A 144,179-nucleotide genomic window follows, 5' to 3' on the forward strand; every position below is an offset into this window, starting at 1 on the left:
ATCTTGTACCACTCCGTAAGTTGCCATCTTCCTCTGAGTTGGTGCCCCTGTTTTTGCAACAGGTGGTTCGCTTGCACGGGATTCCTGAGAACATTGTATCTGACAGAGGAGTTCAGTTTGTGTCTAGATTTTGGAGGACTTTCTGTTCCAAGCTGGGAATTCAGTTGTCCTTCTCCTCTGCTTTTCACCCTCAGACCAATGGGCAGACGGAGAGAACAAACCAGACCTTGGAGTCGTATTTGAGATGTTTTATTTCCACTGATCAGGATGATTGGGTTTCATTTTTGCCCTTTGCCGAATTTGCTTTAAATAATAGAGCTAGTTCTGCCACTTTGATGTCACCATTTTTTTCTAACTTTGGGTTTCATCCTCGATTTTCTTCAGGGCAGGTGGAGCCTTCTGCCTGCCCAGGTGTTGACACTGTGGTGGAGAGAATGCACCAGATCTGGGACCAAGTGGTGGATAAGTTATCTATCTCCCAGGAAAAGGCCCAGCGGTTTTCCAACTGACATAGGACCATTGGTCCCCAGTTTAAGGTTGGTGATATGGTTTGGTTATCATCAAAAAATATCGCTATGAAGGTGGCTTCTCCTAAGTTTAAGCCTAGATTTATTGGACCTTACAAGATTTTGGAGATTATTAATCCGGTCTCTTTTCGTTTGGCTCTTCCTGTCACATTTAAAATTCATCATGTGTTTCATAAGTCCTTGTTGAAGAGGTTTGTTGAACCAGTTGTTCCTGGGGTGGCACCTCCGGACCCTGTATTGGTTGAAGGTAACATGGAATATGAGGTAGAGAAGATACTGGATTCCCATCTGGCTAGACCGAGACTCCAGTATTTGGTTAAGTGGAAGGGTTATGGTCAGGAGGATAATTCCTGGGTCTCTGCCTCTGATATTCATACCAAAAGATTGGTGCGTGCCTTTCATCGGGCTCACCCTGATCGCCCTGGTGGCGTGGATGAGGGTTCGGTGACCCCTCCTCAAGGGGGAGGTACTGTTATGAGTTCATTTTCCCCTTCACCATTGAGGTCTGATGAACTTCCTCTTCTGGTGAAGGAAGGTAGTGAGGCTGATTACCAAGCACCTGAGCAGAATGATGATGACTGGGTGACTGGAATTGCTGACTGGATATAATGCAGCCGACACCCTTCTGCCTTGCGGGTGATTTCTCTGAGGGATTCTAGGAGACCAGTCTGATTCCTGCTCCTCAAAAGCTAAGTTTTCTGCTCTGCTTTTTGCATTCGTGTTTTGGTTTTGTTTTGCCTTGTTTTTCTGGATTTCTGCCATTCCCTGCTGGGGTGAGCTGAATTCCTTTTTGCTCTGTCTTCAGAAAATACCTGAGTACTGATATAGTCTTTTTGAAGCCGAGCGTCTTCAGGGCTTTTTTCCCTATCAGTCTGTTGGCTCTTGTTTTGATAGGGTTTTGGCGGATTGCAGACAGCAGCTTTTCTATCCTGTCCAATTTAGTTAGCTTGGGCCCCATCATTTGCTCAGCCTATCTTTCTATCTGTGTGAGTGTGTTTTCATCTTGCTTCACCGTCATTATATGTTGGGGGCTGCCTACTGCTTTGGGGTCTGCTCTGGGGCAATTTAGATTTCCCTTTCTGTCTTTAGGCTATTTAGTTCTCCGGCTGTGATTGAGGGGTCTAGGGCACCGTAGGAACCCCCCACGGCTACTGCTAGTTGTTGTTGATAGGTTCAGGGGTCTGCAATCCGATAGCTGCCAACTTCTCTGGTTTTCTGGACTTAGCTAGTATTTCTGTTTTTGCCTCCTACGGTGACTCATTCATAACAGACCATATACCGTGTGTGCATTTTGACTGAACTCTGTGACACTAACAGGTTGAGTTTTTGTGTTTTGTGTTGCGGCGTCTCTGTGTGTGAACAGAGCCCGCTCTGCGCACTACGGGTGAAGTTGAACCCGTGCGCATTATACCGCCATATTGCTCCTGCCATCACTCAGCAGCGGTTGTAACACCTACTGCACGGTGGACCCCGAGTGGCGAACGCACGTTTTTATCATTTTTATTTAGTGCGTTCCGCCGTTCCTAACAGAAAGTGCCAAGCCCCACGGCTTTAGGCAGAGGAGGGAGGTATGTGGCATGGCTAAGGGTTGTATAGTTGATGGGAGGTATGTGGCTCAGAGATGGGTGCGCTCTGTAATGTAAGCCCTAATAAATATCATTCTATTTCTGATGTTTTGCAAGGACCTGTGGTGAGGTCACAATCACGTGACCAGTAAGCTGCTGGGTTTGTGGGTATGGCTAGAAATTTATAAGCTAGACTACTCCTGAAACCCAGAGCTGTATGTGGGGAGGACTAAGCCTCCTGTGTGTGCTGAGACTCCAGGACTGAGTCTGAAGTAACGGACATTTGTGTTCTCTTTTTGCCTAAGCTAAAGGCTATCTCTTTTGTTATGTGCTGCTTTATGGGTTTATGATGCAATAAACCCCATGAACTTTAAAGGAACCTGCCTCCTGATTGTCGCCCGCTGCACCTGAGCGAGTAGAATCCCTACAATATATATATACCTATTCTATGTGTACAGTGCCTTGCGAAAGTATTCGGCCCCCTGGAACTTTTCAACCTTTTCCCACATATCATGCTTCAAACATAAAGATACCAAATGTAAATTTTCGGTGAAGAATCAACAACAAGGCAACACAATTGTGAAGTTGAACGAAATTTATTGGTTATTTTAAATTTTTGTGGAAATTCAAAAACTGAAACGTGGGGCGTGCAATATTATTCAGCCCCTTTACTTTCAGTGCAGCAAACTCACTCCAGAAGTTCATTGTGGATCTCTCAATGATCCAATGTTGTCCTAAATGACTAATGATGATAAATATAATCCACCTGTGTGTAGTCAAGTCTCCGTGTAAATGCACCTGCTCCATGATAGTCTCAGGGTTCTGTTTGAAGCACAGAGAGCATCATGAAGACAAAGGAACACAACAGGCAGGTCCGTGATACTGTTGTGGAGAAGTTTAAAGCCGGATTTGGATACAAAATGATTTCCAAAACTTTAAACATCCCAAGGAGCACTGTGCAAGCGATCATATTGAAATGGAAGGAGTATCATACCACTGCAAATCTACCAAGACCCGGCCGTCCCTATAAACTTTCATCTCAAACATGGAAAAGACTGATCAGAGATGCAGCTGTCACGCTGCCGCCATCTGCCTCGGTCACGCTGCCGCCTCTCCCTATCACGCCGCCTCCCCCTGAGCCCCGGTATACTTACCGGTCCTCGGCGCCCTGGCGTGTCCACTCAGGCTCCTGTCTCCCGTCGGGTGCACGCGTGCACTGAGTTCAGCAGCGCACGCGCAGACCGTCCTTAGTAAACCTTGCCGCTCCCTCCAGCCTGCTCTATGGTCTGGAGGACTCAGACCCGGAAGTCCTCTGCGCACTCTGCTTATCAGGCCGCCTCTTCCTCTTGGCTGTGCCTGTCATTTGTGCTACACAAGTGATTCTGGCTCCACATCTCCCTGCGCTCCTTGCCTTCTCTGCTGCTAGCCCTTCCCGCCTTGCATCTGACCTGACGTCCTCCGTGTGCTTTCTCCTAGTGCCTGCCCGTGTTCCGGTGTCTCTGCCGTGTCTTCCAGCCAGTGTCTCCAAACCTGCTCGTATTCCCGTGTCTAAGTCGTGTCTTCCTGCCATTGTCGCCAGCCTGCCCGTGTTCCCGTGTCTCAGCCGTGTCTTCCAGACAGTGTCGCTAATCCGCCTGTGTTCCAGTGTCTCTGCCGTGCTTGGCTGCCAGTCCACCTTGTCTTTCGCTGGGGCTCCTATTGTTCTCCCCTGGGTACCAGCTGCTGTGGTGATAGTCTCCCTCGGGCCTGCCCCTAACACTCCCCGTATAGGGGGTGGTCCACCAGGTCAGCTCGTCCGAGGGAGGTTCACGTCACGGTCCAGCAGGACCACCCATGGAAATGGAAGTCCACTAGTCGTCACAGCAGTCAAGAGTCCTATGATCACTCTGGATGAACTGCAGAGATCTACAGCTGAGGTGGGACAGTCTGTCCATAGGACAACAATCAGTTGTACACTGCACAAATCTGGCCTTTATGGAAGTGGCAAGAAGAAAACCATTTCTCAAAGATATCCATGAAAAGTGTTGTTTAATGTTTGCAACAAGCCAGCTGGGAGACACACCAAACATGTGGAAGAAGGTGCTCTGGTGAGATGAAACCAAAATCGAACATTTTGGCAACAATGCCAAACGATATGTTTGGCATAGAGGCAACATAGCTCATCACCCTGAACACACCATCCCCACTGTCAAACATGATGGTGGCAGCATCATGGTTTGGGCCTGCTTTTCTTCAGCAGGGACAGGGAAGATGGTTAAAATTGATGAGAAGATGGATGGAGCAAAATACAGGACCATTCTTGAAGAAAACCTGTTGGGAGTCTGCAAAACACCTGAGACTGGGATGGAGATTTGTCTTCCAACAAAACAATGTTCCCAAACATAAAGCTAAATCTACAATGGAATGGTTCACAAATAAACGTATCCAGGTGTTAGAATGGCCAAATCAAAGTCCAGACCTGAATCCAATCGAGAATCTGTGGAAAGAGCTGAAAACTGCTGTTCACAAACGATCTCCATCAAACCTCACTGAGCTCAAGCTGTTTGCCAAGGAAAAATGGGCAAGAATTTCGGTCTCCCAATGTACAAAGCTGATAGAGACATACCCCAAGCGACTTGCAGCAAAAGGTGGTGCAACAAAGTATTAAGTTAAAGGGGCCGAATAATATTGCACGCCCCACTTTTCTGTTTTTTGAATTTCAACAAAAATTTAAAATAACCAATAAATTTCGATCAACTTCACAATTGTGTTCCACTTGTTGTTGATTCTTCACCAAAAATTTACATTTGATATCTTTATGTTTGAAGCATGATATGTGGGAAAAGGTTGTAAAGTTCCAGGGGGCCGAATACTTTCGCAAGGCACTGTATATATCTATATTCTAACTTATTATATTCTATACTGTACCCAGCATCTGCCGGCTTTTAATCTATCTATCTATACTGTATATGTTTTGTGGATTATTTGGTATTAAAGGGAAACTGTCACTAATTTTTTCGTGTATAAGATGTGGCCACCCTCATCAGGGGCTTATCTACAGCATTACAGAATGATGTAGATAAGCCCCCAATGTAACCTTACAGAGAAGAAAAACGAGTTAGATTATACTCAGTCAGGTCCGGTCTGGGTCCAGAGGGTGTCGCGGTCCGGTCCGGCGCCTCCCATCTTCTAGCGATGCCGTCCTCTTCTTTGCTGCCTGTCGCGGCTCTGGCGCAGGCGCACTGCTCTGCCCTGTTGAGGGTAGAGCAGAGTACTGCAGTGCGCAGGCGCTGCCCCTGGGTGAGTATAATCTGACTTTTCTTTTCTTTCAGGTTACATCGGGGGCTTATCTACAGCATTACAGAATACTGTATATAAGCCCCTGATGGCTGTGGCTGCAGCTTATATACAAAAAAATAAATGACAGATTCCCTTTAAAACTATGTGCAGTTGTGTTTTACAATGCGATTTTAACGCGTTTTTACATAGAGAGAACTACTGTACCTAAAAGTTCATGTTAAAATCGCATTGAATACGGATTGCATACGCATGTATACGCATGTTATACGGCTGTTCCATGGAAAAATTGCATGGAAATCACATTACACTCGCATGACACTCACATAGCACTCGACTGCTTTTTTGGGTCCGGACCGTTATTTTTCTCGCAAATGGGTATGAGCCCTTACCTAGGACTGCATCTGACAGCCGAATGAGAATTTAATTTTGCGCTCAGTGAGGAAGGGGCGAATAACGGGAATCGCTGTAGAGCAACAGTGTGGTTTGCGCCACTTTGCCAGAGCCCTTACTGAGACGCCTTAAAGGCCAATGTATTTGTAAAGGCTTGTGCCTTTCTCCTGCAGCCAAACAGATTCCAGCTTTTATTTTTCTGCCACATGTAAAGCAATAAAAGCAGCAACCTGATTGGTCGCTATGTGTAACATCCCCCGTACTAATCTCAATGACTCTCTAGTGGATGGTATTTCGCTCCCGTCCCTGAAGCACAGACAGCTGAGCACGATACACTACTAGGCTATGGCTATCGGTGACAACAGCACACTACATCCCACGACAGAAAGCATAAGAGAGCAGGCAGCCGTAACCGTGGTTACAGGAGGCGGCGCGTCTATATGACGTCATCGCGCCGATGTTTACGTGATGTCCGGGATTGCTACTGAAATCAATGATGGGGACAAGTAACGATTCGGAAGTGAAGGGCCAGAACTGTGGAGAGGAGGATGGAGAGCTCGGGGACCGAGCATCACCGGTTAGTGTTACTGCAGCGGATGGGGCTGGAAGGACTGGATATACAACCTGGCGGTATGGGCGAGAGTGGCACTACTGTATGTACCTGGCTGATGGTGGCCGCTGTATGTAAGAGATCAGTGTATGTGAGAGTCATAATCCCCTCCGTGGAAGAGATCAGTGTATAGGAGAGACGTGATCATCTCCATGTAAGAGATCATTGCATGTGAGAGACGTGATCACCTCCATGTAAGAGATCGTTGTATGTGAGAGACGTGATCACCTCCATGTAAGAGATCATTGCATGTGAGAGACGTGATCACCTCCATGTAAGAGATCATTGCATGTGAGAGATGTGATCTCCTCCATGTAAGAGATCGTTGTATGTGAGAGATGTGATCTCCTCCATGTAAGAGATCATTGCATGTGAGAGATGTGATCTCCATGTAAGAGATCGTTGTATGTGAGAGACGTGATCACCTCCATGTAAGAGATCATTGCATGTGAGAGACGTGATCACCTCCATGTAAGAGATCATTGCATGTGAGAGATGTGATCTCCTCCATGTAAGAGATCGTTGTATGTGAGAGACGTGATCACCTGCATGTAAGAGATCAGTGTATGTGAGAGACGTGATCACCTCCATGTGAGAGATCATTCTGTGTTAGAGACATGATCTTCTCCAGGTAAGAGATCATTGCATGTGAGAGATGTGATCTCCTCCATGTAAGAGATCGTTGTATGTGAGAGATGTGATCTCCTCCATGTAAGAGATCATTGCATGTGAGAGATGTGATCTCCATGTAAGAGATCGTTGTATGTGAGAGACGTGATCACCTCCATGTAAGAGATCATTGCATGTGAGAGACGTGATCACCTCCATGTAAGAGATCATTGCATGTGAGAGATGTGATCTCCTCCATGTAAGAGATCGTTGTATGTGAGAGACGTGATCACCTGCATGTAAGAGATCAGTGTATGTGAGAGACGTGATCACCTCCATGTGAGAGATCATTCTGTGTTAGAGACATGATCTTCTCCAGGTAAGAGATCATTCTATGTGAGTGATGTGATCTCCTCCATATGAGAGATTATTCTATGTGAGAGACGTGATCTCCAGCTAAGAGATCATTGCATGTGAGAGACGTGATCACCTCCATGTAAGAGATCGTTGTATGTGAGAGACGTGATCACCTCCATGTAAGAGATCATTGCATGTGAGAGACGTGATCACCTCCATGTAAGAGATCATTGCATGTGAGAGATGTGATCTCCTCCATGTAAGAGATCATTGCATGTGAGAGATGTGATCTCCATGTAAGAGATCGCTGTATGTGAGAGATGTGATCTCCATGTAAGAGATCGCTGTATGTGAGAGACGTGATCACCTCCATGTAAGAGATCATTGCATGTGAGAGACGTGATCACCTCCATGTAAGAGATCATTGCATGTGAGAGATGTGATCTCCTCCATGTAAGAGATCGTTGTATGTGAGAGATGTGATCTCCTCCATGTAAGAGATCATTGCATGTGAGAGACGTGATCACCTCCATGTAAGAGATCATTGCATGTGAGAGACGTGATCACCTCCATGTAAGAGATCATTGCATGTGAGAGACGTGATCACCTCCATGTAAGAGATCATTGCATGTGAGAGATGTGATCTCCTCCATGTAAGAGATCGTTGTATGTGAGAGATGTGATCTCCTCCATGTAAGAGATCATTGCATGTGAGAGACGTGATCACCTCCATGTAAGAGATCGTTGCATGTGAGAGACGTGATCACCTCCATGTAAGAGATCATTGCATGTGAGAGACGTGATCACCTCCATGTAAGAGATCATTGCATGTGAGAGATGTGATCACCTCCATGTAAGAGATCATTGCATGTGAGAGATGTGATCTCCTCCATGTAAGAGATCGTTGTATGTGAGAGATGTGATCACCTCCATGTAAGAGATCATTGCATGTGAGAGACGTGATCACCTCCATGTAAGAGATCATTGCATGTGAGAGACGTGATCACCTCCATGTAAGAGATCGTTGTATGTGAGAGACGTGATCACCTCCATGTAAGAGATCATTGCATGTGAGAGATGTGATCTCCATGTAAGAGATCGTTGTATGTGAGAGACGTGATCACCTCCATGTAAGAGATCATTGCATGTGAGAGATGTGATCTCCTCCATGTAAGAGATCGTTGTATGTGAGAGATGTGATCACCTCCATGTAAGAGATCATTGCATGTGAGAGATGTGATCTCCTCCATGTAAGAGATCGTTGTATGTGAGAGATGTGATCTCCTCCATGTAAGAGATCATTGCATGTGAGAGACGTGATCACCTCCATGTAAGAGATCATTGCATGTGAGAGACGTGATCACCTCCATGTAAGAGATCGTTGTATGTGAGAGACGTGATCACCTCCATGTAAGAGATCATTGCATGTGAGAGATGTGATCTCCATGTAAGAGATCGTTGTATGTGAGAGACGTGATCACCTCCATGTAAGAGATCATTGTATGTGAGAGATGTGATCTCCATGTAAGAGATCGTTGTATGTGAGAGACGTGATCACCTCCATGTAAGAGATGTGATCTCCTACATGTAAGAGATCATTGTATGTGAGAGATGTGATCTCCTCCATGTAAGAGATCATTGTATGTGAGAGACGTGATCACCTCCATGTAAGAGATCGTTGTATGTGAGAGACATGATCACCTGCATGTAAGAGATCAGTGTATGTGAGAGACGTGATCACCTCCATGTAAGAGATCAGTGTATGTGAGAGACATGATCACCTCCATGTGAGAGATCATTCTGTGTTAGAGACATGATCTTCTCCAGGTAAGAGATCATTCTATGTGAGAGATGTGATCTCCTCCATATGAGAGATTATTCTATGTGAGAGACGTGATCTCTTCCATGTAAGAGATCAGTGTATATGAGAAACGTGATGTCATCCATGTGAGAGATCAGTGTATATGAGAGACTTGATCACCTCCATTTGAGAGATCATTCTATGTGAGAGACGTGATCTCCTCCAGGTAAGAGATCATTCTGTGTGAGAGACGTGATCTCCTCCATGTGAGAGATGAGTGTATGTGAGAGACGTTATCTCCTCCATGTAAGAGATCATTGTACAGTGCCTTGCGAAAGTATTTGGCCCCCTGGAACTTTTCAACCTTTTCCCACATATCATGCTTCAAACATAAAGATACCAAATGTAAATTTTTGGTGAAGAATCAACAAGAGGGACACAATTGTGAAGTTGAACGAAATTTATTGGTTATTTTGACATTTTGTGGAAATTCAAAAACTGAAAAGTGGGGCGTGCAATATTATCCGGCCCCTTTACTTTCAGTGCAGCAAACTCACTCCAGAAGTTGATTGTGGATCTCTGAATGATCCAATGTTGTCCTAAATGACTAATGATGATAAATATAATCCACCTGTGTGTAATCAAGCCTCCGTATAAATGCACCTGCTCTGTGATAGTCTCAGGGTTCTGCTTGATGCACAGAGCTTCATGAAGACCAAGGAACACAACAGACAGGTCTGTGATACTGTTGTGGAGAAGTTTAAAGCCAGATTTGGATACAAAATGATTTGCAAAACTTTAAACATCCCAAGGAGCACTGTGCAAGCGATCATATTGAAATGGAAGGAGTATCATACCACTGCAAATCTACCAAGACCCGGCCGTCCCTCTAAACTTTCATCTCAAACAAGGAGAAGACTGATCAGAGATGCAGCCAAGAGGTCCATGATCACTCTGAATGATCTGCAGAGATCTACAGCTGAGGTGGGACAGTCTGTCCATAGGACAACAATCAGTCGAACACTGCACAAATCTGGCCTTTATGGAAGAGTGGCAAGAATAAAGCCATTTCTCAAAGATATCCATAAAAAGTTTTGTTTAAAGTTTGCAACAAGCCACCTGGGAGACACACCAAACATGTGGAAGAAGGTGCTCTGGTCATATGAAACCAAAATCGAACTTTTTGGCAACAATGCCAAATGATATGTTTGGCATAAAGGCAACACAGCTCATCACCCTGAACACACCATCCTCACTGTCAAATATGGTGGTGGCAGCATCATGATTTGGGGCTGCTTTTCTTCAGCAGGGACAGGACAAGGAAGATGGTTAAAGGTGATGGGAAGATGGATGGAGCCAAATACAGGACCATTCTTGAAGACAAGCTGTTGGAGTCTGCAAAAGACCTGAGACTGGGACGGAGATTTGTCTTCCAACAAGACAATGAACCCAAACCTAAAGCTAAATCTACAATGGAATGGTGCACAAATAAACGTATCCAGGTGTTAGAATGGCCAAGTCAAAGTCCAGACCTGAATCCAATCGAGAATCTGTGAAAAGAGCTGAAAACTGCTGTTCACAAACCATCTCCATCAAACCTCATTGCGCTCGAGCTGTTTGCCAAGGAAGAATGGGCAAGAATTTCAGTCTCTCGATGTACAAAACTGATAGACATACCCCAAGCGACTTGCAGCTGTAATCGCAGCAAAAGGTGGCACAACAAAGTAGTAAGTTAAAGGGGCCGAATAATATTGCACGCCCCACTTTTCAGTTTTTGAATTTCCACAAAAATTTAAAATAACCAATAAATTTCGTTCAACTTCACAATTGTGTCCCACTTGTTGTTGATTCTTCACCAAAAATTTACATTTGGTATCTTTATGTTTGAAGCATGATAGGTGGGAAAAGGTTGAAAAGTTCCAGGGGGCCGAATACTTTTGCAAGGCACTGTGTGAGAGACGTGATCTTCTCCATGTAAGAGATCAGTGTATGAGAGATCAGATTGTGTATATATATGCCTACTAGTTGGCACTTCCAAAAACAATGCAAAAGCCGAGAAAAACAGGGAAGTTTTTTACCAAAAATATTCAAATATTTTATTTCAAATAGTATAAGGCATTAATGCAACAAGAGTATAGACAGGTACAGCAATACAAGTTAAAGCCACAAAAAAAGTTCATGGTATAGTGTAAACATAATATATATCTATTGCACAAAAGAGGTTTACAAATGGGCATAAAGGAATGTTCCAAGTATTGTAAAAAAACAGATGCCAGTAAAAGATATAAGGAGCAAAAAAGTGCTTCCCAGCATGAAAATATCACTTATATAAGGTGCATGTGAAAAAAGTGACTAATGCAATGAAGAGAGGCAAATACATGAAGCGCTTGGTAAATGCAATAATTGCCCAATGGTGGAAGTACGCACATGTGCTAATGAAGGGTTAAATGACTATACCTGAGAGCGGCAGGCACCCCGACGCACGTTTCGCACTGAGCTTTATCCAGGGGATGTGTGTATACTAATGCCGTTTATGTGTGCTTTTATATTGTATCAAAGTCATTAGTGGCAGCGGCTGTATCATATGTGAGAGACGTAATCTTCTCCATGTAAGAGATCAGTGTATGTGAGAGATGTGATCTCCATGTGCGAGATCATTCTATGTGAGAGATCATTCTATGTGAGAGACATGATCTCCTCCTGGTAAGAGATCATGCTATGTGAGTGACGAGATCTCCTCCATGTAAGAAGTCAGTGTATGTGAGAGTCATAATCACCTCCATGTTAAGAGATCAGTGTATGCGAGAGACGTGATCACCTCCAATCAGCTAATGTGGTCAAAAACTGATAATAGGCAAAGCTGGACTGCAGTTTACACAAGGGCATTTACTTCATGACTCTAGAGGGTTTAAAGGGTATTCAGTCTGGTCATGTGATTCCAACTCATTAGCATTTGTTGTATTTCTCTGGCAATGTGTGCTCCCTGCATTCTGCATTGTCACAGTGCTATGAGAACTTTTTAACCCCTTCCAAATGGGGCCAATTTTAATTTTTGTGCTTTCATATTTTCAAGAGTCATAACTTTTTTTTTTTTACACTTTTGTGTTGACATTTCCAAATGAGAGTTTATTTTTTCCAGGTTGAGTTGTAGTTTTGAATGACACCATTCATTGTACTAGAGAATGTGGGGAGGGAGGGGGTATAAAAATCCAAGTTGGTTGAGGTGTAAAGAATGCAGTTCTGCCATTATTTGTTTTAGTTTAATTTTGTTTTGTGGTAAATGTTACCTGGTAACTTGATTTTCCAGGTCAGTAAAATTACCATAATATCAAACTTTTCTTTTTGTTTAAGCGGTGAAAACAAAAATTTCTGAAGTTTGTACAATTTGAAAAAAATTGGTTTTGTGTCACCATTTTCTGGGACCTTCTGAGGCAGTGACCGGTGTCATATGCGAGGGTCGCTATGTGTCCCTCCCAGGATGCGCACAGAAGCGTATTGAAGTGCATTGCAGTCACAGGTATAGCTGTGATTGCAGTGCAAAATAAAAGTAAGAATTGGTCTTGGGCAAGCTGTTTGTTCATGGCAGATTTAAGGAAAACCTGCCATGGGCTTTTTTTTTTTTTAAACGGACTGCAGGATGGTAGTGGGGTGGTCCGTTTCCTCCCTGCCAAGTCTTTCATGTGGCCTACGGCCACAGGTTCCTTGTAGAAACCACTGAAGCAGACGGTTAAATATGTCAATTTTGGTTTTGCAAGTGTGCAGAGCAGGAGGCTCTGTAGAGCTCAACCTGTGTGATGCAACACATAGCCAAGCGGAGCCAAAAGGCCTGGCACCCCTCACGTACACAGCGGTGCAGTCGTCCAGGGCAACAGGACCCGTTACGGACTGTCTTGTTTTCCCAGCTACGATCCAGTGGATACCTTTTGAGTTCCAGTGTAAGTTTTCTTTGGACATTAAAAGACTTTGTTCTTAACTTTTCTGGGTCACTGCCTATCTGTCATACTGCACCAACCCCTCTGCAATACAGCCCTTTATTGTTTTTCTTTCTTTCTGGTGCTGTGAAAGGACATTTTTTTGCAGGGTGATCTGTAGTTTTTAACATACCATTTTAGGGTACATGCATTACTTTGATTTATTTGTATTGCCAAAAAACATTGCCATTTACCTTGTGGGTTAAATTATTTTGATAGATCAGACTTTTACATAGTTGGCAATAATGCATATATTTAAAAAAAAATTTTAGTGGGGGTGAAATAAGTTGATTCCATTTTTTTTTTCTATTTCTAATTTTCTAAAACAATTTTTTCCTCTCTGTTTTATTATTTCCACAGAACTTGAACCAGAGATTATTTTTTACTAAATACTTCAATATTGTAGTATATAATGAAAATCACGATCTCTGAAGCCCAGTGCATGGTTGAGCTTCATAGTAGTGCGGCCTTCAGCCTGCTTCCAGCTGCCACGTCAATCCATTGGTCCCCCGTAATTGGTGACGTAACGGATGGCCCACCAATATTACACAACTTAAATGTCTCTGTCGGAGATTGACAGCAGCATTCAGGTGTAGCAATGATCGGCGTAGCTTCCAACGCTGCTATTAAAGGGACTCTATCAGCACAGAATGACTGTATAAACCAAGTACAGGCGCTTGGTGGGGCCAAACATTTAAGTGCAACTTCCCACTTGCTTGTTTTCTATCTACCTCCACCCCCTCTTCTATGATTGACAGCTTTGGCTTGATAGAGCCAGAGAAGGATGGAGATAGATGGAAATAAAGCAGGAAGAGAGTAGAGTTCAATGAATTTGTTCAGATCCTCGCTTATTCGGCAAGCTATAACGCTTACCGAATAAGCTACAGCGTGAACCCAGGTGCATGGAGCGCACCAGCTGATCAGCTGATTGGCGCCACAGCTGCATATGTCGCGGCTGTGTTACAGTCACATCACATGCATGGAGAGCCCAATACATAGGCTGTGACACAGCCGCGACACATGCAGCTGCAGCGCCAATCAGCTGATCAGCCGGCGCGCTCCATGTATGCGGGTTACCACTGTAGCTTATTTGGTAAGCGCTATAGCTTGCTGAAAAAGCGGGGATCCAAACAAATTCGCTTAACTCTAATAGAGAGGTGTATATAAATGTTTGGCCCCGCCACGATGCACCGAGTGCCTCTACTTGGTTTGAACAGTCATTCTGCGCCGATAGAGTCCCTATAAAGACGTGTGGGCTGTATAGCACCTCTGGCACCTGCCCTGTGTCAGCTCAAACTGTTCCATGCACCCACGTCAGCTTCATAATATAATACTAGGTGTGGGAAGTGTTAAAACTAATCATTATAGCCCCTACTACTGTCAGCATTGTCACCCAAGCTGAAGCGAGCTCCTCACAGACAGGACCCATGTTCTACCCCACCTAATAATTGGGATCGGTATGCCAGAGGGTTGCTTACCTGGTTCTACTAGTAGCTACTGGTTTAAAATGGTTTACTGACCTTAGACAGAGCGTTCCCTTCATTCTGGACCCTCCACTTTTATCCATGCCACGTATTGGCTTCAAAGTTTCTGGAGGATAATCCTTTGGACTTTTAATGGCCTGACGTAAATGCCCCCACTTAAAGTGCACCCTCTTTTACACATCATCTTACATTGATCCAGCAGCCGCGAAATCCTAAAGCATTAGGCTCCAATGACAAATACTAGCATTGGATCCTGGGGGTCCTCAATCCTGTTCTTAGGTCTCTTTGCTCTTTGTTTTACTTGCAGAACCCGTGGAATATCATGATCAAGCACAGGCAAGTGCAGCGTAGAGGGCGCCGTGCTAATGTTGCAGTCAGGTAAGGCTAGGAGCTCTGATATTTAGTCTGCACCTTTCTAGTTTCATTTTTTCTTGCGATTAATGTGTACAGTTTATTTTCTTATTGACTTACAGTTTTACTGACCCAGTAGTCTCCATGGATCTGCTGCGTGCAGTTCTGCAGCCGAGCATCAATGAGGAAATTCAAGGCGTTTTCGATAAATATATGAAGGTAAAGATTTTGTCATCCTACACTACCTATTATTTATGACACATAAGGATCTGTCATGTTCTCTGTTGAATGCCAGCTTTGAAGCCATCATCAAATTTTGTACCAGAGAATGTGCATATGACTTGAGACTCAACTAAAGGCAGACCGCCTACTACCTAAGGTTATGTTCAGAAGAACGTATTTTCGGTCAGTGTTTGGGCCTCGTGGTTTGCACATGGACAGCGCTCTGCTCAGTGGAAGTGACATAAGTGATTTTCCTTGTGGAAAAGATAGCAAAATAGTTTGTGCACCCACCTGTGATGCAGCCAAGCACTGCCCCGACATGGAGTACAACATTGCAATGTAAAAGTTTAAACTGAATCATCCACCCAGTCTGACAGCTCCTCAGTGTCCCTCCTCCCTGTTTCTGCTGAGATCTCACTCTGATCAGTACAAGCTGCAGCTGTCACTCGGTGGAGGTGGGCAGAGAATGAATAAACTAGTGCTAATGAGCTCTCACTATGGCTGGATTATACAGCAGTCTGTATATGTGAGTGGTTGGAGTATGTTGTGTAGCACATTGGCTGTAATATACTAGCATAATAAGCCACGTCTGTTCTAATTGTGTTTTAATCCTAGTTCTTTCAGAAAGCTGCGACAAATGTGAGGGAGAATGTCGGAGATCAGGTGGACCCAGAACAACTAATTCGGGAGACTTGCCGTAGTTGTCTGGAGCAGGTAATACATAAAGTTAGTCTGGCAGACCTGGGTTGACTGGTGTATTTACTACTAAGCATTGTCCTGTTCCGTTATACAGGCCAAGGTGCTGTTTACAGATCGAGACAAGGCTGTAGTAAAACCTGTGATAGAGGGGAGCTTTGTGAAGGTAAGTGAAAGCATTAGTTATTGCTGCTGGTTTCATGCAGAGGTGTCATGCCAGCCTTTATGTATATATTCGAGAAAATCATTATTAAAGGGATTGTCCAGGATTAAACATGGTATAATAGTGTCCAGCTGAATGCGGCTGAGCTGAAAACACAAGACACATTAAATGGCATGGAGAAAAATGGTGCTGATCCTGGGAAAAGCTAACCATTATTTCTATGGTGTCTAAGAAACATTACATGTTAATGAGCAGAGGTAAAAGAGGAACTGTGACAGGGAAGTGTGGCTCCTAATAAAGGCTGAGGGACATCACAGCTGCCTCTGTCCGTTGACTGATGTAGGGGGCTGTATACTGCTCTGTTCTGAGAGCAGCTGCAGGTTACTTGCTTTCACCACACCAGCTGTCCCCTATTACTAGAATTGCTCACATCTGTGAATTGAGAACCTCAACCAATACAGCTATATGTTATGTATTAAGAAAAAACACAAAAATTGAGCTTGGTTTGAGTTGGTACACATGCAGCATATAAATGCATGTTCACATGGCCAAAAAGCATACAAAGCCTACAAAAGACAAGATGAAAAAAACCCTGCTGTAATTAAATAAGTAAAAAGCAAAAGTGCATTTAAATCATACAGAGTTCTTAGTAATACTGTATTTGATCAAACATAGCATAAAAGCCATCCCACCATCGACAAGGTGACTCTGTGGTCGGGGCGGTCCTACACTGTCTAATATTAAAAACCTTAATCTGTGTCAAAGTTGACCTCTGTGTGAATAAGCTCAATTTTTGTGTTTTTTTTTTTTTGTATTTTTGCATTCTGTGCAACCTGGGGTGTGGCCTCCCTCTCCTGAGCTGGAAATTGTATTTAAAGGCTTCCCCTGACTGGTGTCCACTGGTTGGGACCCGGTCCTTGTCTGCCCTTATTCACACAGACGTCAACTTTGACACAGATTAAGGTTTTTAATATTAGACAGTGTAGGACCGCCCCGACCACAGAGTCACCTTGTCGATGGTGGGACGGCTTTTATGCTATGTTTGATCAAATACAGTATTACTAAGAACTCTGTATGATTTAAATGCACTTTTGCTTTTTACTTATTTAATTACAGCAGGGTTTTTTTCATCTTGTCTTTTGTAGGTTTTATATGTTATGTATTGTCTATAAAGGGTATACGCCCTTTTTTTTAGCGGAAAAACCTAAAAAAACACAAGCGTCCATTTGCAATTCATTACTGGTTTTACACTACATTGTTCCTCTGTTATTGCTCTTGACAGTGCATAAGGCCTCCTTCACACGTGCTTCTGGTACGTGTGTCATCCGTTTTTTTCACCGATACCACACATACCCATTATAACCTATGGGGCTGCTCACATGTCAATGTTTTTATGCAGACTGGGTATCCTTGTAATCTACACAGGGACCTGTCCATTTTTTACCAGCAGCACGTATGACAAAGGCCAAGTCTATGGATCCCCTTGTAAAACACGTACAGCACACGTATGGCATCCACTGAGGTTTTTAAAGCAGAATCCCGCCAAAACCTCCTTATAATCTCAACATTTTGGGGATTTTTAAGTCTTGACATGGTCATGAAGCCCGTTTTGGATATCTACATGTGTACAGGATCAGAACCATCATCAGCACATGAATGCAGCGCCAGAACCACCGTCAGCATATGAATGCAGCGCCAGAACTATCATCAGTACATGAATAAATCACCAAACTTAGTACAGGGATCCAATGCAATGTCAGGTCACCACATGTACAATTGTATCACATGAACCTACAACTCCCAGTATGTCTTTAATAATATTAAGGAGATACTGAGCGTTGTTAACAGTCTTCAGACTGTGTACCATACACTGATGAGACAGGTTCACAATTAAACATTTACCTCCCGGTACCTTATATTTGACATTGTCTCTGATTGAAGTCATTGCCATCCCGTTTGTCTCCATGTAGCACAGACGCCATGCCCAGAGCTTGTCTGTGCTCTGGTTTTCTGCAGCACTTTCTGACATGGTGCCCTTAAGAATGTAAATATCATTATACTGCCCCCCATAAATAAAAAAATATCTCCCATGCTGTGTCCCTGAATAAATAATTGCCCCCACTGTGCTGCCTGTGCCAAATATCCCCCCAACACTGCTCTCCTCCAAAAATATCCCCTGCATGCTGTCCTTCTGCAAAATACGACCCTCACACACTGCCCCTGTTCAAAATATCCCCTGCACACTGCCCCTCTCCAAATTATCACCACCCACACACACACTGGTCTTCTGCAAAGCATCCCCCACCATCACTGCTTCTCACAAAACTGTGTCCTCTTTCCCCATTGTCCCCCTATTATGTGCCCTCACAATATCATTACCCCTCCCCCCCATCCACAATGATATGGAGCGCTTACTATTGCCTGCACCGTCTCCGCTCCTGTTAGGTGCCCAGCAGCAGTGATAATAGTAGCAGTGTGTTAACCTCATCACACCACTGCACGCCGGGGGGCTGAGAGAATTCCTGTGCCCTGTGTGACAGACGCGACTGAATACAGGAAGGAGCCGGCACATCCCATACAGCTACGCGGGCTACACAACATCCTTTGGCGGGCGGCAGGTCTGATGGAAATCACCTCTTGCAGGCTATGGGCAGGACATTGCCTGGAAGATACCTCTGTCTCTGTACTTTACGTCCATATATCTCGCCTCCCACCCACATCACTCTGTCCCTGTGACGTCGCATGACTGAGAGGAAATCTCTCGCCTGCGCATTGCCACACCCTGCACCTGCATTAGACAACACTGGTAATGGCTCCTGCGCAAAAGGCACTTTATGCCTATGTCCTTAGAAGGGTGCAACACTGTGGATAAAAGAACAGGAATGTAAGAGACATGTATGAGATTCTCTCTTTTGGCCGACATCACAGGGACAGAGTGATGCTGGTGGGAGGCCAGATATATAGAGATAAAGTACAGAGGTAGAGGAATCTTCTGGGCAACGTCCTGCCCATAGCCTGGAAGTTATAATTTACATAAATGGATAAAAGCTGATATTTTTCCACAACAAGGCGTAATCCAAGAGACATACAGGTATGACTTTTCTCAGCAGTCTATAACCTGTATGCCCGTATTAACAGTTTTAGAGAGATCGACTGTGGTGACAGACTCTCTTTGCGGGTGTGTGCATACGCTGCGGAGTCTGCTGCGGATTTTTCCGCGCGGATTTGCCTAAATCGCAGGTAAATCTGCAGGTCAAAAGACCTGCGGATTAGCCTGCGGTTTTCCCCTGTGGTTTGACACCTGATCATGGAGCAGGTGCCAAACCGCTGCGGATTCCGCACAAAGAAGTGACATGCTGTGGATTTAAAACCGCAGCAAATCCGCTCTGAAAAATCCGCAGCATATGCACGTTTTTTGTTTTGCATTGAATATAATGGTACACCCAGCAGAAACTGCTGCGGATCCGCAGGGCCAAAACCGCTGCGGATCCGCAGCAGAATTTGTAATGTGTGCACACACACTAAAGCGGTTGTCTCCCGATGCTTCCTGCATTGTGGCGGGTGGTGCGCTCCTGCAGATCGGCAGTTCAGACCAGTGGCATGGTCGCCTTGTGCTCTCCCAAAGGCAGCAAGCAGCCATCCATCTACTGGCAGCGGTCCGGCCAGCGTCACAGCCCCGCGCGAGCAGGCTTGTAAAGCATAGAGCCTGCTCACGCCGTATGCGTCCTGATTAGGTAAGTGGCCAAGCTGGGGACTCTCGTGGACAGTAAACTAGGCAACAAGCTGTGCACTGCAGAATTAACATTCCTTCCGTTCTTGAAAAAGGAACAGATTTTTAATAAGAGGTAATTTGTAAAGTGTTTTTGTTTTTGGAAGCGCTTAGCATGTTACCCATTTATGAACCTGAGACAACCCTCTTCAAAACTTACTGTTCTTCTCTTTCTCCAGAGAACAAGAATAGCGGAAGATGAGTCATTTCTGCGGAGGAGTCCAGTGCCCAAAAAGGTAGTAAACACCCTAATGGGTTGCTAATTAATCTTCATTAAAAGGGGATATGAAAATTGTGTTTGTTTTACAGAGAAAGGGGCGCCCCCCAGGACAAAGCTCACTAAATGAGCGGAATTCCTCAGGACTTACATCGTGAGTATAAATAGTCATGTCATCGGCATGGTCTGATTACATCTGTGGGACCCACATGGTTCATTGTGCGACCAGCTCTGCAGCGAAATTTGAGCCCGTTAACTCCTTCACTGACATGATTTTTTTTGTTACGTTTTTTCGTGTTCAGGCTTCCATTTTTTCGTCCCTTTCTTTCAAGAGCCATAACTTTTTTTTTTTATTTCTTGTGGGCGAGTAATGGTTTTGAATGACTTCATTCATTTTACCATACAGGGAACTGGAAAATGGGACAATTCAAAATGCACAGAAATGGGGGTAAAAAATCTGCAATACCGTCATGTGTTGAGTTTTGTTTTTACAGTGTTCAGTGTGCTGTAAAAATGACCTGGCAACATTATTCTCCAGGTCAGTACAATTACCAGGATTCAAAACATGTTACTTGGGCCAGCTGCGCCGCAGATTGAACCAATCAAAGTTGCTGCAATCAAAGTTATCTTTAAAGGGGTTGTCCATTTCTCAGATGACACCTTCTGAATCCCTATATTTGCCCTCAGTAAAATAACATTTGCAATAGGTTTTTTAAAAAAAAAAAAAAAACCTGAGGAAATGAGAGATGGGGATAGTCTAATAACATGTTGGTTTCCTGGCAGAAGTGGTTAACTAATAGTGATGAGCGAACGTGCTCGGATAAGGTGTTAACCGAGTGTCTTCGGCTTGCTCAAATATGTTCAAGTCCCTGCGGTTGCATGTCTCGCGGCTGTTGGCAGTCACAACTCATGCAGGGATTGCCTAACAAACAGGCCACCCCTGCATGTGTTACGCCTGGTGAACAGCTGCATAACATACAACTGCAGGGACTCGAACATATTATTCGAGCATGCTGAAGACACTTGGTTAGCACCCGAGCATGCTCAGATTACACCTTATCCGAGCACGTTTACTCATCACTATTAACTAGGTTTCATGCCAGACATAAATTTAGGAGAATCTTGAAATTATACTCAGCAGTGATGGATCTGATGGTGGGGAAAAAGCTGTCACTCTCAAAAACATGCAATAAAAAGAGATCAGAATGTTTTATAGACCCCAAAATGGTACTTATGAAAACTACAGGTCATGTCACAAACAAGCTTATGGGTTTCCGAGTTTGACTACTAAAACCACTTTTTTTTAAGAAGGGGAGGAAAAATAGCAAAGCAAAATAATAAAAAAAAAGTTTGCGTCTTCCATTAGTTGGTTATGGAGGACATAATGGCTATATGTGTATTGATTTTATTTGCTTTGTTCATTTTGCAGTTTAAAACCCAAAGCTGGTGATCCTATCAGACGTGAAGGGCCAAAGGTACAGTTTTAAGTATCCTCTACATGAAGGACCTGAGATACATGTGTTTGGCAGCTGGTGTACAATAAAACAATTATTGCCGTATATACTCGTGTATAAGCCGACCCTCCCTTAATTTTGCCACAAAAAACTGGGAAAACTTATTGACTCGCGCCCTCTGCTGCCTGAACGTCACTGACAGAGGATGCGCAGGACAGAGCGGGCGCAGCGATGGACCGGCGACAGGTGAACATCGCATATACTCACCCACCCCTGGTGCGGTCTCTGCAGCCCCTCCTGGCGCGGTCTCCGGCAGCTCTTCCTTCAGCGGTCACGTGGTACCACTCATTAAAGTCATGAATATGCGCATATTCATGACTTTAATGAGCGGGTGGGCTGCAGAGACCGCGCCAGGGGGGGTAAGTATGATCTGACACCCCCGCTCACCCTCACCCACCAGCCCCCTGGCGTATATGACTTGCGTATAAGCCGAGAGGGGGACTTTCAGCCCAGAAAATGGGCTGAAAATCTCGGCTTATACGCGAGTGTATACGATATATTGTGGTACCATGTTATCTAGAAAAAACTATTCAAATACCCTGAGGGTATGTGCACACGCTGCGGATCCGCAGTGGATTGGGCCCTGCAGATCCGCAGCAGTTCCGCAGACATTGTACAGTACAATGTTAGCCAATGGGATTTCAAATCTGCAGTGCACGTGCTGCGGATTTTTCCGCAGTTTTAAATCAGCATGTCAATTCTTTCTGCGGATTCCGCAGCAGTTTGACACCTGTTCCATTGTCCAGGTGTCACTCCGCAGGGGAAAACCGCTGGCAAATCCGCAGGAAAACCGCAGGTCACTTTACCTGCGGTTTTACCTGCAAATCCACACGGAAAAATCCGCAGGTGAATCCGCAGCGTGTGCACTCACCCTAAATGGCAAAAGTATTCCGGTTAGCCAACAAGATGTATGTTTGCAAGCTTTCCAAGCATGGAAGCTCCTTCATCAGGCTGGTTTACAAATGCATTACTGAAAAGAGAACACAATTAAGAGATAATAACACAGGACATTTGTAGAAGGGGTGATTCCTCCTAAAGATGAATCAAGGTTATATAATAATAATAATATTTTTTTCATATAGTGCCAAAATATTCCGCAGCACTTTACACTTTTTGTTACAGATGGAGACGTGGTGGCGAACCAATGGCATGCAGAGCCCTCTCAGCTGGCACGCGGTCTCGCCTCACTGATCTGGAGCTGCAATTTCCTGCCTCTCAGGCTCTCACACATTGAGCGGCGCAGCTGTGGAGCTGAATGATGATGTAATTTAGCCGCGGTCGCGCCTCTCGTTGTGTGAAAGGGAGTGAGAGGAAGGAAGCTGGCGGCCGCTGTGGTGTATTTGTCAATGATGGGGAGAGGGCCATTGATGGGGAGATGGGGAGGAGGAAATGATGGAGATGGTGGAATAATTTCTACATGATGGGGCATTTCTGCATGAAGGGGATCATGATGGAGCATATTTCTACGTGAAGGGGATCATAATAATAATCTTTATATAGCGCTAACATATTCTGCAGCACTTTACAGTTTGCACACATTATCATCACTGTCCCCGATGGGGCTCACAATCTAAATTCCCTATCAGTATGTCTTTGGAATGTGGGAGGAAACCGGAGTACCCGGAGGAGACCCACGCAAACACGGGGAGAACATACAAACTCCTTGCAGATGTTGTCCTTGGTGGGATTTGAACCCAGGACTCCAGCGCTGCAAGGCTGCAGTGCTATCCACTAAGCCACAATGCTGCCCACGGTGGAGGGGATCATGATGGGGCATATTTCTGCATGAAAGGGATCATGATGGGGAATTTCTGCATGAAGGGGATCATGATGGGGCATATTTCTACATGAAGGGGATCATGATGGGGCATTTGGCATGTGTTGGCACTTCGTCATAAATAATTGGGTTTTAGGTTGCAGTTTGGGCACTCGGTCTCAGAAAGGTTCGCTATCACTGGCTTAGGAGTTTGGTGATCTGCAGTCATTATAGTGGAGGTGTGAATTGAATCCAAGTATTGAGACCTAAGTCTAGATGTATTGACTCTCATTTTCAAAGAACCAAAAATCCTTATCAATTTGAATTCCTAGATTTTTCTCTCTCTCCTTAAAATGACCTTTCAGTATTTAATACTTTTTAGGGTATGTTCACACTTTGCATTTTGCTGTGTTTTTTTTCTGCTAATTTTCAGCTGCTTTTTCCATTACCAGCAAAGCCTATGAGATTTCAGAAATCTCATGCACACACATTGTTTTTTGTGTCATCAGGATTTTGTGCTTTGCTGCGTTTTTTGAACAGAGCATGTCACTTCTTTCTGTGTTTTTGCTGCGTTTTTCACCCATTGGCTTGAATGGGCGTTGAAAAAAACGCTGCAAAAAACGCAGGTATCATTACTTGCTGCTTTTGTTCTGCAGAAAAGTCATGGCCAGCAGTAAGTGACCTCGCAGCCAAGAGCTTGGGATGGTTAGTGAAGTGTCCATAGTGACAGTGAGCTATTGTGAGGTAGTGTCAGGTAGTAGTGAGGTTTCCTGATAGTGAGCTATTGTGAGGTAGTGTCTGGTAGTAGTGAGGTGTCCTGATAGTGAGCTATTGTGAGGTAGTGTCTGGTAGTAGTGAGGTGTCCTGATAGTGAGCTATTGTGAGGTAGTGTCTGGTAATAGTAAGATGTCCTGATAGTGAGCTATTGTGAGGTAGTGTCTGGTAGTAGTGAGGTGTCCTGATAGTGAGCTATTGTGAGGTAGTGTCTGGTAGTAGTGAGGTGTCCTGATAGTGAGCTATTGTGAGGTAGTGTCTGGTAGTAGTAAGATGTCCTGATAGTGAGCTATTGTGAGGTAGTGTCTGGCAGTAGTGAGGTGTCCTGATAGTGAACTATTGTGAGGTAGTGTCTGGTAGTAGTGAGGTGTCCTGATAGTGAGCTATTGTGAGGTAGTGTCTGGTAGTAGTGAGGTGTCCTGATAGTGAGCTATTGTGAGGTAGTGAGGTTTCCTGATAGTGAGCTATTGTGAGGTAGTGTCAGGTAGTGAGGTGTCCTGATAGTGAGCTATTGTGAGGTAGTGTCTGGCAGTAGTGAGGTGTCATGATAGTGAACTATTGTGAGGTAGTGTCTGGTAGTAGTGAGGTGTCCTGATAGTGAGCTATTGTGAGGTAGTGTCTGGTAGTAGTGAGGTGTCCTGATAGTGAGCTATTGTGACGTAGTGTCTGGTAGTAGTGAGGTGTCCTGATAGTGAGCTATTGTGAGGTAGTGTCTGGTAGTAGTGAGGTGTCCTGATAGTGAGCTATTGTGAGGTAGTGTCAGGTAGTGAGGTGTCCTGATAGTGAGCTATTGTGAGGTAGTGTCAGGTGGTGGTGAGGTTTCCTCATAGTGAGCTATTGGGAGGTAGTGTCTGGTAGTAATGAGGTGTCCTGATAGTGAGATATTGTGAGGTAGTGTCTGGTAGTGAGGTGTCCTGATAGTGAGCTATTGTGAGGTAGTGTCAGGTAGTGAGGTGTCCTGATAGTGAGTTATTGTGAGGTAGTATCTGGTAGTAGTAAGATGTCCTGATAGTGAGCTATTGTGAGGTAGTGTCTGGTAGTAGTAAGATGTCCTGATAGTGAGCTATTGTGAGGTAGTGTCTGGTAGTAGTGAGGTGTCCTGATAGTGAGCTATTGTGACGTAGTGTCTGGTAGTAGTGAGGTGTCCTGATAGTGAGCTATTGTGAGGTAGTGTCTGGTAGTAGTAAGATGTCCTGATAGTGAGCTATTGTGAGGGAGTGTCTGGCAGTAGTGAGGTGTCATGATAGTGAACTATTGTGAGGTAGTGTCTGGTAGTAGTGAGGTGTCCTGATAGTGAGCTATTGTGAGGGAGTGTCCTGTAGTAGTGAGGTGTCCTGATAGTGAGCTATTGTGATGTAGTGTCTGGTAGTAGTGAGGTGTCCTGATAGTGAGCTATTGTGAGGTTTCCTGATAGTGAGCTATTGTGAGGTAGTGTCAGGTAGTGAGGTGTCCTGATAGAGAGCTATTGTGAGGGAGTGTCTGGCAGTAGTGAGGTGTCATGATAGTGAGCTATTGTGAGGTAGTGTCTGGCAGTAGTGAGGTGTCCTGATAGTGAACTATTGTGAGGTAGTGTCTGGTAGTAGTGAGGTGTCTTGATAGTGAGCTATTGTGAGGTAGTGTCTGGTAGTAGTGAGGTGTCCTGATAGTGAGCTATTGTGACGTAGTGTCTGGTAGTAGTGAGGTGTCCTGATAGTGAGCTATTGTGAGGTAGTGTCTTGTAGTGAGGTGTCCTGATAGTAAGCTATTGTGAGGTAGTGGCAGGTAGTGAGGTGTCCTGATAGTGAGCTATTGTGAGGTAGTGTGTGGTAGTAGTGAGGTGTCCTGATAGTGAGCTATTGTGAGGGAGTGTCTGGTAGTAGTGAGGTGTCCTGATAGTGAGCTATTGTGAGGGAGTGTCTGGTAGTAGTAGGTGTCCTGATAGTGAGCTATTGTGAGGTAGTGTCTGGTAGTAGTGAGGTGTCCTGATAGTGAGCTATTGTGAGGTAGTGTCTGGTAGTAGTAAGGTGTCCTGATAGTGAGCTATTGTGAGGTAGTGTCTGGCAGTAGTGAGGTGTCCTGATAGTGAGCTATTGTGAAGTAGTGTTTGGTAGTAGTGAGGTGTCCTGATAGTGAGCTATTGTGAGGTAGTGTCTGGTAGCAGTGATGTGTCCTGATAGTGAGCTATTATGAGGTAGTGGTGAGGTTTCCTGATAGTGAGCTATTGTGAGGTAGTGTCAGGTGGTTGTGAGGTTTCCTGATAGTGAGCTATTGTGAGGTAGTGTCAGGTAGTGAGGTGTCCTGATAGTGAGCTATTGTGAGGTAGTGTCTGGTAGTAGTGAGGTGTCCTGATAGTGAGCTATTGTGAGGGAGTGTCTGGTAGTAGTGAGGTGTCCTGATAGTGAGCTATTGTGAGGTAGTGTCTGGTAGTAGTGAGGTGTCCTGATAGTGAGCTATTGTGAGGTAGTGTCTGGTAGTAGTGAGGTGTCCTGATAGTGAGCTATTGTGAGGTAGTGTCTGGTAGTAGTGAGGTGTCCTGATAGTGAGCTATTGTGACGTAGTGTCTGGTAGTAGTGAGGTGTCCTGATAGTGAGCTATTGTGAGGTAGTGAGGTTTCCTGATAGTGAGCTATTGTGAGGTGTCCTGATAGTGAGCTATTGTGAGGTAGTGTCTGGTAGTAGTGAGGTGTCCTGATAGTGAGCTATTGTGAGGTAGTGTCTGGTAGTAGTGAGGTGTCTTGATAGTGAGCTATTGTGAGGTAGTGTCTGGTAGTAGTGAGGTGTCCTGATAGTGAGCTATTGTGAGGTAGTGTCTGGTAGTAGTGAGGTGTCCTGATAGTGAGCTATTGTGAGGTAGTGTCTGGTAGTAGTAAGATGTCCTGATAGTGAGCTATTGTGAGGTAGTGTCTGGCAGTAGTGAGGTGTCCTGATAGTGAACTATTGTGAGGTAGTGTCTGGTAGTAGTGAGGTGTCCTGATAGTGAGCTATTGTGAGGTAGTGTCTGGTAGTAGTGAGGTGTCCTGATAGTGAGCTATTGTGAGGTAGTGAGGTTTCCTGATAGTGAGCTATTGTGAGGTAGTGTCAGGTAGTGAGGTGTCCTGATAGAGAGCTATTGTGAGGTAGTGTCTGGCAGTAGTGAGGTGTCATGATAGTGAACTATTGTGAGGTAGTGTCTGGTAGTAGTGAGGTGTCCTGATAGTGAGCTATTGTGAGGTAGTGTCTGGTAGTAGTGAGGTGTCCTGATAGTGAGCTATTGTGACGTAGTGTCTGGTAGTAGTGAGGTGTCCTGATAGTGAGCTATTGTGAGGTAGTGTCTGGTAGTAGTGAGGTGTCCTGATAGTGAGCTATTGTGAGGTAGTGTCAGGTAGTGAGGTGTCCTGATAGTGAGCTATTGTGAGGTAGTGTCAGGTGGTGGTGAGGTTTCCTCATAGTGAGCTATTGGGAGGTAGTGTCTGGTAGTAATGAGGTGTCCTGATAGTGAGATATTGTGAGGTAGTGTCTGGTAGTGAGGTGTCCTGATAGTGAGCTATTGTGAGGTAGTGTCAGGTAGTGAGGTGTCCTGATAGTGAGTTATTGTGAGGTAGTATCTGGTAGTAGTAAGATGTCCTGATAGTGAGCTATTGTGAGGTAGTGTCTGGTAGTAGTAAGATGTCCTGATAGTGAGCTATTGTGAGGTAGTGTCTGGTAGTAGTGAGGTGTCCTGATAGTGAGCTATTGTGACGTAGTGTCTGGTAGTAGTGAGGTGTCCTGATAGTGAGCTATTGTGAGGTAGTGTCTGGTAGTAGTAAGATGTCCTGATAGTGAGCTATTGTGAGGGAGTGTCTGGCAGTAGTGAGGTGTCATGATAGTGAACTATTGTGAGGTAGTGTCTGGTAGTAGTGAGGTGTCCTGATAGTGAGCTATTGTGAGGGAGTGTCCTGTAGTAGTGAGGTGTCCTGATAGTGAGCTATTGTGACGTAGTGTCTGGTAGTAGTGAGGTGTCCTGATAGTGAGCTATTGTGAGGTTTCCTGATAGTGAGCTATTGTGAGGTAGTGTCAGGTAGTGAGGTGTCCTGATAGAGAGCTATTGTGAGGGAGTGTCTGGCAGTAGTGAGGTGTCATGATAGTGAGCTATTGTGAGGTAGTGTCTGGCAGTAGTGAGGTGTCCTGATAGTGAACTATTGTGAGGTAGTGTCTGGTAGTAGTGAGGTGTCTTGATAGTGAGCTATTGTGAGGTAGTGTCTGGTAGTAGTGAGGTGTCCTGATAGTGAGCTATTGTGACGTAGTGTCTGGTAGTAGTGAGGTGTCCTGATAGTGAGCTATTGTGAGGTAGTGTCTTGTAGTGAGGTGTCCTGATAGTAAGCTATTGTGAGGTAGTGGCAGGTAGTGAGGTGTCCTGATAGTGAGCTATTGTGAGGTAGTGTGTGGTAGTAGTGAGGTGTCCTGATAGTGAGCTATTGTGAGGGAGTGTCTGGTAGTAGTGAGGTGTCCTGATAGTGAGCTATTGTGAGGGAGTGTCTGGTAGTAGTAGGTGTCCTGATAGTGAGCTATTGTGAGGTAGTGTCTGGTAGTAGTGAGGTGTCCTGATAGTGAGCTATTGTGAGGTAGTGTCTGGTAGTAGTAAGGTGTCCTGATAGTGAGCTATTGTGAGGTAGTGTCTGGCAGTAGTGAGGTGTCCTGATAGTGAGCTATTGTGAAGTAGTGTTTGGTAGTAGTGAGGTGTCCTGATAGTGAGCTATTGTGAGGTAGTGTCTGGTAGCAGTGATGTGTCCTGATAGTGAGCTATTATGAGGTAGTGGTGAGGTTTCCTGATAGTGAGCTATTGTGAGGTAGTGTCAGGTGGTTGTGAGGTTTCCTGATAGTGAGCTATTGTGAGGTAGTGTCAGGTAGTGAGGTGTCCTGATAGTGAGCTATTGTGAGGTAGTGTCTGGTAGTAGTGAGGTGTCCTGATAGTGAGCTATTGTGAGGGAGTGTCTGGTAGTAGTGAGGTGTCCTGATAGTGAGCTATTGTGAGGTAGTGTCTGGTAGTAGTGAGGTGTCCTGATAGTGAGCTATTGTGAGGTAGTGTCTGGTAGTAGTGAGGTGTCCTGATAGTGAGCTATTGTGAGGTAGTGTCTGGTAGTAGTGAGGTGTCCTGATAGTGAGCTATTGTGACGTAGTGTCTGGTAGTAGTGAGGTGTCCTGATAGTGAGCTATTGTGAGGTAGTGAGGTTTCCTGATAGTGAGCTATTGTGAGGTGTCCTGATAGTGAGCTATTGTGAGGTAGTGTCTGGTAGTAGTGAGGTGTCCTGATAGTGAGCTATTGTGAGGTAGTGTCTGGTAGTAGTGAGGTGTCCTGATAGTGAGCTATTGTGAGGTAGTGTCTGGTAGTAGTGAGGTGTCCTGATAGTGAGCTATTGTGAGGGAGTGTCTGGTAGTAGTGAGGTGTCCTGATAGTGAGCTATTGTGAGGTAGTGTCTGGTAGTAGTGAGGTGTCCTGATAGTGAGCTATTGTGAGGTAGTGTCTGGTAGTAGTGAGGTGTCCTGATAGTGAGCTATTGTGAGGTAGTGTCTGGTAGTAGTGAGGTGTCCTGATAGTGAGCTATTGTGACGTAGTGTCTGGTAGTAGTGAGGTGTCCTGATAGTGAGCTATTGTGAGGTAGTGAGGTTTCCTGATAGTGAGCTATTGTGAGGTGTCCTGATAGTGAGCTATTGTGAGGTAGTGTCTGGTAGTAGTGAGGTGTCCTGATAGTGAGCTATTGTGAGGTAGTGTCTGGTAGTAGTGAGGTGTCCTGATAGTGAGCTATTGTGAGGTAGTGTCTGGTAGTAGTGAGGTGTCCTGATAGTGAGCTATTGTGAGGTAGTGTCAGGTGGTGGTGAGGTTTCCTCATAGTGAGCTATTGGGAGGTAGTGTCTGGTAGTAATGAGGTGTCCTGATAGTGAGATATTGTGAGGTAGTGTCTGGTAGTGAGGTGTCCTGATAGTGAGCTATTGTGAGGTAGTGTCAGGTAGTGAGGTGTCCTGATAGTGAGCTATTGTGAGGGAGTGTCTGGTAGTAGTGAGGTGTCCTGATAGTGAGCTATTGTGAGGTAGTGTCTGGTAGTAGTAAGATGTCCTGATAGTGAGCTATTGTGAGGTGTCCTGATAGTGAGCTATTGTGAGGTAGTGTCTGGTAGTAGTGAGGTGTCCTGATAGTGAGCTATTGTGACGTAGTGTCTGGTAGTAGTGAGGTGTCCTGATAGTGAGCTATTGTGAGGTTTCCTGATAGTGAGCTATTGTGAGGTAGTGTCAGGTAGTGAGGTGTCCTGATAGAGAGCTATTGTGAGGGAGTGTCTGGCAGTAGTGAGGTGTCATGATAGTGAGCTATTGTGAGGTAGTGTCTGGCAGTAGTGAGGTGTCCTGATAGTGAACTATTGTGAGGTAGTGTCTGGTAGTAGTGAGGTGTCCTGATAGTGAGCTATAGTGAGGTAGTGTCTGGTAGTAGTGAGGTGTCCTGATAGTGAGCTATCGTGACGTAGTGTCTGGTAGTAGTGAGGTGTCCTGATAGTGAGCTATTGTGAGGTAGTGTCTTGTAGTGAGGTGTCCTGATAGTAAGCTATTGTGAGGTAGTGGCAGGTAGTGAGGTGTCCTGATAGTGAGCTATTTTGAGGTAGTGTCTGGTAGTAGTAAGGTGTCCTGATAGTGAGCTATTGTGAGGTAGTGTCTGGCAGTAGTGAGGTGTCCTGATAGTGAGCTATCCTGAGGTAGTGTCTGGTAGTAGTGAGGTGTCCTGATAGTGAGCTATTGTGAGGTAGTGTCTGGTAGTAGTGAGGTGTCCTGATAGTGAGCTATTGTGAGGGAGTGTCTGGTAGTAGTGAGGTGTCTTGATAGTGAGCTATTGTGAGGGAGTGTCTGGTAGTAGTGAGGTGTCCTGATAGTGAGCTATTGTGAGGTAGTGTCTGGTAGTAGTGAGGTGTCCTGATAGTGAGCTATTGTAAGGTAGTGTCAGGTGGTGGTGAGGTTTCCTCATAGTGAGCTATTGTGAGGTAGTGTATGGTAGTAGTGAGGGGTCCTGATAGCTATTGTAAGGTAGTGTCAGGTGGTGGTGAGGTTTCCTCATAGTGAGCTATTGGGAGGTAGTGTCTGGTAGTAATGAGGTGTCCTGATAGTGAGCTATTGTGAGGTAGTGGCAGGTACTGAGGTGTCCTGATAGTGAGCTATTGTGAGGTAGTGTCTGGTAGTAGTGAGGTGTCCTGATAGTGAGCTATTGTGAGGTAGTGTCTGGCAGTAGTGAGGTGTCCTGATAGTGAGCTATCGTGAGGTAGTGTCTGGTAGTAGTGAGGTGTCCTGATAGTGAGCTATTGTGAGGTAGTGTCTGGTAGTAGTGAGGTGTCCTGATAGTGAGCTATTGTGAGGTAGTGTCTGGTAGTAGTGAGGTGTACTGATAGTGAACTATTGTGAGGTAGTGTCTGGTAGTAGTGAGGTGTCCTGATAGTGAGCTATTGTGAGGTAATGTCTTGTAGTGAGGTGTCCTGATCGTAAGCTATTGTGAGGTAGTGGCAGGTAGTGAGGTGTCCTGATAGTGAGCTATTGTGAGGTAGTGGCAGGTAGGGAGGTGTCCTGATAGCTATTGTGAGGTAGTGTCTTGCAGTAGTGAGGTGTCCTGATAGTGAGCTATCGTGAGGTAGTGTCTGGTAGTAGTGGGGTGTCCTGATAGTGAGCTATTGTGAGGTAGTGTCTGATAGTAGTGAGGTGTCCTGATAGTGAGCTATTGTGAGGGAGTGTCTGGTAGTAGTGAGGTGTCCTGATAGTGAGCTATTGTGAGGTAGTGTCTGGTAGTAGTGAGGTGTCCTGATAGTGAGCTATTGTGAGGTAGTGTCAGGTAGTGAGGTGTCCTGATAGTGAGCTATTGTGAGGTAGTGTCAGGTGGTGGTGAGGTTTCCTGATAGTGAGCTATTGGGAGGTAGTGTCTGGTAGTAGTGAGGTGTCCTGATAGTGAGCTATTGTGAGGTAGTGGCAGGTAGTGAGGTGTCCTGATAGTGAGCTATTGTGAGGTAGTGTCTGGTAGTAGTAAGATGTCCTGATAGTGAGCTGTTGTGAGGTAGTGTCTGGCAGTAGTGAGGTGTCCTGATAGTGAGCTATCGTGAGGTAGTGTCTGGTAGTAGTGAGGTGTCCTGATAGTGAGCTATTGTGAGGTAGTGTCTGGCAATAGTGAGGTGTCCTGATAGTGAGCTATTGTGAGGTAGTGTTTGGTAGTAGTGAGGTGTCCTGATAGTGAGCTATTGTGAGGTAGTGTCTGGTAGCAGTGAGGTGTCCTGATAGTGAGCTATTGTGAGGTAGTGTCAGGTGGTGGTGAGGTTTCCTGATAGTGAGCTATTGTGAGGTAGTGTCAGGTGGTTGTGAGGTTTCCTGATAGTGAGCTATTGTGAGGTAGTGTCAGGTAGTGAGGTGTCCTGATAGTGAGCTATTGTGACGTAGTGTCTGGTAGTAGTGAGGTGTCCTGATAGTGAGCTATTGTGAGGTAGTGTCAGGTAGTGAGGTGTCCTGATAGAGAGCTATTGTGAGGGAGTGTCTGGCAGTAGTGAGGTGTCATGATAGTGAACTATTGTGAGGTAGTGTCTGGTAGTAGTGAGGTGTCCTGATAGTGAGCTATTGTGAGGTAGTGTCTGGTAGTAGTGAGGTGTCCTGATAGTGAGCTATTGTGAGGTAGTGTCTGGTAGTAGTGAGGTGTCCTGATAGTGAGCTATTGTGAGGTAGTGTCTTGTAGTGAGGTGTCCTGATAGTAAGCTATTGTGAGGTAGTGGCAGGTAGTGAGGTGTCCTGATAGTGAGCTATTGTGAGGTAGTGGCAGGTAGTGAGGTGTCCTGATAGCTATTGTGAGGTAGTGTCTTGCAGTAGTGAGGTGTCCTGATAGTGAGCTATTGTGAAGTAGTGTCTGGCAATAGTGAGGTGTCCTGATAGTGAGCTATTGTGAGGTAGTGTCTTGTAGTGAGGTGTCCTGATAGTAAGCTATTGTGAGGTAGTGGCAGGTAGTGAGGTGTCCTGATAGTGAGCTATTGTGAGGTAGTGTCTGGTAGTAGTAAGGTGTCCTGATAGTGAACTATTGTGAGGTAGTGTCTGGCAGTAGTGAGGTGTCCTGATAGTGAGCTATCCTGAGGTAGTGTCTGGTAGTAGTGAGGTGTCCTGATAGTGAGCTATTGTGAGGGAGTGTCTGGCAGTAGTGAGGTGTCATGATAGTGAACTATTGTGAGGTAGTGTCTGGTAGTAGTGAGGTGTCCTGATAGTGAGCTATTGTGAGGGAGTGTCCTGTAGTAGTGAGGTGTCCTGATAGTGAGCTATTGTGAGGTAGTGTCTGGTAGTAGTGAGGTGTCCTGATAGTGAGCTATTGTGAGGTAGTGTCTGGTAGTAGTGAGGTGTCCTGATAGTGAGCTATTGTGAGGTAATGTCTTGTAGTGAGGTGTCCTGATCGTAAGCTATTGTGAGGTAGTGGCAGGTAGTGAGGTGTCCTGATAGTGAGCTATTGTGAGGTAGTGGCAGGTAGGGAGGTGTCCTGATAGCTATTGTGAGGTAGTGTCTTGCAGTAGTGAGGTGTCCTGATAGTGAGCTATCGTGAGGTAGTGTCTGGTAGTAGTGGGGTGTCCTGATAGTGAGCTATTGTGAGGTAGTGTCTGATAGTAGTGAGGTGTCCTGATAGTGAGCTATTGTGAGGGAGTGTCTGGTAGTAGTGAGGTGTCCTGATAGTGAGCTATTGTGAGGTAGTGTCTGGTAGTAGTGAGGTGTCCTGATAGTGAGCTATTGTGAGGTAGTGTCAGGTAGTGAGGTGTCCTGATAGTGAGCTATTGTGAGGTAGTGTCAGGTGGTGGTGAGGTTTCCTGATAGTGAGCTATTGGGAGGTAGTGTCTGGTAGTAGTGAGGTGTCCTGATAGTGAGCTATTGTGAGGTAGTGGCAGGTAGTGAGGTGTCCTGATAGTGAGCTATTGTGAGGTAGTGTCTGGTAGTAGTAAGATGTCCTGATAGTGAGCTGTTGTGAGGTAGTGTCTGGCAGTAGTGAGGTGTCCTGATAGTGAGCTATCGTGAGGTAGTGTCTGGTAGTAGTGAGGTGTCCTGATAGTGAGCTATTGTGAGGTAGTGTCTGGCAATAGTGAGGTGTCCTGATAGTGAGCTATTGTGAGGTAGTGTTTGGTAGTAGTGAGGTGTCCTGATAGTGAGCTATTGTGAGGTAGTGTCTGGTAGCAGTGAGGTGTCCTGATAGTGAGCTATTGTGAGGTAGTGTCAGGTGGTGGTGAGGTTTCCTGATAGTGAGCTATTGTGAGGTAGTGTCAGGTGGTTGTGAGGTTTCCTGATAGTGAGCTATTGTGAGGTAGTGTCAGGTAGTGAGGTGTCCTGATAGTGAGCTATTGTGACGTAGTGTCTGGTAGTAGTGAGGTGTCCTGATAGTGAGCTATTGTGAGGTAGTGTCAGGTAGTGAGGTGTCCTGATAGAGAGCTATTGTGAGGGAGTGTCTGGCAGTAGTGAGGTGTCATGATAGTGAACTATTGTGAGGTAGTGTCTGGTAGTAGTGAGGTGTCCTGATAGTGAGCTATTGTGAGGTAGTGTCTGGTAGTAGTGAGGTGTCCTGATAGTGAGCTATTGTGAGGTAGTGTCTGGTAGTAGTGAGGTGTCCTGATAGTGAGCTATTGTGAGGTAGTGTCTTGTAGTGAGGTGTCCTGATAGTAAGCTATTGTGAGGTAGTGGCAGGTAGTGAGGTGTCCTGATAGTGAGCTATTGTGAGGTAGTGGCAGGTAGTGAGGTGTCCTGATAGCTATTGTGAGGTAGTGTCTTGCAGTAGTGAGGTGTCCTGATAGTGAGCTATTGTGAAGTAGTGTCTGGCAATAGTGAGGTGTCCTGATAGTGAGCTATTGTGAGGTAGTGTCTTGTAGTGAGGTGTCCTGATAGTAAGCTATTGTGAGGTAGTGGCAGGTAGTGAGGTGTCCTGATAGTGAGCTATTGTGAGGTAGTGTCTGGTAGTAGTAAGGTGTCCTGATAGTGAACTATTGTGAGGTAGTGTCTGGCAGTAGTGAGGTGTCCTGATAGTGAGCTATCCTGAGGTAGTGTCTGGTAGTAGTGAGGTGTCCTGATAGTGAGCTATTGTGAGGGAGTGTCTGGCAGTAGTGAGGTGTCATGATAGTGAACTATTGTGAGGTAGTGTCTGGTAGTAGTGAGGTGTCCTGATAGTGAGCTATTGTGAGGGAGTGTCCTGTAGTAGTGAGGTGTCCTGATAGTGAGCTATTGTGAGGTAGTGTCTGGTAGTAGTGAGGTGTCCTGATAGTGAGCTATCGTGACGTAGTGTCTGGTAGTAGTGAGGTGTCCTGATAGTGAGCTATTGTGAGGTTTCCTGATAGTGAGCTATTGTGAGGTAGTGTCAGGTAGTGAGGTGTCCTGATAGAGAGCTATTGTGAGGGAGTGTCTGGCAGTAGTGAGGTGTCATGATAGTGAGCTATTGTGAGGTAGTGTCTGGCAGTAGTGAGGTGTCCTGATAGTGAACTATTGTGAGGTAGTGTCTGGTAGTAGTGAGGTGTCCTGATAGTGAGCTATTGTGAGGTAGTGTCTGGTAGTAGTGAGGTGTCCTGATAGTGAGGTATTGTGACGTAGTGTCTGGTAGTAGTGAGGTGTCCTGATAGTTAGCTATTGTGAGGTAGTGTCTTGTAGTGAGGTGTCCTGATAGTAAGCTATTGTGAGGTAGTGGCAGGTAGTGAGGTGTCCTGATAGTGAGCTATTTTGAGGTAGTGTCTGGTAGTAGTAAGGTGTCCTGATAGTGAGCTATTGTGAGGTAGTGTCTGGCAGTAGTGAGGTGTCCTGATAGTGAGCTATCCTGAGGTAGTGTCTGGTAGTAGTGAGGTGTCCTGATAGTGAGCTATTGTGAGGTAGTGTCTGGTAGTAGTGAGGTGTCCTGATAGTGAGCTATTGTGAGGGAGTGTCTGGTAGTAGTGAGGTTTCTTGATAGTGAGCTATTGTGAGGGAGTGTCTGGTAGTAGTGAGGTGTCCTGATAGTGAGCTATTGTGAGGTAGTGTCTGGTAGTAGTGAGGTGTCCTGATAGTGAGCTATTGTAAGGTAGTGTCAGGTGGTGGTGAGGTTTCCTCATAGTGAGCTATTGGGAGGTAGTGTCTGGTAGTAATGAGGTGTCCTGATAGTGAGCTATTGTGAGGTAGTGTCTGGTAGTGAGGTGTCCTGATAGTGAGCTATTGTGAGGTAGTGGCAGGTAGTGAGGTGTCTCGATAGTGAGCTATTGTGAGGTAGTGTCTGGTAGTAGTAAGATGTCCTGATAGTGAGCTAGTGTCTGGCAGTAGTGAGGTGTCCTGATAGTGAGCTATCGTGAGGTAGTGTCTGGTAGTAGTGAGGTGTCCTGATAGTGAGCTATTGTGAGGTAGTGTCTGGCAATAGTAAGGTGTCCTGATAGTGAGCTATTGTGAGGTAGTGTTTGGTAGTAGTGAGGTGTCCTGATAGTGAGCTATTGTGAGGTAGTGTCTGGTAGCAGTGAGGTGTCCTGATAGTGAGCTATTGTGAGGTAGTGTCAGGTGGTGGTGAGGTTTCCTGATAGTGAGCTATTGTGAGGTAGTGTCAGGTGGTTGTGAGGTTTCCTGATAGTGAGCTATTGTGAGGTAGTGTCAGGTAGTGAGGTGTCCTGATAGTGAGCTATTGTGAGGTAGTGTCAGGTAGTGAGGTGTCCTGATAGAGAGCTATTGTGAGGGAGTGTCTGGCAGTAGTGAGGTGTCATGATAGTGAACTATTGTGAGGTAGTGTCTGGTAGTAGTGAGGTGTCCTGATAGTGAGCTATTGTGAGGTAGTGTCTGGTAGTAGTGAGGTGTCCTGATAGTGAGCTATTGTGAGGTAGTGTCTTGTAGTGAGGTGTCCTGATAGTAAGCTATTGTGAGGTAGTGGCAGGTAGTGAGGTGTCCTGATAGTGAGCTATTTTGAGGTAGTGTCTGGTAGTAGTAAGGTGTCCTGATAGTGAGCTATTGTGAGGTAGTGTCTGGCAGTAGTGAGGTGTCCTGATAGTGAGCTATCCTGAGGTAGTGTCTGGTAGTAGTGAGGTGTCCTGATAGTGAGCTATTGTGAGGTAGTGTCTGGTAGTAGTGAGGTGTCCTGATAGTGAGCTATTGTGAGGGAGTGTCTGGTAGTAGTGAGGTGTCTTGATAGTGAGCTATTGTGAGGGAGTGTCTGGTAGTAGTGAGGTGTCCTGATAGTGAGCTATTGTGAGGTAGTGTCTGGTAGTAGTGAGGTGTCCTGATAGTGAGCTATTGTAAGGTAGTGTCAGGTGGTGGTGAGGTTTCCTCATAGTGAGCTATTGTGAGGTAGTGTATGGTAGTAGTGAGGGGTCCTGATAGCTATTGTAAGGTAGTGTCAGGTGGTGGTGAGGTTTCCTCATAGTGAGCTATTGGGAGGTAGTGTCTGGTAGTAATGAGGTGTCCTGATAGTGAGCTATTGTGAGGTAGTGGCAGGTAGTGAGGTGTCCTGATAGTGAGCTATTGTGAGGTAGTGTCTGGTAGTAGTGAGGTGTCCTGATAGTGAGCTATTGTGAGGTAGTGTCTGGCAGTAGTGAGGTGTCCTGATAGTGAGCTATCGTGAGGTAGTGTCTGGTAGTAGTGAGGTGTCCTGATAGTGAGCTATTGTGAGGTAGTGTCTGGTAGTAGTGAGGTGTCCTGATAGTGAGCTATTGTGAGGTAGTGTCTGGTAGTAGTGAGGTGTACTGATAGTGAACTATTGTGAGGTAGTGTCTGGTAGTAGTGAGGTGTCCTGATAGTGAGCTATTGTGAGGTAATGTCTTGTAGTGAGGTGTCCTGATCGTAAGCTATTGTGAGGTAGTGGCAGGTAGTGAGGTGTCCTGATAGTGAGCTATTGTGAGGTAGTGGCAGGTAGGGAGGTGTCCTGATAGCTATTGTGAGGTAGTGTCTTGCAGTAGTGAGGTGTCCTGATAGTGAGCTATCGTGAGGTAGTGTCTGGTAGTAGTGGGGTGTCCTGATAGTGAGCTATTGTGAGGTAGTGTCTGATAGTAGTGAGGTGTCCTGATAGTGAGCTATTGTGAGGGAGTGTCTGGTAGTAGTGAGGTGTCCTGATAGTGAGCTATTGTGAGGTAGTGTCTGGTAGTAGTGAGGTGTCCTGATAGTGAGCTATTGTGAGGTAGTGTCAGGTAGTGAGGTGTCCTGATAGTGAGCTATTGTGAGGTAGTGTCAGGTGGTGGTGAGGTTTCCTGATAGTGAGCTATTGGGAGGTAGTGTCTGGTAGTAGTGAGGTGTCCTGATAGTGAGCTATTGTGAGGTAGTGGCAGGTAGTGAGGTGTCCTGATAGTGAGCTATTGTGAGGTAGTGTCTGGTAGTAGTAAGATGTCCTGATAGTGAGCTGTTGTGAGGTAGTGTCTGGCAGTAGTGAGGTGTCCTGATAGTGAGCTATCGTGAGGTAGTGTCTGGTAGTAGTGAGGTGTCCTGATAGTGAGCTATTGTGAGGTAGTGTCTGGCAATAGTGAGGTGTCCTGATAGTGAGCTATTGTGAGGTAGTGTTTGGTAGTAGTGAGGTGTCCTGATAGTGAGCTATTGTGAGGTAGTGTCTGGTAGCAGTGAGGTGTCCTGATAGTGAGCTATTGTGAGGTAGTGTCAGGTGGTGGTGAGGTTTCCTGATAGTGAGCTATTGTGAGGTAGTGTCAGGTGGTTGTGAGGTTTCCTGATAGTGAGCTATTGTGAGGTAGTGTCAGGTAGTGAGGTGTCCTGATAGTGAGCTATTGTGACGTAGTGTCTGGTAGTAGTGAGGTGTCCTGATAGTGAGCTATTGTGAGGTAGTGTCAGGTAGTGAGGTGTCCTGATAGAGAGCTATTGTGAGGGAGTGTCTGGCAGTAGTGAGGTGTCATGATAGTGAACTATTGTGAGGTAGTGTCTGGTAGTAGTGAGGTGTCCTGATAGTGAGCTATTGTGAGGTAGTGTCTGGTAGTAGTGAGGTGTCCTGATAGTGAGCTATTGTGAGGTAGTGTCTGGTAGTAGTGAGGTGTCCTGATAGTGAGCTATTGTGAGGTAGTGTCTGGTAGTAGTGAGGTGTCCTGATAGTAAGCTATTGTGAGGTAGTGGCAGGTAGTGAGGTGTCCTGATAGTGAGCTATTGTGAGGTAGTGGCAGGTAGTGAGGTGTCCTGATAGCTATTGTGAGGTAGTGTCTTGCAGTAGTGAGGTGTCCTGATAGTGAGCTATTGTGAAGTAGTGTCTGGCAATAGTGAGGTGTCCTGATAGTGAGCTATTGTGAGGTAGTGTCTTGTAGTGAGGTGTCCTTATAGTAAGCTATTGTGAGGTAGTGGCAGGTAGTGAGGTGTCCTGATAGTGAGCTATTGTGAGGTAGTGTCTGGTAGTAGTAAGGTGTCCTGATAGTGAACTATTGTGAGGTAGTGTCTGGCAGTAGTGAGGTGTCCTGATAGTGAGCTATCCTGAGGTAGTGTCTGGTAGTAGTGAGGTGTCCTGATAGTGAGCTATTGTGAGGGAGTGTCTGGCAGTAGTGAGGTGTCATGATAGTGAACTATTGTGAGGTAGTGTCTGGTAGTAGTGAGGTGTCCTGATAGTGAGCTATTGTGAGGGAGTGTCCTGTAGTAGTGAGGTGTCCTGATAGTGAGCTATTGTGAGGTAGTGTCTGGTAGTAGTGAGGTGTCCTGATAGTGAGCTATCGTTACGTAGTGTCTGGTAGTAGTGAGGTGTCCTGATAGTGAGCTATTGTGAGGTTTCCTGATAGTGAGCTATTGTGAGGTAGTGTCAGGTAGTGAGGTGTCCTGATAGAGAGCTATTGTGAGGGAGTGTCTGGCAGTAGTGAGGTGTCATGATAGTGAGCTATTGTGAGGTAGTGTCTGGCAGTAGTGAGGTGTCCTGATAGTGAACTATTGTGAGGTAGTGTCTGGTAGTAGTGAGGTGTCCTGATAGTGAGCTATTGTGAGGTAGTGTCTGGTAGTAGTGAGGTGTCCTGATAGTGAGGTATTGTGACGTAGTGTCTGGTAGTAGTGAGGTGTCCTGATAGTTAGCTATTGTGAGGTAGTGTCTTGTAGTGAGGTGTCCTGATAGTAAGCTATTGTGAGGTAGTGGCAGGTAGTGAGGTGTCCTGATAGTGAGCTATTTTGAGGTAGTGTCTGGTAGTAGTAAGGTGTCCTGATAGTGAGCTATTGTGAGGTAGTGTCTGGCAGTAGTGAGGTGTCCTGATAGTGAGCTATCCTGAGGTAGTGTCTGGTAGTAGTGAGGTGTCCTGATAGTGAGCTATTGTGAGGTAGTGTCTGGTAGTAGTGAGGTGTCCTGATAGAGAGCTATTGTGAGGGAGTGTCTGGTAGTAGTGAGGTGTCTTGATAGTGAGCTATTGTGAGGTAGTGTCTGGTAGTAATGAGGTGTCCTGATAGTGAGCTATTGTGAGGTAGTGTCTGGTAGTGAGGTGTCCTGATAGTGAGCTATTGTGAGGTAGTGGCAGGTAGTGAGGTGTCCTGATAGTGAGCTATTGTGAGGTAGTGTCTGGTAGTAGTGAGGTGTCCTGATAGTGAGCTATTGTGAGGTAGTGTCTGGCAGTAGTGAGGTGTCCTGATAGTGAGCTATCGTGAGGTAGTGTCTGGTAGTAGTGAGGTGTCCTGATAGTGAGCTATTGTGAGGTAGTGTCTGGTAGTAGTGAGGTGTCCTGATAGTGAGCTATTGTGAGGTAGTGTCTGGTAGTAGTGAGGTGTACTGATAGTGAACTATTGTGAGGTAGTGTCTGGTAGTAGTGAGGTGTCCTGATAGTGAGCTATTGTGAGGTAGTGTCTTGTAGTGAGGTGTCCTGATCGTAAGCTATTGTGAGGTAGTGGCAGGTAGTGAGGTGTCCTGATAGTGAGCTATTGTGAGGTAGTGTCAGGTAGTGAGGTGTCCTGATAGCTATTGTGAGGTAGTGTCTTGCAGTAGTGAGGTGTCCTGATAGTGAGCTATCGTGAGGTAGTGTCTGGTAGTAGTGGGGTGTCCTGATAGTGAGCTATTGTGAGGTAGTGTCTGATAGTAGTGAGGTGTCCTGATAGTGAGCTATTGTGAGGGAGTGTCTGGTAGTAGTGAGGTGTCCTGATAGTGAGCTATTGTGAGGTAGTGTCTGGTAGTAGTGAGGTGTCCTGATAGTGAGCTATTGTGAGGTAGTGTCAGGTAGTGAGGTGTCCTGATAGTGAGCTATTGTGAGGTAGTGTCAGGTGGTGGTGAGGTTTCCTGATAGTGAGCTATTGGGAGGTAGTGTCTGGTAGTAGTGAGGTGTCCTGATAGTGAGCTATTGTGAGGTAGTGTCTGGTAGTGAGGTGTCCTGATAGTGAGCTATTGTGAGGTAGTGGCAGGTAGTGAGGTGTCCCGATAGTGAGCTATTGTGAGGTAGTGTCTGGTAGTAGTAAGATGTCCTGATAGTGAGCTAGTGTCTGGCAGTAGTGAGGTGTCCTGATAGTGAGCTATCGTGAGGTAGTGTCTGGTAGTAGTGAGGTGTCCTGATAGTGAGCTATTGTGAGGTAGTGTCTGGCAATAGTGAGGTGTCCTGATAGTGAGCTATTGTGAGGTAGTGTTTGGTAGTAGTGAGGTGTCCTGATAGTGAGCTATTGTGAGGTAGTGTCTGGTAGCAGTGAGGTGTCCTGATAGTGAGCTATTGTGAGGTAGTGTCAGGTGGTGGTGAGGTTTCCTGATAGTGAGCTATTGTGAGGTAGTGTCAGGTGGTTGTGAGGTTTCCTGATAGTGAGCTATTGTGAGGTAGTGTCAGGTAGTGAGGTGTCCTGATAGTGAGCTATTGTGAGGTAGTGTCAGGTAGTGAGGTGTCCTGATAGAGAGCTATTGTGAGGGAGTGTCTGGCAGTAGTGAGGTGTCATGATAGTGAACTATTGTGAGGTAGTGTCTGGTAGTAGTGAGGTGTCCTGATAGTGAGCTATTGTGAGGTAGTGTCTGGTAGTAGTGAGGTGTCCTGATAGTAAGCTATTGTGAGGTAGTGGCAGGTAGTGAGGTGTCCTGATAGTGAGCTATTGTGAGGTAGTGGCAGGTAGTGAGGTGTCCTGATAGCTATTGTGAGGTAGTGTCTGGTAGTAGTGAGGTGTCCTGATAGTGAGCTATCGTGAGGTAGTGTCTGGCAGTAGTGAGGTGTCCTGATAGTGAGCTATTGTGAGGTAGTGTTTGGCAATAGTGAGGTGTCCTGATAGTGAGCCATTGTGAGGTAGTGTCTTGTAGTGAGGTGTCCTGATAGTAAGCTATTGTGAGGTAGTGGCAGGTAGTGAGGTGTCCTGATAGTGAGCTATTGTGAGGTAGTGTCTGGTAGTAGTAAGGTGTCCTGATAGTGAACTATTGTGAGGTAGTGTCTGGCAGTAGTGAGGTGTCCTGATAGTGAGCTATCCTGAGGTAGTGTCTGGTAGTAGTGAGGTGTCCTGATAGTGAGCTATTGTGAGGTAGTGTCTGGTAGTAGTGAGGTGTCCTGATAGTGAGCTATTGTGAGGGAGTGTCTGGTAGTAGTGAGGTGTCCTGATAGTGAGCTATTGTGAGAGAGTGTCTGGTAGTAGTGAGGTGTCCTGATAGTGAGCTATTGTGAGGTAGTGTATGGTAGTAGTGAGGGGTCCTGATAGTGAGCTATTGTAAGGTAGTGTCAGGTGGTGGTGAGGTTTCCTCATAGTGAGCTATTGGGAGGTAGTGTCTGGTAGTAATGAGGTGTCCTGATAGTGAGCTATTGTGAGGTAGTGTCTGGTAGTGAGGTGTCCTGATAGTGAGCTATTGTGAGGTAGTGGCAGGTAGTGAGGTGTCCTGATAGTGAGCTATCGTGAGGTAGTGTCTGGTAGTAGTGAGGTGTCCTGATAGTGAGCTATTGTGAGGTAGTGTCTGGTAGTAGTGAGGTGTCCTGATAGTGAGCTATTGTGAGGTAGTGTCTGGTAGTAGTGAGGTGTACTAATAGTGAACTATTGTGAGGTAGTGTCTGGTAGTAGTGAGGTGTCCTGATAGTGAGCTATTGTGAGGTAGTGTCTTGTAGTGAGGTGTCCTGATCGTAAGCTATTGTGAGGTAGTGGCAGGTAGTGAGGTGTCCTGATAGTGAGCTATTGTGAGGTAGTGGCAGGTAGTGAGGTGTCCTGATAGCTATTGTGAGGTAGTGTCTTGCAGTAGTGAGGTGTCCTGATAGTGAGCTATCGTGAGGTAGTGTCTGGTAGTAGTGAGGTGTCCTGATAGTGAGCTATTGTGAGGTAGTGTCTGGTAGTAGTGAGGTGTCCTGATAGTGAGCTATTGTGAGGGAGTGTCTGGCAGTAGTGAGGTGTCCTGATAGTGAGCTATTGTGAGGGAGTGTCTGGTAGTAGTGAGGTGTCCTGATAGTGAGCTATTGTGAGGTAGTGTCTGGTAGTAGTGAGGTGTCCTGATAGTGAGCTATTGTGAGGTAGTGGCAGGTAGTGAGGTGTCCTGATAGTGAGCTATTGTGAGGTAGTGTCTGGTAGTAGTAAGATGTCCTGATAGTGAGCTGTTGTGAGGTAGTGTCTGGTAGTAGTAAGGTGTCCTGATAGTGAGCTATTGTGAGGTAGTGTCTGGCAGTAGTGAGGTGTCCTGATAGTGAGCTATCCTGAGGTAGTGTCTGGTAGTAGTGAGGTGTCCTGATAGTGAGCTATTGTGAGGGAGTGTCTGGTAGTAGTGAGGTGTCCTGATAGTGAGCTATTGTGAGGGAGTGTCTGGTAGTAGTGAGGTGTCCTGATAGTGAGCTATTGTGAGGGAGTGTCTGGTAGTAGTGAGGTGTCCTGATAGTGAGCTATTGTGAGGTAGTGTCTGGTAGTAGTGAGGTGTCCTGATAGTGAGCTATTGTAAGGTAGTGTCAGGTGGTGGTGAGGTTTCCTCATAGTGAGCTATTGTGAGGTAGTGTATGGTAGTAGTGAGGGGTCCTGATAGTGAGCTATTGTAAGGTAGTGTCAGGTGGTGGTGAGGTTTCCTCATAGTGAGCTATTGGGAGGTAGTGTCTGGTAGTAATGAGGTGTCCTGATAGTGAGCTATTGTGAGGTAGTGTCTGGTAGTGAGGTGTCCTGATAGTGAGCTATTGTGAGGTAGTGGCAGGTAGTGAGGTGTCCTGATAGTGAGCTATTGTGAGGTAGTGTCTGGTAGTAGTGAGGTGTCCTGATAGTGAGCTATTGTGAGGTAGTGTCTGGCAGTAGTGAGGTGTCCTGATAGTGAGCTATCGTGAGGTAGTGTCTGGTAGTAGTGAGGTGTCCTGATAGTGAGCTATTGTGAGGTAGTGTCTGGTAGTAGTGAGGTGTCCTGATAGTGAGCTATTGTGAGGTAGTGTCTGGTAGTAGTGAGGTGTACTGATAGTGAACTATGGTGAGGTAGTGTCTGGTAGTAGTGAGGTGTCCTGATAGTGAGCTATTGTGAGGTAGTGTCTTGTAGTGAGGTGTCCTGATCGTAAGCTATTGTGAGGTAGTGGCAGGTAGTGAGGTGTCCTGATAGTGAGCTATTGTGAGGTAGTGAGGTGTCCTGATAGCTATTGTGAGGTAGTGTCTTGCAGTAGTGAGGTGTCCTGATAGTGAGCTATCGTGAGGTAGTGTCTGGTAGTAGTGAGGTGTCCTGATAGTGAGCTATTGTGAGGTAGTGTCTGGTAGTAGTGAGGTGTCCTGATAGTGAGCTATTGTGAGGGAGTGTCTGGTAGTAGTGAGGTGTCCTGATAGTGAGCTATTGTGAGGGAGTGTCTGGTAGTAGTGAGGTGTCCTGATAGTGAGCTATTGTGAGGTAGTGTCAGGTAGTGAGGTGTCCTGATAGTGAGCTATTGTGAGGTAGTGTCAGGTGGTGGTGAGGTTTCCTGATAGTGAGCTATTGGGAGGTAGTGTCTGGTAGTAGTGAGGTGTCCTGATAGTGAGCTATTGTGAAGTAGTGTCTGGTAGTAGTGAGGTGTCCTGATAGTGAGCTATTGTGAGGTAGTGGCAGGTAGTGAGGTGTCCTGATAGTGAGCTATTGTGAGGTAGTGTCTGGCAGTAGTGAGGTGTCCTGATAGTGAGCTATTGTGAGGTAGTGTTTGGTAGTAGTGAGGTGTCCTGATAGTGAGCTATTGTGAGGTAGCGTCTGGTAGCAGTGAGGTGTCCTGATAGTGAGCTATTGTGAGGTAGTGTCAGGTGGTGGTGAGGTTTCCTGATAGTGAGCTATTGTGAGGTAGTGTCAGGTGGTTGTGAGGTTTCCTGATAGTGAGCTATTGTGAGGTAGTGTCAGGTAGTGAGGTGTCCTGATAGTGAGCTATTGTGACGTAGTGTCTGGTAGTAGTGAGGTGTCCTGATATTGAGCTATTGTGAGGTAGTGTCAGGTAGTGAGGTGTCCTGATAGAGAGCTATTGTGAGGGAGTGTCTGGCAGTAGTGAGGTGTCATGATAGTGAGCTATTGTGAGGTAGTGTCTGGCAGTAGTGAGGTGTCCTGATAGTGAACTATTGTGAGGTAGTGTCTGGTAGTAGTGAGGTGTCCTGATAGTGAGCTATCGTGAGGTAGTGTCTGGCAGTAGTGAGGTGTCCTGATAGTGAGCTATTGTGAGGTAGTGTTTGGCAATAGTGAGGTGTCCTGATAGTGAGCCATTGTGAGGTAGTGTCTTGTAGTGAGGTGTCCTGATAGTAAGCTATTGTGAGGTAGTGGCAGGTAGTGAGGTGTCCTGATAGTGAGCTATTGTGAGGTAGTGTCTGGTAGTAGTAAGGTGTCCTGATAGTGAACTATTGTGAGGTAGTGTCTGGCAGTAGTGAGGTGTCCTGATAGTGACCTATCCTGAGGTAGTGTCTGGTTGTAGTGAGGTGTCCTGATAGTGAGCTATTGTGAGGTAGTGTCTGGTAGTAGTGAGGTGTCCTGATAGTGAGCTATTGTGAGGGAGTGTCTGGTAGTAGTGAGGTGTCCTGATAGTGAGCTTTGTGAGAGAGTGTCTGGTAGTAGTGAGGTGTCCTGATAGTGAGCTATTGTGAGGTAGTGTCTGGTAGTAGTGAGGTGTCCTGATATTGAGCTATTGTAAGGTAGTGTCAGGTGGTGGTGAGGTTTCCTCATAGTGAGCTATTGTGAGGTAGTGTATGGTAGTAGTGAGGGGTCCTGATAGTGAGCTATTGTAAGGTAGTGTCAGGTGGTGGTGAGGTTTCCTCATAGTGAGCTATTGGGAGGTAGTGTCTGGTAGTAATGAGGTGTCCTGATAGTGAGCTATTGTGAGGTAGTGTCTGGTAGTGAGGTGTCCTGATAGTGAGCTATTGTGAGGTAGTGGCAGGTAGTGAGGTGTCCTGATAGTGAGCTATCGTGAGGTAGTGTCTGGTAGTAGTGAGGTGTCCTGATAGTGAGCTATTGTGAGGTAGTGTCTGGTAGTAGTGAGGTGTCCTGATAGTGAGCTATTGTGAGGTAGTGTCTGGTAGTAGTGAGGTGTACTAATAGTGAACTATTGTGAGGTAGTGTCTGGTAGTAGTGAGGTGTCCTGATAGTGAGCTATTGTGAGGTAGTGTCTTGTAGTGAGGTGTCCTGATCGTAAGCTATTGTGAGGTAGTGGCAGGTAGTGAGGTGTCCTGATAGTGAGCTATTGTGAGGTAGTGGCAGGTAGTGAGGTGTCCTGATAGCTATTGTGAGGTAGTGTCTTGCAGTAGTGAGGTGTCCTGATAGTGAGCTATCGTGAGGTAGTGTCTGGTAGTAGTGAGGTGTCCTGATAGTGAGCTATTGTGAGGTAGTGTCTGGTAGTAGTGAGGTGTCCTGATAGTGAGCTATTGTGAGGGAGTGTCTGGCAGTAGTGAGGTGTCCTGATAGTGAGCTATTGTGAGGGAGTGTCTGGTAGTAGTGAGGTGTCCTGATAGTGAGCTATTGTGAGGTAGTGTCTGGTAGTAGTGAGGTGTCCTGATAGTGAGCTATTGTGAGGTAGTGGCAGGTAGTGAGGTGTCCTGATAGTGAGCTATTGTGAGGTAGTGTCTGGCAGTGGTGAGGTGTCCTGATAGTGAGCTATTGTGAGGTAGTGTTTGGTAGTAGTGAGGTGTCCTGATAGTGAGCTATTGTGAGGTAGCGTCTGGTAGCAGTGAGGTGTCCTGATAGTGAGCTATTGTGAGGTAGTGTCAGGTGGTGGTGAGGTTTCCTGATAGTGAGCTATTGTGAGGTAGTGTCAGGTGGTTGTGAGGTTTCCTGATAGTGAGCTATTGTGAGGTAGTGTCAGGTAGTGAGGTGTCCTGATAGTGAGCTATTGTGACGTAGTGTCTGGTAGTAGTGAGGTGTCCTGATAGTGAGCTATTGTGAGGTAGTGTCAGGTAGTGAGGTGTCCTGATAGAGAGCTATTGTGAGGGAGTGTCTGGCAGTAGTGAGGTGTCATGATAGTGAGCTATTGTGAGGTAGTGTCTGGCAGTAGTGAGGTGTCCTGATAGTGAACTATTGTGAGGTAGTGTCTGGTAGTAGTGAGGTGTCCTGATAGTGAGCTATTGTGAGGTAGAGTCTGGTAGTAGTGAGGTGTCCTGATAGTGAGCTATTGTGACGTAGTGTCTGGTAGTAGTGAGGTGTCCTGATAGTGAGCTATTGTGAGGTAGTGTCTTGTAGTGAGGTGTCCTGATAGTAAGCTATTGTGAGGTAGTGGCAGGTAGTGAGGTGTCCTGATAGTGAGCTATTGTTAGGTAGTGTCTGGTAGTAGTAAGGTGTCCTGATAGTGAGCTATTGTGAGGTAGTGTCTGGCAGTAGTGAGGTGTCCTGATAGTGAGCTATTGTGAGGTAGTGTCTGGTAGTAGTGAGGTGTCCTGATAGTGAGCTATTGTGAGGGAGTGTCTGGTAGTAGTGAGGTGTCCAGATAGTGAGCTATTGTGAGGGAGTGTCTGGTAGTAGTGAGGTGTCCTGATAGTGAGCTATTGTGAGGGAGTGTCTGGTAGTAGTGAGGTGTCCTGATAGTGAGCTATTGTAAGGTAGTGTCAGGTGGTGGTGAGGTTTCCTCATAGTGAGCTATTGTGAGGTAGTGTATGGTAGTAGTGAGGGGTCCTGATAGTGAGCTATTGTAAGGTAGTGTCAGGTGGTGGTGAGGTTTCCTCATAGTGAGCTATTGGGAGGTAGTGTCTGGTAGTAATGAGGTGTCCTGATAGTGAGCTATTGTGAGGTAGTGTCTGGTAGTGAGGTGTCCTGATAGTGAGCTATTGTGAGGTAGTGGCAGGTAGTGAGGTGTCCTGATAGTGAGCTATTGTGAGGTAGTGTCTGGTAGTAGTGAGGTGTCCTGATAGTGAGCTATTGTGAGGTAGTGTCTGGCAGTAGTGAGGTGTCCTGATAGTGAGCTATCGTGAGGTAGTGTCTGGTAGTAGTGAGGTGTCCTGATAGTGAGCTATTGTGAGGTAGTGTCTGGTAGTAGTGAGGTGTCCTGATAGTGAGCTATTGTGAGGTAGTGTCTGGTAGTAGTGAGGTGTACTGATAGTGAACTATTGTGAGGTAGTGTCTGGTAGTAGTGAGGTGTCCTGATAGTGAGCTATTGTGAGGTAGTGTCTTATAGTGAGGTGTCCTGATCGTAAGCTATTGTGAGGCAGTGGCAGGTAGTGAGGTGTCCTGATAGTGAGCTATTGTGAGGTAGTGGCAGGTAGTGAGGTGTCCTGATAGCTATTGTGAGGTAGTGTCTTGCAGTAGTGAGGTGTCCTGATAGTGAGCTATCGTGAGGTAGTGTCTGGTAGTAGTGAGGTGTCCTGATAGTGAGCTATTGTGAGGTAGTGTATGGTAGTAGTGAGGTGTCCTGATAGTGAGCTATTGTGAGGGAGTGTCTGGCAGTAGTGAGGTGTCCTGATAGTGAGCTATTGTGAGGGAGTGTCTGGTAGTAGTGAGGTGTCCTGATAGTGAGCTATTGTGAGGTAGTGTCTGGTAGTAGTGAGGTGTCCTGATAGTGAGCTATTGTGAGGTAGTGTCAGGTAGTGAGGTGTCCTGATAGTGAGCTATTGTGAGGTAGTGTCTTGTAGTGAGGTGTCCTGATAGTGAGCTATTGTGAGGTAGTGTCAGGTGGTGGTGAGGTTTCCTGATAGTGAGCTATTGTGAGGTAGTGTCAGGTGGTTGTGAGGTTTCCTGGTAGTGAGCTATTGTGAGGTAGTGTCAGGTAGTGAGGTGTCCTGATAGTGAGCTATTGTGAGGTAGTGTCTGGTAGTAGTGAGGTGTCCTGATAGTGAGCTATTGTGAAGTAGTGTCAGGTAGTGAGCAGGGCTGTGGAGTCGGAGCCGTGGAGTCGGAGTCGGAGTCGGTGCTCATTTTGGTGGAGTCGGAGTCGGAGTTGGAGTCGGTATAAAATGGACCGACTCCGACTCCTAAAATATATAATAAATTGGGTACAGTAATTCAATGCAGGATGTGCTGAATATTTTTTTATAGGAGTTTGGGAAAGTTATGAAATGTCCTATAATTGACTATTCTATTCCTGATCTAAGGCTACATTCACACACAGCGTTTTTCCTGTGTTTTTTGAGGATACGTTTTTCAGCTGCAAAAGCTGATCATCTTTTTAAAAAACTGCATCACCTGAAAGGTTTTTGAGCTCATAGATAATGTTTTCAATAGCAAAAGCAGATTAGAAATCTGCTCTATCTATATATCCATTTATCCATATCTGTCTATCCATATCGTATCTGTACCAAAAAGAATGAAAACCGGGTAGTACACCAATATATATTCTGTTCTATCTAAATATCTTGATTATTGGATCATAAAAATGATTAAATGAGCTATTGTGAGGGAGTGTCTGGTAGTAGTGAGGTGTCCAGATAGTGAGCTATTGTGAGGGAGTGTCTGGTAGTAGTGAGGTGTCCTGATAGTGAGCTATTGTGAGGTAGTGTCTGGTAGTAGTGAGGTGTCCTGATAGTGAGCTATTGTAAGGTAGTGTCAGGTGGTGGTGAGGTTTCCTCATAGTGAGCTATTGTGAGGTAGTGTCTGGTAGTGAGGTGTCCTGATAGTGAGCTATTGTGAGGTAGTGGCAGGTAGTGAGGTGTCCTGATAGTGAGCTATTGTGAGGTAGTGTCTGGTAGTAGTAAGATGTCCTGATAGTTAGCTGTTGTGAGGTAGTGTCTGGCAGTAGTGAGGTGTCCTGATAGTGAGCTATCGTGAGGTAGTGTCTGGTAGTAGTGAGGTGTCCTGATAGTGAGCTATTGTGAGGTAGTGTCTGGTAGTAGTAAGGTGTCCTGATAGTGAGCTATTGTGAGGTAGTGTCTGGCAGTAGTGAGGTGTCCTGATAGTGAGCTATTGTGAGGTAGTGTTTGGTAGTAGTGAGGTGTCCTGATAGTGAGCTATTGTGAGGTAGCGTCTGGTAGCAGTGAGGTGTCCTGATAGTGAGCTATTGTGAGGTAGTGTCAGGTGGTGGTGAGGTTTCCTGATAGTGAGCTATTGTGAGGTAGTGTCAGGTGGTTGTGAGGTTTCCTGATAGTGAGCTATTGTGAGGTAGTGTCAGGTGGTTGTGAGGTGTCCTGATAGTGAGCTATTGTGAGGTAGTGTCAGGTAGTGAGGTGTCCTGATAGAGAGCTATTGTGAGGGAGTGTCTGGCAGTAGTGAGTTGTCATGATAGTGAGCTATTGTGAGGTAGTGTCTGGCAGTAGTGAGGTGTCCTGATAGTGAACTATTGTGAGGTAGTGTCTGGTAGTAGTGAGGTGTCCTGATAGTGAGCTATTGTGAGGTAGAGTCTGGTAGTAGTGAGGTGTCCTGATAGTGAGCTATTGTGACGTAGTGTCTGGTAGTAGTGAGGTGTCCTGATAGTGAGCTATTGTGAGGTAGTGTCTTGTAGTGAGGTGTCCTGATAGTAAGCTATTGTGAGGTAGTGGCAGGTGGTGAGGTGTCCTGATAGTGAGCTATTGTGAGGTAGTGTCTGGTAGTAGTAAGGTGTCCTGATAGTGAGCTATTGTGAGGTAGTGTCTGGCAGTAGTGAGGTGTCCTGATAGTGAGCTATCCTGAGGTAGTGTCTGGTAGTAGTGAGGTGTCCTGATAGTGAGCTATTGTGAGGTAGTGTCTGGTAGTAGTGAGGTGTCCTGATAGTGAGCTATTGTGAGGGAGTGTCTGGTAGTAGTGAGGTGTCCAGATAGTGAGCTATTGTGAGGGAGTGTCTGGTAGTAGTGAGGTGTCCTGATAGTGAGCTATTGTGAGGTAGTGTCTGGTAGTAGTGAGGTGTCCTGATAGTGAGCTATTGTAAGGTAGTGTCAGGTGGTGGTGAGGTTTCCTCATAGTGAGCTATTGTGAGGTAGTGTATGGTAGTAGTGAGGGGTCCTGATAGTGAGCTATTGTAAGGTAGTGTCAGGTGGTGGTGAGGTTTCCTCATAGTGAGCTATTGGGAGGTAGTGTCTGGTAGTAATGAGGTGTCCTGATAGTGAGCTATTGTGAGGTAGTGTCTGGTAGTGAGGTGTCCTGATAGTGAGCTATTGTGAGGTAGTGGCAGGTAGTGAGGTGTCCTGATAGTGAGCTATTGTGAGGTAGTGTCTGGTAGTAGTGAGGTGTCCTGATAGTGAGCTATTGTAAGGTAGTGTCAGGTGGTGGTGAGGTTTCCTCATAGTGAGCTATTGTGAGGTAGTGTATGGTAGTAGTGAGGGGTCCTGATAGTGAGCTATTGTAAGGTAGTGTCAGGTGGTGGTGAGGTTTCCTCATAGTGAGCTATTGGGAGGTAGTGTCTGGTAGTAATGAGGTGTCCTGATAGTGAGCTATTGTGAGGTAGTGTCTGGTAGTGAGGTGTCCTGATAGTGAGCTATTGTGAGGTAGTGGCAGGTAGTGAGGTGTCCTGATAGTGAGCTATTGTGAGGTAGTGTCTGGCAGTAGTGAGGTGTCCTGATAGTGAGCTATCGTGAGGTAGTGTCTGGTAGTAGTGAGGTGTCCTGATAGTGAGCTATTGTGAGGTAGTGTCTGGTAGTAGTGAGGTGTCCTGATAGTGAGCTATTGTGAGGTAGTGTCTGGTAGTAGTGAGGTGTACTGATAGTGAACTATTGTGAGGTAGTGTCTGGTAGTAGTGAGGTGTCCTGATAGTGAGCTATTGTGAGGTAGTGTCTTGTAGTGAGGTGTCCTGATCGTAAGCTATTGTGAGGTAGTGGCAGGTAGTGAGGTGTCCTGATAGCTATTGTGAGGTAGTGTCTTGCAGTAGTGAGGTGTCCTGATAGTGAGCTATTGTGAGGTAGTGTATGGTAGTAGTGAGGTGTCCTGATAGTGAGCTATTGTGAGGGAGTGTCTGGCAGTAGTGAGGTGTCCTGATAGTGAGCTATTGTGAGGGAGTGTCTGGTAGTAGTGAGGTGTCCTGATAGTGAGCTATTGTGAGGTAGTGTCTGGTAGTAGTGAGGTGTCCTGATAGTGAGCTATTGTGAGGTAGTGTCAGGTGGTGGTGAGGTTTCCTGATAGTGAGCTATTGGGAGGTAGTGTCTGGTAGTAGTGAGGTGTCCTGATAGTGAGCTATTGTGAGGTAGTGTCTGGTAGTGAGGTGTCCTGATAGTGAGCTATTGTGAGGTAGTGGCAGGTAGTGAGGTGTCCTGATAGTGAGCTATTGTGAGGTAGTGTCTGGTAGTAGTAAGATGTCCTGATAGTGAGCTGTTGTGAGGTAGTGTCTGGCAGTAGTGAGGTGTCCTGATAGTGAGCTATTGTGAGGTAGTGTCTGGTAGTAGTAAGGTGTCCTGATAGTGAGCTATTGTGAGGTAGTGTCTGGCAGTAGTGAGGTGTCCTGATAGTGAGCTATTGTGAGGTATTGTTTGGTAGTAGTGAGGTGTCCTGATAGTGAGCTATTGTGACGTAGTGTCTGGTAGCAGTGAGGTGTCCTGATAGTGAGCTATTGTGAGGTAGTGTCAGGTGGTGGTGAGGTTTCCTGATAGTGAGCTATTGTGAGGTAGTGTCAGGTGGTTGTGAGGTTTCCTGGTAGTGAGCTATTGTGAGGTAGTGTCAGGTAGTGAGGTGTCCTGATAGTGAGCTATTGTGAGGTAGTGTCTGGTAGTAGTGAGGTGTCCTGATAGTGAGCTATTGTGAAGTAGTGTCAGGTAGTGAGCAGGGCTGTGGAGTCGGAGCCGTGGAGTCGGAGTCGGAGTCGGTGCTCATTTTGGTGGAGTCGGAGTCGGAGTTGGAGTCGGTATAAAATGGACCGACTCCGACTCCTAAAATATATAATAAATTGGGTACAGTAATTCAATGCAGGATGTGCTGAATATTTTTTTATAGGAGTTTGGGAAAGTTATGAAATGTCCTATAATTGACTGTTCTATTCCTGATCTAAGGCTACATTCACACACAGCGTTTTTCCTGTGTTTTTTGAGGATACGTTTTTCAGCTGCAAAAGCTGATCATCTTTTTAAAAAACTGCATCACCTGAAAGGTTTTTGAGCTCATAGATAATGTTTTCAATAGCAAAAGCAGATTAGAAATCTGCTCTATCTATATATCCATTTATCCATATCTGTCTATCCATATCGTATCTGTACCAAAAAGAATGAAAACCGGGTAGTACACCAATATATATTCTGTTCTATCTAAATATCTTGATTATTGGATCATAAAAATGATTAAATGTCTGAGGTTCACATTGTACTACAATAAATTTTTCACTTAAATATAAGCAATATGTGTGGGAGTCGGAGTTGGAGTCGGAGTCGGTGTAAGGGAAATTGAGGAGTCGGAGTCGCAGGTTTGGCTTACCGACTCCACAGCCCTGGTAGTGAGGTGTCCTGATAGTGAGCTATTGTGAGGTAGTGTCTGGTAGTAGTGAGGTGTCCTGATAGTGAACTATTGTGAGGTAGTGTCTGGTAGTAGTAAGGTGTCCTGATAGTGAGCTATCGTGAGGTAGTGTCTGGTAGTAGTTAGGTTTCCTGATAGTGAGCTAGTATCTGATAGTGAGGTGTCCTTATAGTGAGCTATTGTGAGGTAGTAGTGAGGTTTCCTGATAGTGAGCTATTGTGAGGTAGTGTCAGGTAGTGAGGTGTCCTGATAGAGAGCTATTGTGACGGAGTGTCAGGTAGTAGTGAGGTGTCCTGATAGTGAGCTATTGTGAGGTTTCCTGATAGTGAGCTATTGTGAGGTAGTGTCAGGTAGTGAGGTGTCCTGATAGAGAGCTATTGTGAGGGAGTGTCTGGCAGTAGCCATGTCTTGGTATAGGAGGATGAGCATTAATGTTATGGGTGGTTCTACAGGAAGCAGTTATTTTTTTTTTTCCTCTGGAGGCACTCAACTTTATTAGCATGCACAAAGAGACACAAACGCATGAAAAAAATGCACCAAAAACGTAACCTAAACCTGCGTTTTTGCCGCAGCTTCTTTCCTGCCAAGAAATCAGGTTTTTCTGCAGAAAAAAGGCAGCAAAAACGCTCTGTCTGAATTTACCCTTAATCTGTCATATTGTGTTTAGGTCCAGAGAAATGTTTCCCGACCGGTGTGTCTAGCTCATTCCTTAGACTATGTGCACACGTTGCGTATTTGCTTGCCGAAATTTCTGCAAGGTTTCTGCACCTCTTGGCAGAAAAGTGCAGCAGAAAATACGCGCGTTTTTTGTGCGTTTTTGCATGCGGTTTTTTCTTGTCCATTCAATGTGTCAAAAAACGCACAAAGAATTGACATGCTGCAGAAAATAAAACGCTGCAAATACGGACTGAAATTTACTGATCATGTGCAGAACACTTCAGGATTGTCATTGAATTACCTTTCATAAGTATTCCATTGCGTGTCAGCCTGTTCCACTCATTGATTACCCTCACTGTCAAAAAGTTTTTTCTAATATCTAATCTGTATCTTCTCTGTTTCATTCCATTGCTTCTCATGTTACCATGTGCAAATGAGAATAAAGATGATCTCTCTATAGTGAGACAGCCTTTCAGATATTTGTAGACAGCTAATAAGTCTCCCCTTAGCCTTCTTTTTTGCAAGCTAAACATTCCCAGATCCTTTAAACGTTCCTCGTAGGACATACTTTGCAGTTCGCTCACCATCCTGATAGCTCTTCTCTGAACTTACTCCAGTTTTTCAATGTCTTCCTTAAAATGTGGTGCCCAGGACTGGACATAGTATTCCAGATGAGGCCTGACCAATGAGGAATAGAGGGGGATAATAACTTCACGTGATCTAGACTCTATGCTTCTCTTAATACATCCTAAAACTGTGTTTCCCTTATTTTGCTGCTGCATCACATTGTTGACTCGTGTGCAGTATGAGATCTATTAGTATACCCAAGTCTTTTTCACACGTAATGTTGCTTAGTTCTGTTCCTCCCATTCTATAGATGTAATTTTCGTTTTTCTTGCCCAGATGTAGAATCTTGCATTTCTCGATGTAAAATACCATTCTGTTATTCACTGTCCATTGTTTAAGCTTATCTAGATTATCCTGAATCCTTTCCCTGTCTTATCTAGTGTTAGCTATCCCTCTTAGCATTGCATTGTCTACAGATTTGATTAGTTTACCTTCAGTTTCCTTATCTAGATCATTTATAAAAATGTTGAACAACACTGGGGCCAGGACAGAGCCTTGTGGTATCCCACTTGAAATACTTTTCCAATTGGATGTGCAACCATTTATCACCACCACGATCACTGAGTCAGGTATGAATTCACCTAACCGTAGCCTTGTCGATCCCATACGTGGTCATTTTTTCTATAAGGATAGTATGAGATGCATTATCAAATGATTTGCTGAAGTCGAGATACACTATATCTACCGCATTTCCTTGATCCACCCAGTCAGTGATTCCATCATAGAAGGAAATTGGAAGATTCATCCTCGTTTTGTAGTTTTTGTTTAGTTTCCCCAATATATGTCCCTCCACGGCACATTGTACATTGTATCATGTACACCACAATGGGGGATGCACATGAAAAGACATCCATGATCTTATTTGTGCTGGATATGTAGACTGTTTTTGTTGTTAAAATGTGAGTACAAGTCTTGCACTTTAACTGTTGAAGAGGAATGTCCCCATCTCTGATAGTGATGACAGGACACTTCTGACAAGAGATTCCTTAAGTTTGGGGGCTGTTTGTAGGAGTGGAATGGTAGATTTAGGAATATTTTTTAGCTTATAGCCCCTATGGGTTGAAGATCGGCACCAGTTTTCCTTAACATGCTCATGCGGGAGTTGTATGTGACCATAAGAGGCGCCTTGTTCTCATCCCTCTGTTTTATAGTCCATTAGGTTTCTTCTTGGGTTTTGGATCTGTTCATTTATTACCAGTGGATGGTATCCTTGTTGTAGGAAACTACTCCTCACTGATACCAGGTGTAGTTTTCTATTCTCACTGTCTCAACAGTCTATCTCAGAGCTTGACTGTAGATTATGGATTTTTTTTGTGTTGTGTGTCTTTCATGAAGGCTGTTCCATTTAAGATATGTGTTTATGGTAAATTGATGTTTGTATGTTACTGTGTTTTATGTATATGGTCGTGTCCAGAAAATGTCCTTCAGACTTTGGGCAAGTTGAGCGTGAGATTTATGGTTGGGTGCAACTTGTTGAAGTTATTGTGGAATGTAAGCAGATCATCCTTTTAAGCCCGTCCAGATGATTGGAAGATCATAAATATAGTGAAAGTATACTTCTCAATTCAGCCAAAGATACGGACAAGTCCTGTGGAATCTTTGCCTGGTTCATTTTAATGAATGTGAGCTTGCTCGCGTTAACTGTGGACAATCACATTCGCCAGTCTGTGATTACACCTCCTGCCATGTTAAACACACAGTCCTGTAGTACACTTTCCGCAGAGCAGGCAGCACCTCCAAGATGTAAAGGGCAAGCTCAAGCCATGTGTCCAATTTGGAGACCCAGAAGTTAAATGAGGCCGACCCATCACTCAGTATGTGGAGACGTGTGGACACATACTCTTCCACTATGATGTTGAAACTGTCATGCTCCTTATTTCTCTTGAGCTTGTGTTCTGCCGTCGGTTTCTCTTTCTGCCCAGCCACAGGAGACACCTTTTCTCTGGGTGTTTGGGTTGAGTTTTCTGGTTGCAGTATGCCTAGTTTCACACTGGTATTTTTATTCTGTCCCCCAGTGGGCATTTCCTTCAGGTGATAGATTCATTTAGATGTTCTGATATTCTATTGATGATTGGAGCCAGTCTATGAGCTTTCAACTAAAGATTTTCACCTTGCTGTTTCTTTGCTATACTATGCATCTATCTTCTGTTTATCTTTAGTAAGTTGGCTGTATATTTGTTAACAGTAATTGCTTTATTCTTTGTTTATTATTTTGTTATTTACTTTACTCATTCTAGCATCTTTTTTTTTTTTGTTCAGTACACTTCTCCTCTTGTGGTTAATTTGCCCTCTGCTCTGCCCTCTGGTTCTTTAGGAGGAACGTGAAGCCATTTAGGCAGGTTGAGTCCAAGTTGCCAACTCCTAGTTCTGTTGCCTGCATGCACCAGTAGAATGTGTTTCATTTGGGTGCGTAGCAGGCACAGATCGACCACGTACACTCTCTCCCTGCAGCAGCTACACCAACATCAACAGCAAGACGGGCACGTCTCCTACTTGATGCTCTCCTCATTTGTCTTTGCACCCCAAAAAAGCACATACACTTTGTATACACTGCCTGTGTCCAGAGAGATTGGCCAGCAGGTTGCCTATATGCAGAATCCCCCCCACAGAACCTGTTTTCAGAGTACCCGCCAAAAAATAAGTAAAAGTTAAACATGAAAACAGTATTGGCTACCTCCTCCCCTGCCACTTCCACTTCTACACCGCCACTTACACCTCCTCCTCAACTTCCTCCTCCGCTTTGACCTCCGCCTCCTGGTTAAAGATTATCATTTATTTATTTATTTTTATGTTATTTTAAGTCATTTTTTCTATTCACATTTGTTTGCAGGGCAATTGTCCTCCTACCCCCATTTTTCTTCTTTTTACAGCCCCCTAGCCCTGACTATATCCATTTTACATCCATTTTAAAGCATTGAACTTCGGTTCCCCATTGACTTCTATTGAGTTCAGGTCAAGTTCTGACGAACATCCATGGGTCCGCTCATCCGTAATCAAGGACAAAACTTAAACCTGGGCACCACCAGCATGTTGCAGAGATGCATGGGGCTCAGTAGGGTTAGAGTTTATAAATACATATCCCTCTACCCATAAAAATATAAAAATCATACAGCAATAAGATCATTTTCTAAATAGTGCAATCATACAGTTATTAAATAACAAATGTTATCATCATCCTATTACAGAATGAAGTCCATTGTACTAAGACCAATTATATCATATAAAAGGTTAAATACCGCCACTCCATGACCATATATTATACGACATAGTGTTTGAATATAAATATATATATTGGGAGGGCGGTAATGTCACGATGGGGGCAGGCTTGGCAGCGTTGAGAATCTCTCCCCCCATGTGCTCACCCACCTATCCACTCTCTCTTTCCCCATGTGCTGACTTCCGTCTGTGCTCTCTTCTTTGACCTGTCTACCCCATGTGCTATCCCCCTTGTCTGCTGTCTCTCTCCTTCCTGTGCTGTGTTCTCCCCTCATGTGCTGTCCCGTTTGAGCTGTCTCCCCTCTGTGCTCTGTCTCTCTCACCCCTGTGTCTGACCGTGTACAGAACATACCACAGCTCCTGGGCAGGGAAGGGAAAAAGGACAATACTGACATTACAGCAGGAGATCGCAGAGAATACATTTTGTGAGGTAAAATATTGTTTATAAACAGTGAATGAAATATTTTACATCACAAAATGAATCCTCTGTGATCCCCTGCTGTAATGTCAGTATTGTCTTTTGCTTCCTCCCCAGCCCAGGAGATGTGGTTCAATTTTTAAAATGAACTGTTGTTTGTGGGGAAACCCCTTTAATGTGACTGGCTTCCTCTGCCTGTAGACACTTCGCACATCTGCCCCTGGGATTAGCCGAATGATTCACTGCGCCTGCGCGGTATTGGCGCAGTGCGACAGTGTTCCGCTGGTGAGACCGTTCATGAGACTGCGTGAGTGTGTGTGTGTGATGCGACGGTGTTCCACTGGTGGTACCGCGCAATAGGTTGGTACCAGCAGCAGCTTCCATATTGAGACACCCACCACTTGGGTGTCCCAACATGGCGGTCGGTGAACTTCCTCCACTTGGAATTCTGGGATACGGTGACATCTGGATAGAACAGGAAATGAAAACATTACAAGGCAATTATTTATATATATATATATATATATATATATATATATATATATATATATATATATATATATATATATATATATATTTATTCACAGTACAGACCAAAAGTTTGGACACACCTCAATCAAAGAGTTTTCTTTATTTTCATGACTTTGAAAATTGTAGATTCGCCCTGAAGGCATCAAAACTATGAATTAATACATGTGGAATTATATAATTAACAAAAAAAAGTGTGAAACAACTGAAAATATGTCTTATATTCTAGGTTCTTCAAAGTAGCCAGCTTTTGCTTTTATTACTGCTTTGCACACTCTTGGCATTCTCTTGATGAGCTTCAAGAGGTAGTCACCGGAAATGGTCTTCCAAAAGTCTTGAAGGAGTTCCCAGAGATGCTTAGCACTTGTTGGCCCTTTTGCCTTCACTCTGCGGTCCAGCTCACCCCAAACCATATCGATTGGGTTTATGTCTGGTGACTGTGGAGGCCAGGTCATCTGGCGTAGCACCCCATCACTCTCCTTCTTGGTCAAATAGCCCTTGCACAGCCTGGAGGTGTGTTTGGGGTCATTGTCCTGTTGAAAAATAAATGATGGTCCAACTAAACGCAAACCGGATGGAATAGCATGCCGCTGCAAGATGCTGTGGTAGCCATGCTGGTTCAGTATGTCTTCAATTTTGAATAAATCTCCATCGGTGTCACCAGCAAAGCACACCATCACACCTCCTCCTCCATGCTTCACGGTTGGAACCAGGCATGTAGAGTCCATCCGTTCACCTTTTCTGCGTCGCACAGAGACACGGTGGTTGGAACCAAAGATCTCAAATTTGGACTCATCAGACCAAAGCACAGATTTCCACTGGTCTAATGTCCATTCCTTGTGTTCTTTAGCCCAAACAAGTCTCTTCTGCTTGTTGCCTGACCTTAGCAGTGGTTTCCTAGCAGCTATTTTACCATGAAGGCCTGCTTTACAAAGTCTCCTCTTAACAGTTATTGTAGAGATGTCTGCTGCTAGAACTCTGTGTGGCATTGACCTGGTCTCTAATCTGAGCTTCTGTTAACCTGCGATTTCTGAGGCTGGTGACTCGGATGAACTTATCCTCCGCAACAGAGGTGACCCTTGGTCTTCCTTTCCTGGGGCGGTCCTCATGTGAGCCAGTTTCTTTGTAGCGCTTGATGGTTTTTGCCACTGCACTTGGGGACACTTTCAAAGTTTTCCCAATTTTTCGGACTGACTGACCTTCATTTCTTAAAGTAATGATGGCCACTCGTTTTTCTTTACTTAGCTGCTTTTTACTTGCCATAATACAAATTCTACCAGTCTATTCAGTAGGACTATCAGCTGTGTATCCACCAGACTTCTGCACAACACAGCTGATGGTCCCAACCCCATTTATAAGGCAAGAAATCCCACTTATTAAACCTGACAGGGCACACCTGTGAAGTGAAAACCATTTCCGGTGACTACCTCTTGAAGCTCATCAAGAGAATGCCAAGAGTGTGCAAAGCAGTAATCAAAGCAAAAGGTGGCTACTTTGAAGAGCCTAGAATGTAAGACATATTTTCTCCTTCGCCTCATTGGGGGACACAGAGACAGTGGGTGTATGCTTCTGCCGCTAGGAGGCTAACACTAAGTGAAAAAAAGAGGTTAGCTCCTCCTCCGCAGTATACACCCTCGCCTCTATTGCGGGTGGAAATCAGTTTTTTGCTTAGTGTCCATGGAGGCACACATCTGTTTTTTTATCTCCAGACTTTTTTCGTCTTTTTCCCATGAAGATGTGACAGGGGCAACGGATCCTATTGAGAAGGGTCCGATTTCCCCAAACCAACAACGGCGAGCACGTGAGAGTGTCGCCTCCACGTATCCTCTCCCGCGTCGTGGGACACAATGCCGGACTTAGCTCTGACCTCCCCTAGGTATTGAAACCATGGGCTGTACAGAGGCACAAGACTAGTCCGTGCGGCCCCCACTGCTCCACCAATGCTTAGACTGCGGTGCTGCAAGGTGGCGGACGGTCCCTCTCCTCACCCCCTGAAGGGGTTAGATGGAGCTAGGGTGCCTGCACCGTCCTATTTTATCAAGGCCCCCTCACATACCTGCGCTCAGGCTGAAGAGGATCATCGGTGAGGAGAGGGTCTGGGAGGGCTCCTGCAAAAATCAGAGGGCTGGAGCCCCAGCCGGCGGAAGCCACCGGCCATGCAAGGCAAGAGTGGCAGGACTCGTCAGGCGGCGCCGCAACGGTTAGTAGCGCCATGTTTTTTCAGCGCCATGGAACCGCACGCCCCCCCCGGTGGGGTAGGGGAAAAATTGAGGCTGCCGAGGCCAGAAGTCCCGCCCCTGGAGCCGCGAGTCGCTTCCGGCGGCCCGCACTGGGCGGCGGCGAAGAAATTTAGGCCCCGGCTTCGGCGTGCGGCTAGGCCGCAGAACGAAAGCACCGCCCCTAGAGCGGTTTTTACATGCTGGCTCACTCCCACAGCTGGTGGCGCGCCATTTGAAGAAGCAGCCAGGATGGGGGGACGCAGGACTGGGGTAAGTGCTGCCCGAGAGGCCACGCTACAGGGAAAACGAGGTGCTACCTATTCCCCACATCCCCAGCAGCGGACAGATACAGTATGTCCGAAAAGGCAAAGATGCACACGTTCTTTTATGCTGCATGCATCTCTTGTCGGGCTACGTTTCCGCGGGCACAGATCAAGCGATTATACGAAGTCTACGAATCCGAACGAGCCCAGGAGCCCTCCACTGCGACCAATGTGTCAGATCCCCCGTAGTGGCCCTGATCACTGTCACAGTCCATGGCGTCGCTTACGAGAGCGATAGAGTCCCTTCAAGCCCCAGATAGGGGCAGAGACAATGGCTCGCCGGCCTCAGAGGGAACCTCCACCTCACAAAAGCCTCCGGCCTGCAGGGGCCGCTCTCCAGGCAGACCCGGAGGAAACGAATCCACACGGTGTCGCCCTGTCTATCCGGTGCCTTGGCATCCGTAAGCTCTGCTTCTCGCTCCCCGTTACCAGTGGTTGATAGCGAGCAGACCTCAGTTTGCAACCCAAACGAGCCCATTGACCTGGACACTCCAGGGTCACGTGAATCGGTGGACAGCCTCACAGAAGCCGTCAATTAGACCCTGGGGATTGAGGATGATCCCGCAGCGGCTACGGGGCATAAAGTGGCATTTAAGTGAGTGAAGCGCCCGCACAGAATTTGTTCCTCTCACCTGGAGTTTGAGGACATAGTGCGGCAGCACAGAGAACGTCCAGACAGGCGTTTCTCGGGTCAAAAGGCACTCGAAACAAGGTATCCGTTTGCTCCGGACCTCAGTAAAAGATGGATGGAATCCCCGATGGTGGATCCTCCGGTTTCGGGCCTAGCCACTAAGACCCTGCTATCCGTCCCTAGTGTTTCCTCGATTAAGGATCCCACAGATCGTCTTATACAGAGCTTAGCTCGCTCAGTATATGAGGCGTCAGGGTCAGCACTCCCTCCCTCGTTCGCAGCAACTTGGGTAGCCAAGGGTATGATATCCTGGTCCGAGACATTATACAACGTTGCGCAGGAGCAGGATCTACCTGCAGAGATTTCAGAGGTCGCAGGTCAGATGGCGATGGCCAGAGACTATGTAATCAGTGCATCTTTGGATGCGGCCAATTGCTCGGCACTTGCTGCCGCTAATGCAATTTCGATCAGAAGAGCCGATTCTTCTTCTAAGAAGTACTTGACTTCCCTGCCTTATCAGTGCGGCCGCCTATTTGGGGAGAAATTGGATAAACTTATCTCCGACTCCACAGGAGGAAGGAGAGGGTTTCTCCCTCAACAAAGGGTCAAACCGCTTTTTCGTCACCCGTTTCAGGCACGTTCTCTGGCCTTTCGCAACACCGGGTGAACTACAGCAGCCAATTCCGCCGCCTCAGGCCGCCCCCAACCAGGATAAGGGAGCGACAGGTCTCGTATAGAGCCAACCCATTGGGGAGATTGTGTACTCAGCAGCCCAGATCGAGGGGATCCAGATCCCAAAGATCGTCGGCCAAATGACTCGAGGCCTTTACCAGACGACATCGGCAAGGTGGGCGGCCGCCTACTCTGGTTTTTCCACGTCTGGGCCAATGTCGCTCACGACGCATGGGTAAAGGAATTGGTGGCCTCAGGTTACAAAATAGAATTTGTCAGATAGCCGCCAAGATGGTTTTTTCTTTCCCGGCTTCCCAGAGTGAATGCCCAGGCAAGTGCTCCATTGGGAGCCATCAAATCGTTCCAGCACAACGGAGTCATGGTTCCAGTACCGGAACATGAAAAAAATTAGGGGTTCTGTTCCAACCTTTTTGCGGCTCCCAAAAAGGATGGGTCTGTCAGGCCTGTTTTGGACCTGAAGCTTCTGAACAAATTCATCGGGATCAGACGTTTCCGGATGGAGTCTCTCCGGTCAGTCCTATCTGCCATGGAGCAGGGAGAATACTTGGCCGCAATAGATATCCAGGACGCATATCTGCATATTCCCATTTTTCCCTCATCAGAGGGTTCTACACTTCGCCATCAGCGATCTACGTTTTCAGTTTGTAGCACTACCCTTCGGGCTAGCCACGGCCCCAGAGTGTTCACAAAGGTTATGGTAGTCATCATGGCCATACTGCATTCTCGAGGCATAGTCGTCTTGCCTTATCTGAATGACCTCTTGGTCAAAGGCCCTTCAATATGGGCATGCGAGGAAAATGTCAACATCACGCCAGATACTCTTGCCCCCTTAGGGTGGTTGGTCTATGTGAAGAAGTCATCCCTTGTGCCAGCTCAAAGGATCTCCTTCCTAGGAATGATTCTCGACACTCGCCAAGGGTTGGTAATTCTCCCTCAGGAAAAGGTGCGAGCGCTCCGGCAGGGAGTCCGGACACTTCGGCAACCAATCCCTCATACCATCCGATCCGGGATGAGGAGTCTAGGGAAAATGGTGGCAGCAATGGAAGCGGTACCGTTCGCCCAGTTACATCTTCGCCCCCTGCAGCACGCCCTTTTGTCAGCTGGGGACAAGAATCCCTTCACGCTCGATCGGCAGTGCCGACTGTCTTTTCAAGTCAGTCAGTCGCTCGGATGGTGGTTAACCAGTTCCTCTCTGACCCAGGGGAACCTTTCCCCCCAGACCATTGGGGTGATGACAACCGACGCCAGTCTCCTCGGCTGGGGAGCGGTGTTTCGCCACCTCACGACCCAGGGACTGTGGTCGCCACTGGAGGCACGCCTCCCGATCAACTTATTGGAGATATGAGCAATTCGGCTGGCTCTGCAAAAGTTTCATCACTTTCTAGCAGGCCGCCCGGTCCGGATTCAGTCGGACAACGCCACGGCAGTGGCTTACATAGATCACTAAGGGGGCACCCGCAGCAGAGCAACCATGCGCGAGGTGGGGCACGTTCTGCAGTGGGCCGAAGCAAACCACTCGGTGTTTTCGGCTGTCCACATCCCGGGCGTGGAAAACTGGGCGGCAGATTTTCCCAGCCGGCAGGGTCTTGCGTCCGGAGAGTGGTCTCTTCATCCCGAAGTCTTTCAGCAGATTTGTCAGCTGTGGGAAACTCTGGATGTGGACCTGATGGCGTCCAGAGTGAGCGCCAAGGTGCCCACATATGTTGCTCGGGCCAGGGACCCGCAGGCAATCGCTGTGGACGCGTTGGTTGCCACTACTTCCGAGAGTCGTCAAGAAGATCAAGACGGAAGGGGGGCCGGCACTTCTGCTGGCCCCGGATTAGCCCTGTCGAGCGTTTTACGCAGATATAATGCTGCTACTCACCGACGTCCCTTGGCGCCTACCAGAGCGCCCGGATCTACTTTCTCAAGGGTCGACTTGCCACCCGAACTCAGGGGCCCGGTGTTTGATGGCATGGCCGTTGAATCTTGGATTCTAACCCAGGCGGGGTTCAGGAGCAAGGTGGTCGCTACAATGATTAGCGCACGGAAGCCTGCTTCAGCACGAATTTACCACCACACCTGGAAGGTGTTCTTCGCTTGGTGTCGAGGCCGCGGTGTTTCTCTGCTGAGATTCTCGATCCCCAACATCTTGGCTTTTCTCCAGCCGGGCCTAGACTCGGGCCTGGCCCCAAGTTCCCCAGGAGACAAATATCGGCCTTATCCATCCTGTTCCAGCGCAGTTTTGCTACCAATATGCAGGTGATGACTTTCATCCAGGGAGTCTCCCATTTGGTACCTCCCTATAAGGCGCCTATGGGCGCCTAGGACCTTAACCTGGTCTTAAGTGTTCTGCAGGAAGCTTCATTTGAACCGCTTCAGGATGTCTCTTTGAGGTACCTGTCCGGGAAAGTGGCGTTCCTAGTGGCCATCACTTCTATCAGGCGGGTTTCAGAGGTGGCGGCCCTATCCTGTCGAGCTCCGTTCCTCATTTTCCGTAAGGATAAGGTGGTGCTCAGACCAGCCCCTCCTTTTCTGCCGAAAGTCGTGTCCTCTTTTCACATTAATGAAGATGTTGTCTTGCCTTCATTTTGTCCAACACCGGTACACCGTGTGGAAAAGGCTCTTCACACGTTAGACCTGGTGAGAGCCCTCCAGAGATATGTGTCGAGGACGGCACCCTTTCGCCAGATGGACATGCTGTTCGTGCTCCCAGAAGGGCGCAGGAAGGGACTCGCTGCCTCAAAATCGACCATAGCCAGATGGATTCGTTTGACTATTCAGGAGTCCTACCGCATTAGAGGCGCGCCGATTCCAGCAGGTATCAGAGTGCACTCTACTCGGGCAGTCAGCGCCTCTTGGGCGCTTCGGCATCAGGCTTCGACGGAACAGGTTTGCAAGGCAGCAACCTGGTCCAGCCTGCACACATTTGCCAAACATTACAATATCCATACTTAGGCCTCGGCGGATGCAAGCCTGGGTAGAACGATTCTCCAATCAGCGGTGGCGCACCTTTAAACAAGAGGTGCATGTAGCTTGGATCGGTGAGTCAATCTCCCACCAAGGGACTGCTTTAGGACATCCCACAGTCTCTGTGTCCCCCAATGAGGCGAAGGAGAAACATGGATTTTTGTGATAACTCACTGTAAAATCCTTTTCTCCGAGACGCTCATTGGGGACACAGCATCCACTCTATCAGCCAAGTTGGCTCTTGTTTTGTTTAAATTAATATATGTTTACTTATTGGATATAAGGGTGGTGTTTTTTCTTTGGCACCAAACTGATTTCCGCCCGCAATAGGTTGTTTACGGCGGAGGAGGAGCTAACCTCTTTTTTTCACTTAGTGTCAGCCTCCTAGCGGCAGAAGCATACACCCACAGTCTCTGTGTCCCCCAGTGAGCGTCTCGGAGAAAAGGATTTTACGGTGAGTTATCACAAAAATCCATCTTTCAGTTGTTTCACACTTTTTTGTTAATATTATAATTCCACATGTTAATTCATAGTTTTGATGCCTTCAGAGTGAATCTGCAATTTTCATAGTCTTGAAAATAAAGAAAACTCTTTGAATGAGAAGGTATCCAAACTTTTGGTCTGTACTGTGTGTATGTGTGTATATGTGTGTGTGTGTGTGTGTATGTATGTGTATGTGTATATATATATATATATATATATATATATATATATATATATATATATATATATATATATATATAATATACACACAGTATATATCTTTTTTTTTTTTTTTTTTATCCTCACACCAATGAGAAACAGGTTCTGTAAGAAAAAAACGGTCATGAGCATGCCCCCATTATATAACATTGATCCGAGTGCTATGGAATAAAAAAAAATTGCATATCACTCATCTGTGTGAGCGACCTCTTACAGTCATATCTGGACACCCCAACTGAAACTCCATGATAGCCATTGATTGGGAGCCTGTTAATATATAGCAGCTCTGCAGACATAAAGCTGTCAGGAAAGGGTTCATGTGTCGATTTAACAAACATTCACGTGTAAGAATAATCTTCTTTTTTTTTTTAAGTCTCTAGTATTAATACTGAAAGCAAAAATAACAGGTTTTCCTAGAAGCGTCAAATCAGTGGCACACCGCAACTAGGAGCATGGTCCATAAAGTATAATTTGTAGTGAGAAAACACTTAATCCACTCTGTCAACTTATTTTTTTCATTCTATTATAGTGGGATCCTGCAAGACTCAATGACACAACCAACTTTGTGCTGGGATCACGGGCTAATAAGTAAGAAGGATGGGCGCTTTGATCTTTTTATTTAATCATGTATAATAACGTGCAAAATTCTTAAGCGGTAATTGAAAAATGCTGAAAAGTGAGAATGCTTTATAAAAATAGAGGTGTTAATAGTTTATTTTTTTATCAATTAACAATGGAAAGTTGCCTTCAAAATAGCATCTATTTTTTTCTAGGTACATTTGCACACAGTGTCTTAAGGCTTTTGGCAGAGAGGTTGTTCCAAACATCTTACAGAACTACCACAGATCTGTGGATGTAGGCTTGTGCAAATCCATCTGTCTCTTCATGTGATCCCAGGCAGAATCGATGTTGAGATCAAGGCTCTGTAGGGGCCATATCATCACTTCCAGGACTCCTTGTTCTTCTTTACACTGAAAATAGCTCTTAGTGGCATTGGTTGTATATTTGAGTAAATGTCCTGCTGCAGAATAAATATGAAGCCAGTCAGACACCTACCAGATGGTACTGCATTATGGATGATTATCAGTCTGTATTTTTCAGCATGAAGAGACAGAAGGATTTACACAAGCCTACATCCACAGAAGATCTGATGTTAGTTCTCCAAGATGTTTGGAACTACCTCACTGCCAAATGCTTTAAACCTGTGTGCAAGGGTACCTAATGCTGTTAAAAAAAGGTGGTCGCACCAAGTATTCATATGATGTAGATTTTTCTTTTGTTCGTTCACTTTATATTTTGTTAATTCATAAAGATAAACTACCGTATTTTTAGGACTATAAGACGCATCGGACCATAAGACGCACGCCAAATTATCAGAAGGAAAATAGGGGAAAAAAAATAATGCGTCAAATGGGAGTACTTCTTACAGTCCGAAATGAGCTTACCAGGAAAGGGATTTGCACAGGTGGAGGAGTGGTCACAGGGGTCGTTCAGTGGTCCAGGCAGGTGCGGTGGCCTACGGGAAATCCCATCCCAGGCTGGTTCGGTGGCGGTGCTCTGTGGGGTGGTTGTGCTGAATGGGGTGGTTGTGCTGAGTGGGGTGGCTTGGGCTCTGTGGGGTGGCTTGGGCTCTGTGGGGTGGCTTGGGCTCTGTGGGGTGGCGTGGGCTCTGTGGGGTGGCGTGGGCTCTGTGGGGTGGCGTGGGCTCTGTGGGGTGGCTTGGGCTCTGTGGGGTGGCTTGGGCTCTGTGGGGCGGCAGCGCTCTGTCCTGGGGCGGCAGCGGCTCACTGTGCTGCGTGGGGGGCTCCACCGGCATTTCATCAAAGCCCCGGAAGCCCCCGTTGCCGAACACGTAGGCCTCCGGAAAGCTGGCCACCGGGGGCTGTGCATGCTCAGATTCAGATCTTGGGGACAAGATCTCATTGCAGAGATCTGAATCTGAGCATGCGCTGCCCCTGGCGGCCATCTTTCCGGAGGCCACCGTGTCGCAGCAACGGAGCTGTGGGGGCTTCCGGGCTTTGATGAAATACCGGCGGAGACCCCCACGCAGCACAGAGCCCCACTGCCGCCAAACCACAGAGCACAGCCACCACTGCACCACAGCCACACCAGCCTGGGAAGGGAGGCTGCATCGGGACCGCCGCCGCCACAGGATTTGTAAATAAATTGCGACCATAAGACACACCACACACCCCCATTTTCCCCCAATTTTTTTTTTTTTGAAAAGTGCGTCTTATGGTCCGAAAAATACGGTATGATCGCTATTCTTACTTTGCAGCATTTTTTCCATACCTGCCTAAAAGCGTGGCACAGTACTTGTGTGTATATATAATGTTTACCAGTGTTATTTTTTTTTCTTTTAGGGCTTTAGGAATGGGAGGGACAAGGGGACGGATTTATCTAAAACATCCACAGCTTTTTAAGGTATGTAAAGCCTGGAATAAAGAACGAGTGTCTGCAATAAAGCCATATGCATCCATATCTAGCCATATTCAAATCTCAGAATATTTTAGATAGATAGCTTTGCAAGGTAAGTAAGGGATCTGGAGCTTGGGAATAAAGAAATGAAGCTGATCATGTATGCCGCAAACTATACATACAACAATAGTAACAATACTTTTAATATATGTGTGTTGAGAGAAATATACTTTTTACTCCGCTTATTAGCTACTATTTATTCTTTTTATTATTTATTGATGTAGACATAAGCGTAGCTAGTCTCCTACTTAAAGAGAACTGAAAATTATAGTTAGAAGATACGACTGTTGAATAATGCAGGCTACAAGACAGATTCCTCAACATTGAAATTGCACCACTAAGAAGGAAAAGCCATGGAACTAAGGAAATCACAGGACGGATAGACATATTAATGATATGCAAATGATGAAAAATGAAAACAAAATTTCCAAAACATCTTGATTTTATTTAGTATTGTGTATGAGCACCACTCATTGTATACACTTTGGCATGTTGTTAATGAGGACATTAATGGTTTCCATTTGTATATCATTCACATCTTTATTGATCCTGTGATTTCAGCAAGTCCATGACTTTTCCTTCTTGGTGTTCCATTTTCAATGTTGAAGAAATATAATGGCCAGAAATTGTATTATTGACACACCACACAGCTTATTCAAGAAAGACACTTATAAAATGACAAATCTGTCTTAAAGGGAACTTGTCACGTTTTACATGTAGCCTGATCTGTGGCTGGCATGGTATAGAGAAGGAGAAACTGAGCAGTTGAAAAAGATTCAGTCCCTGGTGTTTGTATACATATGAGTCCACTGTGCAGTGCTATCAGTGATTGACTGCCATTGGTGCATGCACAGGCATACAGAGAAGACTGTCAGTCACTGTTAGGACTGCCCACTGGACTCATGCTTACAAACCCCAGGGATTGCAGTAAATAAAATGCATGGTTAACTGCTCTCTAACATCCTGCCTGCAGACCTGATGCCATTTTCTCCTTTGCCTCATTGGGGGACACAGATACTGTGGGTGTATGCTTCTGCTGCTAGGAGGCTGACACTAAGTGAAAAAAAGAGGTTAGCTCCTCCTCTGCCATATACACCCTCGCCCCTATTGCGGGCAGAAATCAGTTTTTTGCTTAGTGTCCATGGAGGCACACGTCTGGTTTTTTCTCCAGACTTTTTTCGTCTTTTTTCCATGAAGATGTGACGGGCAACGGATCCTATTGAAAGGGTCCGATTTCCCCAAACCAACAACGGGCGAGCACGTGCGAGTGTCCCTCCACATATCCTCTCCCGCGTCGTGGGACACAATGCCGGACTTAGCTCTGACCACCCCTAGGTATTGAAACCATGGGCTGTACAGAGGCACAAGACTAGTCCGTGCGGCCCCCACTGCTCCACCAATGCTTAGACTGCGGTGCTGCACGGTGGCGGACGGTCCCTCTCCTCACCCCCTGAAGGGGTTAGATGGAGCTAGGGTGCCAGCACCATCCTATTTTATCAAGGCCCCCTCACATACCTGCACTCAAGCTGAAGAGGATTATCGGTGAGGAGAGGGTCTGGGAGGGCTCCTGCAAAGATCTCAGGTCTGGAGCCCCAGCCGGCGGAAGTCACCGGCCATGCAAGGCTGAGTGTGGCTGGATCCATCAGGCGGCGCCGCGCAGTTAGTGGCGCCATGATTTGTGTGTCCCGTGCCCCCCCTTGGTCGGGTAGGGGAAAAATGGAGGTTTCAGGCGGAGCTAGGCCGCGGCCGGAAGTCCCGCCCCTGGAGCCGCGCGTCGCTTCTGGCGGCCCGCCACACACTGGGCGGCGGCGAAGAAATTTAGGCCCCGGCTTCGGAACGCGGCTAGGCCGCAGAACGAAAGCACCGCCCCTAGAGCGGTTTTACATGCTGGCTCACTCCCACAGCTGGTGGCGCGCGTTTTGAAGGAAGCAGCCAGGGCGGGGGGGGGCGCAGGACTGGGGTAAGTGCTGCCCGAGAGGCCACGCTACAGGGAAAACGAGGTGCTATCTCCTCCCCACATCCCCAGCAGCGGACAGTTACAGCATGTCCGAAAAGGCAAAGACGCACACGTTCTTTTACGCTGCATGCATCTCTTGTCGGGCTGCGTTTCCGCGGGCGCAGAGCAAGCGATTATGCGAAGCCTGCGAATCCGAATGCGCCCAGGAGCCCACCCCTGCGACCGGGACCAATGTGTCAAATCCCCTGGAGTGGGTCTGATCACTGTCACAGTCCATGGCGTCGCTTACGAGAGCAATAGAGTCCCTTCAAGCCCCAGATAGGGGCAGGGACGATGGCTCGCCGGCCTCAGAGGGAACCTCCACCTCACAAAAGCCTCCGGCCTGCAGGGGCCGCTCTCATTCCAGGCAGACCCGGAGGAAACGAATCCACACGGTGTCGCCCTGTCCATCCGGTGCCTTGTCATCCGTAAGCTCTGCTTCCCGCTCCCCGTTACCAGTGGTTGATAGCGAGCAGACCTCAGATTGCGACTCAGACGAGCCCCTTGACCTGGACACTCCAGGGTCACGTGAAACAGTGGACAGCCTCATAGAAGCCGTCAATCAGACCCTGGGGATTGAGGATGATCCCGCAGCGGCTACGGGGCATAAAGTGGCATTTAAACGAGTGAAGCGCCCGCACAGAATTTTTTCCTCTCACCCGGAGTTTGAGGACATAGTGCAGCGGCATAGATAACGTTCAGACAGGCGTTTCTCTGGTCAAAAGGCACTTGAAACGAGGTATCCGTTCACTCCAGATCTCCGTAAAAGATGGATGGAATCCTCGATGGTGGATCCTCCGGTATCGCGCCTAGCCACTAAGACCCTGCTATTCGTCCCTAGTGTTTCCTCGATTAAGGATCCCACGGATCGCCTCATAGAGAGCTTAGCTCGCTCAGTATATGAGGCGTCAGGGTCAGCTCTCGCTCCCTTGTTCACAGCAACTTGGGTAGCCAAGGCTATGATATCATGGTCAGAAACTTTAAACAAGGTCGCGCTGGAGCAGGATCTACCTGCAGAGATTTCGGAGGTCGCAGGTCAGATGGCTATGGCCAGAGACTATGTAATCAATGCGTCTTTGGATGCGGCCAATTGCTCGGCACTTGCTGCCGCTAATGCAATTTCGATCAGAAGAGCCCTTTGGTTAAGGACATGGCGAGCCGATTCTTCTAAGAAGTCCTTGACTTCCCTGCCTTATCAGTGCGGCCGCCTATTTGGGGAGAAGTTGGATCAACTTATCTCCGACTCCACAGGAGGAAAGAGCGGGTTTCTCCCTCAACAAAGGGTCAAACCGCTTTTTCATCACCCGTTTCAGGCACGTTTTCGGGCCTTTCGCAACACCGGGTGGACTACAGCGGCCAATTCCGCCGCCTCAGGCCGCCCCAACCAATGGAGCGGCAGGTCTTATATAGAGCCAATCCATTGGGGAGATTGCCGCAATAGATATCTAGGACGCATATCTGCATATTCCCATTTTTCCTTCTCATCAGAGGTTTCTACGCTTCACCATCAGCGATCTACATTTTAAGTTTGTAGCACTACCCTTCGGGCTAGCCACGGCTCCCAGAGTGTTCACAATGGTTATGACGGTTGTCATGGCCATACTGCATTCTCGAGGCATAGTCGTCTTGCCTTATCTGGACGACCTCTTTGTCAAAGGCCCTTCAATACGGGCATGCGAGGAAAATGTCAACATCACGCTAGATACTCTTGCCCGCTTAGGGTGGTTGGTCAGTGCCAAGAAGTCATCCCTTGTGCCAGCTCAAAAGATCTCCTTCCTAGGAATGATTCTCGACACTCCCCGAGGGTTGGTAATTCTCCCTCAGGAAAAGGTGCTAGCGCTCCGGCAGGGAGTCCGGGCACTTCGGCAACCAGTCCCTCATACCATCCAATCTGGGATGAGGAGTCTAGGAAAAATGGTGGCAGCAATGGAAGCGGTACCGTTCGCCCAGTTCCATCTTCGCCCCCTGCAGCACGCCCTTTTGTCAGCTTGGGACAAGAATCCCTTCACGCTCGACCGGCAGTGCCGACTGTCCTTTCAAGTGAGGCAGTCGCTCGGATGGTGGTTAACCAGTTCCCCCAGACCATTGGTTGGTGATGACAACCGACGCCAGTCTCCTCGGCTGGGGAGCGGTGTTTCGCCACCACACGACCCAGGGACGGTGGTCGCCACAGGAGGCACGCCTCCCGATCAACTTATTCGAGATACGAGCAATTCGGCTGGCTCTGCAAAAGTTTCATCGCTTTCTAGCAGGCCGCCCCGTCCGGATTCAATTGGACAACGCCACGGCGGTGGCTTACATAAATCACCAAGGGGGCACCCGCAGCAGAGCAACCATGCGCGAGGTGGGGCACGTTCTGCAGTGGGCTGAAGCAAACCACTCGGTGATTTCGGCTGTCCACATCCCGGCCGTGGAAAATTGAGTGGCAGACTTTCTCAGCCGGCAGGGTCTTGCATCCGGAGAGTGGTCTCTACATCCCGAAGTCTTCCAGCAGATTTGTCAGCTGTAGGGAACTCCGGATGTGGACCTGATGGCGTCAAGAGTGAACGCCAAGGTGCCCACATATGTCGCTCGGGCCAGGGACCCGCAGGCAGTTGCTGTGGACGCGTTGGTTCTGCCATGGAACCAGTTTCGCCTCCCATATCTATTTCCCCCGCCGCCACTACTTCCGAGGGTCATCAAGAAGATCAAGACAGAAGGGGTCCCGGCGATTCTGCTGGCCCCAGACTGGCCCTGTCGAGCGTGGTACGCAGATCTAATGCAGCTGCTCGCTGACGTTCCTTGGCGCCTGCCAGAGCCCCCAGATCTACTTTCTCAAGGGCCGATTTGCCACCCGAACTCAGGGGCCCTGTGTTTGACGGCATGGCCGTTGAATCTTGGATTCTAACCCAGGCAGGGTTCGGGAGCAAGGTGGTCGCTACAATGATTAGCGCCCGGAAACCTGCTTCAGCACGAATTTACCACCACACCTGGAAGGTGTTTTCTGCTTGGGGTCGAGGCCGCGGTGTTTCTCCGCTGAGTTTCTCGATCCCCAACATCTTGACTTTTCTCCAGTTGGGCCTAGACTCGGGCTTAGCCCCAAGTTCCCTCAAGAGACAAATATCGGCCTTTTTCGTCCTGTTCCAGAGCAGAATTGCTACCAAAATGCAGGTGAAGACTTTCATCCAGGGAGTCTCCCACTTGGTACCTCCCTGTAAGGCGCCTATGGACGCTTGGGACCTTAACTAGGTCCTAAGTGTTCTGCAGGAAGCTCCATTTGGACCGCTTCAGGATATCTCCTTGAGGTACCTCTCCTGGAAAGTGGTGTTCCTAGTGGCCATCACTTCTATCAGGCGGGTTTCAGAACTGGCGGCCCTATCCTGCCAAACCCCGTTCCTCACTTTCCATAAGGATAAGGTGGTGCTCAGACCAGCCCCTCCTTTTCTGCCGAAAGTCGTGTCCTCTTTTCACATTAATGAAGATGTTGTCTTGCCTTCATTTTGTCCAGCATCGGTGCACAGTGTGGAAAAGGCTCTTCACACTTTAGACCTGGTTAGAGCCCTCCAGAGGTACGTGTTGAGGACGGCACCCTTTCGTTACACGGACACGCTGTTCGTGCTCCCCGAAGGGCGCAGGAAGGGACTCGCTGCCTCAAAATCGACCATAGCCAGATGGATTCGTTTGACTATTCAGGAGTCCTACTTCATTAAAGGCACGTCGATTCCAGCAGGGATCAAAGCGGACTCTACTCGGGCAGTGGGTGCCTCTTGGGCGCTTCGGCACCAGGCTTCGACGGAACAGGTTTGCAAGGCAGCAACCTGGTCCAGCCTGCACACATTTGCCAAACATTATAATATCCATACTCAGGCCTCGGCGGATGCGAGCCTGGGTAGAAGGATCCTCCAAGCAGCGGTGGCGCACCTTTAAACAAGAGGTGCATGTAGCTTGCATCGGTGAGTCAATCTCCCACCAGGGACTGCTTTAGGACGTCCCACAGTATCTGTGTCCCCCCAATGAGAAGGAGAAACATGGATTTTTGTGATAACTCACCGTAAAATCTTTTTCTCCGAGGCGCTCATTGGGGGACACAGCACCCACCCTATTAGCCAGTTGGCTCTTGTTTTGTTTAAATTTATATGCAGTTACTAATTTGATATAAGGGTTGTGTTTTGGACATGTTGTACCTGTATTAAGGCTGATTTTGTTGTCCTCCTACTGCTGTGGCACCAAACTGATTTCCGCCCGCAACAGGGGCGAGAGTGTATACGGCGGAGGAGGAGCTAACATCTTTTATTCACTTAGTGTCAGCCTCTTAGCGGCAGAAGCATACACCCATAGTATCTGTGTCCCCCAATGAGCGTCTCGGAGAAAAGGATTTTACGGTGAGTTAACACAAAAATCCATGTTTCAACATGACAGATTCTGTTTAACAAATGATATCCATCAAGTCTGTACGGATGGCATTTATTTTTTCATAGGTCTTTATATGGGTTACAGTGGAATTAAAGGGAATCTGTCACTCCCCGGGATGCATATGGCCTACTAATATGGGCATACAGGTAAGGCCGGTTTCACATTAGCGCATTTTCAGCGCGCGCACGGCCGGGGGTAGCTCCGCCCCCGATCCGGCTCTCTGCCCGGCGTGCCCGCCCCTTCCTTGTAGCGCCGCCTACTAGCGGACAGCGGCGCCTGCGATCGGCGCACCCTATCTTTAGCATAGGGTGCGCAGATCGTGCGCAGGCCGTGCGCTAGTTGCGCTTTGACCTGCGCTGCGCACTTTTGACGGTGCGCCGTGCGCGCCAAAATCCGAAAAGTTTGATTTTGGCGCGCACGGCGCAGCGTCAAAAGTGCGCAGCGCAGGTCAAAGCGCAACTAGCGCACGGCCTGCGCACGATCGGCGCACCCTATGCTAAAGATAGGGTGCGCCGCTGTCCGCTAGGAGGCGGCGCTACAAGGAAGGGGCGGGCACGCCGGGCAGAGAGCCGGCTCGGGGGCGGAGCTACCCCCAGCCGTGCGCGCGCTGAAAAAGCGCTAATGTGAAACCGGCCTAATAGAAATGTTATACTAGTCCTACCTGTATGCCTCATATTATTGGTCTTGTTGCTGAGAAATCAAATTTTATTTCCTTATGCACCGGGGCGTGCGGTGCCTGGGAGAAATCCCTGCCTTCATTATAATACTACCCTCCTCCCATGCACGTCAGTTGTGGTGACAGAATCCCACGCCTGCTCCCTTTACTCCTTTAAAAATCCATACCTCATCCTCCCTTCAGTGGGCACTGCATTCAGGGATCTTCTGCACAGGCGTTGGGCGTCACTGTGACCTCCAGCGTGCACGACCATAAGGTGGTCTCCCCACTTCCTCCCTGCATAGTCATATCTAGGAACCTTGTGTACATAGTGATGACTGACTATGCAGGGAGGAAGTGGGGAGACCACCTTATCGTCGTGCAAACCGGAGGTCACTGGAGCAGAAGTTACATGCGCTGAAGATCCCTGAATGCAGCGCCCATAGAAGGAAGGAGGAGGCATGGATTTTTGAGAGAGTTCAGGGCCCAGGTGCAGGATTCCTGCACCACAACTGACTTGCATGGGAGGGGTTTAGTATTGTAATGAGGAGAGGAGGCAGGCATTTCTTCCAGGAACCGCACGCCCCGGAGCCTGGAAGAAATCATTAGTATAAAGAAAGAATCTAACATTTCTCAGCACCAAGACCATTAATATAAGTCGGACAGGTAGGACTAGTGTAACATTTCTATTACCTGTATGCCCATATTAATAGATTATATATGTCCCAGGGGGTGACAGATTCCCTTTAACCACATCCACGCTGAGGTGTGAAGATTTCTACTGGGAAGCGACTTGGATACATGCCGCCACACAGATGTAATCGTTTATGAACTTGGTTAGAAAAACTTTGAGGTTTTTATGGTTACTAGGAAGTCATATTTGGGGAATAGTGCTGATAAGACCAGCGATATTAACTGACACACATGGGATGAAACGTCAGAGATTTTGGGCAATGCCATCATGTATGCGACATAGAGCCAGTATTTAAAGGGAATCTGTCAGCAGGATTGTGCTCAGTAACCTACACACAGTGTCAGGTCGGCGCCATTATACTGATTAATGATACCTTGGTTGTTGAAATCCGTCTTGTGCTTCTTTTTTAATCCTTATTTTTAGTTAATGATATAATCGTGCTCTGGGGCGGTCTGTGGGGGATCTTCATGTGGTGCTCTGCTTAGGTATTCATAATGCAGACTGCTGACAGGTCACCGATCCCTCACTGACCTGCCTCCCTAGTTTGCATAATGAATACCAGCACATACTGAAGAAAGAGACAAAAACCGCTTCTGCAGGCAGGCGCTGGCCGTGGCAACTACTCTGCAACATAATCGCATGTTTTGTTTGCCAATAATACATTTTCTTGATGTTATCCAGCTAGGGAAAGAAAAATAAAAAAAAATTTGAAAATGGCGTGATCTGATAGCTGCTAGTGCGCATGCGCCATCTTACTGGAGAAGAAAAAAAATTCCACCACGGCCGGCGCCTGCCTGCAGAAGCGTTTTTTTTTTTTTTTTTTTAAAGTATATAGTATTATGTAAACTAGGGGGCAGGTCAGTGAGGCATCAGTGACCTGTCAGCAGTCTGCACTATGAATATCTAATCAGAGCACCACATACCCCAGCCTCGCCTTAGGGCACAAGAATCTCATTAACTAAAAATTAAAAATAAGGATTAAAGAACTATCACAAGATGGATTTCAACAACCAAGGTATCATTTTAATCAGTATAACGGCACCGACCTGACATTGTAAGTTACTGTGCACAATCCTGCTGACATGTTCTTCTTAAGCTTTTTGTAAGCAAAGGAGATGATTTTGAGAAAAAGTGGTGGACCCTGGTGAGAACCAAGTAGGTCCTATATAGTATCCTGATGGATGATATAGCAAAGCTGATCTGATGACTGCCTTTGGTAACTGGGGTCCAGCAATGCTACCAACTTTTAAGTGACATTTGGAGGCTCAGATCCTGAACCCATCACATCCTGCATAGTAATTTAGTATCGTAGTTTCATAGCTGCATACTGTATATATAAGATATGTGGCTTGGGTAATAGGTGTGAGCTGGCATAAAAGTTCAAATGAAGTAGGAGTTGTGAGCTCCATTGTGTTTGTGAGTGAGCAAAGTGAAGAATCTGGTCCATTCTAAAATGCTCAGCATTGGGAGATTCATATTTTTTGATAAGTTGTTCAGCTGATGTAATGTTGCTGCCTGATCTAAAGTGTCTTGAAGATACCATGCAAATTGCCTCTTCAGAGAAGAAGAGGACTTGAACTCTATAGCGCTACCTGTTGGTAGTAGCGATCCTACAAGTCACAATCGACCCTTTAACAAGTCTTGTAATATGACTTAGGATAAAAGCCAAATCAGAATCTCAATTTTCAGACACAGTGTTTCGGGCTATTGGCCCTTGTCAGTGCAAAGTATGAGAACTGATTTAGCTAGGTGAGAGGCTCTGGACTGAGGTCTAAGGGGTAAGGTTTCTCCTTGTGGAGAGTGATATACCAGCCCTGGCTTGAAGATACCAAACCTTTTTTTGCGTTTTATTTATTAACTAGCTGAAGAGCCCAGCGCTGCCCGGGCATAGTAACTAACTGTGGTTAGTTATAGCAAATTATAATTATCCGCCATCCCATAGTCCCGTGCCCATATACCCGTCATACATATCCTCCATCCCATAGTTCCGTGCCCATATACCCATCATACATATCTGCCATCCCATAGTCCCGTGCCCATATACCCGTCATACATATCCTCCATCCCATAGTCCAGTGCCCATATACCCATCACTAGAGTTGAGCGACTTTGGTCGGATCGGGTTTCGTGAAACCCGAATGAAACAAAATAAGTTTCAGATGAAACTCGTCCGACTAGAGCAAAACAAAGTCGGAGTTTCGTCCGAAACCCGACCTCAATGCAAGTCAATGGGAAATAAAAGTCGGACGAAACTCCGACTTTTTTTGCTCTAGTCGGACGAGTTTCATCTGAAACTTATTTTGTTTCATTCGGGTTTCACGAAACCCGATCCGACCAAAGTCGCTCAACTCTACCCATCACACATCCTCCATCCCATAGTCAACCATTATGACATCATAATGAGCGGCGGGGCTTGCAACCTATGATGACATCAGCGTCGCCATGGCAACCATTATGACATCATAATGAGGGGTGGGGCTTGATACACACACACCTTTTTCCCCATTATGTAGATAGGGGCAAAATTGTTTGGTGAATTGGAATGCGCGGGGTTAAAATTTCGCCTCACAACATAGCCTAGGACACTCTCGGGGTCCAGACATATGACTGTGCCAAATTTTGTGGCTGTAGCTGCGACGGTGCGGATGCCAATCCCGGACATACATACATACATACATACATACATACATACATACATACATACACACACTTTTATATATTAGATTTATTTCACACATTGTGGCTTGTATATTAGTTACAGGTAAAATTCACCCTCCTGCCTGCATAACAGAGCTGATCAGAGTCTGTGAAGACCCAGCAGCTCCTGCTCCTTCCTGGAACCCAATAATCACATGACTTTCTGGGTCTGGAGGAGGAAGCATTGTTAGTGCTTCCCATATTGTAAACACAGTTCTTTTTCGTTGCTTGTATAATGCAATCAGTAAGACAGAGCTGAAAATAAACTAGGAAAAAATGGGAGAGAGAGAGCTCACCATGCTGTTGGCCATTCAACCATAATTCGGGAACCAGTAATAAACCATCCTCTGCCTTCTGTATGGAGAGTATGGCTGTGCCCCACAACTGGCTCCATGTTTCTGCAGCTACTACAACCCCTGGCAAAAATTATGGAATCACTGGCCTTGGAGGATGTTCATTCAGTTGTTTAATTTTGTAGAAAATAGCAGATCACAGACATGGCACAAAACTAAAGTCATTTCAAATGGCAACTTTCTGACTTTAAGAACACGAAATGAAATCAAGACCAAAAAATGTGGTAGTCAGTAATGGTTACTTTTTTACACCAAGCATAGGGAAAAAATTATGGAATCACTCAATTCTGAGGAAAAAATTATGGAATCACTCAATTCTGAGGGAAAAAATTATGGAATCATGAAAAACAAACAAAAAAACACTCCAACACATCACTAGTATTTTGTTTCACCACCTCTGGCTTTTCTAACAGCTTGCAGTCTCTGAGGCATGGACTTAATGAGTGTCAAACAGTACTCTTCATCAATCTGGCTCCAACTTTCTCTGATTGCTGTTGCCAGATCAGCTTTGCAGGTTGGAGCCTTGTCATGGACCATGTTCTTCAACTTCCACCAAAGATTTTCAATTGGATTGAGATCCGGACTATTTGCAGGCCATGACATTGACCTTATGTGGAATGTTTTCACAGTTTTTGCTCTATGACAGAATGCATTATCATCTTAAAAAATGATTTCATCATCCCCAAACATCCTTTCAATTGATGGGATAAGAAAAGTGTCCAAAATATCTACATAAACTTGTGCATTTATTGAAGATGTAATGACAGCCATTTACCAGTGCCTTTACCTGACATGCAGCCCCATATCATCAATGACTGTGGAAATCTGTATGTTCTCTTCAGGCAGTCATTTTTATAAATCTCATTGGAACGGCACCAAACAAAAGTTCCAGCATCATCACCTTGCCCAATGCAGATTTGCGATTCATCACTGAATTTGACTTTTATCCAGTCATCCACAGTCCACGATTGCTTTTCCTTAGCCCATTGTAACCTTGTTTTTTTCTGTTTAGGTGTTAATGATGGCTTTCGTTTAGCTTTTCTGTATGTAAATTCCATTTCCTTTAGGCGGTTTCTTACAGTTCAGTCACAGACGTTGACTCCAGTTACCTCCCATTCGTTCCTCATTTTTTTTGTTGTGCTTTTCCTGTTTTGGAGATGTATTGCTTTAAGTTTCCGATCTTGACACTTTGATGTCTTCCTTGGTCTACCAGTATGTTTGCCTTTATCAACCTTCCCATGTTGTTTGTATTTGGTCCAGATTTTAGACACAGTTGACTGTGAACAACCAACATCTTTTGCAACATTGCGTGATGATTTACCCTCTTTAAAGAGTTTGATAATCCTCTCCTTTGTTTCAATTGACATCTCTCGTGTTGGAGCCATGATTCATGTCAGTCCACTTGGTTCGACAGCTCTCCAAGGTGTGCTCACTCCTTTTTAGATTCAGATTAACGAGCAGATCTAATTTGATGCAGGTGTTAGTTTTGGGAATGAAAATTTACAGGCTGATTCCATTATTTTTTTCCCTCACAATTGAGTGATTCCATAATTTTTCCCCTATGTTTGGTTTAAAAAAAAAGTAACCATTACTGACTACCACTTTTTTTGTTCTTGATTTCTTTTAGTGTTTCTTAAAGCCAGAAAGTTGGCATTTGAATTGACTTTAGTTTTGTGCCATGTCTGTGATCTGCTTTTTTCTACAAAATTAAACAACTGAATGAACATCCTCAATGGCCGGTGATTCCATAACTTTTGCCAGGGATTGTATACTATACAATGATGTGTTAGAACACTACTATATAATATACTGCAGACAACCCAGACGTTTAAAGTCGATAAGTGGTCTGGAAGTAGTTGAACTTTTCCATGCAATAACGTAACATTTATAAGGTAAATACCGTATATACTCGAGTATAAGACGACCCGAGTATAAGCCGACCCCCCTAATTTTGCCACAAAAAACTGGGAAAACTTATTGACTCGAGTATAAGCCTAGGGTGGGAAATGCTCCATAGATTATTCCCCCATATACTGCCCCCATAAGAAGCTCCATAGATTATTCCCCCATATACTGCCCCCATTAGAAGCTCCATATTGTTCCCCCATATACTGCCCCCATTAGAAGCTCCATATTGTTCCCCCATATACTGCCCCCATTAGAAGCTCCATATTGTTCCCCCATATGCTGCCCCCATTAGAAGCTCCATATTGTTCCCCCATATACTGCCCCCATTAGAAGCTCCATATTGTTCCCCCATGTGCTGCCCCCATTAGAAGCTCCATATTGTTCCCCCATGTGCTGCCCCCATTAGAAGCTCCATATTGTTCCCCCATGGCTGCCCCCATTAGAAGCTCCATATTGTTCCCCCATACACTGCCCCCATTAGAAGCTCCATATTGTTCCCCCATATACTGCCCCCATTAGAAGCTCCATATTGTTCCCCCATATACTGCCCCCATTAGAAGCTCCATATTGTTCCCCCATATACTGCCCCCATTAGAAGCTCCATATTGTTCCCCCATACACTGCCCCCATTAGAAGCTCCATATTGTTCCCCCATATACTGCCCCCATTAGAAGCTCCATATTGTTCCCCCATATGCTGCCCCCATTAGAAGCTCCATATTGTTCGCCCATGTGCTGCCCCCATTAGAAGCTCCATATTGTTCCCCCATGTGCTGCCCCCATTAGAAGCTCCTTAAGATTATTCCCCCATGTGCTGCCGCTGCTGCTGCATGTAAAAATAAAAAAAATGACATACTCACCTCTCCGTCGCTGGGTGTCAGATACTCACCTGTCCTGCGTCCATGGCTGCTCACCGCTATCTGCCACGTCATCGGTCAGTGACGTTCACACTGCAGGGGGCGCGGCGTGCACTAACCACGTCACCGCGCCCTCTGCTGTCTGAAGTCACTGACCGATGACAGACAGCAGCAAGCAGCCATGGACGCAGGACAGGTGAGTATCGCTATACTTACCCGTCCTGACGCTGTGTCTTGAGCCCCCAGCTTCTCCGTGCTCTCTCTTCCTGCCTTCAGCGGTCACATGGTGCCGCTCATTAATATGCGCATATTCATGAGTTTTAATGAGCGGCACCACGTGACCGCTGAAGGCAAGAAGAGAGAGCACGGGGAGAAGCTGGGGCTCAAGAGACAGAGTCAGGACGGGTAAGTATGACCTGACACCCCCGCCCCCCCTCCCCTTCTGACCCCCCGGTGTATATGACTCGAATATAAGCCGAGAGGGGGACTTTCAGCCCCAAAAAACGGGCTGAAAATCTCGGCTTATATTCGAGTATATACGGTAATAAAATATTCCTACATTTTCTTTTATTACTAGGCAGGTTATTTTTTCACATACTATGAATGCTGGATGACAGCAGCTTTTGAAAAGAGTAACAACCGCTATATTGAATATGACTCTGCTTTCTGAGGAACAAACTTAACTAAAAAGTAGTCTGATACGGGTGACTTCTTATGTTGGGCAAATTTTCTAAAGCATGTTAAGTTATATGTAATCTAATGATGCTTATATAACATGTAATATATGACATAAATACATATGGTGTCTCTTAAGCTGTCTTTATGCTAAATTAATATTTCCCATGTAATTAATTTTGCATATACCATTTTGAAAAGTAAACCCACATAAAGGGATTTCACCAGATTTATAGTTGTTTTTTGTTTCCTTCGCAGTATTCAGTTGACCCTCAGGACAAACAGTGGTTGACAGAAAATCAGTACATGAGAGCTACCGGTGGTAAAATGGTACGTTTCTGAGCTAGCTTCATATACCATACTTTCACATGCCCGCCCTGCAGTTTATTACTATGAGATCTGACTGTTCATACATTTTCTGCTGCAGGTGTATATACTTTTGGAAGCAGATATCCTTGATTTGTCAAATACAGATGAATACAGGTACTATGGATACCAGTGGTAGAAAACTATGCACAAGATGCAAAATCTCAGCCTTCTACTTCATCTTATGTTTTTTTTTTTTTTCTTTTACATTTTCATTGACTTGTTCCTCGATTCTTATCGATATCTTACAGAGATTGCAGGGAGCTGCGGTTGGATGAACTGAAGCCATTTACTGCTCCACCATGGATGATTGAGAAGATGAGAAAGTACATGGAGCTCATGAGAACAGAGCAGGAGTAGATGTCTCATTACCGTTCCTCCATAAGTCTATAGGTGCTGATGACGTAGTCGAGTTGGATTTATGACATGTGACCTAGCATTTTAGGCTAACATTGTGTCTGTGTCCCGTCTGTATTCCTCATGGACTGAAAACACATACGTCTGTACCTACCCAAGGTCTCGTTTGGGTGTGTTTCCCACATATTTGTTCTATTCATGGTTTTCACTGATGGAATACATACCCATTATAGTTTTGGGGGCTGTTAACATGTTTGTAGTTTTCTGCAGACCGGGTGTCTGCAAAACAATCACGGAGACATGTCTACACATTAAATCACCCATACATGTCTGTGGGTCTGTAAAAAGCACATATGTCATTATTTGCTGTCCGTTTTTAACATTGTAATGGGTAGGAGAAGCTTTGCAATTGTTTATTTCTGGGGCAGATGAGAATATCCCTGATGAAACCCTCATGGTGATAACTGACACATTGACCAAATACTGAAGAAAATCAGTAAGGTTTTTTTAATCAAATATAAGGGTATGTGCCCACGATACAGAGTTGCTGCGGGTTTGACGCCGCATATTTATGCAGCATCAAACCCGCAGCGGCCAGATGTTACAGCATAGTGGATGGGATTTCAATAAATCCCATGTCCACTGTGCCTCCACAGACGCCCGCGGATCACCCATGGAGACTGACATGTGCCGTGTCTTTCCAGACCACAGCATGTCTATTTCGCTTACGGATACACCAGTCTCCGCAAGAGCAATTACATCAATAGAAATGTATTGAATGCAGTAAATCTGGATCATGGGCATCCGGCCTGACAAAGACCATGCACGTCGTGAGGGAGTCCTAATAAAAATACTCTGCTAATAATCCTATGCCACTGCACTGCTCTTATATTTCAATATCAGAAAATTACCTAGGAATGGACAGTCAGGAGCCACTCGTGTGAATTTCAATCTTGATTCCAGAATATCTCCATTAGTGTATCAGTCAGATCACACTTGGAGTATTGTGTGCAATTTTGGACGCCGGTGCTCAAGAAAGACATTACTGAACTTGAAAGGGTTCAAAGGCGGGCTACTAAAATGATAAATGGAGTTGGTTCACTACAATACTCAGAAAGGTTATCAAAATTAGGTCTATTTACGCTAGAAAAGAGAAGACTTAGGGGAGACTTAATATATATGTACAAATATATCAGAGGGCAATACAGAGATCTCTCCAATGAACTGTTTGTACCAAGGACTGTGACAAGAACAAGGGGGCATTCTCTTCGTTTGGAGGAAAGACAATTTCTGCACCAGCATAGAAGAGGGTTCTTCACGGTAAGAGCAGTGAGGCTCTGGAATTCTCTTCCTGAGGAAGTGGTGATGGCCAACTCACTGAATGAATTTAAGAAAGGAATGGATGCTTTTCTTGTGAGTAACAGTATAGAAGGTTACGAATAACAGAATATTATAGGTAGATGGTTGACCCAGCTTAGGGGAAGGAATTTTTTTACTTATGGAGAAAATTGGCTCCTACCCTGTGGGTTTTTTGCCTTCCCCAGGATCAAAAATGCAGAACAGCTGCACTAAAAATAGGCTGAACTAGATGGACATAAGGTCTTCCTTCAGCCTTCAAAACTATGTTACTATGTTACTAGTCCTGAAAGGGAATCCACAACTTATTGCTTATGCTTGGATTTAGGTGTGATGTCATAGTAACATAGTTTTGAAGGCTGAAGGAAGACCTTATGTCCATCTAGTTCAGCCTATTTTTAGTGCAGCTGTTCTGCATTGCATGTCCTAGGACTATGCTGTTAAATCTGACATACCTGAATTCTTTTCTAGAATTATGAATGACCATTCCCATTCATGAGCAGATATAAAGCTGCGATGGGCTGATACTTCTTTATAACTGTATCAGAGAATTAAAAGGGAGCCTATACAGCAAAAATAAAATGGCTAATCTTGACCGTAATGAAAAATTCTCAGCTGGTTCTGTGAAATGAACCATTATCCCTTATGTTCAACGAACGTTTGTAATCATTCAATACACCAGTACAAGGGGGTGTTACCACAGATTTTTTTTTGGAATGGCGTGTGCTTCTTCCCCTGTATGAGGTTGACTAATCATCAGTGACATACTGGGAAAAGAACACAATAGATTAAAAGAGTCCTTCTCACTGTGAGACATGTAATGACAGTCTGATTTGCTTTTCTGCTGAGCTGTGTACAGTGGTATGTAAAAGATTGGGAACTCCTGGTCAAAATTACTGTTATTGTGAACAGTTAAGCAAGTTGAAGATTAAATGATCTCTAAAAGGCATTTAACCCCTTTCCGACATCGGGCGTACATTTACGCCGATGTCGGACTCCTTTCCTTTGATGTGGGCTTCCGCAGTCAGCCCACATCTTTCCCAGGATGTTTTGAACAGCTGACATGTGCCCGCAATAGCCACAGGTGGAATCGCAATGCACCCGCGGCTATTAACCAGTTAAATGCCACTGTTAGACTTTGACAGCAACATTTAACAAGCGTTTCCGGCATTCACGCCGGAAATACGCATACCGGTGACCAGCGTCACGTGATCGTGGGTCACCGGTGTGTTGGCATGGCAACCGGAGGTCTCCTGGAGACCTCTATGGTTGTCAGTTCCGGCTTGCTGTGAGTACCACCCAGTAGTCGGCGCTCATAGCAAGTGAGTAAATCTGCTATATAGAGGCGATCTGATCATCACCTCTGTGTAGCAGAGCCAATCGGGATATGGCAGCTTCTAGTCTCCCATGGAGACTATTGAAGCATGCCAAAAGTTAAAAAAAAAAGCGGTTTAAAAATAATTAAAAAAATATAAAAGTTCAAATCACCCCCCCTTTCGCCCCATTCAACTTAAATCAATAAAAATAAAATCAAGCATACACATACTTTGTATCGCCGCGTTCAGAATCGCCCAATCTATCAATAAAAAAATCGGATTAACCTGATCGCTGAACAGCTTAGTGAGAAGAGTCAAAACAGCGTTTGTTTGGTCGCCGCGACATTGCATTAAAATGCAATAACAGGCAAGCAAAAGAACATATCTGCACCAAAATGGTATAAATAAAAAGATCAGCTCGGCATGCAAAAAATAAGCCCTCACCCAACCCAAGAACACAAAAAATAAAAATACTACGGGTATCGGAATATGATGGGTTTTTTAAGCAAAGTTTGGAATTTTTTTTCACCACTTACATAAAAAAGAACCTAGACATGTTTGATGTCTATAAACTCGTAATGGCCTGGAGAATCATAATGGAAGGTCAGTTTTAGCATTTAGTGAACCTAGCAAAAAAGCCAACGAAAAACAAGTGTGGGATTGCACTTTTTTTGCAATTTCACCGCACTTGGAATTTTTTTTCAGTTTTCTAGTACTCAACATGGTAAAACCAATGGTGTCGTTCAAAAGTACAAATCGTCCAGCAAAAAATAAGCCATCACATGGCCATATTGGCAGAAAAATAAAAAAGTTATGGCTCTGGGAAGGAGGGGAGCGAAAAACGCAAAACCGAAAAAAGCTCCTGGGGTTAAGGGGTTAAATTACTGTATGTTTAAAGTGCGGCGAGTTGAGCAGAGAAGAGTGTGATGGTCACGGAGATGCTGCGACAGTATGGGGCCAGAAGAACACCGCATCTAGTTACATGTAAATCTGTGCTGGTTAGAACTATTTCACCTTCCTATTGGCAGTTCAGGTTTTCCTTGCTCTGTTCTTGCAAGGGTTAAACAGTCCTGTTTTTTTCCTAAAGCTCTCCGTCCTTAGTTGTCTCAGCTGTTCTGAGTTCATCACTTCCCTCTGGTTTAAATATTCTTCTATAAACACCAGTTGTTGCCAGTGATAGCTTGCAACTACCTGGTTTGGAGCTGGTGAAGTGAGCTGAGAAAGGAGCAGGTGTTTGGAAATATCCTGTGTGTGGTTGGTTTGTGTGTGTGTCTCCTAGTCTCTATTCCCATTTGTCTTGCCTCACCTTCCATGTTTATGACCTCTAACTGTCACTATATGAGTGGTTGTAACCATGGATACTACATACTATAGAATAACTATACTACATTTTTAATTGGAGGCATTTGTTAATTTTATAATTATTATTATTATTATTACACCTACTACATTTTGAGATAGGATTCGTGATGGGAATACCCCTTTTAATGCAAAATTCTGTAATTGGATATATAAATAAGGGCTTTCTAAACTAAAGTAAAGCTATCACCAGAAAATTACGTTTTGTGTAAGGCTGTGTGCCCACGATGCGATTTTTAAGCGTTTTTGCCGCGATTTTCAGCGCGAAAACGTTTAAAAATCTTGTACATGGCGCACCCCATGCATTCCTATGGCATTCCGTACATGCTGTGCTAATGCTGCGCTTTTTTCCGCGGCGGAATCGCATCGCGGAAAAAATCACAGCATGATCATTCTTTTGTGCGGAATCGCAAAGAATTGCCGCGATTCCGCACCCTTAGGAATGCATGAGAATTGCTTACTTCCCGCATGTGGCTATGCCCACCATGCGGGAAGTAAAGCGTCTCATGTGCGGTTGGTACCCACGGTGTGGAGGAGAGGAGACTGTCCTCCAGGCCCTGGGTACCATACCCCTGTAAAAAAAAGAATAAAAAATCGGGGTATATTTACCTTCCGATGTCCCGCGCTGCATTCCCGGCCTAGCGTTCCCAGTAATGCCTTGCGGCAAGGCCCTGTAATGACGTAGTCTCTCGTGACTCTAGCGGTCTCGTGAGATCGCTATAGCAACGCGAGACCAACGTCATCACAGGTCTCGCAAGGCATCGCTGGGAGCGCTGAGGCCCGGGATGGCAGCGCGGGACGACGGAAGGTAAATATACCCTGATTTTTTACTTTTTTATCATTTTTAACATTTTATCTTTTACTATTGATGCCGCATAGGCGGCCTCAATAGTAAAAAGCTGGTCACACTTGTCAAACACTATGTTTGACGAGTGTGACCAACCTGTCAATCACTTTCCAAGCGATGCTTCAAATCGCTTGGAAAGTGCTTGAGAAAATCGCAGTGAAATCGCGCTGAAAAAAACGCGCGATTTCTGGGAAGGAGTCCGGTTTTCATTGTGCGTTTTAATACGCTACGTGGGCCCATAGCCTTAATCTGATTTTTGTGTTATATTTATTTATTTTTTTAAAACTATTTTTATTAATTTAACAATTTTAACAAGAAGGGAAAGGTACAGACAGTTACAGTATATTTACAGTATATTTATGACATTAAGCCAAAATCCCACCTTTTCCTCCCCCCCCCCCTTCCTACAATCGTCATCATTTGAAAGGATTCCTTAAATTGGTGCATGTCCACTAGGGTGACCGGATCTCATATGGGGGGGGAAAAAATGTCGGAATCTTGTTCATCTGGACCACACAAAACGATTCCCCTTTCCAGATATTGAGATAGCCAAAATTTCAGCTCGATCAAACGACGTTAACCCGTGCCGATCGTTGCTCAAAGTTTGAAAAAATCCAAATTGAGGTATTTTAAGATTTAGGTATTTTGCATAGTCTGTTAGACTATAAAGAATGTGACAACAACATTGCAGAAATAGCCCTGACCAAATTTTCGAACCATTTGTGGTATTTGAATGCAGAGTTGGTGGGATTATCGTTTTTTGATCCCACCATTACAGACAATGTAAAGTTGTTAATGGCTAATAAATTGCTCAGTAGCACAGATGAACCATCAGAGCACGCAAACCTACATGAGTTGATAATTTTACATAGTTATCTATTCTAGAGCTTTTGTTAAAGTAGTTTTTGAAACGTCAGAATATAATGCTCGGCATTTGCTTACAACTTGCAGGACATATTGCTTTTGTTCTTCATCTTTTGTCAGAAGGTTGTTAAAGTCGGTTACTTCCTACCTCTTTTAATTTTTCTTTCCTAACTTTTGGATTTACAACCCTAGCGTGCTCTGATGGTTCATCTGTGCTACTGAGCAATTTATTAGCCATTAACAACTTTTCATTGTCTGTAATGGTGGGATCAAAAAACGATAATCCCACCAACTCTGCATTCAGATACCACAAATGGTTCGAAAATTTGGTCATGGCTATTTCTGCAATGTTGTTGTCACATTCTTTATAGTCTAACAGACTATGCAAAATACCTAAATCTTAAAATACCTCAATTTGGATTTTTTCAAACTTTGAGCGACGAGCGGCACGGGTTAACGTCGTTTGATCGAGCTCAAATTTTGGCTATCTCAATATCTGGAAAGGGGAATCGTTTTGTGGGGTCCAGACGGACAAAATTGCGACATCTATTTTTTGCGGTCACCCTAGTGTCCACTGATGCTTTGTAGCAGGTACCATCTGGTGCTTTCAAATTGCTTCCTAAGTCTGTTCCTAGATTCTGTATCTAAGGATGGAACAAAAAACGACCATCTGGTGAAGAACTTCTCTGTTAATTTTTCTTTGTTGGTCAAGGTTTCCAACCAGTCCATTTTAAACAGAAAATGAATTTTTGTCAATATTAACGTTTTTGATGGAACATTTGAGTGTAACTATTGATGTAATATACTTTTCCTTACTGCTGAGGCCCAAATCACTAACATGGCTTTGGTGTGCTTTGGCAATACTCTTTGGGTCTCCTCTAGGATATTAAAAATAGCCCATTGTGGGGTAAGAGGGAACTCAAAACTGTCATGATCTCAGTGCGGGTTTGACTCGCACACGTGGGTTTAATGTCTGGAACCAGTGCTGATGACTGGCATTTCTGGGGTTAAAGGTTGTGATCCCAGTGCAGGCTTACCTGCACACCTGGGGCTATGATTGTGGCCTCTCCCTGGTTCTGGGAGAGGCTTCTTATAGCCTCAGGACGCTCCCATCCCCGTCAGTCATACTTTCGCCCTTGGCATTGTGTGGTGACCCCTGAGTGTGTTTGTGCTGTGTTCTGGTTGCTTGATTCTCTGTTTACGACTCGGTCTGTTCTCTGGATGTGGCTTTGGATTCTGCTTGGTACCTTCTATGTCTGTTTGGTTTTGACTTCTGCTTGGCCCTATCCGTTCTGTCTCATCCCTGGTACTTTACTGATATCTCTGTGTATGACCTCCGTTTTGCCTGACTCTGAGTATTTCTGTATAGTGTCCTGCCATCTCTGAAAGCAGGACGCTAAGCCCCGCCCCCTTGCAGTCACATGACCGTAGGTTCTGTGACTGCTTGCTAAACTTCTGCATCCACAGGTCCTGTGTATCTGTACTTTCCAGCTGTACCTGACCCCGGGCCCCTCTGCAGTGTGGGTGAGTCCTTGCTGCGCGGTGGCTGCACGCCGGCGCTGACAGGATCCTGACAAAAACCACTCAATTGTTGCAACTCAGAGTGGATATTACGCCATAACTTTTGAATTTTTGGACAAACCCCACATATGATGGAAAATATCAGTATTATGTAGACCACATTGATATGAATTTGTGGGAGACATTCTAGATTGGACGTACGGGGTAATATAAGCCCTATGTAGCAATAATATGGCCATATCTGTATAACTATTATATGGAATAACTTTCCTTTGTGTCTCCGTAGCTTCTAATATATCTCCAACCTCCAGACCTTCCATGTCCCGTACCCATCTCGCCGAACCCGAGGTTTTGGCCTCCCAAGACCATTCCTTCCGCAGAGTGGAATATATGGTACTAGTTGACACCAAGTGAGCCCTGCCCTTTCTGAGGATATCTAATTTATCGCCTAAACCCTCACTCCGCTTGCTAACTGTAAACCTAAGAACCAGACTGCGTGCTTGTAGGAATAAGAACGGCCGTCCTTCAAATATGGGATAACGGGATACTGCCTCGTCAAAAGTGATCATAGAGAAACTATGGTCTAATAGATCCACCCCAAAAATGCATTTTTGTTGCACCATAGTTTTATAAATTTTTGGCGGTTTACCTTTCAAAATCAATGGGTTACCCAGAAAAGGCTGGAAAGGTGACAGTCTACCATTCAAATTACACAATTTCCTCCCTCTTCTCCAAGACAGAATAGTTTGCCACAATATTGGATTATCTCTAATTTCATCAGGGAGTTTCTCGTTAGTCAGATGTAACAAGGCCATTAATGAAATATGTGGGTAAATCTGCCCCTCTAGGTGAGTATTGGCGAAGTGGGATGTCCCCAGAATCCAATCTATTACATATCGTAAATTGGCCGCTATGTAATATCGGGGAAGTTAATGCCTCCCTCAGATCTTGGGAGTTGTAATTTACATAACCCAATACGTGAACGACCCCCCACTCCCCATATAAACTGTCGAAATGTCCTATTCAAAAGGTTAATGTCCGATTTTGATAACAGAAGTGGTAATGTTTGAAATAAATATAATTTAGGAAAAATTAATCATTTTAATTAAGTGACATTTCCCAGTAAAAGACAAAATGAAATGTTTCCAGGAGTTGAGGAGGCTAGTAACCTTATTAATAATGGGTCTATAATTAAGGCAATACAATTTATGTGGAACCGCTGGGAATCTAATGCCCAGATATCCAAAATACTCACTCCTCCATTGAAAGGGGAACCAGCTCATCTATTTTGCCCGCCCTGAATATCGCTAATGCTTCTGACTTATTATAATTAATTTTAAAGCCAGTAAGATGTCCAAATTCTTCAACTGTTGATATTATGGTTGGGATAACTTGTGTTGGGTTGGCAATAAATAGTAAAATATCATCTGCAAAAGCCAATAATTTTGTTTCCGTGCTCCCTGTAGGAATCCCATGGAAATCTGGCATAGTTTGAAGAGTTCTCAACAAGGGATCTAATGCCAAGTTAATAATGGGGACAGTGGGCATCCCTGCCTCGCACCCCTCCGAATGGCAAAGGGCTCTGATTAAAGTGTTGTTTATAAAAAGCCTAGATGTGGGGTCCCTATATAATAATTTAATAACATTGCAGGACCATGACCCAAACCCTCTGACCTCTAACAGCTTGTATAAATAATTCCAGGAAACTCTATCAAAGGCCTTATCTGCGTCAAGACCCACCACTATGCTTCTTCTGCCTTTATTGACTCTACAACTAGATATAGTGCCTATCGCTGTTCTTATATTATAGGTTATCGATTTTGCATGTACAAACCCCGTCTGATGTGGTGAAATTAACTCAGGAACAATTTGCTGAACCCTGGTTGCCAATATTTTTGTCGAGTTTAAAATCTGCTTTGAGCAGTGAGATTGGGCGGTATCCCTCCACTTGCAGTGGATCCTTCCCAGGCTTAGGAAGCATAACGATACAAGCCTCATTAAATCTGTCTGGAATATAACCTTTTTCCATAATTCCATTAAATAACTCAACTAGATGTGGACCTACCCATGGGCCTAAGATTTTATAATAATCTCCACTAAACCCGTCTGGACCCGGTGCCTTAGAAATCTTAAGAGTAGAGATGGCTGACAGGACCTCCGTAATGGTAATAGGTGAATTAAGCAAGTTTCTCTGGTCCTCCGTAATACCAGGAGCCACCCCATCCCCGAAGAAACCCGATGCCTCCGAAATCTCCTCTCCCCCATCTGCATACAATGACCCAAAAAATTGTCTGAATTCCTCTATTATTTGTTCATTATCCGTTATGGCTATGCCATTTTGGTTACGAATCCTGGTAATCCTAGTTGCTTGTCTGAAAGGTTTAGTGAGAGAGGCCAGTAACCTCCCCGGCCTGTTTCCCCATTTAAAATATTTGTGTTTCGGATAGTCTAGACTATACAGCGCTCTCTCGTGCTCAATGTTTTCGGCTGCCTCTTTGGCCTCTATGAATTTCTGTTTATTTGTGGGGGTATTAGAACGTTTAAAATTTTTGTATGCCTGGGTCAATTCTTCCTGAGCTGCCAACGTGGCCTCTAATAATTTTTTATGTTTATTCTCAACATAAGAGATTACTTGTCCCCTTAAAACTGCCTTAGAGGCAGCCCAAAATAAATGACGGTCAGTACAATATGCTCCCTATTGTCCTCTTTGTATGTATTCCACGACATCTGCAAATAGGCCTTAAAATCATCGGACGAATATAAATAAGAGGGGAATCTCCATCTCCTCTCCTTACATGCCGGAATTACCAATCTAGATTTGAAAACCACGGGGGCGTGGTCAGATATCTGAATATCCAAGATCTCTGTCGACAGAACAAGGGCCACCATAGATAATCCCAATAACCAATGGTCTAATCTTGCATGAGTGTTATGAACATGAGAGTAGTGCGAGAAATCCTTATCAGTGGGATGCTGCCATCTCCATACATCAGTCAGCCCCAAGTGGTCCATCAGCCTCTGGATCAGACCTTCATGCATTGTAGCTCCATGACTGTGTGATCCTGATCTATCCATAGATATATCATTTGCCTCATTAAAATCCCCCCATTTATCAGATTGGTTGTGTCCCAACCCGCCAATTTAGAGAGCAACTGGGTTTGGAACTGTGAGTCTGGACCATTAGGTGCGTAAATATTTACCAAATTATAGCAAACTCCTATTTTTATATTGACTATTAAAATTCTCCCCATTGGGTCCTCCCAGGTGTCCAAAATATCATAATTAAGACATTTATTGATAAGTATTGCCACCCCCCTATGCTTTTTGGAATATAATGCCTCAGCACACAATGTGTATTTTTTACTAAGTAAAGATGGATGCTTATCCCTCACCCAATGGGTTTCCTGTAAAAAGACTATATAAAAGTTAAAGCGTTGTAAATAATGCATAACCTTTTTCCTCTTGACTGGAGTGTTTAGGCCATTCACATTCCAAGAGCACCAATATAATGAATACATTGTGGACAAATAAGTACTGCTATCATTTAACCTATACCAGAACGTGGTGTAATCTTCCCAAATCATATCAGATGCGTATGAACCCCACACCCATCCCAGCGAGTGGGCGTAGAGGCCACGTCAACAAAAAGGTGCGATGACCATATGTAGGAACTCACCCACCCCACCCTTAACAATCTAACCCCGCAAGGAACCATGCTCAAAGGAGATATGAGCGTGAACCTGTTTGGAGAAAGGAGATAAATATTTCAACAAAATAAAGCACAACACTAAGCGTCAAAGACAACAAAAGCGAAGCCACCCTGCTAGGTGACAAAGTGGTAAAAAACGTCAATTGCATTCATCAGGTCTTGTCTGAGGTCTGCACTGCAGCTTGACCATCTGCTTGAAGAAGCTGAAAAGCCTTTTCGTTACATTTATTTTTAAATATTTTGACTGTTTATCTTTTCCCATATCACAATCTGTATTAACAATAAAAAATAGAAATCTTGGAACTTTCACATTGATCACTGGGGCTTTTTTAGGTTGTATCTTCCCATTGTTTCTGTAAACCACACATGTACATGGTCACAGTCATCAGACCCTGTCCCTCTCTTTTGTATTGACGTATCTAATGAGCCTGTGCAAAGCTGATTGCGAGGGCAGAGAGAGTAGGGTCTGCTGTGACCTCTATTAGGATTGGTAGATTCGGTGTTATCAGTTGTGTATAGAGGTGTCGCCTGTTATTGTACTCCTGCCTCTGATGATAAGGAAACTGCTGTAAACTCTTCCTGAAAGGACAACAAATAACCACAGTGACCACTGTAAAAATTGGGAGGTTAATAGTGAGATGTTGTATTCATTGTGATATGTAAAATAAATATTGCCAACAACTTAAATGTATTTTTTTTTGTAAGACAAAAACTTGACTTAAACAATAGGTGATTTTCTGATGGTAACTCTGTTTAGGATCCTAATATCTTGGCCAAAACAGAGAGTTCCTTACATAGAGCATCCCTTCTTCTGAAGGACCAGTTGTTATGATGAGTCACCGAAGGAGGAAAAAACAAAATACCAGCTAAGTCCAGAAAAACCAGAGAGGTTGGCAGCTATCGGATTGCAGACCCCTGAACCTATCCACAACAACTAGCAGTAGCCGTGGGGGGTTCCTACGGTGCCCTAGACTCCTCGATAACAGCCGGAGAACTACATAGCCTAAAGACAGAAAGGGGAAAAACTAAACTGCCCCAGAGCAGACCCCAAAGCAATAGGCAGCCCCCAACATACACTCACTGGCCACTTTATTAGGTACACCATGCTAGTAACGGGTTGGACCCTCTTTTGCCATCAGAACTGCCTCAATTCTTCGTGGCAGAGATTCAACAAGGTGCTGGAAGCATTCCTCAGAGATTTTGGACCATATTGACATGATGGCATCACACAGTTGGCGCAGATTTGTCGGCTGCACATCCCAGATGCGAATCTCCCGTTCCACCACATCCCAAAGATGCTCTATTGGATTGAGATCTGGTGACTGAGGAGGCCATTTGAGTACAGTGAACTCATTGTCATGTTCAAGAAACCAATCTGAGATGATTCGAGCTTTATGACATGGCGCATTATCCTGCTGAAAGTAGCCATCAGATGTTGGGTACATTGTGGTCATAAAGGGATGGACATGGTCAGCAACAATACTCAGGTAGGCTGTGGCGTTGCAACGATGCTCAATTGGTACCAAGGGGCCCAAAGAGTGCCAAGAAAAAATTCCCCACACCATGACACCACCACCACCAGCCTGAACCGTTGATACAAGGCAGGATGGATCCATGCTTTCATGTTGTTTACACCAAATTCTGACCCTACCATCCGAATGTCGCAGCAGAAATCGAGACTCATCAGACCAGGCAACGTTTTTCCAATCTTCTACTGTCCAATTTCGATGAGCTTGTGCAAATTTTAGCCTCAGTTTCCTGTTCTTAGCTGAGAGGAGTGGTACCCGGTGTGGTCTTCTGCTGCTGTAGCCCATCTGCCTCAAAGTTCGACGCACTGTGCGTTCAGAGATGCTCTTCTGCCTACCTTGGTTGTAACGGGTGGCAATTTGAGTCACTGTTGCCTTTCTATCAGCTCGAACCAGTCTGCCCATTCTCCTCTGACCTCTGGCATCAACAAGGCATTTCCGGCCACAGAACTGCCGCTCACTGGATTTTTTTTCTTTTTCGGACCATTCTCTGTAAACCCTAGAGATGGTTGTGCGTGAAAATCCCAGTAGATCAGCAGTTTCTGAAATACTCAGACCAGCCCTTCTGGCACCAACAATCATGCCACGTTCAAAGGCACTCAAATCACCTTTCTTCCCCATACTGATGCTCGGTTTGAACTGCAGGAGATTGTCTTGACCATGCCTAAATGCACTGAGTTGCCGCCATGTGATTGGCTGATTAGAAATTAAGTCATAACACACAGTTGGACAGGTGTACCTAATAAAGTGGCCAGTGAGTGTATAATGACGGTGAAGCAAGATGAAAACACCAACACAGATAGAAAGATAGGTTGAGCAAATGATGGGGCCCAAGCTAACTACATAGGACAGGATAGGAAAGCTGCTGTCTGCCATCCGCAAAACCCCTATCAAAATGAGCCAACCGACTGATAGGAAAAACAGGCCCTGAAGACGCTAGGCTTCAAAAGACTATATCAGCACTCAGGTATATTCTGAAGACAGAGCAAAAGATCAACAGATCAGAGACAAAAATGGAATTCAGCTCACCCCCGGCCGGGGATGGCAGAACTCCCAGGAAACAAGGCAAAACAAAAACAAAACTGAAGAGTACAAAGCAGAGCAGAAAAACTTAGCTTTGAGATGCAGGAATCAGACTGGTCTCCAAGAATCCAGCAGGAAAATCACCAGCCAGGAAGAAGGGCGTCGGCAGCCTTATATCCAGTCCTCAATTCCAGCCACCCAGTCATCATCTAGCTGCCCATGTATTTGGTAATCAGCCTCACTACCTTCCTTCACCAGAGGAGGGAGTTCATCAGACCTCAATGGTGAAGGGGAAAATGAACTCACAACAGTACCTCCCCCTTGAGGAGGGGTCACCGAACCCTCATCCATGCCACCAGGGCGATCCGGGTGAGCCCGATGAAAGGCACGCACCAATCTTTCGGCATGAATATCAGAGGCAGAGACCCAGGAATTATCCTCCTGACCATAACCCTTCCACTTAACCAAATACTGGAGTCTCCGTCTAGCCAGATGGGAATCCAGTATCTTCTCTACCTCATATTCCATGTTACCTTCAACCAATATAGGGTCAGGAGGTGCCACCACAGGAACTACTGGTTCAACAAACCTCTTCAACAAGGACTTATGAAACACATTATGAATTTTAAATGTGACAGGAAGAGCCAACCGAAAAGAGACCGGATTAATAATCTCCAAAATCTTGTAAGGTCCAATAAATCTAGGCTTAAACTTAGGAGAAGCCACCTTCATAGCGATATTTTTTGATGACAACCAAACCATATCACCCACCTTAAACTGGGGACCAACGGTCCTACGCCGGTTGGAAAACCGCTGGGCCTTTTCCTGGGAGAGAGACAACTTATCCACTACTTGGTCCCAGACCTGGTGCATTCTCTCCACCACAGTGTCAACACCTGGGCAGGCAGAAGGCTCCACCTGCCCTGAAGAAAATCGAGGGTGAAAACCAAAGTTACAAAAAAAAGGTGACATCAAAGTGGCAGAACTAGCTCTATTATTTAAAGCAAATTCGGCCAAGGGCAAAAATGAAACCCAATCATCCTGATCGGCAGAAATAAAACATCTCAAATACGACTCCAAAGTCTGGTTTGTTCTCTCCGTCTGCCCATTGGTCTGAGGGTGAAACGCAGAGGAGAAGGACAACTGAATTCCCAGCTTGGAACAGAAAGTCCTCCAAAATCTAGACACAAACTGAACTCCTCTGTCAGATACAATGTTCTCAGGAATCCCGTGCAAGCGAACCACCTGTTGCAAAAACAAGGGCACCAACTCAGAGGAAGATGGCAACTTAGGGAGTGGTACAAGATGGACCATCTTAGAGAATCTATCACAAATCACCCAAATAACAGTAATTCTCTGAGAGACAGGCATATCAGAGATAAAATCCATTGAAATATGGGTCCATGGCCTCCTGGGCACCGGCAAAGGCATCAACAAGCCACTAGAGCGAGAACAAGGTTTAGACCGGGAGCAAGTCCCACAGGACTGCACAAAATTCCTAACATCACGAGATAAGGCGGGCCACCAAAAAGACCGACTCACCAGATCTCTAGTACCAAAAATACCTGGATGACCAGCCAATGCAGAGCAATGAACTTCAGACATCACTCTCTTCCTCCACTGGTCAGGAACATACAACTTTCCACTGGGACAACGCTCAGGTTTTTCCTCCTGAAACTCTTCCAGAGCACGTCTCAAATCGGGCGAGATGGCAGAAAGAACTACCCCCTCGCCTAAGATGGTAGCAGGCTTAGTCACAACAGGAGAATCAGCAAGGAAACTCCTAGAGAGGGCGTCTGCCTTGACATTCTTAGTGCCCGGAAGAAAAGAGACCACAAAATCAAAACGTGTGAAAAACAAGGCCCACCTAGCCTGTCTAGGATTCAAGCGCTTGGCCGACTCCAGGTAAATCAAATTCTTGTGGTCAGTAAGGACCACGACTTGGTGTTTGGCTCCCTCCAACAAATGTCTCCACTCCTCAAATGCCCATTTCATGGCCAACAGTTCCCGATTCCCCACATCATAGTTACGTTTGGATGGGGAGAACTTTCGGGAAAAGAAAGCACAAGGATTCATTTTAGATGTCACAGGATCTTTTTGGGACAACACCGCTCCTGCACCAATCTCAGAAGCGTCCACCTCCACCTGAAACAGGAGTGAGACATCAGGTTGCCGCAAAACCGGAGCAGAAGTGAATCTTCGCTTCAGCTCCTGAAAGGAAGAAACAGCCTCCGGAGACCAATTCAGCACATCAGCACCCTTCCTAGTCAAATCCGTCAATGGCTTGGCAATACCCGAAAAATTGGCTATAAATTTCCGATAAAAATTAGCAAAACCCAAAAACTTCTGGAGAGCCTTCAAAGAAGTGGGCTGAACCCAATCCTAAATGGCCTGTACCTTGGCCGGGTCCATTTCAATAGTTGACGGAGACAAAATAAATCTCAAAAATGAAATCCTCTGTACCCAAAAAGGCATTTCGATCCCTTGACATACAGGGAATTCTCCCTCAAAATCCGGAACACAGTCCGATCATGTTCCACATGAGAGTCCCAATTCTTGGAGAAGATCAAAATATCATCCAGATAGATAATCAAAAATTTATCCACAAAGTCTCGGAATATATCGTTCATGAAGCACTGGAAGACAGAAGGGGCATTAGTGAGCCCAAAAGGCATCACCAGGTACTCAAAATGTCCCTCCGGAGTATTAAACGCCGTCTTCTATTCATCCCCATGCTTAATGCGAATAAGATTATACGCCCCCCGAGGTCAAGCTTGGTAAACCAGCAAGCACCTTTAACTCTGGAGAATAGATCAGAAATCAGGGGTAACGGATACTGATATTTAACAGTAATTTTGTTGAGGGCACGATAGTCAATGCAAGGCCTTAATGAACCATCCTTTTTAGCCACGAAAAAAAAACCCAGCACCTAAGGGTGAAGAGGATGGTCTAATATGACCCTTCTCCAATGCCTCCTTAATATAGGATCGCATAGCCTCGTGCTCGGGTACAGATAAATTGAAAAGCCGACCCTTGGGGAATTTACACCCCGGGTTCAGCTCAATTGCACAGTCATAACTCCTATGAGGAGGCAAAGACGCAGACTCATTCTCACTAAATACATCATAAAAGTCAGCCAAATAGTCAGGAACATCATGCGACTGGGGAGAGGTGGAGAAAACAAGAGCATCACTAAGGGCACACCGACAACCCCAACTCACCACAGACAAAGATTTCCAATCCAGAACTGGATTATGAATTTGCAACCAGGGAAACCCCAGAACAATGGTATCATGCAAATTATGCAACACCAAAAATCTGCAATTTTCTTGATGGTCTGGGGTGACCCGCATTACCACCTGGGTCCAAAACTGAGGTTTATTCTTTGCCAAAGGAGTAGCATCAATACCCCTCAAAGGGATAGGCGTCCGCAGAGGTGTCATAGGAAATCCACAACGTTTAGCAAAATCCAAGTCCATCAGGTTAAGAGCTGCTCCTGAATCCACAAAAGCCTTGGCGGAAAATGTGGACAGGGAGCAGATCAGAGTAATTGCCAGAAGAAACTTGGGTTGAACACCACCCACAGAAAACGTGTGTGCACAACGTTTCTCTCGTTTAGGGCAGACAGAAATAATATGCGAGGCATCTCCACAAAAAAAACACAGCTTATTACGCCTTCTGAACTCCTGACGTTGCGCCCTAGACAAAACTCTATCACATTGCATAGGTTCAGACATTTGTTCAACAGGTGGCAACATCTCTCGTGTAGTTTTGCGTTCATGTAAACACCGATCCACCTGAATGGCTAATGACATAGAATCGTCAAGACCAGAGGGAACAGGAAATCCCACCATAGTATCTTTTACAGTTTCTGACAAACCCGAAAGAGGGCTGCCAAGGCACCATCATTCAAGGTAGTAAGGACCGCCCACTTTCGGAATTTTTGACAGTACAACTCTGCCAAATCCCGACCCTGGCTTAATGCCAACAGGGTCTTTTCAGCCTGATCAATAGCATTAGGTTCATCATACAACAACCCCAAGGCTTGAAAAAATGCGTTCACATTATTCAGAATAGGATCATCAGGTTTCAAAGAAAACGCCCAATCCTGGGGATCGCCGCGCAGCAAAGAGATGACAATTTTAACCTGCTGCGCGGAGTTCCCCAACGAGTTAGGCTTCAAGGCAAAAAATAATTTACAATTATTCTTGAAATTCAAGAATTTAGACCGATCCCCCAAAAATACATCAGGAGTAGGAATCTTTGGTTCAGCAGCATGTGAATGAGCAAGATAGGCAGAAATTCCCCGCACTTCAGCAGCGAGCTGCTCCACACGATCAGACAATTGCTTCATCTCCATTGAGAGAAAAATTCCCCCTACGGCCTCAGAGATATAGAGGAAAAAATATGCACACAAAAAAAAAGAAAAAATTCTGACACTTTTTTTTTTTACAATTCTCTCCTGCTATTGAGTACCCTAGGATCTGCGATATGGCTGGTGATTCTGTTATGATGAGTCACCGAAGGAGTTAAAAACAAAATACCAGCTAAGTCCAGAAAAACCAGAGAGGTTGGCAGCTATCGGATTGCAGACCCCTGAACCTATCCACAACAACTAGCAGTAGCCGTGGGGGGTTCCTACGATGCCCTAGACCCCTCGATCACAGCCGGAGAACTACATAGCCTAAAGACAGAAAGGGGAAAAACTAAACTGCCCCAGAGCAGACCCCAAAGCAATAGGCAGCCCCCAACATATAATGATGGTGAAGCAAGATGAAAACACCAACACAGATACAGTCATATGTAAAAGTTTGGGCACCCCTATTAATGTTAACCTTTTTTCTTTATAACAATTTTGGTTTTTGCAACAGCTATTTCAGTTTCATATATCTAATAACTGATGGATTGTTATATTTCTGGAGTCAAATGAGGTTTATTGTACTAACAGAAAATGTGCAATCTGCATTTAAACAAAATTTGACCGGTGCAAAAGTATGGGCACCCTTATCATTTTCTTGATTTGAACACTCCTAACTACTTTTTACTGACTTCCTGAAGCACTAAATTGGTTTTGTAACCTCATTGAGCTTTGAACTTCATAGCCAGGTGTATCAAATCATGAGAAAAGGTATTTAAGGTGGCCACTTGCAAGTAGTTCTCCTATTTGATTCTCCTATGAAGAGTGGCATCATGGGCTCCTCAAAACAACTCTCAAATGATCTGAAAACAAAGATTATTCAACATAGCTTTTCAGGGGAAGGATACAAAAAGCTGTCTGAGATTTAACCTATCAGTTTCCACTGTGAGGAACATAGTAAGGAAATGGAAGAACACAGGTACAGTTCTTGTTAAGCCCAGAAGTGGAAGGCCAATAAAAATATCAGAAAGGCAGAGAAGAATGGTGAGAACAGTCAAGGACAATCCACAGACCACCTCCAAAGACCTGCAGCATCATCTTGCTGCAGATGGTGTCACTGTGCATCGGTCAACAATACAGCGCACTTTGCACAAGGAGAAGCTGTTTGGGAGAGTGATGCGAAAGAAGCCGTTTCTGCAAGCACGCCACAAAAAGAGTCACCTGAGGTATTCAAAAGCACATTTGGACAAGCCAGTTACATTTTGGAAGAAGGTCCTGTGGACTGATGAAACAAAGATTGAGTTGTTTGGTCATACAAAAAGGCGTTATGCATGGAGGCTAAAAAACACAGCATTCCAAGAAAAACACTTGCTACCCACAGTAAAATTTGGTGGAGGTTCCATCATGCTTTGGGGCTGTGTGACCAATGCCGGCACCGGGAATCTTGTTAAAGTTGAGGGTCGCATGGATTCAACTCAGTATCAGCAGATTCTTGACAGTAATGTGCAAGAATTAGTGACAAAGTTGAAATTACGCAGGGGATGGATATTTCAGCAAGACAATGATCCAAAACACCGCTCCAAATCTACTCAGGCATTCATGCAGAGGAACAATTACAATGTTCTGGAATAGCCATCCCAGTCCCCAGACCTGAATATCACTGAACATCTGTGGGATGATTTGAAGCGGGCTGTCCATGCTCAGCGACCATCAAACTTAATTGAACTGGAATTGTTTTGTAAACAGGAATGGTCACAAATACCTTCATCCAGGATCCAGGAACTCATTAATAGCTACAGGAAGCAACTAGAGGCTGTTATTTTTGCAAAAGGAGGATCTATGAAATATTAATGTCACTTTTATGTTGAGGTGCCCATACTTTTGCACCGGTCAAATTTTGTTAAAATGCAGATTGCACATTTTCTGTTAGTACAATAAACCTCATTTGAATCCAGAAATATAACTGAGTCCATCAGTTATTAGATATATGAAACTGAAATAGCTGTTGCAAAAAACAAAATTGCTATAAAGAAAAAAGGTTAACATTAATAGGGGTGCCCAAACTTTTACATATGACTGTAGAAAGATAGGTTGAGCAAATGATGGGGCCCAAGCTAACTACATAGGACAGGATAGGAAAGCTGCTGTCTGCCATCCGCAAAACCCCTATCAAAATGAGCCAACCGACTGATAGGAAAAACAGGCCCTGAAGACGCTAGGCTTCAAAAGACTATATCAGCACTCAGGTATATTCTGAAGACAGAGCAAAATATCAACAGATCAGAGACAAAAATGGAATTCAGCTCACCCCCAGCCGGGGATGGCAGAACTCCCAGTAAACAAGGCAAAACAAAAACAAAACTGAAGAGTACAAAGCAGGGCAGAAAAAATGAGCTTTGAGATGCAGGAATCAGACTGGTCTCCAAGAATCCAGCAGGAAAATCACCAGCCAGGAAGAAGGGCGTCGGCAGCCTTATATCCAGTCCTCAATTCCAGCCACCCAGTCATCATCTAGCTGCCCATGTGTTTGGTAATCAGCCTCACTACCTTCTTTCACCAGAGGAGGGAGTTCATCAGACCTCAATGGTGAAGGGGAAAATGAACTCACAACAACCAGTCATGTCATTCAGTACACAGATGATTGATGACTAGTACTGTGTAGGTGCTTGTAGTGATGATGCAAAAACATTAAGCATTTGCAATCAGGTTTTCTCACAGATGACGGCTGATGACTTGGGTGACAGCAGGAAACCCCTTTCTGACTAGCCTATTGTCGAGAGACTTTCCTAACACCAAGGGAATAGTGTAGTATGAATTGGGAAAACTGGGACTGATGTGGTGATTGGAGTAAAATACCTCTGCACATGCAGGAGCTTATTCCCTTCCCAATATCCACCATGTAAAACATAAATAAAATATAAATATTTGGCATCCTCACAAATCAAATATGTAGAAATATCACATTATATACCACATGCTGAATGACACAGATATCCAAAATGCCAGAATTAACATTTTTACATCCACTTTTGTTCGAAATAAAACAATTCCACCAAAATGGCAAAAAAAAAAACCCTTATACAACTATTTTGCTGGAGAACTTTAATAATTTTGGTTCGCACAACTGGAGTTGCGTTTTTTTTCCACCATATCACTCCATGAACATTCTTTTTCCTGTTTATTAGAATATTATATGATAAACGGTGAAATTTAAGACAACAACTCAACCCTAAAGAAAATTAAAAAAAAAAAACTCCACACCAAAGAAAAAAAAGACTTGACTGCTGTGATAGAATGTTAAAGGGATGGTTTGCTTTATGGACAGATTTTTCAAATGTGTATGAAAAAGGAAAAAGTTCTACATTGTGTTCTTCACTAAAGTCACTAAATTTCTGCCCCAACATCATTACGGTTCCTCCTAGAATTTGGCCTCTGATGGACCCAGCAAGCCTATCAGCAATGGTGTTCTACATCCAAAGACGCACAAGCACAAGATAAAGTATTCCAGAAATTGGGGAATTCCTCCCCATTATGCTTGTGAGCTTTTTGGACACGCGTGATAATATAGTGATACGAAGTTGGTCCCACTTGTGTGGTTATGACCACTCCACTCTTCTGAGAAGACTTTACACAGGATTTTGGAGTGTCTGGAGGAGTTTTTGTCCAGAGGAGCATTTGTGAGGTCAGACAATGATGGATGAGACGGCCGGGTTCACATTCTTAGTTAGGGTTGGAATCAGTTACTCTAAAATAATCTCATCACATCGTGTCTTTATGTATAGGGGGACAGTCATGCTGGAACAGGAGGAGTCTTACCAAATTGTTCCCAAAAGTTGGAAGCTTATGTAAAAGGACTCTGTCTGCTATAGTGTTAAAGGGGTTGTCCATTTTATTTTTCCTTACAGATTTTACAGCACTCTTATTCGCGAAATGACAGCAGCATGTGTGAAAGTTAACTATTGGAGGAGGCTGATGGACTGGTTTGGTCACGTGCTCCTCCATCGATGGCCATCTTACGAACTGTTTGGCTGGTGTACGATAATAAAGAAAAAGTATAGACTAGAGCAGAAGACTACATGTTTTCCATCCGACATAATACAGTAGAAAAAATGGATTCATTAAAAAGTAACCATTGTTTTCATTTTTATGTAATAAATTAATAGTACACGTAAGATATATTAGTAAGTTGCTTATTATCGGAGAAATTAGTTTTTTTCTCATGGACAGAGTTTTCATTGATAACATCTGTAATCTGTATTCAGTGTGAAAAGGTTTTCCTATTATTGACATAGGAGATAACCGTTGGTGCTTTCAAATACAATGCAGGGAGAAGGAGTTAGAAGCACAGACATCCTGCTGCAAGTTCTCTTGAAAGGACATTTAAAGTTTTCCACAGCCACCAACTGTCATCTGTCTCAGTAACGGGAAATTCTGAATTCACTGCAGACAGATTTTTACCTCATTCATTAACAGATTCAGTCTTTTTATGGTCATCTGTAGACAGAAATTCACAAAAGCAGGCAAAATTGATTTGATGACCATCTGTGTGGACGTGATAGTCGTGGGAGACTTTAGTGTACGCTACTGAAGCTGGACCTCATACAGTACTTACAATAAAAATTACATTTTACAGAACCAAAATCCACAAACCCCACACAGCCCAATAGTCCATAAAACAAACAACAAGAAAGTCCAGAAACCCCCGGCAATAAACTCTTCATGCTTTAGACTTCTTCCTCTTTCCATTTCTTTTGATAATGTCCTTTTTTCAAACCCCTCGAACCCTCAAATACCACAATCTCCCGCCATCACACACTACCCCTTTAATATAACACGAGAACTAAGGCAATGTGGAAGGAAAAAATTAAAATTGAACTTTTTTCATAAAAAATTCACTGTAGACCCAAACATTTTTATTGTCACAAGGGTATTAGGAGACATTTCTCAAATTGTGTGGTCAATTTTCTTCTGAGTACATCGATACCCCATATGTGGGGGAAATCCACTGTTTGAGCACTTGGCAGGGCTTGTGAGGGAGCACAGTTTGAATTTTTTAACACAAAATTGGCTGGAATCAATGGTGGCGCCATGTTGCGTTTGGAGACCCCTGATGTACCTAAACAGTGGAAACCACCCATTTCGATCTCCAACTCTAACACACCCCTAACTCCAACACAACCCTAACCCCAGCTTTAACCCCAACTGCAAAAAATGGAAAAAGCTATTTTTTTTTATATTTTTATCTAAGTGAGTGACAAGGGGGGGTTTGATGTACTATTTTTTTTATTTTGATCACTGTGATAGTCTATTACAATGACCAATATGAACCAATAGGAAAAATCTATTGTTGTTGCGTACCGGCCGGCAGATCTCTGCAGGCGGCACTGCGCGTGAGCCATTTTCTTTCAGGAAGATGATGTGAAGGGGTGGAAGATAGAGCAGGAGGATCCAGGGATGATGGGGTACCGGGGGGAGGACCTCAGGGGACCCCATTTCTCTCTGCTCTGGTATGCTAGATCATATCAGAGGAGAGAATTGAATGGAAAACGACTGTGATTGCCGTTATTCAGTGAATGATAGCAATCACGTGACAGGGGATGTGCCTCCAAGCACATCTCGTGTTACGAAGCAGGGTTCCACGAGGGGTGCTCTGCTAACCCCCAGCATGAAGCTGTTAGGTGGCCCCACTGAACTATCCTGTGTGTGGAATGCAGGTGTGGAGTGTGGTCAGGAGTTCCCACCTTACCTGGATGGTGGGGCACTACACCTTAGAAGAAGGTGCAGTACCTCTGTGGCGACTGAAGCCTCAGGGGCGCCACATACCCCCCCATTAAACACAGCACGTCTGCGGGCTGTAAGACAACAAAAGGTACAATACAGGAACACACAAAAAATTTTAAATGCTATTCAACAATACTTATCTAATCTTCCTAATGTAGGAGGTACATTTCTTAAACGTTACAAACAGGTCAACTTCCTATCTTAGTATCAAAAATTTACTAAAGTGCACTTCTTAATTCAAAGTGCTATACTCAACACATTTTCTTTATTACATTTTCTATCAATTATTCTCTTTTTCTTTTTCTCTTCTACTGGACGCAAGACACTGACCATCTACTCTTGGCCTGTCACTTTCAATTCGGTATTCTTTATTCAATTCTCACATTCTATCTAAAAGCTTTTCTAATTCTCTGTATCAAACATGCTAAAAAAGACATTTATTTTTCATAAGACACAACATTATCAAATACGTTATCATAAAACATTCAAAATTCTTGTAAGGTGCTGAACACTGCTCCCAGCCGGGATTTCCTGCAGTGTCCCTTGAGGTAGACATCATTCTTCGAAAAGTGTCCATGCAAAAACATTATCTTCGCAAAGAGTCTCTTTATATGTAAAACCAAGAAAGGGCACCTAAAGAGGTGCAACTATTTACAATAAAAGTTTTTGGATCAATCAGCGTCTATGATCTCCACAGTTCCATTTGTAGAAACAGGCAACAAAAGTGCTACCGGAAAAACATTATAGCAAAAAGGCACAACTGGAGCAACAAACCCTCCTGGGTAACGAGATTTGGTAAATGTAAATTTCAATTGTGGTTCCCTCCTGGGGTTCTGGATGCGGAACTGGAACTGTTCTCATCCTGATTCTGGTTCCTTGCTATGGGGTCTTGTCTGGTACGAGGTCTAGCTCCTAAGGCTTCTGCAGTGTGTTGGTGCTGGGGACTTGGCAGTAAAGGGATCCCAAGATCACTGTCTCAAAACGATCCAGATCCCCCTCTGACCTGTAGATGTCGGATCGGGCATGCCGGCTCAAACCGTACCCCCACCAGCATGGTCCTCCTCCTCATCAACCCATTAGGAAGGCCGGGGTAAATACCTGGGAGTTCCCGACGGTGCGGCCTCTGTTCCGGTGCAGGTGGTGTGGCAGCGGATGCTGCCCGGTGAGGCATCGGGGATAGCGGTGGAGCCAATAACAGCATCAGCAGCTCCGGTTCTGCGGGGGCGGCTGGCGGGACCTGCGCAAGCGCGCCAGGTCCGAGCAGGGGCTCCTCTTCCTCCGCATCAGCTCCCTGGGCTGTGTACAACTCCTCCGGTATCAGCGGCAAAGAAAGAACAGAGTACGCTGCTGGTGGCATGGCAGCAGCTTCAAGCTCCGTGGGGTCTGCCAGGAAAAGATCCGGTGCAGCAGCGGCGGGTACCGGTGTCGCGGGTACCGCAGGTGTGGGCCCTTCCTGGGCGCGCTGCAGGTCCAATGTCCATAGCGCTTCTCGCTTCAGTCGCAGGTGGCATGTCAGCTGGATAATCTCGTCCTCCAGCTGTTGGGGATTCATTCTTGAAATCGGGTCGGAGCCTTCAGCCATGGCGCCAGGGAGATTCAGTTCCCCGCGCTCCTCAGGCCTCCTTCCCTCACTCTCCAAGATGGCGTTCTGGCGTTCCTCTTCTTGCTCCGCCCTTCTGCTCGCCACTGGCTTTCTCTGCCCCTCCTTCCGGGGGCGGCGTTTTCTTCCCGCGCCTCCACACCAAGCCAGTATACGAACCCCTCGGGGGGTGGGCCATGCATCGGTCACATAGTAATTCAGGCAGGGACGGCCCAAGACTCTTTGCGGTCTTTTCTTAGGACCTCCCATCTCTTCATGCCCTTCTTCTCAGCGCCAGCGGCCATTTCTAATGTCCATTTTACAGTCTATTAAATTTGGTCTTCTGCACGTTTTCAAAAGTTGTAAATCCAAGGCACACAGAACCCGATGTGTTATGATTGAGTCACCGTAGGATGCAGACACAAAAATAGAAGCTACGTCCAGAAAACCAGAGAAGTTGGCAACTATCAGATTGCAGACCCCTGAACCTATCAACACAACTAGCAGTAGCCGTGGGGGGTTCCTACGATGCCCTAGACCCCTCGATCACAGCCGGAGCGCTAAATAGCCTAAAGACAGAAAAGGAAATCTAAACTGCCCCAGAGCAGACCCCAAAGTAAAAGGCAGCCCCCAACATATAATGACGGTGAAGCAAGATGAAAAAACACTCACAGGAGCTAGAAAGATAGGCTGAGCAAACGATGGGGCCCAAGCTAGCTAAACAGAACAGGAAAGGAAGGTTGCTGTCTGCAATCTGCCAAAACCGTATCAAAGACATAAGCCAACAAGCTGATATGAAAAAGACCCTGAAGCAGCTAGGCTTCAAAAACTAAATCAGCACTCAGGTATATTCAGAAGACAGAGCTAAAGGAATTCAGCACACCCCAGCAGAGAATGGCAGAAATCCAGAAAAACAAAGCAAAACAAAGTCTAAGCACAAATGCAAAAGGCCGAGCAGAAAACTTAGCTTTAGAGGAGCAGGAATTCAGACTGGTCTCCAAGGATCCCACAGAGAAATCACCCGCAGGGCAGAAGGGCGTTGGCAGCCTTATATCCAGTCAGCAACTCCACTCAGCCAGTCATCATCATCAGACTCAGGTGTCTGATAATCAGGCTCACTACCTTTCTTCACCAGAAGAGGGAGTTCCTCGGGCCTCAGTAGTGAAGGGGAAAATGAACTCACAACAGTACCTCCCCCTTGAGGAGGGGTCACCGAACCCTCAACCACGCCACCAGGGCGATCAGGGTGAGCCCGATGAAAGGCACGCACCAATCTTTTGGCATGAATATCAGAGGCAGAGACCCAGGAATTATCCTCCTGACCATAACCCTTCCACTTAACCAAATACTGGAGTCTCCGTCTAGCCAGACGGGAATCCAGTACTTTCTCTACCTCATATTCCATGTTACCTTCAACCAATACAGGGTCTGGAGGTGCCAGCCCCGGAACAACAGGTTCAACAAACCTCTTCAACAAAGATTTATGGAACACATTATGGATTTTAAATGTGACAGGAAGAGCCAAACGAAAAGAGACCGGATTAATAATCTCCAAAATCTTGTAAGGTACAATAAATCTAGGCTTAAACTTAGGAGAAGCCACCTTCATAGCAATATTTTTTGATGATAACCACACCATATCACCAACCTTAAACTGGGGACCAATGGTCCTATGTCGCTTGGAAAACCGCTGGGCCTTTTCCTGGGAGAGAGATAACTTATCCACCACTTGGTCCCAGATCTGGTGCATTCTCTCCACCACAGTGTCAACACCTGGGCAGGCAGAGGGCTCCACCTGCCCTGAAGAAAATCGAGGATGAAACCCAAAGTTACAAAAAAAAGGTGACATCAAAGTGGCAGAACTAGCTCTATTATTTAAAGCAAATTCGGCCAAGGGCAAAAATGAAACCCAATTATCCTGATCAGCAGAAATAAAACATCTCAAATATGACTCCAAGGTCTGGTTTGTTCTCTCTGTCTGCCCATTGGTCTGAGGGTGAAAAGCAGAGGAGAAGGACAACTGAATTCCCAGCTTGGAACAGAAAGTTCTCCAAAATCTAGACACAAACTGGACTCCTCTGTCAGATACAATGTTCTCAGGAATCCCGTGCAAGCGAACCACCTGTTGTAAAAACAGCGGCACCAACTCATAGGAAGACGGCAACTTAGGGAGTGGTACAAGATGTACCATCTTAGAGAACCTATCACAAATCACCCAAATAACAGTCATCCTTTGAGAGACAGGCATATCATAGATGAAATCCATTGAAATATGGGTCCATGGCCTCTTGGGGACAGGCAAAGGCATCAACAACCCACTAGAGCAAGAACACGATTTAGACCGGGAGCACGTCCCACAGGACTGCACAAAATTCCAGACATCACGAGACAAGGAGGGCCACCAAAAAGACCGACTCACCAGATCTCTAGTACCAAAAATACCTGGATGACCATCCAAAGCAGAGCAATGAACTTCAGACATCACTCTCTTCTTCCACTGGTCAGGAACATACAACTTTCCACTGGGACAACGCTCAGGTTTGTCCTCCTGGAACTCTTCCAGAGCACGTCTCAAATCGGGCGAGATGGCAGAAAGAACTACCCCTTCGCCTAAGATGGTAGCAGGCTTGGTCACCACAGGAGAATCAGCAAAGAAGCTCCTAGAGAGGGCGTCTGCCTTGACATTCTTAGTTCCAGGAAGAAAAGAAACCACAAAATCAAAACATGTAAAAAACAAGGCCCACCTAGCCTGTCTAGGGTTCAAGCGCTTAGCCGACTCTAGGTAAATCAAATTCTTGTGGTCAGTGAGGACCACGACTTGATGCTTAGCTCCCTCCAACCAATGTCTCCACCCCTCAAATGCCCATTTCATGGCCAACAGTTCCCGATTCCCCACATCATAGTTACGTTCAGATGGAGAGAACTTTCAGGAAAAGAAAGCACAGGGATTCATTTTAGATGTTACAGGATCCTTTTGGGACAAAACAGCTCCTGCACCAATCTCAGAAGCATCCACCTCTACCTGGAACGGAAGTGAGACATCAGGTTGCCGCAAAACCGGGGCGGAGGTGAATCTTCGCTTCAGCTCCTGAAAGGAAGAAACAGCCTCCGGAGACCAATTTAACACATCAGCACCCTTCTTAGTCAAATCAGTCAATGGCTTGGCAATACTAGAAAATTTTGCTATAAATTTCCGATAAAAATTAGCAAAACCCAAAAACTTCTGGAGGGCCTTCAAAGAAGTGGGCTGAACCCAATCGTAAATGGCCTGTACCTTGGCCGGGTCCATTTCAATAGTTGACGGGGACAAAATAAATCCCAAAAAAGAAATCCTCTGTACTCCAAAAAGGCATTTAGATCCTTTGACATACAGGGAATTCTCCCTCAAGATCCGGAACACAGTCCGAATATGTTCCACATGAGAATCCCAATCCTTGGAGAAGATCAAAATATCATCCAGATAGATAATCAAAAATTTATCGACAAAATCTCGGAAAATATCGTTCATGAAGCACTGGAAGACAGAAGGGGCATTAGTGAGCCCAAAAGGCATCACCAGGTACTCAAAATGTCCCTCCGGAGTATTAAACGCCGTCTTCCATTCATCCCCATGCTTAATGCGAATAAGATTATACGCCCCCCTGAGGTCAAGCTTGGTAAACCAGCAAGCACCTTTAATTCTGGAGAATAGATCAGAAATCAGGGGTAACGGATACTGATATTTAACAGTAATTTTGTTGAGGGCACGATAATCAATACAAGGTCTTAATGATCCATCCTTTTTGGCTACAAAAAAAAAACCGGCACCTAAGGGTGACGAGGATGGTCTAATATGACCCTTCTCCAACGCCTCCATAATATAGGATCGCATAGCCTCGTGCTCGGGTACAGATAGATTGAAGAACCGACCCTTGGGAAATTTACACCCCGGGCTCAGTTCAATTGCACAGTCATAACTCCTATGAGGAGGCAGAGACGCAGACTCATTCTCACTAAATACATCATAAAAGTCCGCCAAATAATCAGGAACATCATGCGACTGAGGAGAGGTGGAAAACACCGGAGCCTCACTAAAAGCACACCGACAACCCCAACTCACCACAGACACAGATTTCCAATCCAAAACTGGATTATGAATTTGTAACCAGGGAAACCCCAGAACAATAGTATCATGCAGATTATGTAACACCAAAAACCTGCAATTTTCTTGATGGTCTGGGGCGACCCGCATCACCACCTGGGTCCAAAACTGAGGTTTATTTTTAGCCAAAGGAGTAGCATCAATCCCCCTCAAAGGGATAGGCGTCTGCAGAGGTGTCATCGGAAATCCACAACGTTTAGCAAAATCCAAGTCGATTAGGTTTAGGGCTGCTCCCGAATCCACAAAAGCCTTGGCAGAAAATGTGGACAGGGAGCATATCAGAGTAATAGTCAGAAGAAACTTAGGTTGAACACCACCAACAGAAAACGTGTGTGCAAAGCGTTTCTCTCGTTTAGGACAGACAGAAATAATATGCGAGGCATCTCCACAGAAAAAACACAACTTATTACGCCTTCTGAACTCCTCACGCTGCTCTCTGGAAAAAACTCTATCACATTGCATAGGTTCAGACATTTGTTCAACAGGTGGCAACACCTCTCGTGCAGCTTTGCGTTCGCGCAAACGCTGATCAACCTGAATGGCTAATGACATAGAATCGTCAAGACCAGAGGGAACAGGAAATCCCACCATAGTATCTTTTACGGCTTCTGACAACCCCTTCCGAAAGAGAGCAGCCAAGGCATTATCATTCCAGGTAGTAAGTACTGCCCACTTTCGGAATTTTTGACAGTACAATTCTGCAGAATCACGACCCTGGTTCAATGCCAGCAGGGTCTTTTCAGCCTGATCAATGGCATTAGGTTCGTCATACAACAACCCCAAGGCCTGAAAAAAATGCGTTCACATTAGTCAGAATAGGATCATCTGGTTTCAAAGAAAACGCCCAATCCTGGGGATCGCCACGCAGCAAAGAGATGACAATTTTAACCTGCTGTGCGAAGCTCCCTGACGAGTTAGGCTTCAAGGCAAAAAATAATTTACAATTATTTTTGAAATTCAAAAATTTAGACCGATCCCCAAAAAATACATCAGGTGTAGGAATCTTTGGTTCAGCAGCATGTGAATGAGCAAGGTAGGCGGAAATTCCCCGCACTTCCGAAGCGAGCTGCTCCACATGATCAGACAATTACTTTAACTCCATTGAGAGAAAAAAAAATTCCCCCTACGGCCTCAGAGATATAGAGGAAAAAATATACACCCTTTTTTTTTTTTACAATTCTTTCCTGCTATTGCGTACCCTAGGATCTGCGGTATGGTGGGTGATTCTGTTATGATTGAGTCACCGTAGGAGGCAGACACAAAAATAGAAGCTACGTCCAGAAAACCAGAGAAGTTGGCAACTATCAGATTGCAGACCCCTGAACCTATCAACACAACTAGCAGTAGCCGTGGGGGGTTCCTACGATGTCCTAGACCCCTCGATCACAGCCGGAGCGCTAAATATCCTAAAGACAGAAAAGGAAATCTAAACTGCCCCAGAGCAGACCCCAAAGTAAAAGGCAGCCCCCAACATATAATGACGGTGAAGCAAGATGAAAAAACACTCACACAGATAGATAGGCTGAGCAAACGATGGGGCCCAAGCTAGCTAAACAGAACAGGAAAGGAAGGTTGCTGTCTGCAATCTGCCAAAACCCTATCAAAGACATAAGCCAACAAGCTGATATGAAAAAGACCCTGAAGCAGCTAGGCTTCAAAAACTAAATCAACACTCAGGTATTTTCAGAAGACAGAGCTAAAGGAATTCAGCACACCCCAGCAGGGAACGGCAGAAATCCAGAAAAACAAAGTCTAAGCACAAATGCAAAAGGCCGAGCAGAAAACTTAGCTTTAGAGGAGCAGGAATTCAGACTGGTCTCCAAGGATCCCACAGAGAAATCACCCACAGGGCAGAAGGGCGTCGGCAGCCTTATATCCAGTCAGCAACTCCACTCAGCCAGTCATCATCATCAGACTCAGGTGTCTGATAATCAGGCTCACTACCTATCTTCACTAGAAGAGGGAGTTCCTCGGGCCTCAGTAGTGAAGGGGAAAATGAACTCACAACACCGATGGCATCGGGTCTCGTCATCCTGTTCGTGACGCCAAAATTGGGTCGCCCTTGCAAACCCAGAGCAGCGGGGTACTCGGTACCGGGCTGGTGTCAAGGCGGGAATGTGTCACAGCAGCGGTGACCCGGTCCGTGGCCCTGGGTGCCCAATATCAGTGGCGGTGATGTTAATGGTGTTAAAGTTTATATGAATAGTTTGTGACGCCACCCGTGGTGTTTGGCAAGTAAGATGATAAGCCAACGCTGCATGCAGATCCGCTGGGACTGATGGTATGGTGCAGCAGAGATAGTATAGCTCCCCACAGGTGGAGCTGTAGTCCCAGGGCAGTGTGGGTGCAATGGATGAGGAGAGGCACAGAATGGTATGGAGGCTGGTATCCCGGTGTAGTGGCGCGGAATAACTGGAGAACACCAGAGTATGCGGTTCCAAAGCTTTACTCACTTTTTGCAGTTCACACAACTGCCTTCCTCCATACTGTGTTCTCCAGGTCAGGGCTCCAGCCAACCTCCAGGCAGGATAGGATTCTCCCTTCCACACTCCGCCAACATGTACCTTACCGAACGACTCCTCCAATGCGCCTTTAGGTGTGAAGCACTCCAGCACTTAGTTACCCTGGAATGCCTCTCTCTAGGTGTTCCTAGTCTCTACTTGTATGACAGACAGCTGTAGCCTGCTTTGGGGACTCCACTCTGCGTCCCAGCTCTCTATTCAGTTGCTGTTGTGTCACAAGTCTATGATGGGAGCAAGGCGTTAGCGGCTCACTACTCCTCCGGTGTCTGTTGCCGGACATAAAGATCCAATCAACCTCGGGGACCGGGCCCCGGCCTTTGCGATCTCTGGACTGGAAGGGTTCTTTTTCTTTCTCAACCTGCTTCCCACCGTCCTTCTATTCTCCTTCGTTCCGATCTGTTCTCTCTCTCTCTTATGGAAGGTTAGGTTATCAATCTTATCAGTCGCTTTCTCTGGTCTTTCTCGTGCCAGCAGCCCAGATCACTGGGACCTGCTGCAGCACGTCCCTCAGACACCCACCTTCTCTCTTCTCTCTCCTCCAACCAACTAACCAATAACTTTCACTCTTCCCACTCTTTTGCATCATCTTACTCCACCCGCCTCCCAGCACATCTCGTGTTACGAAGCAGGGTTCCACGAGGGGTGCTCTGCTAACCCCCAGCATGAAGCTGTTAGGTGGCCCCACTGAACTATCCTGTGTGTGGAATGCAGGTGTGGAGTGTGGTCAGGAGTTCCCTCCTTACCTGGATGGTGGGGCACTACACCTTAGAAGGTGCAGTACCTCTGTGGCGACTGAAGCCTCAGGGGCGCCACACAGACACTGCCCAAGTGTATTAACAAGGAAAGCAAAAATCCCTTGGCCAGGTTGACCATTTCCCTCAGGGTCAAGGAGCAGCCCTTCGTCTAGTCCACCTTATGGGTGGCGATTTTAAGTCTGCCCTCCCAGTTTTGCTGGGGGTAGTCCCCCAGTCTAAAATCGATAGGCCTGGGAGATTAAAACTTGGATCTCCCCCTCAAAGCCAGAGACTCTCACACTTTTCCCGGTTGATTATGGACCCGGAAGCCTCTGAGTAGCGATTTACCTCAAACATGACCAAATCTGTCTCCTCTCTCGAGGATACAAAAAGGGAGACCTTGTCCTCAAACTCTACCATCCTTAGAGTGGCCTCCAACTTCTCCCACTTCACGCCTGCTCCCACCAACGGCCCACGCTCTATCCTCCTTAAAAGGGGATTGGTCGTGAAGATGTATAACAGTGGGCTCAAGGGACTGCCCTGGCGGACCCCAGACCTATCCTCAAAAGTGTGATTGACAGTTCACAAGCGGAAAAGTTTCTGCTCCTCTGTAGAGTGTCTTTAACCAATCAACAAACCTCCCCAGGCAGACCATACCTCATAAGGACAGACCAGAGGTACTCAGGATCAACCCTGTCAAAGGTCTTTGCCTGATCAAAGGAGAGTAGGTACCCCTTCCAGTAACCTGTTCTGCTCTAAACTTACTGTGGTCTGGAACAGAGTAGTGCTGAGCCCCCCGAAAGGAGCCAGTGTGCAAACTTCACCTGCCAATTAAAAAGCACCTTTGCCAAATCTTTTTGGTCCATATCAAGAAGCGCTATGGGATGTCAGTTCTCAATACGGGACAAGTCTTTACCCTTTGACAGGATAATCAGGGCAGACCTCCTCCTCGATCTGCGTAGAGTGTCCGAGCAGTCAAGAAGGGTACCAAGGAATCCCTAAAGGTCTTGTAAAATGCAGATGTTAAGCCATCCGGACCTGGCGATTTTTTGGGGGCCCCGGAGCCCATCAATCACCAGTCTGACATCCTTTCTATGATTGTTTCTGTTAAAACATGAAGAGAGGGGTCATCGCCTGACAGGAATGGTTTCAGCCAGGAAAGCCGACATCCATAGCCGTTTTAAAGCACCAAAGTTTGTGTCCCCATTGACATCTATTTGGGTCGGCGTCAAGTTCAGATCAAGTTCTCATGCCCTAACCGAAATTTGAACTGCAGTTCGTTGGAACTTGAACATCCATGGGTTTGCTCATCCTTAAACATGGCCTAAAACTGAATTAAGTGGTTCTGAGTGTGAGCTCCACCTGGAGCATCCTGACAGTGGCTGAGCCACTTGCAGCACAGTGCAACATGTTAGAGGACCTGTCACTGGGTTGAGGATGGGGTCACACAGCCGTCTATTCTCATGCGAGACAACAGGCCGATTATGCCAATGACATTTTGCTCAAACTCTAATCACAATATCACCTTACTGTGATCCCATTGTCTCGAATGAGAGAATTGTGGCAGTATGAGAAAAAGACCATGCATATATATATATATATATAAATATATATATATATGTATGTAGGATCACCACACAAAGTACAAATGTATTTACAAAAATATATTTTATCGTTTACAAAAACATCACACTATTTAAAACCATTTAAAAAAACAGTAAATGGGGACAAGCATGGTCGCCGAGAAAATTTCATAGAAGATGGTCAATGTTATATAACCACTGGCTGCAAATATTTTATTATTGCACTAGAAAAAAATCATATAGTCAAGCTATACGGGTTAACCTGCACATTTGTATTTATATAGAAACTTCTTTGGGGTCATCCATTATTATATATGTGATTTTACCCAAATTACAAACTTCTGTACCCCTATACATGTATAACAAGTGTTTATCTTACAAATCTATCTGTATCTTCATCAATACATTTGGTCAGATCATATATGCGGGTTCATGACCCTCCTTATAAATTCATGTTTATTTGTACTAACACATCATGATTATATGTGAAGTTCTTGTTTATGGTGGTTCTTGCAAACCCTGGATTAACATCTTTTATGCTTATGATGTTCATCTTCTAACACACCATTTTGTGGTATTTTCCACTCTCTACAAATGTCCCTTTGCTGTTATGCACATGCGAACTAGTCCTGCATGTGCATGACCTGCATTATGGTTCTTCAATGCTGTGTTGTGACTTATATACCCTACTTGAATACATGAGTAGTTTGGCTGTACAAATGTTCTGTGTACAATGTCTTAGTGTATAGCATGTATTTATTTTTTGTGATGCTTTTTACCAGTACTTGATAGTATCAACTCTCTGCCCTTCCGGCAAGCAACTGCGCATGCGTGCCTTTCCATATGTGATTTGTGTGACCTTTTTAAATAGCCATTGCGCCTGCATATGTTTTCTATTTACAGTGCCTACAAGTAGTATTCAACCCCCTGCAGATTTAGCAGGTTTGATAAGATGCAAATAAGTTAGAGCCTTCAAACTTCAAACAAGAGCAGGATTTATTAACAGATGCATAAATCTTAAAAAACAAAAAATTATGTGGCTCAGTTAAATTTTAATAAATTTTAAACATAAAAGTGTGGGTCAATTATTAATCAACCCCTAGGTTTAATATTTTGTGGAATAACCCTTGTTTGCAATTACAGCTAATAATCGTCTTTTATAAGACCTGATCAGGCCGGCACAGGTCTCTGGAGTTATCTTGGCCCACTCCTCCATGCAGATCTTCTCCAAGTTATCTAGGTTCTTTAGGTGTCTCATGTGGACTTTAATCTTGAGCTCCTTCCACAAGTTTTCAATTGGGTTAAGGTCAGGAGACTGACTAGGCCACTGCAACACCTTGATTTTTTCCCTCTCGAACCAGGCCTTGGTTTTCTTGGCTGTGTGCTTTGGGTCGTTGTCTTGTTGGAAGATGAAATGACGACCCATCTTAAGATTCTTGATGGAGGAGCGGAGGTTCTTGGCCAAAATCTCCAGGTAGGCCGTGCTATCCATCTTTCCATGGATGCGGACCAGATGGCTAGGCCCCTTGGCTGAGAAACAGCCCCACAGCATGATGCTGCCACCACCATGCTTGACTGTAGGGATGGTATTCTTGGGGTTGTATGCAGTGCCATCCAGTCTCCAAACGTCACGTGTGTGGTTGGCACCAAAGATCTCGATCTTGGTCTCATCTGACCAGAGAACCTTGAACCAGTCTGTCTCAGAGTCCTCCAAGTGATCATGAGCAAACTGTAGACGAGCCTTGACATGATGCTTTGAAAGTAAAGGTACCTTACGGGCTCGTCTGGAACGGAGACCATTGCGGTGGAGTACGTTACTTATGGTATTGACTGAAACCAATGTCCCCACTGCCATGAGATCTTCCCGGAGCTCCTTCCTTGTTGTCCTTGGGTTAGCCTTGACTCTTCGGACAAGCCTGGCCTCGGCACGGGAGGAAACTTTCAAAGGCTGTCCAGGCCGTGGAAGGCTAACAGTAGTTCCATAAGCCTTCCACTTCCGGATGATGCTCCCAACAGTGGAGACAGGTAGGCCCAACTTCTTGGAAAGGGTTTTGTACCCCTTGCCAGCCCTGTGACCCTCCACGATCTTGTCTCTGATGGCCTTGGAATGCTCCTTTGTCTTTCCCATGTTGACCATGTATGAGTGCTGTTCACAAGTTTGGGGAGGGTCTTAAATAGTCAGAAAAGGCTGGAAAAAGAGATAATTAATCCAAACATGTGAAGCTCATTGTTCTTTGTGCCTGAAATACTTCCTAATACTTTAGGGGAACCAAACAGAATTCTGGTGGTTTGAGGGGTTAAATAATAAATGACCCTCTGAATAAACTTTTCACAATTTAAAAAAAAATTAAACAAAGAAATAACATTCTTTTTTGCTGCAGTGCATTTCACACTTCCAGGCTGATCTACAGTCCAAATGTCACAATGCCAAGTTAATTCCGAATGTGTAAACCTGCTAAATCTGCAGGGGGTTGAATACTACTTGTAGGCACTGTATGTGATATGATTCATCTAAGACACGCAAGCGCATTAAGAGCATAATTTTGGTTCAATAGATACCTTTTGGTATTTCACTTTATATTATTGCAACTTTACTGTGCGCAAGCGTATTTCTCGGTTGACGCGCTATATATCACCGTTCCTCTGCTGTACATTTTGGGCGCGCAAGCGCACTTGTTACTTGACCCCGAGTAAGGAACATTTCCGGGTGAGCTTCCATGCGCCACTGTGATATATCTGATGCCGCGATACATGTGAGTCTGGGCAGCGGGCACTTCCGCCATACATCACCGCTATTCAATTTTGCTTACTTTGGGCGCGCAGGCGCACTTGTTGTTTGACCCTGAGCAGTGTGCATCTCCGGGTGAGCTACCATGCGCCACCGCTATGTCTCCTATCACCTTCACACCGCAGGCCACCAGCTGGTAAAGATCTAATGGTAATTATTTGGGCTTATATAGCTGTATACAACAGAACCAGACACATCCACCTTGAGAAAGACACTCTAGGTGTCGGAACGCGTGGGTCTCCTTACACCACTTTGGCTGCATGAATATATCCCAGACGACGGGGCGACTGTGACTTCTCTTTTGACTGACTGGTCTGCGGTGATGTATTAGTTCATTTACCTGCATTTGAGCCACCAGCTCTTTATCACCAAGATCTCCTTTAATCCAGGACACTTGTGTCTGAGCCTCTAGTGGGAGCCTATTGGGGGGCTCGAATCACTCATCTCTTGTTCATTTATATATATCATAATTATGTTTTTGTGATTATAACTTACATTTGTTTAGGACATTTGAACTTGAGATATAACAGGAAATCATGGGTGGCTTAAGTAATCTATCTGCCTGTCATTGATCAGCTTTTCGCTTTTTCTATGTTTACTGGGTTATATTAGCAGCATGACTATATGATTTTTTTCTAGTGCAATAATAAAATATTTGCAGCCAGTGGTTATATAACATTGACCATCTTCTATGAAATTTTCTCGGTGACCATGCTTGTCCCCATTTACTGGTTTTTTAAATGGTTTTCAATTGTGTGATGTTTTTGTAAACAATAAAATATATTTTTCTAAATACATTTGTACTTTGTGTGGTGATCCTACATATATATATATATATGCCTGGTCTTTTTTTCATACTGTCCTGGTCTACTTTACATGCATGTAGTGATCCCTGCAGTAATATTCTCATTGGTATTATATTGATGGCGCCCACTTATTGCTTTTCTTGCATGAGAGAATTGCAGTGCAGGTGCAGAGAAGATGAAAAACTTAATTTTTCCATTGAAAAAATGTTTTCCAAGCATTGGCAACTGAATAAAATCTTTAAAGCTTTATTTCAAAACATAGAATTAAAATTCATGGTGGTAGATAACGCTGACGCGTTTCAGTTTTTTTGGTCAGTCAGAATCCGCTAAAATGGCAGATAACGGATCCGTTCCTGTACTGACCACAACGTTCGTCACCGGACCGTTGTTTTAACGGATCCGTCAAAGGAAGAATTTTAAAGGAACCGCTGGGGGGGGGGGGGGGGAGAGAGAATTTATCAGCCGCCAGAACAGAGTTTAGGGTTAAATTTGCGGCTGAGTGAAGTCTTTCAGGCATGCGCAGTGACAAATGCGGATCCGGCCGCCCGAAAAAATGTTGCATGGTCCGTTCGGGCATGTCGGCAGAGTGGCAGACGTCAAAATTTTGGCGGATCCGCAAAAAACGGATCCCACGGATGGCCATCCGTCAAGATCTGCCGGTAATGCAACTCAATGGGAAAAAAAACGGATCCACCAAGAAAATGGCGGATCCGTTTTTTTTGCAAAATGGCGGATTTTGACTGATGGACACAAACGGATGTATGAAACCGGCCTTAGCCTTTCTATTTAGCCCTAAGTCTTACCGTCTTTATAAGAGGGCAGGGCTAACAGGGTAATAATGCTGAGCAGCCTAAAGACATGCCCGCAGAGAATCATGTAAGACACCCCTGTTGTAAGGGCCTTAGGCCAGGTTCACATAGCATTAACACAGCCCGTTTAACGCATAGCGGTGACGGGCTGCATTAACGCTATAGTATACCGCTAGTGCAGATGCTTCATCAGCGCTAGCGGTGACGGAGCCTCAGATGCTGCAGACCACGTCCGAGGCTCCATCAGTGAATAACGGCACATCGCGAACACGTGCCGCTTTACGGCATACGTCGCGATGCGCCACATAATGGGTGTCTATGGCAGCGTTAACGGACTGCGTTATGGAAGCTTCCCATTCATTTTAATGCATTTTGCACTTTTTGTGCACATTGATGCGTTTTTTCCGCCAAAAAAAAAACACCTTGCGTTAAAAAAAAAACGCAGCATGCTCATTAATTTTGATCCGCGTTTTTAGGTATTTTCTGTGTGTCTGGGGATGTGCGGAAAAATGCATCAAAAACGCGCGCTCTCTGGGAAGGAGTCCGGTTTTCATGGAGAAATTTTCTGCATACGTGGGCACTTAGCCTTAGGTGTGAAACTGAATACTCGGCAGGAATGAACTAGCAGCAAGAGCCAGTTACAATGTGTCACCTTTCCACAATGTGTATGTCTCAGACCCCCATCTAGCTCAAGACCTGGGGCCCATAGCCCAATGTGGCTGGGGGCGGTGAGAGCATGTGCGCCCAAGCACCCTACAGCCAGTGAGCGGACGGAGCAGTTGTGCGCATGCTCACTAGTGCACCATACACTTTGGCCCCTGGTCCTGTGTGGCGGGGTCCTAGCAGCAGGACCTTAGCATATATACTGATACATGACAGGGCAGCAGGCTCCATAGCACAGGCTGCACCCCAGTATCAGTGCCCTAGGCGGCAGCAACGTACAACCAAACCTCTCATTTCCGGCACCCAACGGGCTAGTGACGCCGGAAGGAAGGGATGATGGACGTGTAGCTCCGCCTATCAGAGCGAGTATATCAGCAGCCAATCGGTGGTCTCTTTTTTAAACGTTCCTTATGAGGCCAAGCCACTTATCACCTTGGTGATTGCCGAAACAACGCGCACTGATTGGTGGAGTCAAAGCCTTTCACACAGGCGATTGGTTGGCGAGATTGAAGTTTAAAGCATTCAAACTGAGGGCGGTAGGATCAGTGGTGAAGCGTCCGGAGAGCAGAGCACAGCTCGCGCAGCCGCTACTATACAATAATGGCCTCACAGAATGTAGATCCAGCGGCGGCGCCTTCCGCCACTGCCAGGAAAGGGATGGAGGCCGGAGGGCAGGCGGCCCGGGGGTCTGTGGGGAAGAGGTAGGAGCGGGCGCTGAGGCCGGGGGTCGTGCCCTGTGCTGCGGTGATAACGCTGTTGTGTTGTGTTGCAGGCTGCAGCAGGAGCTGATGACGCTGATGGTGAGTTCACACTGCGCGGCATTGCCGGGGGCTGCGGAATGGAGACGCAGTGTCCTGGGCGAGGCTCAAGTTGGCATCTTATTCGTCAGTTTCTCATTCGGCAATTTTCTTCTTTTCTGTTTTTTATAGACTTAACAACAAAAATAATTATCCTAATAATAACATGCAATGCAGCGAGGTGTCCTGATGGGAATACACTAAAAACAGCTCCTTCAACTATACAACTGGCACAACGTGGGCACCGAAGGGCACTAATGAACGGGTTAAATGACTTTGGCCACGGATCTCACAGTGCCGACATATAGAACAGGGAGCCCCACATCAAACCCAGGTCCCTCCAGCCTGGCCCAAATGGGTTCTGGGCATCAGAATTGGCACCTAAGTGGGCACACAGGTGGTTTTCACAGATTTGATGAAGTGGTGTTTTTGAGGGGTTAAATGACTTTGGGCCACTGATCTCACACTATGCACAGATACAGATGAGTATTAGCGTGAGATCAGTGGCCCATAGTCATTGGGCTCCTTTGTAAGCAGAAGGGCTGGGGGAACCTTTCTTGCGCCAGGTCCAGAACTGCTGGGGCTGTCTCCTCTGTTGTCCGGGGGAAAGCTTAATAACAGGACCAACCTTTATACTTAGTAGCGGGGGGCATGGTTAGCTCAGGCGGAGCACGCGCAAAAGCAATCAGACTTGGTGGGAGCAGACATCGCGCGGCAGGGGGAAGTGTGTGCTCCATCCCTGCAGCACAGGCCCGCGCCTGAGAACCCCCTCGGCCACCCGCGGAAACTTGCAGTGCCTCCGCTGGTTCCACCAAACCCGGGTGCTGAACGTTGTGGGCCAGCTTGTGCCACTTCAGAGAGACCAGGTTCGTGACCGCGAACTGTGCCCTGACTCCCCCGTTCCATATTGGCCGAGCCACAGTGGGCTTGAGCTGTATTGTGGCCCACACTTTACCCGGACCACAATCCCCAAATTAAGAACCCGGCGTAGGGTATCAGAGACAAACTATAACTCACAACTCCACCGGAACAAACCTTCGCTGACTGCCGTCGGCGTCACCGCCCCACATCGGTGAATCCAGCACCTGGGGGTTGTCTGACCGGATAAGTCATCCTTTAGAGACTCATTTACACCCGAGCACGGTGTTGCTTTGTTCACCTTATTTCCTTGTTGTATTTCCCCCATTACTGTGATAACCCTGCCAAACGTTAACCCTTGGTCTGTCTCCCATCTGTCACTGCATCCCCGCAACCTGCTCACAAAAACACCAGTTACTTATTTAAATCTGTGAAAACCACCTGTGTGCCCACTTTGATGCCAATTCTGATGCCCAGGCTAGATGGACCTGGGTTTGATGTGGGGCTCCCTGTTCTATATGTCTGCAGTGTGATATCAGTGGCCAAAAGTCACTTAACCCTTTCATTAACGCCCTTCAGTGCCCACTTTGATGCCCATTTTTGTGCCAGTTTTGTAATTGTTATAGCTGTTTTTAAGTGTATTCACAGCCGGGCACCTCGCTGCATTGTATGTTATTATCGTGATTTTTTGTTGTTAAATCTATAAAAAAAAAAAAGAGAAAAATTGCCGATTAAGAAACCAACTTAAGCCTTGTGTGTCCTGTCTTGTTCACAGATGTCTGGAGATAAAGGGATCTCCGCCTTCCCCGAGTCTGACAATCTCTTCAAGTGGATCGGGACCATAGATGGAGCTGCGGGAACGGTGAGGAGATCGCGCTACTGTGTGTGTGGCCTCTCTGGGCGAGGGTGTGCTGCAGAAGGGGGGGCTCTGACAACCCTTCACCTGTACATGTGGGCAGCACGGTATATAGGTGACGAATGATGTATAGGATTGTGGAAAAGTGTTTTTATTTATTCTTTGACATCCCTGGTGTCTTTATACGAGTCCAGTGGGCGGTCCTATGAGTGACAGCTTTCTCTACTTATACGCAACCAGAGAAGACTGCCAATCGCTCGTCGGACCGCCCACTGGACTTGTCTATAGGAACATCAGCGATGTGGATGAATAAAATTAAACGTCTTCCCACAGAATCTCACTGTGTTGCTGACTGAGAGGCAAGAGACTGTGTTGTATTAAAATGTGCAATAACTACTTTTGGAAGTTGTCGTTTGTTTTTTTTTTTTTTTGTTCTCCCTTCATTTACTACTTTATTGATCCCGAAGAAAATTGTTTGTGTAATAGCCCAGCCCTAGGCTGCATGTATACATTTTGACCACAGATTGGACACTTGACCATATCAGTCTGTAACCTCTGATGAGCACCACTTCACATCCTCTAGTTTTCTGACTGTCCTGTCGCATGTCCCTCCATCTGCGGCCATGTTATGGCTGAGAGAGGCACTGTCAGGAGGAGGATATGCAAGCCGGAGGCTGTGGCCTCACCATTAAGGGGACTCTGTCAGCACAGGACGACTGTTCAGGCAAAGCATAGGTGCTCGGTGCATCATGGCGGGCCAATTACTTATATACACCTTCCCATCGACTTGTTTTCCTCTATCTCCACCCATTCTATGACTGACAGCTGTGGCTTCATAGAGGCAAAGATAGATGAAACAAGCATGTGGGGGGTGTATAGAAATGTCTGGCCACACCAAGTGTGCACTGAGCTCCTGGACTGTTTGAACAGTCATTCTGTGCAGTCCCTTTAAACTGATTGTCTAAGACTTTTATATAGTTGGTCTATTTTTAGGATGTTATCAATATCTGATCGATGGGGGTGAGACACCTGACACGCTCGCCGATCTGCTGTTCCCAGTGCCCGCTGATTGTGCACAGCTCCATCAGTTGCATAGTGGCCGCGATCAGGTACTGCACTTTGCCCCCTATTCAAATCAATAGGAGGCAGCAGCCACTATTTCTAAAGATAATTTATTAAGTTGCCCATTTTGTGGGTTTTAACATACTTTTGGAAACCAATGGCCAACTAACTGTTTACCTAATTGATTTTTGATGGTCAAGCTGTTGCCTGTAACTTGTAAAGTAGACCAGTGCTCCTCTAGTTGGGGTGCTTTTACATTGACTGACTGACTATTGAGAACGAGCATGATTAGGAACACTTATTTCCCAATACTTGATTTGTTTTAACAGACTGATCACTTATCTGCTTCTTCCTCCTCTGGGGCTGCTGAGCACAACTCCGTACAAAGTGTAGTGGCTGCTTGTAGCACCCGTCAGCGGCTGCTACTCTTTTTTTGAATAAGGCCAGAGGTCACACTTGCGAGTGTGATGCGAGAAACTCGCCCATCAATATCCAGCACTTGGGTCCGGAGTGTGCGGTTGCACGTATTTCTATGCAGCTGCACACTCCGGTCCGAATGCTGGCGGCAGTGCCGGGTATTGATGCGAGACTCGTGCAAGTTTCTCGCATCACACTCACAAGTGTGACCCCGGCCTAAAGATGCGCACAGCAGCTCTGTTCCAAGTGTTTACATTCAACCACCGGCGAAGCAAAAAATCCCCCAAAATGATCATTGAGGTGCCTCACTGATCTGGAGCTAGGCCATCAAATCCCCCTATGCCCTGACATCCCCTTTAATGGTCACAGGACAGCTAGCTGAAATGTGGATAAGGTGCATGTGCACAGAAGACAAAGATAAGCCAAACTAAGAGATTTCTACTGTTGTCATATCACAAGGCCTCTTTAAAGCACCACTCCAGTGGTTTTTTTAATTTATTTTTTTTTGCACCGCTGGAGTGGTGCTTGTAAGTGCTCTTTCTGATACTTACCTTCCGGTATTTTCATCTGTTTTCGCCGCCACTCCCATCGATCTCCATCAAAAAGTAACCTGCCTGCAGCTCCTGTGTTTCATGGAGTGACGCGGAGGTCACTTTTCAATACAACTGAGTCTCGTTCTGGATCTCATTCACTTACATTGAGCACTTGTGATGTAACTTCTAACTCCTAGCCAGTCAGAAGCTGCTGTCACAAGATGGCGCCGCAGGATCAGCGTTGTGCTGAAAATCAGGAAGACGCCGGAGGATGAGATACTGTCCGGGGACAAAGGACTTAGATTAAAAGCGCCGGTCATTGGGGCTTCTGCTATAGAAATAAAAAGATTGTTCTACTTACTGTAAATCACACACCGCACTGCCGCTTCTAGCATTGTACCAGTCTTGTACCATTTCCTTCAACCAATGTGACAATATGGTTTACGGCAAGGGGTATATTTTAATGGGATTTTTCATTGCTCTCCAAAAGTGACAGGGAAAACGAATTCTTGAAAAGTAAAGAATCACTTGCCTCTATGAACCACTTCTAGTCCAGTGGTGTCCAATAGACCCAGAACTGTTGCCATCTGACTGACACAAGGACAGGATGGCATTACTTTTCACCCAGCAAAGACCACTGAAGTGGTGCGGCTCACAATTGAGTAATCCGTTCTTTATTTTCCAACAAATCTTCTTTGGTCTCTTTTGAAAGAGTGCTGCAGCATTCTGATTACTCATGATGAGCTGCACCTTCAGATGGTGAGCGGACTGCAAACTATGTCCTATAAGGAACTGTTAAAGGATCTGGGAATATTTGGCTTGCAAAAAAGAAGGCTAAGAGGAGACTTATTAGCTGTCTACAAATATCTGAAGGGCTGTCAGTGTAGAGGGATCATACTTAAATTTGTACATGGAAACACGAAAAACAAAGGGAGAAAATACCGATTAGATATTGGGAAAAAAACTTTGACAGTTTAGAGTGATCAATGAGTGGAGCAGGCTGCCACGAGAGGTGGTGAGTTCTCCTTCAATGGAAGTCTTCAGAGGCTGGACAGACATCTGTCTGAGATGGTTTAGTGAATCCTGCATTGAGCAGGTGGTTGGACATGACCCAGGAGGTCCCTTCCAACTCTAACATTCTATGATCTTTAGTTTGTAACAAGACAAGAAGAGGAAATGTGGGAATCCAGGTGCTGGTACTCAGTGTGTTTTTTATTTTTAGGTTTATGAGAGCTTAAGATACAAGCTGTCTCTGGAGTTTCCGAGTGGCTACCCCTACAATGCTCCCACTGTGAAATTTATCACCCCATGCTTTCACCCGAATGTGGACAGTCATGGGAACATCTGCTTGGACATCCTAAAGGACAAATGGTCGGCTTTATACGATGTCAGGACCATCCTGCTTTCTCTACAAAGCCTTCTAGGAGGTGAGATTTGCTCCATCTATGCCCCATTCTGAGTAGAGGTTGAAACAAGTAGTCTTTTGATAGAAATGATTGTGATGTGCACTGATTATAGAAGAGGTTGCCCCAAGGACTATAATTTACCCAACATGCAGTTCATCTTAGAGCATTTCTTAAGTTAAAAAAATCCCATTACTGCTGCTCCTGTACATGCACGTGACCACTGAGGACAGTGCAGGGATCACATAATGATGCATGTGACCATAATTCGGCCAGGACCACTGAGTTGGCTGTATGCTATTTAATGGGCGAGTGAAGGTTGCAAAATACAGCAAAAAAAAATCTGTAATAACGGCCCCCAGTGTTATGTGCTACCCTGACACATTATTTTCCATACTGAATTCTGCACTGGCGCATGGGCCGTAATCTTGTGTTCTCATGGTTCTCTGCACACATCCAGTGGCTCTTCTCTGAGATAAATTATTTACTCATTTATGAAATATAAATATCTATGTGCAGATGCATTGACCTAGACCAGTGTTCAGCTCGCAGGGTGCTGGTGCGCTGTGGGGTCTGGCCTGGGCTTCTGCACTAGATGGCTGTGGCACCAGGGGTGGCAGGCTGCCCTTATCAAAGTAGGCAACTCTCAATCAGAATGGTATACCATGCCCGCTGCTCACATCTCTGCATCACAAGACTGCTGTGAGTCCCAGGATTGGATACAAACTGGTTCATGGCTGTCAGAGTAACAAGCTTGAACTTGAGGCTTCTTTTATGGAGAATTAAGCCAGCCATGCACATTAGATGGCAGAGCATTGTCCTGCTGACGGACATCTCGGCCATACACTCATCTGACTCAGCGCTCCTGTGTTCTCCATGAGAAAGCCACTGACAGACATCTGTGGGAGGAGAAAGCGATCGGCAGTCTGAAATCGGCCAAACGTTCGACGTCCCCCCATAAAAATCAGTGTTGGGTTCATCTGACATTAGTCTGTGCATGGGGCCTTTAGATTTTATTTAATTTGCATAACCAGTTATCCAATGTATTCAGTGATACTACCATTGTAATGAAAGGGTTTGGCGGTCTCATTAGACAAATAACATTAAAACCAAGTATGATTTCTTCTCCTTGAAAAGTCCTTGTCCTGAAACTCTGAGTATCTTGGAAGCTGACACTGCGGGCAGATCCATGAGGGCACAATTCAGTGTTTTTTGTATTCAATATTGCAGTCTTTCTTCGGCTGGATTTACACATATTCCCTGTAATCGGATGCACAAACTGACTGTGGGTCTCCTGACTCAAACTTGACATCCCCCTTTAATTTTATAAGGTTGTGTTCACATTGAGATACCCTCGGCCGGTCTGTGTATCGCAGTTCGAGGGTGTTCAGAGAAACACAGATGTCATCTTGGGCTTATAAGAAACTGGTGTCACTCTGCTTTCAGAACTGTTCCCATTTGTGACATGCTCAGATCGTATTATCTGAACAGAGGGTTAATCTCCTGAGTGTTTTGTAACTTGTGCTGTTTTTTCCAGAGCCCAATAATGAGAGCCCCTTGAATCCACACGCTGCAGAACTCTGGCAGAATCAGATGGGTAAGCTCCCAGCTCATATAAATTGCCATTATGGCGTTATTGATGGGGATCAGATTGGATTTAGTCTCCATCTATAGTTTTTACACCACACAGGTATTGTATGTACTTGTAGATTATCTAATATTTGGACTACGTTCACAAGTGACATCAATATTACTGTCAAACCTGCATAAGAGTCAATAATCTATGCAGATTTAGCTGTGAACTTTATAGCACCACTCCAGTCTTTTGGTTTGTGTGGGGGTTTTTTGTGTTGCTTCTAATGAAAGTTCCCTCCCCCTAGTCTTAAACTTGCCCATAGCCATCTTCACCTATCAATGCGGCTCCTGTCTATTGGATCTCTCCAGTATTTTCTGGAGTGGTGCAGAGGTCACTTCTCAATGTATGTTTGAGAGCCTCGTTCTGGTTCTCTTAGACTTGCACTGAGAGCTTATGACTAGAGATGGGTGAACCCAAAAAGTAAAGTTCAGCATCTGTACCAAACACACCGAACACGTACTTCACCAGGAAGTCCGTGTTACTTTTATCCCCCATTAAAACTGAGCGTCATTACACATGTACGACCGCAGCGCCATTGATTTTCTATGGACATTCCAAGCGCAATACTTTTTCCCAAATGGCCCCATAGAGCATAAAATGACTGACATCAGACCTGTCGCTCCGTTCTAACAGGGATTAAGGTTTCCTTTTCTGCCATCATTGCATTCAGACCTCCACAATCCACTCATTACCCCGCATCCTGTGGCTAGGTGGCCTTGTTGCCACCATATAACCCAGTTGATCTACTGCTATAGTAATGTTGTATTACCAGGGATTTGAGGAAATGTCACCCATGTAACACCCCTCACCCCCTGCAGTCTCTATCCTGGGTTGGATTTCCGTGCTAGGGCCTATTTAACCCATGTCTATGCTGCCCACAAGAATTCTGTAGCTTATAATGAGACTTTTCTGTTCTTGCAGCATACAAGAAGCACCTACATGAGCAATACAAGAAACAGGTGAAGGAGAAGGACATCTGATGTGTCGGCTGTATGTTTTGCACTGTACATGACTGCTGTAATATATGCCTAAGTTAATACTAGCTTTCTGTGTTTGTACAATAATAAGTGGTTTTATGATTGTTTTTTGGAGGTGCGCTCTGTTTACATGTGTCTTGTTGGAAGCGGAGTTAAATAAAAGTGAATATTTTTACATCTTTAATGCAAACTGTGGTCCTTGTCTTTGTGCAGTCCTCACCCAATTATGGCGCATGTTACCGATTTAATGTAAAACCTGGACACCAACTTTGCTTATATGGAAGATTCATGATGTATTGTTCTAATGCTGATGAATCTGCTCTAGATTTTCTAGATCAGACGGCCCCATGAGATGTTCTAGTGTTCGCCTGACCTGTTACTTACATGATCTGCTTGTCTAACACACACCTGGGAGATTTGCACTTATGCAGCATATCGATCCCTACCCCTGTATTAGAACATAGGCTTTTTGGACTCTTTGATTAGGTTAGTAATGGTCTCTCCCCTGTGTACACAGCTAGCATATCCCAATTAGCGTAATGCTTGGCTTGAAGATGGAATCTCCTGGGATGTGTTTTAATGACAATCTTTGAAATGAAAGTCTACTTTCAGCTTCTGAACATTGCAAATGGATTTAATCATCCAAGTAAAAGATCGCATAACTTCATTATTAGCAAAGGCCAAGAGCTGCGCTTACTGACGCTCTGATGTTCATCTAAGGCTGGGGTCACACTACCGTAGAATACGAAAAAGTACTATGCGAGAAAACATCGCATAGCACTCGGTCCAGTGTTAATCTATGGGGCAGCTCACATCAGGGGTTTTTTTTTTTTTTTTTTTCCTCAGCCATATTCGGCATACGTGTAATTTGTGCCAAGACTTGCCTATGGATTCGGGGGGGGGGGGGATCGCACAGCACTCGGACCATGTGAGTGCTGTCCGTTTTTTTTTTTTTTTCTCTTTCTCTTTGCGCACCGATGTCCTCTGAAAAGGCGGCAATTCATCTGCCGCATACAGTAAAATCAGAGTGACAGGATAGAATATATATTCAGCTCTTCATGTTCATGACCCGCTATTGACAGTCTGCTTCTGTAATGGTGACTGGTTCTTGCTCTAGGTGGTTGCTGTATCTCCCTAGTCTTGCAGCGAGTGCTGTGAGCCTTTGTTTAGCAATCTCTAGGACTTCAGCTTGGGTCAGGCCTTTGTTCTTGCCCAGCTTGGTCTTATTCTTGATCTTTACACCTTTCTGTATTTGTTAGTTGGCCGACTTCCCTGTGTCACCTTAATCTTTGTCTCCAGTCATCTTTTCCAAGGGGGGCACGTATTTCTGTTCTTGCTGGTTGTATAGCCAAGCATTTCAATGATTGCTGAGGCAGTAGCATAATCAGTTTTAGTTTGAGCTATGGTGGTGGTAGGTATTGATGCAAGTGCTCTATTGGCATCTTCTCCCATACTGTCTGGTGTTTCTTTGAGCCTTGGCAGTCGATCTCTGGTATTATTGGTATGTGGTTTATCTAAGATCTTCTGTTTCAGATCAGCTGCAGTGCTCTCTAGTCGCAGGATTGGATCAGGATCTTCAGGGGGTTGCACATGTTGTGCTTCCAGGTCTTCATGTGTGGTAGATCTGCAGTGCAGTTAATCCATCTCAAGTTATGATAATAGATTTCTCTTTATAATATTGAAACGTTGGGCGACTAGTTGTTTCTCAGTCAGTGGACATGCAATTCTTGTAGTCATCCATAGTTTCCTCATACGCTTCATATATCCTTTCTCATTTGGTCTGCTGTTATAGTAGTGATGTATCCTCACAAAGGAACAGTTCCATCCAACTACCGCAAAATAACCTGCCTTATAACAAATTGGAAATTCCTGTCAGGCATAATAGCCACCAAACTACAGAATCATATGAACATGAATCCAGCTCAGAAAGGCATTGGGACAAACACCAGAGGCTCTAAGCACCAGCTCTTAGTAGATGGAGCAGTCGCTCAAGATCCAGACAGACCAATTTCAGCACAGCCTGGATTGACTACAGGAAAGCCTATGACTCAATGCCACACACGTGGCTCTGTGAATGCTTGGCTCTCTACAACGTCAACAGGAAATTAAGAACCTTCATCAGAAACTCAATGGGGCTATGAAGAACAACATTGGAAGTCAACTCAAGACAACTATCAAATGTGGCATATAACCATGTTGATGCACTGTCCCCATTGCTGGTCTGCATAGGCTTGAGCACCCTCAGTCAGATTATTACAGAGTCTGGCTATAGATACAAGTTCAAGAGTGGTGGAAGCACCATCAGCCACCTCCTCTACATGGATGATCTCAAGCTGTATGCGAAAAACAAACGAAACATCAATTCGCTGATCCACCTAACAATGCTCTACGGTGAAGACCATTGAGATGTCCTTCGGACTGGAGAAGTGCGGCTGGTTGGTAATAGAGGCAAGGTAGTAAAGACTGATGGAATGGAATTACCAGCAGGGCACATAGCAGATGTACAGACATGCTACAAGTACCTCAGCATCCCACAGGGATACGGTAACCATGATGAGGCAAAAAAAGCAGCAACATCCAAATACCATCAAGGGGTAAGACAGGTCCTGAAGAGCCAGCTAAATGGGAAGAATAAAATCTGTGTCATCAATACATATGCCCTGCCAGTTATCAGATACCCTGCTGACATAGTGTGCCGGCCAAAAGAAGAGATGGAAGCTGTAGATGTAAAGACACGACAGCTCCTCGCAATGCTTGGAGGTCTCCACCTCAAGTCTAACACCCAAAGGTTGTATACCAACAGAAAGGAGAGTGGTCGAGGCTTGGTAAGCATTCAAGCCACCATCATGGATGAAACAAGGAGTATCCAGGAATACATCAGAAAAATGGCGCCAAGTGATGATACTGAGAGAATGCCTAAGGCAACAACAGATCTGGAAGGAGGAACAGGAACATGAAGCGCCATGGCAAGACGAGCTGCTGCATAAGATGTAGCTTCGACAGATAATGGAGGTGGCAGACATGGAGAAAGCTGGACTCCAAGACAGCGTAGAGGCACTAATCATAGCAGCACAAGAGCAAGCACTAAGTACCAGACCCATGGAAGCAGGAATCTACCACATAAGACAAGGTGCAGACTATGCAAAGAAGCCTCAGAAACAGTGCGACACATAGTGGCAGGATGCAAATTGCGAGCAGGAACAGTGTATACCAAATGCCACAACCAAGTAGCGGGAATTGTATACAGGAACATCTGCATAGCGTATGGGCTAAGTCCAGGTTGGAGACCCCAGAGAAAGTGGTGGAGGATGAAAGGGCTAAAATTCTGTGGGACTTCAAGATCCAGATGGATAATCTGGTGTCGGCTAACTAACCAGACATTGTGATAGTCAAGTATCAGAAGACAGCAATGATAATAGATTGGGCAGTGCCAAGAAAAGGAATATGAGAAGCTGGAGAAATACCAGAGCCTCAAAGGAGAACTGGAGAAGATGTGGAAGGTGAAGGCAACAGTGATTCCAGTGGTCATAAGAGCACTTGGAGCAGTGACGACCCCCCCCATGACCAGGATCACACATGCGAGAAACACGGCTGTCTCGCATGTTAATACCTGGCACTCGGATTGGAGTGTGCGGCCGCATAGCAATACATGCAGCTGCACACTCTGCTCCCGAGTGCCGGCGGCAGTGTCGGGTATTAACTTGTGAGACTCGTCAATGTTTCTCGCATGTGATCTCAGCCTAAGTTGGAAGAATGGCTTCAACAGATCCCAGAAGCAACATTTGAACTGTCCAGAAAAGCGCAATGCTGGGAACAACTAAGATCCGGGGCAGAACCTTCAACCTCCCAGGCCTCTGGTAGAGGACCTGAGAATAAACAAGACCACCCCCACTGAGAAATGAAAAGGAAGTTTTTTTTGTGTTGTGTGTGTTTTTTTGTTTTTTTGTTTTTTTTTTGTAGTGCAGCAGGGTTGGTGCAGTGCAACATTATAGGCAGGGACCACAAAGTTCAAAATAAATTGAGTCTTTATTTTCAGAACTCACTTAGGAATTATGTCCTCTGGATAGCAGCCGGGTTTCTATATACACAGTCCGTTTTCACAACCCTTTGCCGTGGACCATGACACAGCCGTGTCTCTTGGGTGCGTCAGCCGCCTTGAAGACCCTGGCTCCGTGTTAGGCTAAATTCAGACCTGCGTATGTTTGATCTGTGGATAGCTGCGTACGTCTTGCGTACCTATCTTTAACATTGGGTACGCAGGGACATGGGTTGTATGCGGATGCGTCCGCATGCGGCGTTTTGACATGCCTGTCGACCGCACAGAAATGCAACATGTTGCGTTCCCGTGCAGTCGGTGGGCACGTCAAAACGCCGCATGCGGACGCATCCACATACAACGCCTGTCCCTGTGTACCCAATGTTAAAGATAGGTACACAGGATGCATGCGGAAGTAGCTTATGGGAGGATGGACGCAGATCCGCAGACCAAGTGTGAACTTGGCCTTAGCTCCACACAGACCTTAGTTGCCCAGAGCCTGCTGCTCTGCAGCTTGCAAACTCCAGACTGACCCACCCAAGGCAAAACTGACAGATTTTAATGGAATCGTGACAACAGAGCCACTTCCAAAACCTGGAGTGGAGCGAGGGATTTACCCCACTACCAAACCTGCAAATCCCTTAAATAAAAGCCCTTAATGGGTTTTCATGAAAATCTGACTGAGTCACTACTTGAACCCAATCAATACTTTTTTTTTTGACTTATGACTCACAGGCGTCCTGCTGAGAACACAAAGCACTCCAGCGGGTTTAAATGGACTCCGTCAGCATCCTGGGGGACACATATCGACCCTCGCATATGAGCCCCCTCCCCTCACTGCCTCACTATGATAGATATCTATCAATTATAGAAGAAAAGTCGGCAATTCTGCAGCCACGTACTGTAAAATCGCAGCAGGAGTTGACAGGATAGAATAAATGAATTACCCACAGTATATACACAGAATAGTTATATAGATGTCAGTGATAAATATAATTAGTATAGTGTGTAGCCTAGTGTACATTTATTTAAATTACTAGTTGAAGAGCCCGGCATTGCCTGGGCATAGTAACTAACTGTGGTTAGTTATAACAAATTATAATGATTATCCTCCATCCCATAGTCCAATGCCCATATACCATCATATCTCCTCCATCCCATAGTCCTGTGACCATATTCCCATCATAGATATCCTCCATCCCATAGTTCCGTACCCATATACCCATCACACATCATTCATCCCATAGTTCTGTGCCCATATACCCATTATGACATCATCTTCGCCATGGCAACGTATTATGACATCGTCACCATGGCAACCATTATGACATCAGCATTGCCATGGCAACCATTATGACATAATGCGGGGCTTGATATACACACACACACATATATATATATATATATATATATATATATATATATACATATACACACTAGCTGAAGAGCCCGGCGCTGCCCGGGCATAGTAACTAACTATGGTTAGTTATAGAAAATTATAATTTTCCTCCATCCCAACCCATCATACATATCCACGATCCCATAGGCCCGTGCCCATATACCCATCATACATATCCTCCATCCCATAGTCGAGTGCCCATATACCCATCACACATCCTCCATCCCATAGTCCCATGCCCATATACCCATCATACATATTCGCCATCCCATAGTCCCATGCCCATATACCCATCATACATATCCGCCATCCCATAGTCCCGTGCCCATATACATATCCGCCATCCCATAGTCCCGTGCCCATATACCCGTCAAACATATCCTCCATCCCATAGTCCAGTGCATATAAAAAGATTTTTCTGAAACCATGGCTCGGGCTCACACGTAATTTTCTTAACCAGCAGAGGGAAAGCTGGGGGCCGATTTTAATACCCATGGAGCTTCCCAGACTAGTAATATCAGCTCACAGCTGTATGTTTGTCCTTTACTGGCTATTTAAAGGGGGGACCCCCCAAAAAAAAAAAAAATGATGTAGAGTCCCCCTATAATTAATAACCAGAAAAGGCTATGCAGACAGCAGCGGGATGATGTTAATAGCCTAGGAAGGGGACCCATGACGGGTCTAGCTACATCTAAATGGCAGGCTGCATGGTTGCATGATACGACCATATAGCCTGTCATCCAGCAGAGACACTGAGCAGTGTGTGCTCAGTGTCTCCCTGTGAATGCCTATTCCTTGACTGATGGCCCTGCGAGCGTGAGAAAGTTCTGCTCGCGGTGCTGTCAGGTCCTGTGAGTTCACAGCCAATGAACACACTTCACCTATGTGAAGTCAGCGTGAGCACCGTGGGAAAATTTTTTTACTGTAAATTTTCCTATAGCAATATTGCATTTACAATTTTTCAAATTTCACATGTACATAATGTAGCACTTAACCAATGTTCTATGGCAGTAATGCAGTTCCAATTTTTTAGATGTACCATACTAAACAATCCAGAGTGCAGCTTTTATAATTTCTTAAATTATGTACTCCACAAAAGCCCCAGGTCATATGGAGGGAGACGACCAGGGTATGTATATTTCCTCCGCCTTAACATCTCAGTTTACCATTTCGGCTAAAGTGGTGGTTGGTAGGGAAACAACAACTATACCGGTTCTTGTGGATAGTGAAGCTGGAGTCAATTTGGTAGAATCTCACTTCGTTCAGACTCATGGTCTGATTGGTAGGACAGTGGCAAGACCCATTACCGTTCGGGCAATTTTCTATGTTCCTCTCAGCCAGGGGAGTGTTACCCAAGTTGTAAATATTAACCTGCGTATAGGGACTCTTCATAAAGAGTCTCTGTCATGCTACGTCTTGGAGGGCATGCCTACTCCCATCATCTTAGGCCTTCCCTGGCTGAAGATTCACAATCTCGTCATAGATTGGCGGTCCAGGGAAGTAGTTTCTTGGTCTTGTAAGGACTGTTGCCTGCGAGTTTCATTCTCTACCATCCTCAAACCTACCCCTTCTTCCCCAGATGTGGCAGCTAAGGTGATACCAGGGAGTAGGGGCAAGACTCAACCCTCACCACAAGTAAACCCTGAGTCTCAGAGTCCTCTCAGGTGGAGGTATCAGGGGAGGGTGGTGGTCCCTCTGTATATAGCAAGGGTATGAGTTTGGTGACACAGGGGAGCGCCTCTGTTGTCTGTTCCTCAAAGAGATCACAATCTTTTGGCAAACGCCTGCATTGAAATAAACGTTCAGGTCTGGACCTGTGTGTGAATGAATACGTGTGGGTGTCCACCAAAAACAGGTGGAAGTACTCATGTGGGGCCTGGAGTTCTAGGGTGATCGGGCCTTATCGGGTGTCAGCCATTCTCAGCCTGGGGACTTTCAAGCTGGAGTTCCCCCAGTAATGCAGGTACATAACGCATTCCATAGGTGAGCGCTCTTGAGATTTGCTGCGCCTCAGGAGCCTACGTTTTTGCCATCTCCATCAGGTTGTGTTTGCCGTCACCTTGAGGATCAGGTGAATCCTGGTGGGTGGAGACGTCGGTTTGGGTGAAGTCTGATGTTGAGGTTCCAGAGGCCCCTTGTTGAAAGGGGGTACTGTCACGAATCATGTTTGGATTTGTGGCAGCTCTGATTCCGCTATAATTTAAATGTGGTTTTTTCCTTTCAGACCAGCAAGGGATAATGTTAGTTTCCTTGCTGACAGCTACTGTGTTGCTGGTCAGCTGATGTGGGTGGTGACCACTCCCACCATCCTTTAAATAGTCTCCTGAAGCATCAGCTGACTGTTGGTGATAGTTTTTGTATGGAGACCAGCCAAGAAGTTGGGAGCTCTCTGGTGCCAGTGTATATCAGCTGCTTGAGGACCTGGTTGCGTATCTTCCGCTATGTAGAGCTTGCAGCAGAAGCTTGAAAGCGAAGTGTTCTTATTCCCTGTCTTTGGCTGTCTTGTGCTTGTCACTATCCCCTGTGTTTACACCATCTGCAGTGGTGAGTAGTGTTGAGCATTCCGATACCGCAAGTATCGGGTATCGGCCGATATTAGCGGTATCGGAATTCCGATACTGACTTCCGATACTTTTGTCATATCGGATTCCGGAATCGGAATCGGAAGTTCCCATCATGCTATGAGCCTGCTTGCTTTGATTAAGCCAATGGGAATCCTCCGAAGTGTGGGCACATCCTGTTAGGCATGTAGGCATGTTAACTATTGGCATGGCTGTGATTGGCTGCCGAAATGATGTCATGATGCACTATAAAAAGCGCTGCAGCCGCCATTTCTGGTTCACTCTGCTGTGAATTCAGTTAGGGACAGGCTGCTGTTGAAGACTGTGAGGGACAGTTAGAAATAGCGATCATCAAACATATCTATTGCTCTACCCAGGCTACATAATCCACCACAGTAGCATTTTTTTAGTCCAGCAGCGCTGTTTTAATAGCTGTCTGCAAGGGCTGTGTGAGTGCAGCTCACGCTGTGGAGTGGGTCCTGCAGCCACGTCAGGCTGTAGGCCACCCAGTGTGATCACTGCTGCCTCATACATCTTTTAATTTTTGAGCTGCATTTTTTACATAATTTCAATCTAGTGTGCTTCCATCCGTATCCATATACGTTGGTTGCAAACACTAGTAGTAGACAGCGGAGCCTTTCTGCAGCCTTTCAGTGCTAGTGTCCACTTTGCTGCACTGTTCACGGCTGTCTGAGAGGTCTCTGACTGTGTGAGTGCAGCTCACGCTGAGTAGTGTGTCCTGCAGCTACGTCTGGTTGTAGGACGCTCAGCGTGTCACTGCCTCACACATTTTTCTTTTATTGCAGCTCATTTTTTCTTCTATTAGTGTGCATCCATCCGTCTCCATCTACGGTGGTTGCAAACACTATATAGGAGTACACAGCGGAGCCTTTCTGCAGCCTGTCAGTGCCAGTGCCCACTTAGCTGCACTGTTCACGGCTGTCTGAGAGGTCTCTGACTGTGTGTGAGTGCAGCTCACGCAGAGTAGAGTGTCCTGCAGCTACGTCTGGTTGTAGGACGCTCAACGTGCGTCACTGCCTCACACATATTTGTCTTTGAGTGCAGCTCATTTTTTCTTCTATTAGTGTGCATCCATCCGTATCCATCAACATTGGTTGGTTGCAAACACTATATAGGAGTAGATAGAGGAGCCTTTTTTTCTGGCTTGTGCCCTGCCGGCGCAGCCAGATTAGTATTACCCAATTTTTTTGGAGCCTCATCTTTTGCATTGTAGGTTACCTGCCTGCATTGTAATAGCTCCAAAAAGTTGGTGATACTATCAGTTTCAATTCTTTGTTCACATACTTTGAGTTTGTTTCCAACAAAGAAACCACAAAAAAGTTCACTAAACACTACATTTGGAACTTGTGTAGGCCACATCAGCTCCTATTAAAGTGTAGTCCACACACACACACTTCATAAAATTAGTGTTTCTTGTACCTGTAACCAGCTGTTCAGGAATAAGCACACTAAGGCCCCCCTTTGTACTTTTCTGCCTATCTTAAGCAGTCTGGCAAGATGAAGAAGGCAGGGAGTAAGGCGTGTGGGCGTGGAGTTTCAGCAGGGAGAGGACGTGGGGATTCTGCAGGGAGAGGACGTGGGGATTCTGCAGGTAGAGGACGTGGGGATTCTGGGCCTGCTGCGGGCACCAGTGGATCAGCATCCCCCAGTTTTAGCAGGCAACAGTCCTTTATGCGCAGCTTTGTAGGACCTCAACGTACCCCACTGCTGCGGGAGGAACAAATTGAAGCCGTTGTCGGATGGATGGCAGCTAACGCATCGACTTCAATTACTTCCACATCCTCTCAGGGCCAGAGCACCGAAGAGCAACCATCTGTCTCTTCACCACCTGCCAAAGTGCCCAGGCCGTCAGAGAGACATGGACAGGAGCCATCACAGTCTCTACTTCTGTTCTCGGAATCTGTTGGCTTGGAAAGAGGGGGCCAGCCAAGCAGCATTCCTGAATGTGAAGAAGAGGGAGTATGCAGTGATGCGCAACTTCTTTGTCCCTCTGAATCTGAAGAGGCGAGTGGGCCAGTGCCTATGGTCAGCACACCTCAGTACGCATCAGATGATGACGAGACTCAGTTGCCACTTTCTGGTGCGTACGGTGCTGGCGAGACAACCCCGGAGAAGCAGCTGTTTGAAGAGGGGAGGGAAGATGATGAGGTCCTTGACCCATCATGGCGTGAGGAACAGGAAGGTGGTGGGAGCAGCTCGGAGGAAGAGATTCCCCTGCCGGCCAAAACAGGAGGCAGAGGGAGGGGGAAGACTTGGTTGCCTGTACCCTCCACTTCGGCACCCGTTAGGAGCATTCCTCATTCCAAAGGCAAAACGGGCGCTCCCAAGAGTTGCAGTGCGTGGTCCTTTTTTGACACAGTTGCAGATGACATTTGCTTTGTCAAATGCAAGCTGTGTCATCAGATAGTCAAAAGAGGGAGAAATGTCAGCAACCTCAATACCACAAATATGTGGAAACATGTGCGCACCAAGCACGAGTTGGAGTTGCAGAGACACCCTGAAGACGTAGGCCAACGTACAGCACCACCTACCACCTCTTCAGTTCGTGTTGGGGCCTCTTCCTCCAGCTCACGCACTGCTGGTTCGGCTTCCTCACAGGATCGCCAAGGAAGAACCTCTGCCACTGTTGTCCGGAGACCCTGTCAGATTCCACCCATAGCAGCACGTTCCCATCCATCACAGCCATCGGTAGCACAGGCATGGGATAAAAGGCGCCCTTACTCGGCAAACCATCCCCGAGCACAGTCTCTGAATGCTGGCATTGCCAAACTCCTGGCAGTTGAAATGCTGTCATTCAGGCTGGTGGACACTGACACCTTCCGGGACTTAATGGCATTGGCAGTCCCCCAATACAATGTGCCCAGCCGCTTTTATTTCAGCAGGCGAGCCTTCCCTGCCCTGCAGAAACATGTTGAGGGCAAAATAAAACATGCGCTACTAAACGCCGTTAGTAGCAAGGTCCACCTGACCACCGATGCGTGGACCAGTAACCATGGACAGGGACGATACCTTTCCCTCACTGCCCACTGGGTCAATGTTGTGGAGCCGGGTACAGATCTGGAGAGTGGCGCTGTACGTGTTCTTCCAACGCCACGGATTGCAGGACTCCAGTCTGTACACATAGACTCCTCCTCCTACTCAAGTTCCTCAGAAACAGCAGAGCAGGAGCCTGTTACGATCGATATGAGCACAGCCGTGGCCAAACGTCAACAGGCTGTACTCAAATTAATTTCTTTGGGGAATCGAAGCCACACAGCGCAGGAGCTCTGGAATGCTATCAAGCTGGAGAGCGATGTGTGGTTTGGGCCAGCAAATCTCCAGCCGGGCTTGGTAGTGTGTGACAATGGCCGAAATCTGGTGGCAGCTCTTGGCCTAGGCAACCTCACACACATCCCATGTCTGGCACATGTGCTTAACTTGGTCGTGCAGAGCTTTCTGAGGGACTATCCGGATCTTGATGCACTGTTGCACAAGGTCCGCATAGAGTGCGCTCACTTGCGGCGTTCCAGCACGGCAAGATCGCGCCTCGCTGCTCTGCAGCGACGATTTGCCCTTCCGGAACATCGCATCATATGTGACCAACCCACCCGGTGGAATTCAACGTTACATATGTTGGAGCGGTTGTGTGAGCAGTAGGCAGCAGTCATGGAGTACCAGCTGCATCAGGCGCAAACAAGTCGCACTGTGCGCCGTTCACACTTCAGCACCATTGAGTGGGCCTCTATGAAGGACATCTGCCTCGTTTTGCGTGCCTTCGATGAATCCACGCGGATGGCGAGTGCAGATGATGCACTAGTCAGCATGACTGTCCCCCTTATCTGCCTGCTTCAACAAACACTGCAAGCACTAAGGGATGAGGTTTCGGAAGAGGTGGAGGATGAGGAGTCCCAAATGCCATCTGCTTCTGGACAGTCTGCGCTACGTGTTTCCTCACAAAGGCCTAGGCAGGGGACACTTTGTGAGGAGGATGAGGAGGAGTCGATGGAGGAGGAAGACATCTCTCCAGAGGAGGGAGGTACACAAACCTCTACTCAGTATGTACAGCGAGGGTGGGGTGATGCAGAGCAGGCCGAGGTCACGCCTCAAACTGGGGACAGCGGTTCTTTGGCAGTTGGGAGTCTGCAGCACATGGTTGATTTCATGCTGCAGTGCCTGAGAAACGACCGCCGCATCGCCCACATTCTCGTCTCGGCTGATTATTGGGTGTACACCCTCCTAGATCCTCACTACCGGGACAGCGTACAAAGGCTCATACCAACGTTGAACCGGGAGCGTAAACTGCGGGAGTACGAAGAGTCACTGGTGCAGTCCATAATGTTTTCCATTCCACCCGACAGCATTGTTGCTAGTGCTTTACAAAGCAGCTCTGTGCGTCGAGGCAGTGGAGGAAACTCT

The 144,179-nt window shown here is 45.8% G+C and overlaps 2 protein-coding genes across 2 annotated transcripts; both read left to right on the top strand.

The window, feature by feature from the left end:
* Positions 1-6,131: 6,131 nt before the first annotated feature.
* DNTTIP1 (deoxynucleotidyltransferase terminal interacting protein 1) lies at positions 6,132-84,294 on the top strand. Its single transcript, XM_073559323.1, has 13 exons — positions 6,132-6,338; positions 14,901-14,971; positions 15,067-15,163; positions 15,782-15,880; positions 15,960-16,028; positions 19,974-20,030; positions 20,104-20,165; positions 21,441-21,486; positions 67,047-67,105; positions 68,881-68,941; positions 83,480-83,551; positions 83,649-83,704; positions 83,839-84,294. The coding sequence occupies exons 1-13, from the start codon at positions 6,255-6,257 to the stop codon at positions 83,945-83,947; spliced, it is 942 nt and encodes a 313-aa protein (XP_073415424.1). The 5' UTR covers positions 6,132-6,254; the 3' UTR covers positions 83,948-84,294.
* A 39,331-nt stretch (positions 84,295-123,625) lies between these two features.
* UBE2C (ubiquitin conjugating enzyme E2 C) lies at positions 123,626-131,951 on the top strand. Its single transcript, XM_073559324.1, has 6 exons — positions 123,626-123,929; positions 124,001-124,028; positions 125,659-125,745; positions 128,974-129,178; positions 130,692-130,751; positions 131,712-131,951. Exons 1-6 carry the CDS (start codon positions 123,829-123,831, stop codon positions 131,768-131,770), a joined length of 540 nt encoding a protein of 179 aa, XP_073415425.1. The 5' UTR covers positions 123,626-123,828; the 3' UTR covers positions 131,771-131,951.
* The last annotated feature ends 12,228 nt before the right edge of the window (positions 131,952-144,179 follow it).

The sequence above is a fragment of the Dendrobates tinctorius genome, unplaced genomic scaffold (assembly GCF_039654945.1).
Source record: "Dendrobates tinctorius isolate UK_male_01 unplaced genomic scaffold, ASM3965494v1 ptg000270l, whole genome shotgun sequence".
In the NCBI taxonomy this organism is placed as follows: domain Eukaryota; kingdom Metazoa; phylum Chordata; class Amphibia; order Anura; family Dendrobatidae; genus Dendrobates; species Dendrobates tinctorius.

What these genes read in the sequence shown, in the direction of transcription:
- DNTTIP1 (XM_073559323.1), top strand. Translation starts at nt 6,255, where the DNA reads ATGATGGGGACAAGTAACGATTCGGAAGTGAAGGGCCAGAACTGTGGA. An exon ending in TTTTCGATAAATATATGAAG is followed by an intron (nt 15,164 to 15,781) that starts GTAAAGATTTTG and finishes TTTTAATCCTAG; the next exon opens with TTCTTTCAGAAAGCTGCGAC. An exon ending in GCCGTAGTTGTCTGGAGCAG is followed by an intron (nt 15,881 to 15,959) that starts GTAATACATAAA and finishes TCCGTTATACAG; the next exon opens with GCCAAGGTGCTGTTTACAGA.
- UBE2C (XM_073559324.1), top strand. Translation starts at nt 123,829, where the DNA reads ATGGCCTCACAGAATGTAGATCCAGCGGCGGCGCCTTCCGCCACTGCC. An exon ending in CGGGGGTCTGTGGGGAAGAG is followed by an intron (nt 123,930 to 124,000) that starts GTAGGAGCGGGC and finishes GTTGTGTTGCAG; the next exon opens with GCTGCAGCAGGAGCTGATGA. An exon ending in TAGATGGAGCTGCGGGAACG is followed by an intron (nt 125,746 to 128,973) that starts GTGAGGAGATCG and finishes TTTTATTTTTAG; the next exon opens with GTTTATGAGAGCTTAAGATA.